This window comes from Eulemur rufifrons, chromosome 16 (genome assembly GCF_041146395.1).
Source record: "Eulemur rufifrons isolate Redbay chromosome 16, OSU_ERuf_1, whole genome shotgun sequence".
Taxonomy (NCBI): domain Eukaryota; kingdom Metazoa; phylum Chordata; class Mammalia; order Primates; family Lemuridae; genus Eulemur; species Eulemur rufifrons.
In genome coordinates, this window is record NC_090998.1 from 39,105,916 (window position 1) to 39,238,400 (window position 132,485).

General features: G+C 39.8%; 3 protein-coding genes, 1 non-coding gene and 1 pseudogene across 6 annotated transcripts; 2 read left to right on the plus strand and 3 right to left on the minus strand.

The window, feature by feature from the left end:
• Positions 1-2,951: 2,951 nt before the first annotated feature.
• On the minus strand, positions 2,952-31,996 carry CERS5 (ceramide synthase 5). Its single transcript, XM_069489773.1, has 10 exons — positions 31,781-31,996; positions 13,921-14,026; positions 13,180-13,310; positions 12,695-12,752; positions 9,962-10,012; positions 9,147-9,239; positions 7,422-7,550; positions 7,210-7,316; positions 6,293-6,449; positions 2,952-3,837 (listed from the first exon to the last, which is right to left on the minus strand). The coding sequence occupies exons 1-10, from the start codon at positions 31,975-31,977 to the stop codon at positions 3,688-3,690; spliced, it is 1,179 nt and encodes a 392-aa protein (XP_069345874.1). The 5' UTR covers positions 31,978-31,996; the 3' UTR covers positions 2,952-3,687.
• A 4,183-nt stretch (positions 31,997-36,179) lies between these two features.
• LIMA1 (LIM domain and actin binding 1) lies at positions 36,180-120,012 on the minus strand. 3 transcript variants are annotated; one of them, XM_069489771.1, is made up of 12 exons: positions 119,957-119,992; positions 109,650-109,798; positions 90,458-90,599; positions 77,906-77,951; positions 68,389-68,853; positions 60,005-60,089; positions 58,030-58,178; positions 55,338-55,445; positions 51,679-51,736; positions 49,904-50,013; positions 41,590-41,723; positions 36,180-38,492 (listed from the first exon to the last, which is right to left on the minus strand). In XM_069489771.1, exons 3-12 carry the CDS (start codon positions 90,574-90,576, stop codon positions 37,487-37,489), a joined length of 2,280 nt encoding a protein of 759 aa, XP_069345872.1. In that variant the 5' UTR covers positions 90,577-90,599; positions 109,650-109,798; positions 119,957-119,992; the 3' UTR covers positions 36,180-37,486. The 3 variants fall into 3 exon arrangements, with proteins under 3 accessions (XP_069345872.1, XP_069345871.1, XP_069345873.1); XM_069489770.1 differs by lacking the exon at positions 109,650-109,798 and having other exon boundaries at positions 119,957-120,012; XM_069489772.1 differs by lacking the exon at positions 109,650-109,798 and having other exon boundaries at positions 49,904-50,016; positions 119,957-120,012.
• LOC138396716 (large ribosomal subunit protein uL30-like) lies at positions 58,585-59,637 on the minus strand (annotated as a pseudogene).
• LOC138397758 (U7 small nuclear RNA) lies at positions 102,557-102,619 on the plus strand. Its single transcript, XR_011235869.1, has one exon. It is a non-coding gene; the product is annotated as a U7 small nuclear RNA (small nuclear RNA).
• Positions 107,249-108,051, plus strand: LOC138396934 (ERI1 exoribonuclease 3-like). The gene has a single exon (XM_069490731.1). It carries the CDS (start codon positions 107,362-107,364, stop codon positions 107,842-107,844), a length of 483 nt encoding a protein of 160 aa, XP_069346832.1. The 5' UTR covers positions 107,249-107,361; the 3' UTR covers positions 107,845-108,051.
• Positions 120,013-132,485: the final 12,473 nt, after the last annotated feature.

Genomic DNA, 132,485 nt, shown 5'->3' on the forward strand with positions numbered 1-132,485 from the left:
CTGGGCTCAAGCAATCCTTCTGTCTCTGCCTCCCAAGTAGCTGGGACTGCAGGCATGCGCCACCATGCCCGGCTAATTTTTTCTATATATTTTTAGTTGTCCAGCTAATTTCTTTTTCTTTTTTTTTAGTAGAGATGGGGTCTTGGTCTTGCTCAGGCTGGTTTCGAACTCCTGAGCTCAAACAATCCACCCGCCTCGGCCTCCCAGAGTGCTAGGATTACAAGCATGAGCCACCTCGCTCGGCCTCAGCTATGCCTTTTTAAAAAAACAACTTAAAAAAAAAATACTTTATCCACCATTTCTAGATGTTTGTCTCAGTTTATTTTAGTTTGCATTAAGCCAGAACTGATCTCTTCCATATACTCTCACATCTCTTCTAAACATAATACCCTATGATTCCTTGTCTGCCTGGCAAAACTCTTACTCTTATTTAATGGCCCAGCTCCACTTTCGAATTTTTTTCCTCCTTGCCAAAAATGATTTAGACTAGTTGTCGCATTGTGTTACCTTTTCTTTTTTCTTACTGAAGTATGAGCCCTTTGAGGATAGAAACAGATCTTGTTCATCTTTGTGTCCTCAGATTCTGCCACAATGCCTGTAGGCACTTAACAAATGTGTTACTGAACTGATATCTCCCTGCATGAAGACTGGATCTTATGTCTGAAGAACCTGGTTTAAATTCAGAGTACTGGGGCCAAATGTGGTGGCACATGCCTGTAATCCCAGCACTTTGGGAGGGCTGAGGCAGGAGGATCCCTTGAGGCCAGGAATTGGAGGCTGCAAGTGAGCTATTACTGCACCACTGCACTCCAACTTGGGTGGCAGAGTGGGACCCTGTCTCTAAAAACAGAACAAATCTAGAGTACAATCATCCACTAACTAAACTCATATGATTATTTTTAGAATTAGGATGGGCAATCTAAGAGTTTATGTGTTTTAAACAACTTCTGTAACTCTGTTTCTTCTTTGTGGCAGATTGAATTTTTCTAAGATGGCTACAACAGTGTCTCCCATTCCACATGCTCTTCTTCAGTGACTTTGCCACTTCTCCATCAAGACGTAGAGTCTATTTCACCACCCCCTTGAATATGGGCAGTCCCTGTGACTCTTTTGATCTCTAGAATACAGGGAAGGTGATGTGTGTCTGTTTAAGATAACACTCTTAAATGGCCTAGCAACTTGGAACTCAGCCACCTGTACAAGGTCTAAGACAAGGAAGAGGCCACGTCTCCACTGTCTTGGGCTTTGGAGTAGGCACTTTGGTTGACAGCCCTGACTAAGCGCCTAGGGAACAGCCAGCATCAACTGATAGCCAGGCAAGTAAATTATCCTGGATATCAAGCCCAGTTGAGTCTTCAAATGACTCCATTCCTAGCTGCCATCTGACTGTAACCGCATGAGCTACCTCCAGCTGAGCTCAATCAACCAACCAAACCATGAGAGAGAATAATAAATTGTCCTTTTATGTTTTAGGGTGGTTTGTTACATAGTAATAGATAAGCATAACACTCATTTATGGAATCGGAACAAGAATCCCTACTTTTATGGAAGTGTTTTAAAGTTTAGTTATTGGCCGGGCGCGATGGCTCACGCCTGTAATCCTAGCACACTGGGAGGCCGAGGCGGGTGGATCGCTCAAGGTCAGGAGTTCGAGACCAGCCTGAGCAAGAGTGAGACCCCGTCTCTACTAAAAATAGAAAAATTAGCTGATCGTGGCGCATGCCCATAGTATCCCAGCTACTCAGGAGGCTGAGGCAGGAGGATGGCTTGAGCCCAGGGGTTTGAGGTTGCTATAAAGCTAGGATGACACCATAGCACTCTAGCCCTGGCAACAGAGCGAGCTTCTATCTCCAAACAAAAAACAAAAATATCACCAAACAAAAAAACAAGAATAGAGACAGTGGATTTTCTTTTTGCCTCATCTTTAGCATATGTGTTTAATACAGTGTCTGGCATGTATAATAGCTATACATTTGCTATTTTTTAAGTATTATACCACTTGGTTGCATCTTTTGTCAGATTAACTGGGCCAGCCAACCCAGTTTGTATTTACAAGGCAATCTGTCAAATTTCAAAAGGCAAAATACACATGTCATCTGACTTTCAAAAGCATTTTCATTCTTATTTCATAGTGATTAGTCTATTCAACAATATGGCAAGTTGAGGAACTAAATGTAAGGACCTGCCTGACTTTTAGCCTTCCTGATTACCTCTGACTAAAGGATTACTTAGGACTTAATTTTCCTATGCCCCACAATTGTCTTTTTAAAATCCAGTCTTTTGGTAAAGTAAGTTTAATAGGGTCAGTATCCCTACAATGTCAGTGAACATCAATTGAGTATGTGATTCTTAGAACACTAACCTATTTCTTTCAATTTTCATCTATCTCTCTGACATGAGGCTCTCTGTATGTCATAATGTACATAAGAGCACTTGGAAATATTCTGATAATATGAATATTCATTAAATGGAAAATTATTCTGGGAGATGAATACTATACTTGCTAATTTTGCCAAGCTTTTAGAGAAAAATTTGTATTAGGACTACTGCTTCTCCATGGGCTAAAAAAGAAAACAAAACATCTGCTCAGACTCATTTATCACAACCTTAAAGTGTTAATTGGCAATCTCTGGATTGAATAAAATGAAAATACAGGTATCTAACTAAAGGTGACTTAACTTTTCAACCAAAGCCTTTGTTGGTTTCACTGTATACATCTTTTAATCTGCTCAGTATTGTTCTTGTGATCCACTAAATATGTTTACTTTTTCTTAAAACATAAAGCCCTAAAATGTAGGCATTCTGGCTGACTCTTCCCACCATGAAGAGAGGAAAAAAATTGGTGTCCAGGGCCCTTGAATCAGACCTGAAAAACCTAATTATTAGCTTATGGATTCAGGGATCTGGGGACAGCGTCACTAAAGAGGTTGAGACAATAAAGGAGGGTTGAAGCACTTTTATTCACAGAAGAGTAAACAATATATAAAACCATTAACAGCTCACCCAGTGGCTGTTGTCCTCCTCTAGCCCTTGGCTCACCCTCTCCCACACTCCCCCCTCCCTGCGTACCATTGAGTAAAGAGCAGGGTATCAGCAGCTGTCCCTGTCACTATCAGGTGATAGGAAGAGGATCTAGCAAGGGGCCACAGCAATCCTGGCCATCCATCACGGTTCTGTTTCTTTACAACTTCATCTTGTGAAATACTCCAGCTCCGAAAGAGGAACAGTGCAGGAACCAGGAGCTGAACTTGGCAGCTCCATTCAGATGGTCCAGGAGTTTAGAGCCTCAAGAGCCATGGGCAAAAAGGAAGGGGATAGTCTGGAGGCAGCATAAGTCAAGATGCAGCCAAATCTGGGATTGAGGTGGGTTCAAAGGCAAGGCCTAAGGGCCCCAGTCCAGAATTGTGCCCCAACCCAGGCAATGAAACTCATGCCTACGCACAAACGCACATGCATAAGCACACACACAAACACACACACAGCAAATAACATTACTGAAAGGATCTGGAGGCTATTAAATACAAAATGGCAGAGTTTTTTAAAAAAGTGAAAATATTTGCTTCTTTGAGTCTCCTCAGTGCCTGTAGTCCCCCAGTCACAGGAGAGTAGATGTTGGGAGACCCAAGAGGAGTATGTTGCCAATGGCCCTGTAAGTCCATGGATGCTTAAGTCCCCATACCAACCACCTTACTCTTCAGCCCAGTAGCTGCTTCCCATGTGACCATTTACCCGATTGGCACCATTGCTGGAGCTACTGTCACAGGGGCTTTTTGTGCAGGTGGTCCCATCTTCTTCTTCTGAGCTGCTTTCCACATCACTGCGATCATCCTTAGATACCTGGGTGGGATGGGACCAAAGGCAGGAAAGTGAGGACAGAACTTTTTTAGAGAGAATTGTAACACAGACTAAGCTCAAAGAGTCCATGTTTGGGCACTGTTCCCAATCTGGTCTACTTTCTGGTGACAGCTTACTCAAAGTATTATCTGGACCATGGCTACTATCGTATGTATCTTTTGCCTACTCTCTGGCTTTTTTCTCTTGTCATCTCTGATTCTGTTCTTTATGGAATAGAAGCAGCTTTGTAGAGGGGTGTATCTTTGAGGACCAGCCTGAGAGAACTAACATCATTCACTGAGACCTACATTAAGTTTGAGGGAAACTCTAAAAACCCTTTCTCTTCTGACTCAAACAATAGGGAAGGCTGACACAAATAATACCTGTGACTGTCAGCAGTGTGTCTACCTTGGTGGTGTAGACACTGCATTTATTCATATTTGTTATCCTGAGTTTTGCTTTATCCCCAAAGCTAATCTGTAACAGGCCCTTTTTTAAGCAGTTTACTATTCCTGAACTGAATTCCCACTATCCTATGACACTGTTTCCCAATCTTTTCCCCTTTCCCAATAGCAAGATCACTTCTCTTTTGAAACTTCAGCATCCGTAAGATACACAGTATGGTGAAAATAAAAATGGATGAGAAAAGAATCCCAGTCCCAATTATGTTACTATCTGTGAATCTTTACCTATTAACTTGAGAGCTATTTTGTTTTGTATTTTCAAATGAAGTGTTTGAATTAGAGCAGTGTTTTACACTCTAAATTATCCTGCATATCAAGCATAGTATTTCAAATTCTTTACCATGGACCATAAAGTAAAGGACCCTAGTTCAGACTGCTGACCTCCAGAACTGAAGGATAATAAATGTGTGTTTTTAAAGTAATGAAATAAAGGAAGTGAAAAGGAACAAAGCTATAATAGATGCTGGCAGGGAGGCAGCATTTGCTTTGGATTAGCTGTTTAGATTTGTACTGGATAGCTCTTCTATAGTTTATTATAGCTGTCGACCTCTGAACTCAGATGACTAATTGATTACCTGATCTTTAGGAAATTTCCACCAGAGGGAAGAGTGTCTCTAGATTCGAGGTGAAGGGAGACATAAAAGAAAAAAAGAAAAGAAAAAAGTAGACTCAACTCTTGCCTCAATTTAGGAAAAGAATCTGGCAACTTCAAGGCCAGTCAACAATAGCCCTGTAAGTTCAGGAGAGAGGGCATGCTCTGAGACAAACACTGCGGAATAGAAAGGAGAGCAGGAAGGAAGAGAAATACCTTCAGACAGACATGCTTCACTAAATACTAGAAGCACAGATACACTTACATGCAAGAGATGAAACTGTCCAGCTCCTGCCAGGCACAGAAAAAAGGAAGGAGGTGAGAAAAGAGTGGAGAGTACAGAGTCTGGGTCTAATCCTTCCTGGATAGGTTACCTGTTCAGGAAAGAAAAGCAGGGAAGAACAGAGATGTCTAGTAGCTACAGGATGCATAGTAGGCACACTGAGCAAGTTCTGAAACCAATTGCAGCCGTAAGAAACAATGACATAGGAGATCATGAATACTTAGGTTACACTCCATCAGTTTGTCCTAGCATTAATACCTCCACTAGCAGAGCCCTTCCCACTTGGGAATTTGTATTCTTTAGGCTGAAATCCCTAGCTCTTGGACTAATCACAGTCTGACTGTTTCAGAACTTATCAAATTCAATTATGAGTTTGTTTTTCTTTTTTTAAATTTGACATAGCGTCTCACTATGTTGCCCAGCCTGGTCCCAAACTCCTGGGCTCAAGTGATCCTCCCATGTCAGCCTCTCAAGTAGGTGGGATTACAGGTGCATGTCACTGTGCCCAACCAATTATGAGTTTTATCATTAAATGGCACCTTTCTTTGGCTCTTGGTATAATAAGGACATTGGAAACACCACATACCCATTCACTTAGGACCCTTGCCTCATACAACAGTGGGATAAAGAAGGTATTAGTTCCTTATGTAAATCAAACCTTGAATATCACAGCATGGTCATCTTGGGGTGGCTTGTGAACTACCATACTGCTCCTAGACAAGCTAACAATCTGCTTTTACACAATTTAAATCTTGGCGCTTTGCATATGATTTCCTTTAACAAAAAAAGGCTCCCACGTTAAAAACAAAAATATGAAATCCACTAATGTAGAAAGGATAGGAAAGGTTGAGGGCATCTTTAAACTCTTAACCCTACTCATTCTTTAACAAAAGCCATTCTTAAGGGACAGGAAAAAGGTAGATCCTTCTTCTTGCATCTAAGTTATGTCTTAAAAGGCTAAACACTCATATTTATAGAAAAGGCAAAAACTCTAGAGCCCTAGGCTTTTTGCTTGGCCTTCTTGTGTAGATGGTGCTCACCAGGCTAGATGGAGAGGTCTGTTGAGTAATACCCATCTTCCTACACAGCCCAAAGAAAGAAGCCATCTTTCAGCCTCACCTTTCCCCGCATCAAGGCTTTGAAAGCAATTCGTGCAATTAGATAGGACCAGATGACATGCAGAACCTGTAGGGTCAGAAGAAGGCCATTGAAGAGCCACCAGGAAGCATAGGGCCCGATCATCTCCCAACTCTCAAAGAGGGTCGTGTTCAGAATCCTAGAAGAGGGAGGCCAACAGTCAGATTCTGGAGTCAAAGCTAGGTGGACAGATGAAACTGAAGTTCCAGGGATATTTATCCACAGTGAGAGAAGAACAAAGAAAGGGAGGAGCCTGTGGAGTTTTCTATCTTTAGGGACTGGGGAAGAGAGAGAAATCTTAGGAACTGATGGATTAAGTCACATTATTAATCACTTCAAATATGCACAGTTTCACAAAATTGGGACAGCAGTGGGACAAGATTATAATTCTGGGAATGACTCAGATCCTCAGGCACATATACGACAGTAGGTAGCTGATTTTCTCAGACTGAGCAGAATCTCCAACCCAGAGTCACTGACTTTGTACCATAAAGTAGTCAGTGTAGAAGTGAAAGGGGGGTGTGTGTGTGTGTTGATCAGGAATAGAGCTGGAACACAAACAAGAAAGATCCTGAGAATTCTGTAAACAGTGCAAAAGAAAGCAAAAGGATTACTTAGGCACAAAATGAGGACTGTTCCTCAGAGATAAGTCAGGAAAGCCACAAGCAAAGTGAGATGGATACTGAGTCTAAATCAGACCTTGCTAGAAATACGGTGTAAGACAGCTGGGAGGTCCTGTGAAACAAAGTCCACAAGGGTCAGCTTAGGCCAAAGAGAATGCAGGGTTATAGGGTTCTTGGTGTTCTATTGGCAAAAATAGAATAGAATAGAAAACTTGAATTGGCAAAAAGGTATCATTAGTTACATACCTACCACAGCTCTGCAGCTCTAGCACTTACCAGAATGGATAGATTCCTAGACGAGTGACCATAAAAACAGCACTGAATATCACAAAAAGGGTGTCACAGAGCCGCTGATACTTGGCGTAATTTGCCAGCTTGGCTGCCTGAAGAAAGGAAGATAAGAATTGAGTTGGGAACAAAGTCAGTTCTCACACAGGAAGAAAAGGAGAGAAAAAGAGGAATGATGAAAACAGGGGTTGGGTTTTTACCTCCAGCAAGAAGTCTGAGGCGTCATGCAGACACATGATCAGAGTTCCCACTCGAGCCATGTTGTTGATGTAGGAGAAGGTGATAAGCCCAATGGTGACCAAGTGATGCATAAACATGATCAGGAAGTCCTAGGAAGGAATGAAAATAGAAGAGGCAGGTAAAAGCAAGGCCATAGAAATGCTAGCCAACCCAATAGCCTGCATTATTCTGAGGCTCTTACCCCACCCCTTGTAGGTTCCATTCTGCTTACACCCTCCCTTAGGGCATTTAACCCAATACTACCTACATCAGTGACGGACCCATTATCTGTTAATAGAGCTCAGAACACAGAAAAGAACAATTTCCTTTGGTAATTGCAGGATATATAGAGCATGGATGCTGAGCTGATACTTGGGAGTAATTTCTCAGTGGGCCTTAGATATCCCTGAGACTCTTCTGCTTTAATGACAGAAATTTCAACCAAAGGGACCTAAGAGAAAGGGGAGGTTTGTGGAAGAACAGCAAAGCTAAATTCCAAAATGTTTCAGAAAAATGCATATTAGTTAAACCATTTTACTGCAAGCACTTCCTGCTTTCAGATTTAAGGCTCTGATTTCCTCTTGGGTTCAAATGCCAGGGTTCGACCTGGAGAAATCTCCAAATACTTGAGTTATCATATACATCTATTAAATACTTGTCAGCCCACTGAGGCACAAAGGGTGGGAGAAGGCAAGTGAATTTGAGTCAGAGAAACAAGGATGAAAATTCTATGCTCCCCACATAGATACAATGGTATTAATGATGTTCTAGTTCTTTAGTTGGGTGATGGGTTCACAAGTATATAGTCTATTATGTTTTAAAACTTATATATGTATTTTAAACTTTTTAATATGTATCACTAAAATAAAATTTTAATAAGATGATCTGTGTCTCCTGACTATAGGAGAGTGAAAGGCACTGGAATTGAGTATCAAGTTTCTACTTCAGATAACACTAACAACCCAGTTTAGTTTTAATCCATTCCCATAAATGCTAACCCTGTTTTTCCTGTTGACCCTTCTTTTCCTTACCAAAGATAACCCTGATTAGTGACAGAGTAGGGGTAGAGCTGCTGGAACCACATTGTATCAGGTGGACACCAGTGAAAAGGTAAAGATTCTGCCCTTTCAGTCTGGTTATATAAAACTTAAGTCATTTCCAATTCTGTCACTATGTGGGTAAGTCAACTCAGTTTTCTCAATCTTTGCTTCCTAAACAATAGCAGGAAGAAAGTAAACTAAATCATCTAAAACCCTTTCTATTTGACATTCGGTAAGTAAATGGGGTAATCAAAGGGAGAACAGAGAGAGAGCAAGCAAGGGTTCCTAATACCACTTAAACACCAGATCAAGCTTTTCTGGAATCAGGTGTTCTTTCTGAATCAGACTTTGGTGTCTCCAAGTTCTGACTAGTTTCCTGAAATTTAGAGAGGTAAGAACCTTGGAGAAGAATAAGGAAAAAAGTATGCTTCTTAGCTGGTTAACTGTTCTCATCCTAGGGCTTCCCTGAATATCTTAAATATACTTCATCACTGGTTAAGTTTCATTTGTGAGAACATTACAATGAGCTAATAGTCCCATCAAACCAACTTTCTCTTTCGTTTGTGGTCCTAGTCAGGGAAGAGAATCCATCACAATGGCAGTAATGGAAAGTGGTAGAAAGGAAGATGCAACAAATTAGGGAATTGAGGGAGCCCATGTTCTTACCTTTCTTTTAATGTCTGTAAACTGAGAAAACATAAGAGACCAATAGAAGGCCAATTCCATGATATAATAGTAATAAAGCCCACGGGAGAGAGGCTGGAAGAGAGAAAAAAGTAGTTAGAATACCAGCTAGTCAAAGGTGCATTCCAACTTTGCAGGTTTCTCTGTCTTGGAGGACCAATACCCCAAATTATTAGGTATTTTTCCTTTCCTATTAATTATCTCCCAAGATCTGCAATAGCTAACAGACTTTGGATTGGTGTAGAGACTTAGACCTCTTCCCTCTGTACCTCTGCATACCATCTCCAGCTCTCATCTATTAGAGATAAGATAATACGTACTGTAGCACAATCCAACCAGTATGTCTAGAATTGTAGGCAATTAGTGCTTTTCATGGGATTAAATACACAAAGGCCTTCGGGCCTTCCCTTCTCCTACCCCTTTAGCAGTTCCCTGACATTTTTCTAGTATAGATTAGAACCAAGATGTTCTTAAGGGGATTCCAAGTTGCCCTTGATACAAAAAGGACACCTGAACCACAAAGCACCTCATTAAATGCCAGGAAACTGCTTTTCTCTCTAGCCCAATTAGGGTGAATATAATGGGGAACTTGGAACAAAAAGGTCACTGGATTTCACTGCTATGGGGGCCTCAGAAATAGAAACTCTGAATATGTGACTCCGAGGGACTTAGCCCCTAAATCCTCAATACCAAGGAAATGTGCCATCTGTCCTGGGACTGGCATTGCACTCTCACCCACCCCATCTTATGCCTTATGCACATACAAGGCACCTATCTTGAAACAATTCAGATCCTACCTGAAATGGATAGCCATGCCAGCACTGTCGGATGTCCCAGAACCAAGGTGACTAAAAGGAAACATAATCCAGGTCAGCCTTCAGGATTCTCACCTGGCTTCAGGATCTACCCTGTATAATCCCCCTTCTCACTTGGCTGGGGCAAGAGACAAGAAAGGGCTCCCTCTTAACAGGTTTTAGAGATCCCTAAGGGATGAATAAATGGCTATATTTTTCTTCTACAATAAGAAAGTGTTATAAATAGAAAAACTATGCTTTGAGGTAAGTAAGAGCAGGGAGAGCTCTAGGACAGTTTTAGGAAACATCACCACCTGGGATATATATATGGAGGCAGGAAGACAACGATTCTGTTTGATAACCGAGAGAGATCTCTGTGTCAGTTCAAAACTCAAAAGTAATCATCTCTAATGGAGTTACAATTATGTCCTTTAAGGACTTTGTTTGTTTCACTTATGCCATTGAATTTATTACCATTATAATTGTTTATAATTGTTTTATTATCCTTTCAATGTCTATAGGATCTACAGTTACAAGCTCTTATTGATAATTCATATTTTCTTTTTTCTTGGGGTTTATCAATTTTAATCAGACTTTCAAAGTACCAACTTTTGGCATTAATTTTATCCATTGTCTAATGCCTATTTCATTATTTTCTGCTTATTCTTTATTATTTCTTTCCTTTAGCTTACTATGCTCCTTTTCAAGATGCTCAAGTAGAAACTTACATCACTGACTTTAAGCCTTTCTTCTCGTCTAACATAAATATTTAAGGCTATTAATTTCCCTGTAAGTATGCTTTAGCTGCATCCCAGAAATTTTGATATGTTGTATTTTCAGCATCATTTAATTCATATTTTCTAATTTCCTGTGTGATTTATTTGATCCATGGGTTATTTAGAAGAGTTGTTTAACTTCCAAATATTTTCTTTTTCTTTTTTTTTTTTTTTTTGAGACAGAGTCTCACTCTGTTGCCCAGGCTAGAGTGAGTGCCGTGGCGTCAGCCTAGCTCACAGCAACCTCAAACTCCTGGGCTCAAGCGATCCTACTGCCTCAGCCTCCCGAGTAGCTGGGACTACAGGCATGCACCACCATGCCCGGCTAATTTTTTCTATATATATTTTTAGCTGTCCATATAATTTCTTTCTATTTTTAGTAGAGATGGGGTCTCGCTCTTGCTCAGGCTGGTCTCGAACTCCTGAGCTCAAACGATCCGCCCACCTCGGCCTCCCAGAGTGCTAGGATAACAGGCGTGAGCCACTGCGCCCGGCCCCAAATATTTTCTATATATCTTATTGACTTCTAATTTAATTCCATTGTAGTCAGAGCATACATTCTGTAAGATTTCAATATTTTGAAATTACTGAGACTTATTTTATGGCCCACCATAATCTATCTTAGTTGATGTTCCAGGTGTATTTGAAAATTATATGTATTCTTCAGCTGTTGGTGTAGTGTCCTATACATGTCAATAAGGTAAAATTGGTTGATCGTGTTGTTAATATCTTTTACATCCTTAGTGATTTTTTTTTTTATGTCTAGTGATTTAGTCCATTACTGAGAGAAGAGCATTAAAATCTCTAACCATGGGCCAGGCATGGTAGCTCACACCTGTTATCTTAGTGCTTTGGGAGGCCAAGGAAGGAGGATTGCTGGAGGCCAGGAGTTCTAATGCAGCTTGAACAACATATGGAGGCCCTGTCTTTACAAAAAAATAGAAAAATTAGCTGGGCATGGTGGTGCATGCCTATAATCCCAGCTACGTGGGAGGCTGAGTCAGGAAGATCCCTTGAACCCAGGAGTTTGAGGTTGCAGAAAGCTATCATGATGCCCCTGTCCTCTAGCTTGGGCAACAAACCAGAATACTATCTCCTCCCACTCCCCAAAACCAAACCAACTGTGACTATGTATTTGTCTATTCCCTTCCTTCAGTCCTACCAGTTTTTGCTTCATCTATTTTGAAGACACAATTATATCATTTAGAGAAAAATAGTGTGAGACAGGGAAAAAAACATGAAATTAGGAATCAAAATGCCTGAAATTTTTCTTTGACTATGACAACAGAAAAGCGGGAATAATACCTATTTTGCCCAACTTCTTAAATAAATAAATGAATCGGATGATTGATTGAGACAGGGTCTCACTCTGGTACCCAGACTGCAGTGCAGTGGTGTGTGATCATAGCTGACTACAGCCTCAAACTCCTGGACTCAAGTGATCCTCTTGCCTCAGCCTCCCGAGTAGCTAGGACTACAGGTGCACACCACCATGCCTGGCTAATTTTTTGATTTTCTTGTAGAGACAGGATCTTGCTATGTTGCCTAGCCTGGTCTTGAACTCCTGGCCTCAAAAATCCTCGCACCTCAGCCTCCCAAAGTGCTGGGATTATAGGCATGAACCACTACGCCCAGGAGTTTCATCCACCTTAAAGTGCTATTGATTGCCTTGGAGGAACAGGATTTCTGTCAAGTACTTTGTAAGCTACTAAGTACTATGCTGATTTAATTATTACTATTATTATTAGCATTATTTAGGGGAGAAATAGTAGAGTCATGAGGTTACTGAAGTCAGGCCCCAGACAGAAGACAATCTCTTAGCATATAAACCTAGGCTATGGTTATAACAAAGGAGAAAAACTTAGGGAAAAATAAAGGTCTAAAGCTATTTAACTCTTATCTCTAGAGATCTAGGCACAATTAGAATCCAATCAGAGGACCAGAGAAAGTTCAGACTCACCAACCAGAGAAATCTAATTCCATAGCAGAATATACATAAATAAAAAGTGAATCTCCACCTGGGTGAGCAAAGAGTAGAGGTTAGACAAGTGTTTACTCAAACGAAGTCTTTGAGGTTAGGGAGGTCAAAATAGCAGATCTTCCAAAAAAAAAAAATGTCAATTTACAGCAATCTAGTACTGTTTCTGTCAGGGTGTACAAGAGTATGCATATCTACATACCTAAGTGCAGTTACAGGAATTTATTCACAGTCTATTTGGGAAAGGGGAATAAAATGGAACCACACCTAGCTCAGTGGCAAGCACGTCCAAGAAACTAAGGGTGACCAGTCTTCCAGTCCTCTTCCTTCCTACCTACGGTAGACTGAGTTAGCCCTCCACATCCATCAGCTGTTGTCCTAACAACAGAAGTGATTTCCAAAAAGTAGTAGACCTCAGTCCAGTTGTATCCCCACCCTCCTCCTCATTCCCTCCCTTGGACACCTACATGCTTTCACAAAATTTAGTGAGCGTTGGGGGCTTGTCCTGATTCCTCCGATGGCGAAACCAGCATTGGATTTTTCGGACATCCCAGTCCAGTTGCTTTGATAGACCCTCCAGCCTTTTCTTATCAGGATACTGTAGGTGTATAACCAGAGTCAGAACACTCCTTTCTTCTCAAACCCATCATTAAATCTCTTTTACTAGCTCAGTGGCAAGGAGTGATCACCACAGTGGCTCAAGTGATGTTTATCTTTCCAGGTTTTATCCCAAAGTCATTTTTAGTAAGAAATCCTATCTCGCACATCAAGGACTTTTACTGCGAACATACACACATTCTTGTTTGGTCTTCTCCCTCCAGCCCAACCTAGGTAAAAAAGGATATTAAAACCCAAACTGCAAAGACTATCAGTACCTTCTCCATCTTGATTACACAACTAGGTAATGACAGAAACTAAAGCAAGGAAAAACAAAACCGAGATATTATATGGCTGTGTCTAGGGAAAGAGGAGCAGAAGTGGCTGCTGGGCCTAAAACTCAAAGGTGTCTATATTTGACATACATAGGGACCCTGGCCCAAAGGTTTTCCCTGAGGGGATAAATTCTCCATATAGCTATATGGACTACCCAAACGTAAAAGATCATCCTATCCTGTTCTTATCCTTGGAGATAAGTGCTTTCTATCCTCCCTTGTCCCATGGAGCAGTACCTCCCATGAATTTTCCTCTCTATTTCTTTGCCCACTTACCTTGGTAATAGATATGAACACCTTTTCAAGGATGGCATTGGGTTGGGCCTGATAAGGACCACTGTCCTCGATGCCAACATGGAGTGCACAGGGTTTGGCAATAAACCTGTAATGGAGAACACCCAAAAGCCAATTCTTTTTTTGTTTTTATTTATAATTGACACATAACAATTGTACATATTTGTGAGGTACAATGTGATGTTTCTTTTTTTTTTTTTTTTTTTGAGACAGAATCTCACTCTGTTGCCCGGGCTAGAGTGCCGTGGTGTCAGCCTAGCTCACAGCAACCTCAAACTCCTGGGCTCAAGCGATCCTCCTGCCTCAGCCTTCCAAGTAGTTGGGACTACAGGCATGCGCCATCATGCCCGGCTAATTTTTTTTCTATATATTTTTAGTTGTCCAGCTAATTTCTTTCTGTTTTTTTAGTAGAGACAGGGTCTCGCTCTTGCTTAGGCTGGTCTCAAACTCCTGAGCTCAAATGATCTGCCTGCCTTGGCCTTCCAGAGGGCTAGGATTACAGGCGTGAGCCACCACATCCGGCTACAATGTAATGTTTCAATGCATGTATACATAGCATAATAATGAAACTGGGGTAATTACCATATCCATCACTTTATTATTATTGTTTTTTAGACCTAGGGTCTTATTCTGTTGCCCAGGCTGGAGTGCAGTGCTGCAATCATAGCTCACTGTAACCTCAAACTCCTGGCCTCAAGCAATCCTCCCGCCTTGGCCTCCCAAAGTGCTGGAGTTACAGGCACAAGCCACTGCGCCTAGCCACAGCCATCACTTTAAACATTTATCATTTCTTTGTGGTGACAACATTGAAAACCTTCTCTTCTAGCTATCTTAAAATATAAAAGACATTGTTACTTGCTATAATCACCCTACTGTGTAATACAACACCAAATTTTTTCTTCCTAACTGTATGTCTCTGCCCACTGACCAACCCCTCCTGGTGCCCCTGTTCCCAGCCTCTGGTAACCACTATCCTTCTATCTACTTCTATGAAATCTACTTTTTTAGATTCCACATATGAATGAGATCATGTGGTGTTTGTCTTTCTGTGCCTGACTTATTTCACTTAGCATGATGTCCTCTGGGTTCCTCCATGTTGCTGAAAATAATAGGATTTCCTTGTGTATATATACCACATTTTCTTTATCTCTTCATCATTAGATGGGCATTTAGGTTGATTCTGTGTTTTGGATATTATGAATAGTGCTGCAGTAAACATAGGTATGAAGATGTCTCTTGACATACTGATTTAATTTCCTCTGGACTTAATCTAAGCCCCAAAACTATGAAACTGCTAGAAGAAAACAGGGAAAATGCTTAATGAAATTGGACGAGCAAGGATTTTTTGAATAAGACTTCAAAAGCACAGACAGGCTGGGCACAGTGGCTCACACCTATAATACCAACACTTTGGGAGGCCAAAGTGGGAGGATTGCTTGAGGCTAGGAGTTTGAGACCAGACTGGGCAACATAGTGAGACCCCATCTCTAAAAAGAAAAAAAGGCAACCAAAGTAAAAACAGACAAATGGGAATAGTTTTCCTTATATCAAAAGACCAAAAAAAAATTTTTTTTTTTTTTTTGGAGATAGAGTCCTTACTCTGTCACTCCGGCTTGAGTGCCAGTGGCATTGTCATAACTCACTGCAACCTGAAACTCCTGGGCTCAAGTGATCCTCCTCCCTGAACCTCCCGAGTAGCTGGGACTACAAGGGTGCACCACCACGCCTAGCTAATTTTATTCTATTTTTAGTAGAGACAGGGTCTCGCTGTTGCTCAGACTGGTCTGGAACTCCCGACCTCAAGTGATCCTCCCACCTCAGCCTCCCAAAGTGCTGGGATTACAGGTGTGAGCTACTGTGTCTGGCCTTGTATGTGTTCTTTTGAGAAGAAGACAAGAAGGGCTTAATTGGAGAGGAAAGTAGTACTGGGAGACTGAGCTCTTCCTAAATACAGACATCCTGGGTCCTGGTCACATTCCTGCCAGAATTTTCTTGGGCTTGTGCCTATAATCCCAGCACTTCAGGATGAGGGGAGGATCACTTGAGACCAGGGGTTTGAGACCAGCCTGGGCAACACAGCAAGACCCCACCTCTACAATAAAATTAAAAAATTAGCTGGGCATGGTGATACATGCCTGTAGTCCCCGCTACTTGGGAGGCTGAGGTGGGAGGATTGCTTGAGCCCAGGAATTCTAGGTTACAGTGAGGTATGAGCACATCACTGCAGGTCAGCCTGGGTGATAGAGCAAGACCTTGTCTCTGAGAAAAAGAAAAAGAACTTTCAGGAGTCCTGATAAAAGAAATTATATGAGATGATTTCTAAGATTTTTTCCTATATCTAAGATTCTATGATGTTATTGATTATAATTAATTTCTAACTTTTGGATCTTTGAAAATTGAGGAACTATTGTTTGGTTCTTCAAGAAAGATATCATTCTTCCTTACAACCAGAGATTTTTGTGAGCATCAGCTCTAGGAAAAGTTCTGTATAGCCACTTTCAGGATAAGTCAAAACCAGGTTTAGCTGTCTTAGCATCTCAGGGAGTGCCACAGTGATAATATTACTGGGAGGTGGAAGATGGAGTACTCTTGACCTGTTTTCCTGATCTGCATTTGAATCCAGAATTTATTATCTCTAAAGGCAGGATTGAGAATAAGAAACTTTATCTTCCTCTACGAAAACTTCTTTTACTCTTATCAACAGAGTTCCTGAGCCACAGGGAAACATTTATTCAGAGCACAAAGTTAGCCACATCTGTAACCCATTCTCTTTTACACAGATGGTTAAAAAAGTTCAAAAGACCAATGCTAGAACCAGGTGCAATGGCTCACGCCTGTAATTCTAGCACTCCGGGAGGCCAAGGTGGGAGTATCGCTTGAGCTCAGGAGTTCAAGAGCAGCCTGAGCAAGAGTGAGACCCTGTCTCTACAAAAAATAGAAAAAATTAACCAGGTGTGGTGGTGCACGCCTATGGTCCCAGCTACTCTGGAGGCTGAGGCAGTAGGATCGCTAGGGCCCAGGAGTTGGAGATTGCAGTGAGCTAGGATGACGCCACTGTACTCTACCCAGGGTGATGGAGTGAGATTCTTGTCAAAAAAAAAAAAAGGCTAGTAGGTACCTTAATTTACATTTACTGGTATATTATTCTGTATACCAACAACATCTAAACTCCCAACCCATGTTTAAATTCTTTGTACACACTGACAATAGACTGCTTTTGTATTTACTAAGGTTCTGTGCTCAGCAGTTGCTTGGTAACTGACAAGTGATAGGTCTATCAAAACCCATTCTTGCTCTATTGGAGCTCAGTTTGGATCCAGGATTAATCAGCATTCTAGAATGTAAATAAGGTAGTCATTCTTTGTTGTTGAGTTAGTGCCCTGTCAGAGATAAAAATCACCTAATCGTCTCTCTGTCTCCTCCTATGTACATAACTGCATGAGGATACAAAAGCAGAAAACAGCCTTTCCAATTTCCACTTATTCTTTTACCCTGGTGGTAAAAAAAAAGTTCCATTCAAAGGCCAGTGCTAGCAGAAACCTTAATTTACATTGACTGGTATATTACGCTGTGTACCAATAGCCCAGGCCCCTTCCCCAATCCAGAGGCAATCATGTGATTAGAGTTGAGAACCAGAATTAGATTTTACCAGCTGAAAGACCTCATGAATGTTACACACCTATAGAAGAGGGATAATAATATCTACCTTACAGGGTTATTTTAAAAATGAAATGACATGATGCATGCCTAGTCCAGTACCTGACACTTACTAAACATTCATTAAGGAGGCTGAGGCAAGAGGATCACTTGAACCCAGGAGTTCGAGGTTACAGTGAGCTATGATCATGCCACTGCCTTCATTCCCAGGCAACAAAGCAAGACTCTGTCTCCAAAAAAAAAAAAAAAAACCACCACCAAAAAACAACAAACCAGAAAAGAAATATAAAGTGAGAAGCAAAAGGAAGAACTGTGTGCTTTTCCATGGTCCTAGCTTGGGAAACTAAGTTGATTACTTGGGAAACCAAGTAGGGAATAAGAAAACCACATTTGCGAGTGATAGATGAGTTGAGTTTTGTGTACGCTGAATTTGAAGTATCCACGAGACACTGAAATGAAATTGTCTGGGAGGCAAACTAACTTGGAAAAGGGGCTTGGGTGAGATACATATATAGAGATATATATCTATATCTAGATATATATACACACCCCCACATAGACACAGAGAAAATATGAATATGAATGAATGAGAATTTAAGTGGTAGCTACATTTGTGGGGGTGGCTGTGCTTGCGTAAGAAAGGAATAGAAACTCAAAAAAGAACCCTGGGAAACACCAACATAAAAGGTGAATTTAGGGGACAGGAAGACCAGAGGTAGAGTTGTATCAAATAAGGCAGAGATCAGGTAAGACAAAGACTTGAGTATCCACTAGATTTGGCAATTTGGAGATCTGTAGTAACCTTCACCAAAGAAATTCCAATAAAATGGAGACTCTAAAAAGACAGCAGTGAGTTAAAGTAGTGAAAGATATAGGAGAAAGAAAGTGAAAATAACCAAGACCCTCAAGAATCTTGGCTAAGAGAAGGGAATGCCCTCAACCTCCTGCATCAGAACCACTTCATCTAAAACTAATCTCCCTATGCTTTAGACCCACTCTTTTCCTGATCAGAAATTTCATTCTGTGTATCCCTATTTTTCTATTCCGTCCTCACTCTCTGCTTGTTTCTTCTCGTCAGACCTTAAACACGCTCAAGTTTTCCCCATCTTAAAACAACTCTCCCTGTCTCTAGCACCCTCTGGCTTCTTCCTACCTCACAACTAAAGTGGTTGAAAAAGTTTTCTCTTCATGACTTCTTTTCCAACTCCCACTCATTCTTCAACTCTCCTCCGTCTCTCATCTGACTTCTGCCCCTACACTCCACTGAAGCTGTTCTTGCCAAAGTCATCAGTGATCTCCTTATTGTGAAATCAAATGGATGCTTTCAGTCCTTTATCTTACTTGACCTTTGGGCAGCATTTTACATTATTGACCATGACCTCCCTCTTGAAATGCTCTCTTCTCCTGGCTTCCGTATTGCTATACTCTTCCTAGTTTTCTCCCTTGACCTCTGGCCGTAGAACTAGACTGCCTGGTATGCATTGCTAGTGGAGTCACCTTGGACAAGTTACTTACTTTCTCTGTGCTTCAGTTTTTCTCATCTGTAAAATGAGGATAACAGTAGTGCCTACCTACCTCATAAAGTTACTATGAAGATTCAATGTTTAGCACTTAGAACAGTGCCTAGGACAAACAAAACAGTTATTAAATATCAGGTACTGATATCACATACTGTATGGCTGTCATTCCTCTATTTCCTTTGAGGTTTATTTTTCCTCTGCCTTTTCTAAAACATGATGTTTCCTCAGGGTTCACTATACAGGTTCTTTTCTTACTCTACACACTACTCTCATTCAGTTACAGCAAAGGGTCTCAAAGTATGGTCTACAGACCTTGGGACACTCTCAGGGGCTCTACAAACTCAAAACTATTTTCAAAACAATATTAAAAGATTATTTGCCCTTTTCACTGCATTGACATTTGCAATGATGGTACAAAGCAAGGATAGGTAACACTTAACGGCACCTTAGTCCAAATCAAGGCAGGGGCGCCAAACTGCACAGCTGTGTCATCTCAATTTTTAAAAAGTGCCAGTTTTACTGACGAATGCCTTGATGAAGTAATTCAAATTATTTTATTAAATCTTAACCTTGAGTATATTTTTAAAAAGTATTCTGTGATAAAATGAAAGTACCCACAAAGCACTTCTGCTCCATACCAAAGTACTTGATTGTTATGAAAGAAAAGCATTTATGCAACTGTTGTGAGCTGAATGAACAAAATCACTTTTTTCATAGAATACCATTTTTACCTGAAAGAATGACAGACAAACTAATGTTATTCAGATATGGGTATTTAGTAAATGTTTTCCTAAAACTGAATTAAGTGAGTCTGTCACTTCAAGAAAAGCATTGTTGGCTGGTCCTATGTGTTATCAAAACTTACTAACATTAGTGTCACTAAAGTTGGTATACAACCCCCCACAGCTAAATTTGACTGGCTTAAAAAAAATTTTTAAGTTAAAAAAAAAAAGCATTGTTATCAATGATCAAATTCAAGCTTTCAAATGAAAATTACAATTTTAGGAAACATATCTGCCTCTGAGCTTGACAAGTTCCCAATACTCCAAGACTTTTCTGATGAGATTGGTTACAATAAGATTAACTAATATAATTTAAAAATATTGTATAATGAAATGTATTAACATACGGAAGATCGAGATCTGTATAACCCAGTATTTTCCAAATGACTGATACATGATGTTCATTCAAAATGTAACATAGACCAATGGATTTTAACAAACGAGAATGAAAAGCTCATCGATATGGTTTCAGATTCTACACTACACAGCAACCAACTTTTAGGAAACTACTCTTGTGTTTTGGTGAAGCATCACAGAAAAATATCAAATTATCTGAAGGGCTATTAAAATACTTCTACCTTTTCAATAACATATCTGTGTGAGGCTAGCTTTTCTTCATATACTTCAACCAAACAACATATCACAAGAGATTGAATGCAGAAGACAGTGAGGAGAATCCAGCTGTGTACTATTAAGCCAGACATTAAAGAGATTTGCAAAAATGTAAAATCAACAATGTTCTTCTTACTAAATATTTTTTCTTTTGAAAAATAACGTTTTTGGCCGGGCGCGGTGGCTCACGCCTATGATCCTAGCACTCTGGGAGGCCGAGGTGGGCGGATGGTTTGAGCTCAGGAGTTCGAGACCAGCCTGAGCAAGAGCGAGACCCCATCTCTACTAAAAATAGAAAGAAATTATATGGACAGCTAAAAATATATATAGAAAAAATTAGCCGGGCATGGTGGTGCATGCCTGTAGTCCCAACTACTCGGGAGGCTGAGACAGGAGGATCGCTTGAGCTCAGGAGTTTGAGGTTGCTATGAGCTAGGCTGACGCCACGGCACTCACTCTAGCCTGGGCAACAGTGTGAGACTCTGTCTCAAAGAAAAAAAAAAAAGAAAAATAACGTTTTTCAAAAATAATTTATATTAGCATGTAAATAGATTATTATTTTTAATGAATTAACAAACACATTTCTCAAGTTTCTCAATTAAAAAAAATTTATGGGTATATGTAACCCATATAAACAATAGCTTCTTGGAGTCCTCAATAATTTTTAAGAGTGAAAAATAATCCCAAGAACAAAAAGTTTAAGAATTATTAAATTATACTAACACCATTTATGTGCAGGTGACTCCCAACTATATATTATATGTTCCCACTGACATATTTATGTCAGTGTATTTTTCTGAGTAAATTCTTAAAAGAAACACATTTCTTGCATGGTCTGTGGTCAGGTAATCTTTGTAGCTTCCTTTGAGGACCATCAAAAAAAAAAAAAAAGGCAAATTTGCTCTTGAAATAATGCAGAAATAGACTAAAAACAAAAGGACCTCTATGATCTATATTATCCTAAACCATGATAAGGCACACACTGTGAAATTATATCAGACCATCCTTTATTACTTTCCCCTGTTGTAGCAAAATTATCTACATTTAGACCTATGACCTGGCTGTATAGAATTAAGGTGACTAATACCTTGTTCAATTTGATGAATGTACTCAGTACTGTGATGAGAAAGATGGATCAGTGTCCTGCTTATACCCATTATAAAGGTACCAAGTTTTTTTTTTTTTTCTTCTTTGGAGACAGGGTCTTGCTTTGTTGCCTGGGCATGAGGGCAGTGGCATGATCATAGCTCACTGCAACCTCAAACTCCTGGGCTCACGCGATCCTCCTGCCTCAACTGCCCAAGTAGCTAGGACTACAGGCACACACCACCATGCCCCACTAATTTTTCAATTTTTTGTAGAAATGGGGTCTCACTATTTTGCTCAGGTTGGTGTAGTAATAAGCTTTGAGACTTACAATAAGAATTACTGTACTTTGAGTATACAAATGTTAAAATGCTTCAGATAGACACTAATTTAAGACTAACTTGTAGTTTTATAGTAGCTAGTGAATATTTTACTTTCTGTAGAGCAGCAGTTCTAAAAGTGTGGTTGGAGATCAGTTGGGAGTCCCTGAAACTCTTTGAGGATGTTTCTGAAGTCCTCCCTTTTTCAACTATTAGTACATATTACATATACAGGCAGTCGCTAAGTTACCGACGATCAACTTATGGCATTCCATAGTTCCAAAAGGGCTCCTGAGGCTCCCCATAAAGATAATTTAAAATTACATAATTAAATTAATAATTTAGGAACCAGTTTCTTCTGCACATGTAAACAAACCCGCATGGTATAAGCGGCTCGTTGGCACATCTTTACCCAAGAGGCTAGTCTCCTTTATAGTCACGCACAGTATCACTTTCATCTTAATTTTTTTATTCGATTTTGTGAGTCTGTGTTTACCCTCATGAACATGCCTCCAAAGTGAAAGTCCACTGCAAGTCCAGGTGAGCTGCAGCAAAGAGAAAGGTCATTACAATAGAAACAAAAGTAGAAATAATTAAGTGTTCAGAGAAAGGCCAGACACCCTCATGCTTTCAAGTAACTAAAAGCATTAAGCTTCAGTCACTTGACTATCAGAACAATTATAAAAGCTAAAGTGAGAATGGAACATGTGAAAGGCATGCTTCAATGAAAGCATCAATTATTACTAAGCAGCATAGTGGATTAATTATTGAAATGGAAAGGTTATTACTGATTTGGTTAGAAGATCAAAATAAGTATAAAATTCCGACTAGTCTAGCGATGATACAACATTAGGAGAATATTAACCTTTAACACTGTTTTTTGAAATTTCTCCTGTCTCCTCTCTAAGCCTTTTGTATGAGTTTGTTTTTATGTTCTGTTTGTTTGAATTAAAAGAAAGAGCACAATAGTTTCTGTAACATTATTACAGTACAGAGGTATTATTATTATAGTATTATACCATATTATCACATATGAGCCATTACAGTACTATTATTGTTATTATTATCACTATATATGTGCTATTCATCAGGGGTCCAAGTTACATACAAATCCGACCTAAAGACGCTTTCAGGAACCTTTAACACTCATCTGTAACTCATCTGTAACCCCAGGACTACCTGTATATATATGGCCACATTCAATTAATATATGTGTGTATGAAGTATGATCATATTATATATATATGGGCCCAATTTTCTTCATGTTCTTCAACCAAAACAACATAATAGAACAGACTAAATGCAGAAACAGATATGGGAATCTAGCTGTCTTCTATTAAGTCAGATAATAAAAAGATTTATAAAAGTTTAAACTAATGTCACTTTTTGGGGGGGGACATGTTACCCATGCTAGAGCACAGTGGCATCATCATAGCTCACTGCAACCTCAAACTCCTGAGCTCAAGCCATCCTCCGTGATCCTCCTGCCTCAGCCTCCCAAAGTGCTAGGATTATAGGTGTTAGCCACCACACCTGGGCTTAAACTTTTTTAAAAATTAAGTTACTTTCCATTAAAAGGTTATTAATGTTAACATGTACTGGGTTTATCATTTTAAAATGACTTAACAAATACATAGTTTTAAAATTTCTCAGTCTTAATTTCCAGTACAGAATTGTTAATTTTTATTTAATTTTTATTTTTTTGAGACAGGTTCTTGCTCCGACACCAGGCTGGCGTGCAGTGGCATAATCAGAGCTCACCATAACCTCAAACTCCTGAGTTCAAGTGATCTTATCACCTGCTTTAAGTGTGCTTATAATATAAGCAGGCCTGTAAATAGCCACTGTACTCCAACCTGGGCAACTAAGCAAGACCTCATTTCTTAAAAAAAAAAAAGAAAAAAGGAATTACTATACGGGTATCACAGTATCTCAAGTGGAAGTAGGATTCAGAGTCATTTATTCAATGAACACTCTGAATAGCTAATATGCACAAAGCACTACATTAGACACACAGGTTTGTGGGGGAAGACAAGCCCAAAAGCAGAGCCCAACCTGAAGGTCATCCCCAAAGAACAGGGCAGTTCAGAATCTACAGTACAACAATTACATTCAAGATCTCTGAAACTGTTCCGCTCTTAAAATTCCAGCTGTGACCTGACACATGTTTCTGATATCATTCACTTTACCTAGCTCCTTGATTTTACAACAAACATACTATGGGGAATCTTAGTAGATGAAGAAAAAAGAATATGGAAATTGCCCTGAAAAAAATTATCAAACCTGAGACAATAATTGAGGTTATCTAGATAGACGCAAAAGAATCTACTATAACATGTTTTTCTCAAGGAGTGTATGTAGATTATATTTTTGTGAATCCAATCATTCTAATGTACTAGAAGAGTTCTATTGAAAGGAACACTAAAGACTAAAGTGAATTTATGCCAAAGTAGTAGGATAAACCCACTCATTCCTTCATCTTTTTTAAATGGTTGAATAACTACATAACTTAATGCATTTGCTTAAAGTAGAAACACAAACGAATCAATGATAACCACTGATTTTCCTGTTTTCTCCCTGAGAGTATATAAACCATGATTTATTCACCTTTTTATCTTTGGCACATAGTTTGATATCTGACACAGCCAAAGCTTCAATAAATAAATGTTAAAAAATGAACAGATGAACAAATGGGTAAAAACTTCTTAACTAAAAGGTGAAGTGTTTCAAGGAAATGAAATTCAAACTCAGCCTTGTCCTCCTGGGTCATCAGATAGCCTAGCTCTGTGTTTATCAAGTGTAGGTGAAAGTCACTGATTTCTGGGGAATCAGTAGAAATTCAAGTTAACCAATTTCAGTCTATAACTGGAGATTTCCTCAAGAAGAGTTAAACACAAGACCCTCTGTGCCTATAATTGAGACTTCTTACAAATGCTGATACTACTGAAAAGCTAAAGACTACAACGTACATACCCTTTTAAGAAATCTACCTCTGAAGCCCATTCTTCAAAGTGAAGTATCACAAGAATGGAAAAACAAGCACATGTACTCACCATTAAATTGGTAGTAATTGATCAACACTTAGGTGCACATATGGAAGTAACATTCATTGGGTGTTGGACAGGTGGGAGGAGGGAAGAGGGAATGGGTAAATTCACACCTAACAGGTGTGGTGCACACTGTTCCAGGGTTGGGCATGCCTGTGGCTGACTCAGGCAGTGCAAAGGCAATATATGTAACCAAAGCGTTGGTACCCCTGTAATATTCTGAAATAAAAAAAAAAAAAAAAGAGAGAGAGAGAGAAATCCTGGCTCAGTGCAGTGGCTCACGCCTGTAATCCTGGCACTTTGGGAGGCTGAGACAGGAGGATCACTTGAAGTCAGGAATTCGGGACCAGCCTGAGCAACATAGCAAGACCCTTAGCTGGGCATGGTGGCGCATGCCTATAGTCCCAGCTACTCGGGAGGCTGAGCCCAGGAGTTTTGAGGTTGCAGCAAGCTACTATGGCGCCACTGCACTTTAGCCCTGGCAACAGAGTGAGACCCGGTATTAAAAAAAAAAAAAAAAAAAAGAAAGAAAGAAATTCTGTATTTTCAGAAGAGATATAATAGAGTGTCATTATTCTCACTGCTTATCAGGGCTGTACAACTCCCCATGTACATTTATAATAACTACTTGACAAACTTGTTTGTTTATAGATCATTACTGAGATCACTACTGAGAAGATACATGCAGAAATGCAAAAAGAGAGCAATGCTTGGCTAGAAGCCACTGTCAATTGGAGATCACTCAACAGAATATATCAGGAAATAGGCCAGGGCGTGGTAGCTCACGCTTGTAATCCTAGCATTCTGGCGGGCCAAGGCGGGAAGATGGCTCCAGATCAGGAGTTTGAGACCAGCCTGAGTAAGAGTGAGACCCCGAGTCTCCACTAGAAATAGAAAGAAATTAGCCGGACAACTAAAAATATATAGAAAAAATTAGCCAGGCATGGTGGCGCATGCCTGTAGTCCCAGCTACTTGGGAGGCTGAGGCAAAAGGATTACTTGAGCCCAGAAGTTTGAGGTTGTTGTGAGCTAGGTTGATGCCACAGCACTCTAACCCGGGCAACAGAGTGAGACTCTGTCTCAAAAAACAAACAAACAAAACAATATATCAGGAAATAATTTACATTTTAAAATCTCATCTTTACCACAATGTTTTAGAAAGACCTGTTGCTTAAAGCAAGCCTAAGATACTTATATTATCTTTTGGTCTTAAAAACTGAATCAAATGTGAATTTACGTAAAAAAAATCTCCTCTCAGTTATTAATATTGTTTGAATCACTGTCATCAGCACTGTCCAATAGAAATATAATGGGAGGTCATCCTCCACTTGTAGAGACTGACTAGTTCCACTGTTTCTGGAACTCTATTTTCTCTCTCTTTTCACTTTGTGTAGCTTCCTTCTGTATTTTCATTCTTTCTTTTATGTGATAAACTGTATTTAAAAAAAAGGAAATATAATGTGAGTCACGTATGTAATTTAAAATTTTTTAATAGCACTTTTAAAAAAGTAAAAAACAGGTGAAATGAATGTTGATAATGTATTTTGTTTATCCTGATAAATTCTTATCTAGGAAAAGTGGTCTTGGATTTTTTTTTTTTTTTAAGAAGTGGTTATGGTTAACTCTTTTTGCCATAACACCTTAATTAACTTCCCTAAAGATAAAATAGGACTAGATCCAAATACAGAGGCCAAAACTTGGTGGATTCTTTAGAAGACAGCTTTTATTTACCTAAAAATACCCTTGGAGAAGAAGACGGAGTCTCGCTGTTTTGCCCAGGCTGGGCTCAAGCAATCATTCTGCCTCAGCCTCCCAAAGTGCCAGGATTACAGGTGTGAGCCACCATGCCCGGTCTCATTAATCTCTTTTTTACCCATCTGAGACACCCTAGTTTTCTGAATCAGCAAGTGGCTACAGCAAAAATATCTGACATGTTTCTTCTCAATGAATACACTGTCTCCAGGGATAAGTCGGGAACCTGGCCTCAGACATGACAGACAGTACAGAACCATCTATGGAGCATCAACACCCACTATGCAGAAAGGGCCAGGGAAAGAAGTTTTACCAGAGAAAGAAGGGACATGGGAGGCTTCTGACCATCTGGAACTTATTAAGAGAGGTGAGTTCTTAGATAAGGGTAGGGCCTCATCTTTTCCAATCTGGCTCTACTGGATCTGCAAAGCTCATTTAATCCTGTGATTTACAATTCAGTAATGCCCAACAGAATACCTTTAGGGATGCAGTGGAATGGGCTGTCTCCCTTACAACTAAGTCAGCAGCTATGCCCATTCTTCCCAAAGCCTCTCCCCCCCACATAGAGGACCTACTAATATTGGGCCACAATGCTGTGATATGATATGAATCTGGAAGGACAGCAGCAGGCCTGACAGGAAAAGGAAAAAAACTTTTCCTCCACGCAGACAGGAAGTGGGGAGAGGAGGGGAAAAAAAGGCAGTATGTGGCAGAGGTAGCAAGGCTTACATGAGGAAGATGAAATGAGTCGTTAAGAAACATGCATAAGAAAATGAGTCACTACTGTTGTCCGTTATGACAGGCCAGCAAGTATGTCTGTTTAGTCCTTAGTGAGAAAGAATGGTATTAAGAAGGCTCTTTAGACACCCCAGTGAGGTTGCCTTGAAGTAACAAGAGAGAAGAGGGGAGTGGAACAATGAGTGAGCAGCAGTGAGGGCTCTCATCATCCTCCTGTATAATTCACAAAATAATTCTTTTCTGGCAACATAAAGCTCCTATTACAATATTAAATTCAAAATGGACGAGCCTATATAGATCTGATGGTATCAATATTAAGTCTCAAGCTTCTACCTGATCCCAAGGAAAAAGTACCCAAGAGACTAGATACTAAGTTTCAAACAATTTTAAGATTCAGTTTAAGTCAGACCTAACAGGCCTAAGTTGGACTACAATGTCCCTCAGGTTTCAATCAGCAACATAAAATAAGCAACAAGTGGAAGGGTTTATCTCAATCTCTCTCTCTTTTTTTTTTTTTGAGACAGGGTCTTGCTTTATCACCCAGCGCTAGAGTGCAGTGGCGTCAGCATAGCTCACTGCAATCTCCAACACCCGAGAGCTCAAGCGATTTCCCTACCTCAGCCTCCTGAGTAGCTGGGACTACAGATGCGCACCACCATACCTGGCTAATTTTTCCGTTTTTTGCAGAAATGGCATGTCATTCAGGCTGGTCCCAAACTCCAGGCCTCAAGTGATTCTCCTGCCTTGGCCTCCCAAAGTTCTAGGATTACAAGCATGAGCCACTGCACCTAGCCTATTTCTTTTGATAGGATACAGGGGGTAGCGTATGTGTAAGAAGAGAGGAGAAAAAGAGACAAGCTATAGAAAAGTGCACAACATGCAAATATAGTGTGGTGAAATTTAACTACAGAAACAAATTATAATTTTACCTCTCTTAAAGCAAACATCTCTTTCAGATTAAAGATCTAGATTCTGGGTTACTCCTCAGGGCATCTGAATAGATGAGGGTAGACCCTTCTCAATCATTAAGTATTTACTGACCACACACTACACTTAGGCACTGTGCAAGGGTACAGGCCACCACAATGCAACCAGTTAATAGAGGTCCACAAAGGAAAGCCTCAGTTCTTTGGTAGGTAATAATTGCCTCTCTGCAGTTCTTTAGCAAAATAAATAGCTAGATACAAACACTTATGGCAAATGGCTTTTCAAGTCATCCTCATCAGATAAGGCCGCAGTGCTCTAGGGAATGTGGAAACTTTTTTTTTTTTTTTTGAGACAGTCTTGCTTTGTTGCCCAGGCTAGAGTGAGTGCCATGGCGTCAGCTTAGCTCACAGCAACCTCAGACTCCTGGGCTTAAGCAATCCTACTGCCTCAGCCTCCCGAGTAGCTGGGACTACAGGCATGCGCCACCATGCCCAGCTAATTTTTTCTATATACATTTTAGTTGGCCAGATAATTTCTTTCTATTTTTAGTAGAGACGGGGTCTCGCTCTTGCTCAGGCTGGTCTCGAACTCCTGACCTTGAGCGATCCACGCACCTCGGCCTCCCAGAGTGCTAGGATTACAGGCGTGAGCCACCGCGCCCGGCCGGAATGTGGAAACTTAAAAGATAAAATGCTCAGTGTGGTTGAAGAGAAGGAAGGGAAAATGAGGACTAGTTGTAAAGTCTTTGAGAGATTTCTGAAACAAATAGAGACCATTTATCGAGAGGCATAGTGTAAGTCTCATTAAAACATGCAGTAACAATCTGAAACAAACAAAAAATGCAAAATTCAAGTCAAACAAGTTATACTAAATAACCAAGAATAGGATTAGTATGAATTTGTTTTCCAAATCCTAGAATACTAGGAACAGAAGGTTAAATCTTAACACTTGAAAGGGGATTTAAGGAACAAGAAAAAATGACCATATCACCCAGTGGAAAGAGCACTGGGCTGGGGAAAGTGACCTGGATCCTGGTTCTAGCTCCTCCCCCAGGTGAGTATGCAACCTCTGAAAAGCTATAGGATGTTTCTAAGCCCTAGTTTACTGTCTGTAAAAGAAGTAGGAGTTCTAGATCTTAATGTCTATGACTACCACATGAATTGCTTCTACAAACTGAATAGGTGGGATTTGGGAAATGAGAAAAACGTAGGTAAGATGACCAGTTGTCCTGATATTTCTGGTATGTCTTTTACTACACTCTGAGAGTGGCTTCTGTTCCCTTTACCAGCACAGTAAGAGAGGAATTGGTAATTCAGCAGTCAATTCTATTACTGAGGTAGTGAGTCTTAAACAGAAACAAAATAGCAAGACTGTTTCTAAGGTTAATCTTTCCCAAGAACAAACATGAGACAAAACAAGGTACCTGTCCTTACTGGCCAAGAAATAATCACACTAGAATGCTTTCAGCTCAGTATTCCCATCCACTTGTACTCCCTTGACAACTGGGGCACCATAGAAACATTCAGATAGAATTCCCACAGGTAAAGGATCCTTTCCAGCCACTCTGCCAGGAGATATGTAAGACTTCAGCCATCTGAGGGAACCCTCTGGATTCTGAAAAGGTACAAGTTCCTGAGGACCTAGGAAAGGCATTTAGATCTTTTGAGTTTCATTTGCTTCAGTGTAAAAGCATCTTTATTTTTGCACTTGAACATCTGGCAAAGCACTTTGATGATGATAAACACAATGAATAAATGGATGAGTGAGTGTCTAGCTAAATATAACAAATATTCTGAAAGATTTTTGTGTTAAATATAATAGGTTGGGTGTGGTGGCTCACACGTGTAATCCCAGCACTCTGAGAGGCCAAGGATCAGTTGTGGCCAGGTTTTGAGACTGGCCTGGGCAACATAGTGAGACTCTGCCTCTACAAAAATTTCTTTTTTTTTTAAATTAGCCGGATGCAGTGGTTCATGGCTGTAGTCCCAGCTACTCTGGAGGCTGAGGCAAGAGGATCACTTGAGCCCAGGGGATCACTTGAGCCCAGGGAGGTTGAGGCTGCAGTGAGCTGTGATCACGACACTGCACTCCAGCTTGGGAGAAAAAAAAAAAAAAAAAAAAAAATATATATATAGATAGATAGATAGTAGGCAAATCAAAGAAGCAATCTAAAACAGATAATACTATCTTTTCAGAAAGATACACATTATTTTATCTGTAACATATTCCCATCCTAGAAAGGTATTCCTGCATTACAATCATTTATGCTCTGGATAAAGGCAAAATGGACAGAAGATACTCACATGCCACCCTCACTACCTGAAACCTGTGCAGAAAGAAGTCTCCTTTCCTGGTCTGAGTGGACTTGATCAAAATCACCCACAGCTATAAGTTCCTATTACACAATCACCACATCAAATCCTCAGTGAATATCTTTATCTTAGGCAGCAGATATTATCCACCCAAAGAAAAGTGAAATCACTTTTACCAAGAGCACATGGTTAGGCAAAGTATGTTGCAATTCTGCTAAACTCCCTTAGAAGCTGGCTCAATACACCTGTCCTCTAATGAGCCCTAAGGCCCTCCGTTCCTTCAAAATGACCACTCCTCCTTCCATCTCAAGCCCTAAGGCCTGTTCTGCAGCTAATCTGACATCTTTCCATATTTTGGAAGCCTCAGGCTCCAGCACACTCTATTCCAACCAGAATACAGAAACAAATTACATCTATTTCAGATTAAAGATCTAGATTCTGGGTTACTCCTCAGGGCATCTTACTAGATGAGGGTGGACCCTTCTCAATCATTATTTACTGACCACACACAAACGTCCTATCAACAAACAAACGTCCAGAAGTTGACAAATTAAAAGGCTTAGGGCCTAACTAATCCTGTTCCCCTCAACTCTCAGAAACTAAAGTGTCCTCACAAATCTTGGATTCTGATGAACCCACTCCTTTTGCTTGGAACGTCTGGCTCCTGCGTTGACCTCTCAGCTTCCATGGCCGCAACTATTTCTGGTTCTCCTGGCCCCTTCCCGTCCCTCGCCTCGGGGTCTCTGCCAGAGCTCACACTCAACTTGTTTCCTCGTCTGTAGGACCCTTGGAGGTTTGGGAGGAGGCGTATAAGACCCCAAGCGACCTCAGGGGTCTGGCGTTGAAGGGGCCCAGCGTTCCTCTCGATCCTTACTCTTTCACGTGCCCACGCCCCGAACTCCCTGTCTCCACCCAGGTTTCACGACCACCTCGACCACGCTGCGAGCATCACTCGCCACGGCCCAGGCTTCCCCAGCCCAGCTTCCGGGCTTTTCCCTTCAGTTCTGCTTCCGGCCCTCGGCCTCTCCCGCCGCGCCGCGCCCAAGGCCGGCGCCCAGCCCTCCGCGCCTCTCGCTCGCGGGCTCTCACCGCTCGAAGAGCAGTCTCACGGAGAAGATGCCCGCCGCCACCGGGAACGCCGAGAAGATGTGTTGGGCGCGCGGGTAGCCGTAGCCATCGCCCGGCCCCTCTAGGTCAGCCCAGCTCACGTTCTGGGGCAGCCAGAAGCGCTCGCTCCACAGCCAGCCCCACAGCAGGCCTAGGGGTCCCGCCACCGCTGTCGCCATCTTACGCCCGCCCCGCAGCCACTGCCGCCACAGCCTCAGTGGCCGCCACAGCCAACGGAACCCACGGGGAGGAAGCCCCGGGGAGGAGCCGGGCCGGCGGCCACCCTCTTCCGGCCCCTTTTTGTCCCGGCGCAGATTCACCGCCCATATCGCCTCCCCGCCCACCTCCCTCACCGCAGCCTCCCGGACCGCCTCCGTGGGACCCAGTCTTCCCAGCCTGGCCACGCCCCTTCCCGAGGCTCTGCCTTGGCCCCTGCCTGGCCCAGAAGCCCCGCCCCTCCTCGGTGCAGCCCTGGCCCCACCACGGGCCCCTCAAATCTCGCCCCGCCCATTTTTCGCTTATCCTGCCTCGCTTAGCCACCCAGCCACGGCCACGCCCCTTATTTCCGGGCTAGCTGCCTTAGGGGACGCTCCTCTTTCTGAGCCCGGCCGAATCAAATCCGTTCCCGCTCCCAGCCAGGCCATACCTTTGTCGTCTCCACTCCCAGCCTCCCTCAGGCCGGGGCTTATCTTGCCACCTCACTGGCCCCGCCTAGTACTTTCGACCACCAACATTCTTTTTGCTTCCAATCTTTTCCTCCTTTTGGGCCCCTCCATGATCTCAACTCCCTTTCACTGCTTCATTCCTTAAAAATTATAGTCACTTTTCCTAAGAAAACTGGACTTATAAAAATCCTTTAATTTTTCTCATGGGGAAAAGGAAATGGAAGACAACCAACATGAAAAGGGAGACACCCAAAAGAAAATACATGTAAAGGCAAAAGAAAAATAAATGATGGCCGGTGTTTAAAGGAGGTTTCCTACATGCCAGATACTGCACGGAAACTTGTACACAGATTATTTCCCTCCTTCCCCATGAAGTAGATATTGTTGTCCCCACTATTTTATGGATAAGTAAACTGAAGTCTAGAGGCCAAATAGGTTGCCCAAGTTTATATATAAGAAGTGGTAGCCAGAAGGTCTTTAGACTTCAGAACTCTGAGCCCTTTATCCCATAAACCACCTTAATTTTGGGTTATCAGACCGAACATTGAACGCTTTTGTGGATCTTCATAAACAGGGACGGGAGCCATAGACAAGGCACCTTCAAAAGGCTAAGCTAAATTGTCCCCCAAGTGCCCAAGAACCCTGAAACCTATGTGCTGTCTGTTAAAACCTGGCTACAAGGTTAATTACTAGAGGCTAACTACAATGATCTTAAAAAAAGATTAAAATAAGTAAATCTCTACCTCTTATCTGAGGACAGGTAAAGTAACTTTATAACTAATAAGGCCTGCTTATGCCAGAATGAAAGGGTTTCAAAGGAAGGAGGAGGGAAAAACAAGCAGTGGCTGGGCGAGGTGGCTCTTGTCTAATCCTAGCACTCTGGGAGGCCAAGGCAGGAAACCCTTGAGCTCAGGAGTTTGAGACCAGCCTGAGCAAGAACGAGACCTGTCTCTACTAAAAATAGAAAAATTAGCTGGGCGTGGTGGCGTGCGCCTGTAGTCCCAGCTACTCGGGAAGCTGAGGCAGGAGAATCAATTGCTTGAGCGCAGGAGTTTAAGGTTGCTGTGAGCTAGGCTGATGCCATGGCACTCTAGCCCAGGTGACAGAGTGAGACTGTCTCAAAAAAAAAAAAAAAAAGCAGCTATCCCAAGGAGTAAACTAAAAGGTTTGCTTTAGCTCAGTGCTTCTCAAACTTCAGTGTGCATCAGCTCAGCCATTAGCTTGTCCCATCTCCCACATGGAGAGTTTAAGTTTCCTGGACCCCATCCAGAGAGATTCTGCTTTCCAGAGGTTGGGGGTAAGGCCCATGAATTTACATTTCTCATTTCTAACAAATTTATAGGTGATGCCACTGCTGCTGTTCTGGGAACCATGGCCTGAAGCCATTTTCATCCAAACCCAGCAATATCTTCATGGTATAACTAAACTATATTTGAGATATATTTTAAAAGGAAGTAAACTCCCCCTACCCCCGGGTCTCATGGAATTTAAGTCAGAGCCCCCCCAAGGAACAGAGAACATGCTAACTTAGCATGTGCACGATCTTGTTCTGAGACTCTATTTACAATTCTACCCCCAGAAAAATGCACTTGTACCTACAATTCTCAACCTCTTGGCTGTTAGAAAACATATTGCTAACAAAATACATAATGAAAGCAGACTTTGTACAGCTTTCACTTTGGCCAGGAGTGATCTGACTGGCATGCTGCTGGAACCAAGTTGGCCTTGTAGCAGTCATGAAAAGTCTCTTTAATCATCTCAAGTCCCAAGCTGGCCCCTTTGTCTGCTTTACCAACAGAAAATTTCACATCATCCTATTGCCACCACTGACATACCAAATCCAAACAAAGTTGCCTTCATTTAAAGAGCTTAAAGAACAAATGATTGGCCGGGCGCGGTGGCTCACGCCTGTAATGCTAGCACTCTGGGAGGCCGAGGCGGGTGGATCGCTCGAGGTCAGGAGTTCGAGACCAGCCTGAGCAAGAGTGAGACCCCGTCTCTACTAAAAATAGAAAGAAATTATATGGACAACTAAAATATATATATATACAAAAAATTAGCCGGGCATGGTGGCGCATGCCTGTAGTCCCAGCTACTCGGGAGGCTGAGGCAGTAGGATCGCTTAAGTCCAGGAGTTTGAGGTTGCTGTGAGCTAGGCTGATGCCACGGCACTCACTCTAGCCCGGGCAACAAAGCGAGACTCTGTCTCAAAAAAAAAAAAAAAAAAAAAAAAAAAAAAGAACAAATGATTAACACTTTTTGTTTGGCTTAGGGTTTGTTTGTTTTCTAAAAATGTTTAGTATTTAGTATTATCGGTCCTTTCATTATACTGAATCTAGAGCTAATACTTGTTCCTACTCTCTGTACCTAGAATATGTCTATCTGAGCCCTTGAAAAGCATAGTAAGGGTAATCTCAGTCCCCAAGAACCTGATATATGGTGACATATTCAACTTATATCCATAGGCACTCAGACTTTTTTGTATAAAGTCAGTGAATATAGTACCATGTACAGGTTAGAGTAGCAAAAACCATGTCACACAAACTCAAGCCAGGACTGGATATTTTATAAATGTCAGTAGGGGGGTTTGGGTTAATTGTTGAGTAAACAGGGATTTTTTTTTATTTTTTTAATTTTTAATTTTTTTCCTTTGTTCAGCAGGCAAGAAGAAGGGATTTCTAAATGACTTCAGTCTGAGGTGGGGGCAAGAGCAGAAAGTAGTATCCTGCCATCAAGTCAGAAGACCAGGCAAGACCCTGGAACATACAGGGACCCTGGAAAATGTAATAGATGACTCAAAAAGCATACCTATCTCTCCAAGGAAATCCACATTTCCACCCTACCGTAAAAAAACGAAACAAAACAAAAAAACCTTAACAATTGGGGCAGTTGCCTCTACTGGCAAGAAAATCAAACAATCAAAAACACATCTTCCGGCCGGGCGCGGTGGCTCACGCCTGTAATCCTAGCACTCTGGGAGGCCGAGGTGGGCGGATGGTTTGAGCTCAGGAGTTCGAGACCAGCCTGAGCAAGAGCGAGACCCCATCTCTACTAAAAATAGAAAGAAATTATATGGACAGCTAAAATATATATATAGAAAAAATTAGCCGGGCATGGTGGTGCATGCCTGTAGTCCCAGCTACTCGGGAGGCTGAGACAGGAGGATCGCTTGAGCCCAGGAGTTTGAGGTTGCTGTGAGCTAGGCTGACGCCACGGCACTCACTCTAGCCTGGGCAACAGAGTGAGACTCTGTCTCAAAAAAAAAAAACAAAACATCTTCCCAGAGTGGAAAACAAATCCATTTTCCGAAGAGGCATTTGGAACTTCCATTTAGCATGTTAGGTGTGACTGTGAGGTGAATTATTAAATGTTTAGTACAATAAATAAAAACAACCACTGGATTTTGAATTGGTAAAACAAGTAGCTCATTTTGAATACACACTTTAATTCTCTTGCCAAGGTGCTTGCAATTTTCCGGAAAAATGTGTCTCCCTGCAGAATGAAAATTCAAGATTAGCTCAACACCGCCACCTAGTGGTAAGATGTATTGATAGCACTTCTCTTCCTAAAACATTACAGTAGTCCTATTTGTCTTTTCTTCCCCAACTGCTCAAGTAGACCCCAGGAGATTGTAATAACGTAAAGAAATAATGGAAAAGGAACATTGAAAAGTTCAAACTTTAATTAAAAGCTTTATTGAATAAAAATGTTTCAGACTAAGCAAGACTATAAGAAAGCAGAATATTTTACATCTCTAAAATATATTAGAGCTAAATCTCTATAAATGCAGTACAAAGAAAAGCCTATAGCTTAAAACACCTCTCCCTCCCATACATACAATTTGGAATATCGATTATGTACAAATGTACTCAAATTTATAATGTTCCAAAGCCTTAATACTAGAAAACCATCCCAAGAAAAAGGCCTACAGTTGGTTTAATTTCACCCTGGGAATACTGTCTGCCATAAAAATCAATATATTTCAGAGCTGGTTAAGTATATAATGAAAATATCCTTAGAAAGGAGACATCAGAAGTAGAATCCTGGGTTCAGGGGTCTGAGCTCAAGTGGTGTAAGGCGGTTCTTTCTGTTATTCTTCCTTTTAACTCCTCACTTTGCTCTAACATGGAGCGTGGGGAACAGTGATCCCAAAGGTCTTACAAATGTTGCAGCTGCCAGTGAGTTATGAGAAGCAATATACCACCAGAAGAGAAAGCAATCACTTGGGGTGTAGTCAAACTCATTGGCAAATACCATGGCTTATATGGGAGACAGTGGATCTGGATCTCTTCAAGCACCAAAGCATATGGGTTGGTTCTTCAATTGCCTCAAAATGTGCTCTGAAAAGATGGCTGTACCATACTTCAATAATTCAGTTCAGGATGTGGTTTAGAGAACAGGATACAAAGCAATAAATTTCCCATATGTATATATCAGAGTAAGAAAATTATCCTAAGAAATTTTTTTTTTCTGAGCATTCTTGTTGCTACATAAACTAAAAAATTTTTTTAAAAGACTAAATATTTGATCTCTTAACAGATGAATACTAAAAAAATTAAATTGATATTCATGTAAAAATATACAAACTGTGCCCTTTATACTAAAGTGCATTTAGTCATAATATTTAGGCCCCTAAATCCCTTCTGTATGTTCTCTAATTCAGTATTTGTAGTGTAACAATGTACTACTAATCATCTGTCTACTTTACTATTGCCTTTTGGGAATACAGTGGAATCTGGACTATATCAGTTGGAATATTTCCCCACTTTTAAGACCTTAAAACACTTATGCCTATCTTTCACTGCTAAAATGAAGGATTTAAGTAACATTATCTCTAGCATTTAGATTGGTTATCTTAAGCTGCAGTATGGGCGTTTTTTGAAGCAGGAACTCTTTTCCAAAGTTACTTCCACATAAATTACATTTCATGCTAAAATACTTGTTTATGTGCATCACACTTGGATAAAGGGCAGTGGCTCACTAACACTAACATGAATTTAAGGCCAAGCACCACTGTAATTTATCATTCTTCATCCTCATCTTCATCGTAGTACCGATTTCTCTTTATCTGTTCTTCCACAGAGAGCTCTTTCACCACTTCTTCCTCCCAGAATCCCACATCCTGGGATTTCTGATTCTGAGTAGCAAATTCTTTAGCTGAAGTGTCGTCTACAAAGCTGGACCAATTTGGAGACTTGGGTTCTAGTGGAGACTGCTGTTTGAAGAAGTTGCTATCATTCTCATCTAAGTTTGCACCATTTTCTACAAGGTTCTCATTCCCCATCTCAAAGCTATGAACCTCCTGACTTCTCCCTGCCTCTGCTCCTTTGGATTCCTTGTTTTGCCAGGTTATTTTTCCCACATTTCCATTCTTCTTGGAGGCCTTGGCATTTTCCACTTGTTTCCTCTCTACTGCTATTCCTCCTGCAAACTCCTCACTCTGCTCTGACATGCTCCAGCCTTTCCTCATAGGTGGAGACAAAGTTTTTGGGCTCTTGACAGAAGTCGTTCGAAATGAAGCTGCTACAGTGAACGGGCGGCTTCTTTCCTTCAGTGAGGAAGATCGTCTTAGCTTCTTGAGATCCAGATCTACATCCTCAGGAGTTTCAGGCTTGCTCATTTCATCCTCAGGAGGCCATTTGGGCCTCAATACTTTGATCCCTTCCTCGAAGGTGCTTCCTGAACTGCCAAGTTCAGTTGGGGGAGGCCAGGCAATCTTCAGCTTCTTGGTTTCAGCTGGCTTGTCTTCTTTCTCCTGCTGAGAGGAGGCCTTGGCTTCCATACTTGCAGCCAGCACACCCACCTTGGCAATGGGGGCATCTTCTACCCCTGGGCTCTGAGGGGTCTCCCTTGCATTTGGAAACTGGGCTGGTCTCTCCACAGTTTCTTCATTTTCACTTTTGCTTGCCCACAGATCCTTGTGTGGTCTGTGCCCAAAGCCTTCATCATAGTTGCCTTTAGATTTAAAGAGTTGATTGAAGTGAGGCTTACAATAGATTCTCCCATGTAGAGATGCATATGTTCCTAGACTGTCATTAAAAGAAAAAGAGCATAAAGTTAGCAAATCTTCATACTCGCATTTACACCAGCAGACTAAAATCTGGCAATTCCAGTATTTTCAGAAGATGCTAAATGAGAAAAATATCTTTTTTTTTTTTTTTTTTTTTTTTTTTGTTGAGACAGAGTCTCACTTTGTTGCCCAGGCTAGAGTGAGTGCCGTGGCATCAGCTTAGCTCACAGCAACCTCAGACTCCTCGGCTTAAGCGATCCTACTGCCTCAGCCTCCCGAGTAGCTGGGACTACAGGCATGCGCCACTATGCCCGGCTAATTTTTTCTATATAGATTTTTAGTTGTCCATATAATGTCTTTCTATTTTTAGTAGAGACGGGGTCTCGCTCAGGCTGGTCTTGAACTCCTGACCTTGAGCAATCCACCCGCCTCGGCCTCCCAGAGTGCTAGGATTACAGGCGTGAGCCACCGCGCCCGGCCGAGAAAAATATCTTTAAAAGCACCTCAGTGACCTAGGATTCCCTATGTACCTTTAAGTACATTAGTTTACTTGTCCTTATGCAAAACATGCTCACTTCCAAGACTGAACCTTCACAAGTCATTCTTCCACCTGGAATGTGCTCCCCATTTTCAAATGATTTCCTCTCCTGTGAAATTAAAGAATTTACACTTAAAGTGGTTGGAACTTTATTCTGACCCTTGAGAGGAATGTGGCTATGCAACCTGAGTCACACAGCATGCAGCTGCAACTTTTTTTCCCTGTAAATAATTAAGACCAAACGGCACGAGAGATAAGACCCCCTCAGATCACTACCCCTCCTTATGGAGTAATAAAGTAATCTTCCTTGGAAGGTAACGATCTGTAACCAATCAAATTGCCATGGCACATGCTCTGGTCCTGTATGGAAAAGGTTGTAATTCTGCCAAAATTTCTACATAAGTAAAACCTTAACTTTTCCACTTTGAAACGCTGACCCCATTCATTTGGAGTCATTGTTTCCACATGGCCATTCTCAAGCTTTGCACTCAAACTCTATACTTAATCATATTTTTTTTCCAAGCTTGAAAATGAGGTTTATTGAGGAGAGGTAGGATTATAGGGCAAGAGCAAGATGTAGGTTGACAGAGCATGGTACATACACCATAGATGATGACCGAACCCACTGTCGCAGCAAAGGGAGAGCCAAAGGAAGGGCGCAAAAGGGCTTAATCACATTTTCTGAATCTCATTATTTAAGGTTGACATTCCTCTGTTAAAACTGCTAACAAATTACTTTTTCTGGGAAGTCTTCCCTAGGTAATACTACCTAGCTCTGATCACTCATACCTTTCCTCAGTATTTATAACCTGTAACTACTTATAATAATATTCCTTTGTAAAGCTGAATCATTTCCTCCTAGGTTCCCATTTGTGTTATGATTTAAAAGCATAACTCTACAGGAATAGGTATAATGCTCTGCAAATGGCTGACACTCAATAGCTACTACTGACTGAATAAAAGTAAGTTATGGTTAATAGGAGAACAGCAAGGAGTGACCAGGAGGTAGGTCTTCCCTAATGTTAGTGCTGGACAAGACTTTAGGAGATACAGTGTCTCTCAGAAGGTAATACATTTTAAAGAGGGTATAAAATGACAGCATCTCCAAAAAAGAAATAATGTGCTTTAGAGAAAAAATTAACATAGTGGGCAGAAAAAGAATTAACGAGTGACAGTTATAGGGGAAATTTTGGCTCAATATAAAGAAAAGTTGTCTAGCCAGAGCTATCTAACACTAGAACTAGCTGTAGTGAGGTACTACCCTGCTAGAAGTGTCACACAGATGCCAGGACATCTTCAAGAGTATTTTAGAAGGGATGCTCTGGAAGAAAAGCTAGAGAAAGTGACTTCTTGATTACTTCCTTCTGTAAAACTCTGATTAAGATGAGTTAATAGGCCAGGCACGGTGGTTCATACCTATAATCCCAGCACTTTGGGAGGCCAAAGCAGGAGGATTGCTTGAGGCCAGGAGTTTAAGACTAGCCTGGAAAACATAGCAAGACCCAGTCTCTATGAAGAAAATTTAAAAAATGAGCTGGGCATGGCGGCACATGCTTGTAGTCCCAGCTACTTGGGAGGCTGAGGCAGGAGGATGGCTTGAGCCCAGGAGTTTGAGGCTGCAGTGAGCTATGATTGTGCCATTGCACTCCAGCCTGGGTGACAGAGAAAGACTCTATCTCAAAAAAAAAAAGTTAATATGGAATATTTCCCCAGTTTGTCACACTTACATCCACATTTTGAGTTACCTGGAAGAAATGACACGTAATTATTTTCTCAGAAACATATAAAATGAGGCAATATAGAGAAAACAACATGTTCTTTGGAGATTATCATTACTGCTATTATTACCATTTATTCAGAGCTTAGGACATTTTGAAGTAAGGACTTAGGCAAGTAACCTTATCATTCTATGATACCAAAGGAAAACGTTCTACTAAATTAGGTCCACGGCGGGGGGTGGGGGGGTGGGCAGTGGGGTTTACCTGCAATGGGTATTATTTAAGCTTCAGTCCTAACACGTAAATTAATGTATCAATGTACCAAGAAGTTTCAAACACCATTATTATTATTATTATTTTTGAGACAGAGTCTCACTCTGTTGCCCGGGCTAGAGTGCCGTGGCGTCAGCCTAGCTCACAGCAACCTCAAACTCCTGGGCTTAAGCAATCCTCCTGCCTCAGCCTCCCAAGTAGCTGGGACTACAGGCATGTGCCACCATGCCTGGCTAATTTTTCCATATATATTTTTTAGTTGTCCAGCTACTTTCTTTCTATTTTTTTAGTAGAGACAGGGTCTCACTCTTGTTCAGGCTGGTCTTGAACTCCTGAGCTCAAACGATACACCCGCCTCGGCCTCCCAGAGTGCTAGGATTACAGGCATGGGCCTCCACGCCCAGCCACAAACACCATTATTATTTGATATGAAAGACTTGTCACTAAATGGTGCTTTTAATTTTATTCAAGAGCCTTCAAGAGAACACCAATAGCACACTAACTTTTGATACCAGTGCTCTAAAAGCCGAAGACTCCCTGTGGACCTCCAACCATACAGAGAGGGGGCTAGTTTTGGTCTGGCATACCTAAGTTTACTGTTGCAGTAGGAGCAACGGAAGCAGCTGATGTGAAACACCTGCTGGTTGGCCAAGAGACGCTCCATCGGGTAGACTGTCTTCTGACATTCCACGCAGGTCTCTCTTGCAGGTGCCTGAAACTTCTGGGAAAAGGAAAAGAACAATTTTAACTAGCACAGGCAGTGAGGAGTTAGTACTCTGTTAAGACGGGCCCTAGGATTTACTTTATGTAAGGGCTCCCTTAACTCGTGAGTCAATTCTCATAGGAACACTAAACCTGCTATAATTCTATCAGTTGACTCTTGAAAAACAAGAGGCTCTTCTGAATTCCTTTCCCAAATTGTCTGGCTGCCCCAAGTGTAGCAGCCTCTGAAGACAGGTGGAGCTAGGGCTGGATTACAGAGAAAGGCTTAGACAAGCCACCATACACACGAAATATTAGGAGTAGGGGACAAGGAGTAGGGGGAAGGGATTAGGAGAAAATGTCATCACATACAGAGGAAAGACGATTGATTCAAATGCCAAGTAAAAGCAGGACAGACTATTATAAAAACAGATTCTGAAGGAGATAAATTTCTAGGAGAGGAAGTGTATTTGGCTTTGCAAATGAGAAAAAGACATTTAGTAAAGCATCTTTTATTCTCCTCTGCTTATAATCTTGACTTGCTCAATCAACTAGGTATGATATATTTATTTTTATTTATTATTTATCTATTTTGAGACAGAGTCTTGCTCTGTTGTCCAGGCTAGAGTGGCATCATCATAGCTCACTGCAGCCTGAAACTCCTGGGCTCAAGCCATCCTCCTGCCTCAGCCTCCTGAGTATCTGGGACTACAGATGTATACCACCGTGCCCGGCTAATTGTTTCTATTTTAGTTGCCCGGCCAATTTATTTCTATTTTTAGTAGAGACGGGGTCTCACTCTTGCTCATGCTGGTCTTGAACTCCTGACCTCAAGTGATCCTCCTGCCTTGGCCTCCCCGAGTGCTAGGATTACAGACGTGAACCACCATGCCCAGCCAGTATTTTAAAACAAGTCAAAACTGACACACAAATGGAACAGTTTATGAAACACAAACTATTTTACTAGGACACCAGAAGGAAGCATAGCCCAATAAAGCTATAGGCTCCATAATATTTCTAAAAACCAATAGAGAATAAAACTAATGCAATGGAGAAACGAGTTTCTTAATGCATTGATGTCTAGGAATTCATGGGCTGCTAAGTATGGAATAACGGTGGGCACAGTGGTTCTACCTGGTAAATTCAATCCTAAAGAATATAAAAGTGGTATTCTAGCACTGATAAAAGCCAGAATTCCAAAAATATTATATGCATTTACGTGATAAGAAATGGGCACATGGCTCTAAGGGATGGGAGTAAGAAGTCTGGAGGCGTGTGTGTGAGTAACCGTTGACTTGCCCCAACACCTCAACAGATACCTCAACCTGTAGATGCAGGAAGCCGCTTAGGGGCCAGGAAGCTCTCATTGGCAACTAGGTGGCCCTCTTTGCTGCCAAGACCAGTTTGGACTCTCACCAGAAAACACATGATGAGAAATAATACAAATTAACCCCCAAGGCCAAGGGCCTGAATGGTTAAGCCTACAATGAACCAGGTTCTGAGCAAGATAGAATTTTGATTCAAAAACTCAAAATTTGTCCCACAGAAAGTTTAGACTGCTGGTTCACTTGCCACATGATTCACTAGGAAGTAAAGCAAAAAATAGGAATGGTTTTCCAAGTAGATTTGGGCAGGAAATGAGAGCAGAAAATGAGCAGAAAATGGAAGTAAAGGGAAAAATCTGTAAAAGGGAGTTTAATAAAATTAGCAAAGCCTGGGCAACATAGCAAGACCCTGTCTGTATAAAAAATAAAAAAATCAGCTGGGTGCAGTGGCACAACGTCCATAGTCCCAGCTACTCAGGAGGCTGAGACAGGAGGATTGCTTGAGCCCAGGACTTTGAGGCTGCAGTGAGCTATGATCATGCCACTGCATTCCAGCCTGGGCAACAAAAGAGCAAGACCCTGTCTCAAAAAAAAAAAAAAAAAAAAAGAAAGAAAGAAATTAGTGGTAAACTCCAAATATCACCCAAGGGATTTAAGAATGAAGGAGCAAAACTGAGTGGAAATGGCAAATCAACAGCATCCCACTTCATTCTAAAGGTAGAGTCCTTCACCATCAAATTGGTTTCACTGATCATCACCTAAGAGCACATTTAGGAATAACATTAATCGGGTGTCAGGCAGATTGGGGGGGAGGGGATGGTGTATACATACATAATGAGTGCAATGCGCATGGTCTAGGGGATGGACACACTTAAAGCTCTGATTGGAGGGGAGCGGGGGCAAGGGCGATATACGTAACCTAAACTTTTGTACCCCCATAATATGCTGGAAAAAAAAATAAAGGTAGAGTCCTAAAAACAAAACAAAACAAACAAAAAACCCAAAAAGCAAAAAACGCAGGCTATAACCTAGCCAAGCATAAGGATGGTATTAAATGTGACCAAAGGTTATTTTATTGAATGCCATTGTAAGTAATTAAGGCCTGACAGTATTTGGAGCTCAGAATTCTTTTCTTCTTTTATAGACATTCTAACGTGACCTAAATGGAGATGTCTTTGCATGGTTTTAATTAGATTTTCTCTAAAAGGATGGGGTCTTTGTCTAGCAAGCAGGAGACACATTAAAATGCAGAATAAAGTCTGGGTGTAATAGTACAAGTGAAGCCATTGGACAGAACCTGTGCCAATCACAGTTCACATAAATGTAAAAGGACTAAGACAAATGTGTTTATCAGATCGAAAATCTTTTTCAGTTGCAGAGAGGGGATTCTATATTTTTAACACTTGAAATAGATTTAGGAGACTAAGTACTCATTCTGGGCAGGAAAGATGCAGCAGGAGACAAACTTCACACGGTGTAGGAGGAAACGGATACTATTCTGCTGAAGGGGCACGGAGGGATACCGAGCACACCTCCTGCACAAACACACCCAGGGAGAGGACACACTGTAGGAGGAGGGTGCAGCCCAGGGGATGGAAGGAAAGGAGAACCTGAGAGAAAGCTGAAAGTTGAGCTCACATTAGGAGGAAAGTGGAAGGCAGGAGCAGAAATTAGGTACCAGGAGCAGGAAGCAGAAGCTGGAAGAGACAAACAGGAACCTTCAATGAATACACAGCATTTGGCATGCCCTGGAGTGCTTTACTGCAGCTGAGCTTAAACTCAGAGACTCAGTGCCAAGAATAAGACCACATTTTCTTTCATTTTCGAGAAACTCCGCTGATCCTGGCAAAATCAGCCTCGCTCCTATTCACCTGAGGCTGGAGCAGATCTGGCTCAGGCGAGAGGGCTTTTATGATCTCATGCACACAAGGAGTGTCTCTTTAGCAATTCTTTAGTGTCTCACTCCCTCCCCACACCTGACCCACAGTGGCTTTCTCTTTCATGGAGCCTTTACCTCACCTTTCCTCTTCCTTAACAACAAATCTAGTTCAAACAACTGACTCACCCAAAGCCAGACCTATCAGAGGCCCATTATTCCCATTCATTTCTCACACAAACCCTTTTTGATATTATTTAAGGTTTATGCAGCAGCTACCCAATGGCCCTTATGGTTTCATAGACACAAGGGGATCCTAACATGGTAATATGCAAGTCACAGCGGCTGCGGCTCTGCCTTCCCTTCATTTCTCTTGTCCTGGGCTCTCAGCCACTTTTCTGTAATTGCCCCCATGTCTATTCGGACAACAGGAAGCACAGTCAGTGCCCAAAAATCTCTACCATTATCACAGGCCTGGCATACATCCTGCCCATGCCTTCATGGCATGCTCAGACTTGGCACAGCCACATTATAAACACTGCTAATATGAGAATGTTAGACCTTTTTTTATCTCAACAATATACTTTTTTCAGTTAGTAAGAGAAGATTTTTTTTTTTCATTCCCCTTCCCCCATCATTTTGCCCCCGACCACGTAGAAAGTAAAGCACCAGGATCCCAGGTGCCTTATCAAAGTTCACGCAGCTACAGAATTAGAATGAAAACTCTGCAGGAAACCAGACTGTTGCATAGCAAGAGTGATGCCATCTTGAAGTGACACCCCCATGATATGTTTGATTCCTGCAAACCAAGGTGTTCCGCAGCAAGATCTTTAAACAATGCCTGTAGCATAGATAACCCTCTAATCCCTCATAAAGAAGCAATGCCTGTAGCAAAGATAACCCTCATAAAGATGTTTATCTAACCTCCCCAGCGGTCACGAGTTACATAAGAAAGTCTGAGATGTGACCAGCTGCACATGTTTTACCAAAAATCTTGCTATATAAAGGATATTTTCTGGAGGGTGCAGGGATCCACCGTCTCACAGCTTCCCAGACATGGCTTCTGTTCATACGTCCCCATTCAATGTTTCTTTCTGACAAACTGGATTTGTCAGCCTCTCAGCTCCCTTGGCCTTTTGAGGGTAGATTTACATATACCTGCTCACTGCAGAACAAGCTCAGAACTCCTGACTCACAAACCAATAGAGCATCTTCTAAATTGTCCTGGAATGTTAAACTTCCATAACTAAAAGAAACTCTGGGGGAAGAGAGCAGATGCTAACCCAAATGAAAATAATCTCACTATAGCACTTTGAACAAACTAGTCTTCACTTTGTTTCAAATTAAAATATGTAGATAATGTCTTCAGGATATTCTGGAATGAATGAGATAATATGTAAATAATTGATGTTCATAAACACTGTCTTTCCCACATGAGGGATATCATAGATCCTCTGTTGATGAGCATATACTTAAAGTTATTTTCCCAGTAAATGTGCATGGCTTCATCTACATTCTTGTACCCTCTTGTCTTACATATTTTTTTGTCTAATAAAGGCCTCAGTTGGGATATATATGTGTGGGGGGTTGGCGGGAGCAGCAGCTGGCGATAGGTAGTGAAGTTAACTAACTTTTAGACATAGTGAAATCAGAAGAAAATTCTGTATTGATGTGAAGCCTCCATTCCTCAGATAGAACACCACAAAAGCCTTTCATTTCCTCCTTCCAATTTGTGCAAAATATATAGGTAATGAAACTGAAATTCCTCACCACACAGTAAATGGTTGGGCCAGCTCTCTGCAGCCTTAACTCTTCGCCTGGCTTACTATGAAACTCTTTGTAAAAGCATTTTGGGGAATATTCGTATTTTAAATAGACTGCTCTACACGTAGAAGAAAGGTTAGTACTCTGAGGAAGCACTAATAAGTAGGTAAGTCAGGAAAAAATTCTAGATGCCTCTCAAGGATAATTCTGATAGCTCTGCAAAACTGCATAAAACTTCCTACCCTGTCCAGAGGGGGAGGGACAGCTGGTGGGCACCGAGAGGGACATTGTAATATGTGCCCTCTAATGCAGTCCTGCCATGTTTTCTCCTAACATCCATCAGAAGGACCAGCCAAGGAAGCCTAGAATCGGGCTGTCCTGGACATAGTGGGGATAAGCTGGTGTCCCCTAGGGCCATCTCCTTGCCTTTTCCTCCCCTATCGTCTCTTCTGGGAACATTTAGGGAATGATTTCTTTCAAATGGGAGGGCATAAAGCTTAAGAGATCTTTGAGTCTCTCTCTTCCTCCCCACCCCTTTTCCAACTTTACTGAGGTATATAGTTGGCAATCAAAAACCTCAGAATTGCCAGGCATGGTGGCAATTCTGTAGTCCTATCTACTTGGGCGGCTGAGGCAGGAGGATCACTTAAGCCCAGGAGTTTGAGGCTACAGTGAGCCATAATTGTGCCATTACATTCCAGCCTGGGTAACAGAGTGAGACCCTGTCTATAAAAAGAAAAAACAAACCCCAAAACAATGCCTCAGTCTCTTGAAGTAGTAGAAAGGGCCTGAGCCTTCTCACAGGGTCCTCTGAGCTCTGCTCTCAGAACACCCTTTTTGAGAACAAACCTACAACTTTAACTTCATTAGCAACAAGTCTCAGCAACTGAGCTCTGTGGCCAGTGTCCAAAGCATGCAAAATCCTTACTTTTAAAGACCTTTTTCATTTTTTTACTTGATTACGCTAAAATTTGAAATGAATTGAGTCTCTACCTTAGATGTCCTATCTTCAATAACAGACATACAGGCACTAAGGAACAGTTTTTTCCAGGATGTGTGGGATCTAAAAAATCTATTCTGAGTGAACAAGTTTATTCTTAGCTGTATGTAATTTCCCAAAGTGGAGAAACAACTTCTGTGGCACAGTCTATAGCCATGAGACCAGCCATCAGGTCTTCCTATAAACGTCTACTAAAGTATCTATGTAGTCGCCTGCAGACTGTAAAGGGCAAATAGAGGACGAGCAAACAAATTGCCCTGAAATAAAAGTGGAGATGTAAGTGGGTCCCTCCACGCTCCGTACATCGTGACCATTTGAACTTTGGACCGCAGGCAAACATGGGGAATTTACTCCAGTCCAATTTACCCAGGCCCATTTACTCCAGTCTTTAAATAACACTCAAAACCTGAGCTGCACATCTGTGATGGCAGCGCTGTCTGCATTCTACTGCTGAGTGACCAGGCCCAAAGGAGCAGGCGTGGGTCTGAGGAAGGTGCAGAGGGGGCTTTACCTCCGTCTCTTCTCCCTGGTGCCAAGGAAGACCTAAGTGAGGCATGTACCTTCACACACCACTCATCAGCCCAGACCCTGGAGTCTGAACCAGGAGGGATCCCAACCCAGTACAAGGAGGTTTGGCCTAGAAGCTGAGGGAGGAAAACAAGACTGCATTGAGAATTCAAATATTCTTTAGAATTCAAATAGTCCTAAGAAAAGATCCGAGTGCTTAGATTAGCCTGGAAACTTCTCCAGGTCCCTCGGTCACACAGAAATCATGACCAAGTCAGATCTGCTAGCCGTTCTTGATCCAGAATCACAACCCGAGCACTCACATCTGGGCAGGGTGGCTGCTGGACAGGAAAGGAACCCTGTGGCTTTTGCTACCTTCGTGGGACTCCAGATACTGGAAAATAAAAAGTGCTGCCGGCAGCACTAGCAGATCTTCAAGGCCAGAAGGGCATCATTCTGCCTACATGTGCAGATTCAACCACCATGACTCCGTTCTTTCTTCTCAGACTTGCTTTCTCTTGCTACTTTCTTCACCTTTTGTTCCTTTTCAATAAACCTTACTCTCCTCACAAATCTCTGCTTCCTTTAAAATTTTCTTGTTTATCTTCTTCATCTGCCCCCTCCTCAACTTTTTAATCCATCCTTTAATTCCTGGATTCCCTTTTTCTTTTTGTTCTAAGCCCTTTTCTATGTCTTCTTCTCATCCTTTTTGTGCACTAAAACTTTCAAAGGACCAATTATGCACCTAGTTAAGAGATATATGTAAGCATGGCAGATATGCACATGAGGTTGGAGCAGCATACACCGCCTTAAAACTAATTCTATGTATTGAGTTTCTCTCCAATGCTAAAACTTTTGAAACGTAACTCAGCTACTTAAAGAGAACACCAGAGGAGAAAGACACCAGAGAAGTGTGGGTATGTTTGGTTATTAATCCAAATAAGTGAAGCAGCATTACATTAGCAAAGTAGTCAATTAAAATAAGGCAGTTAACAAGCCTAAAATAAGTTTTAGAATTTTAAAAAACATTCTTTTGGTTTATTTTTATGGGAATATATGTTTGTTCATAGAAAGGGAAAAGACAGATGATTTTTTTTAAATTGGGGAATAAAAGCACATCACAGATTGAGAAACCCAGTAAAATTTTAGCATACAAAAAATCTGTACACTCCTTAATATTTAATATACCCTAGTATAAGTGTTGCTTGAATGCCAATTTTTACAAAAAATGGGCTGGCCAAACCCCCATTCCAGTGGATACATTCTTCCTTTAAAAATGCTAACCACCAGTCGGGTTATGGCTCTCCTCAGAGCAGAGAATCACTATCTTTAAGGTGACATTGCACATTTCTGTCCAATGTGCTGACTTTAGTTTAACAGATTTCTCATATTTCTCATTTTGTGGGCTTTCCCCCATTCACAGATTTATGAATTTGAACATTTAAAAAAAATCACGTTATTAACTTCAGGTTTTTTAAAAAATCTTTCGTAAGTTTTCCAGATTCCAAACCAAGAGTCATTAGTGAGCCTTCCCCCTGCTGGCTGAAACACCTGAGCAGAAAAGAAGCAAGATTCCAGGGAAAATGATTGGCTTAAGTGTGCCCTTATTTCGCATTATCATCCCTAGGAAAGCAAAAACAGGTTATAACCAACATAATAATAAAAAGTGCAACCAGCTCTACCAGTAAACCAGTGTCGAAAAGCTCAGAGACAAGTTGCCATCATACCTTCACTGCTTTGGGAGGAGAACTTTCAGAAAGGCTGGAGTCTCCAGCATCTGGACTTAGTGGCTTGGGATGGACAGGCCGTCGGACCTCACTCTTAACCTGGGAGTTACCTGTGTGAGTCACAAAAGGATGACATTTTATAGTGTCTCAGGGGAAGTCTCAGAAAGGGTTCTTTCAAAAGGCAAAATCTGGGAACTTTCTGCTAATAGTAGGTCCTTTCAACACCAGGAAAAACATAGCTTTTCTGCTGAAGAAGATTCCAGCACTAAAGGCTATGCTACTTAGGTTTCCTCAGGTCCTCTCACAAATCAGGTTCTTGGTGAGGAGGCTTTCTCACCCCTTGCCACACATAGCAGAAATCCAAACCATGCCATAAAAATAACTTTTTCCCCCTGTACCATTTGTCATTTTTAAAGGCTGTTTATAGACGTTGATGTTTTTTCAGTAGTTAGTACTCCTAATGACTTCTGGGGTGCTTCAACTGAAGTGGGGAAAATGGGGGAACATAAGGGCAGAAATTTCATACCACGTGTGCACGTATGCGTGTGTGCATGTGTGTATGTGTAACCTGACACTGTCTTTTCGGTCAGTCCTGTAGAAGATTATGTAAAAGGGCTCTATGAAGTTTTTTTCATAATCATTGAAGTGCCAACTGCATGAGTTAATTTCCTGCCAGTGTATTCATCCCATGGAACTCAGAAGAGGCAGAGAAAAACCACTTACGCAGCCACTAAAGAACCGCAAAAGAATTCCTTAAAATCTAGAGTTGAGTCAACAACATACTAAAAGACTAAGGCTTATTTTTCAAAAAATTTTTTTGCAAATCTAGTCAAAACTCGGAAACATTTCTAGTCCAAGAAAAATGATTGCAAAAAGGAATGTTCCTTGGATTCCAGCACAAGAGTTTTTCTCTGAAATTTTAAGTTAGGGTTTTCTAGAGATCTGTTTAACTCATCCTTCTACTTTAGTTGTGGAGTTTTCAGCGTCTAGTAAACTAGCCTGGGGAGAAGCTGGAAATCCATACACACACACACACACACACACACACACATATATATATATATATATATATTTTGAGACAGGGTCTTGCTGTACTGCCCAGGCTGGAGTGCAGTGGTGCGATCGTAGCTCACTGAGCCTTGAACTCATGGGCCCAAGAGATCCCCTTTGCCTCAGACTCCTGAGTAGCTGGGACTACAGGTGTGCACCACTATGCCCAGATGAGTTTTAAATTTTTTTATAGAGACAGAGGTCTTGTTATGTTGCCCAGGCTCGTCTCAAAAACTCCTGGCCTCAACGATCCTGCCACTTTGGCCTCCCAAAGTGTTGGGATTACAGGCATGAGCCACCATGCCCAGCCAGAAAAAGATATTTTTAAAAGGTTACTCAAATACCTATTCTTTATCCTAATAAATGAATAAAATGCTTTTATGCCAAACTTCTATTAAAATGACACTTTAAAATTAGTTTATACAGTTTTAACCCTGAAAGGGTTGGGTACAAAAGGTAGGATAAGTTTGATAAGAGAAGCATCAAAAGTATTTAGTTTGTCCCAAGTTAACCATATTTAATTGAATTTAACTTCTCCCCAAGCCATGAAATGTATAAAGAATATTCAAGTATCAGCTCTTAAAACGAAGTGAAGGATTTGATCAGTTAAATGGGTGGATTTAGTATGTTACTTTCTCAGCACTGACAGTAATGGGACTACCCCTGAACCAAATATGGGTAGAGAACAAGGACCTCACCCTCCAGATCTAAGAACAAATGCTTACGGGAGTCATCTTCAGCAGGGGTGGAACGAGTTGCCAGGCTATTCTCAGTTGCAGAAACCTACAAAAAAAGCGGGGGGAGCAGGGGATTAAGAATCGCATTAAAAATAAAAGAGCAGACTGCTGTATGCCATAAAAACCTGCTGACTCCAGTCAGTCACTGGCTGCCTGGGGGAAATAACGGGCATCAGAACAGCTGAGCATTTAAACAGGAGGCAGCAAAATGTCTTTTATGAGGATATTAACATGCCTCTCAATTATAGAGTAATGTGAGAAACAGACTGCACTCAACTGCCAAAAGTGTGCATCATCTCCCTTTATAAAAGAACTTCTAAACCATATCTTTCTACTCTCGAAAAACAAAGCAAAAACAAAACCCTCTATCAAGGAGAGAAAGGCCCCTCACCATATAACCATCACTCACTCGAAGGCAAGATAATGTATTTAAATATAGGAACTATTCCTATTTTTTCATTTTCCTAATTCCTACTTCCCAAACACATTCTGCAGAAACAAAGTTGCCCATACAGAAGACCTTTTAATAGCTATAAGACAAATTTACCTAAAACCAACCTCTGGTATTAGCTTCAAGGATAGTTTCCCTTTTAATCCCAGTTTAAAAATGGCAGTGTTTAACAAGACAGCAGATCTTATGTATAGGTGTATATATCTTTTCCCCCCAAACCATCAAATTTAAATAAAAGAACTCTCTATTAGCTCTCCCCCTCCTTTCTACTGGTTCCTGCGACTTCCTGGTATCTTCCTCCACACCCAAAATCTTGAAGGGTCCACAAAGTGACCCAAAGTACACTCTTCATATAATTTTCTTTCACTCAGATGTCAAGGATTTTATGGGCAATACTGAGTGTTTATACCAGGATGTCTAATAAACTGAATAGATTTACAATGGAGATTAAGTTGTTGGCTGAATGCATCTGAATTTCAGCACGGTCGTTTTTTCCACTATTCATTACAGGAATTCTGACATGGCATAAAACAAACCAGTATAATAACAGTCAACATTTATTGAGTGTTTACTGCAAGGTATTAAACTGATCACCTTACTTGTGTTATTTCATCTAATGACATGAAATAAATTTTCTGAAAGTTATGCATGGCCTTAAAAAAGTTCTTCAATTTTTCTTGTTAATTAGTAGGTGCATCCATCCTAGGATGTTCTTCTCTCACCTCTAATTTGGCCACCTTGAACCTGTGAGATAAACTTAATGCCAATCATGACATCATTCACATGGCCAACCAGATGACTTCACTGCAGGAACAGCCAGGTGGGAGCACAGAAGATTTTGCTCAAACATTTCATCAAAGGAAAGCACAAATTAATTCATAAGAGGAAAAAGGGAAAAATAACACCTTGACAAAATATTCCATTTCAAGCAAGTTTATTCTAGCATTAATGTCCTTTTCTAACAAGCTAAAGTTCAAAGAGCACTTAAGTATTGGTTAACAAAAGCTAGGCGAACAACCAAAAGGATATCTAAAGCTCTGAAAAATTTTGCAAATTTTAAGGCAGCCAAGGGTTTATAAACCTGCAGTGTGTGCTTGAAGAATATGTACTATCTTTGTCCCCTTTCTTTCCCACCCACTTCATGATTCAGTTGCACTAATATCCTTTTAGGCTATAATTAAAATGTTCTGATCCTCCAGTTCAGTTCAGAGTTCTAGTTTCAAATCAGCATGAAGACAATCAAGAAGGAAACATGAAATTATATATTGGGGCAATCCAAGCATTATTTTCCAGATGATTATTTCCAAGACTCCTGGGGTAAAGATGGGGAAATTTCAAATGCTGGGAATATTTTTCCTTTAAAATTTCTTTCTTTCTTTCTTTTTTTTTTTTAACAATATGCACGAAAAATTCCAAACATATTTACTCAGTTTTTTTAAAATTTATTTTTATATTTTTAAATTTTTATCATTTATTTATTTTTTAAGAGACAGGGTCTCACTCTGTCTCCCAGGTTGGAGTACAGGAGTGTGATCACAGCTCCCTGCAGCCTCGAACTCCTGGCTTCAAACAACCCTCCCACCTCATGCCTCCCATTATAGCCATGAGCCACTGTGCTCAGCCTACTCAGTTATTCTTAAGAAATAATCACCCCTTTAAAACATGGAAAAACCAGATAGTTTAACAAGAGAACTCATTTGATACATGACATGTGATCCATGAACTAATGCTTGAGCCCACTGTTGCAAGGATGTATGCAATTTATTTGAGATTATATGACTATGTAACACATGACTATCAAATATTTTGTCTTATTATTTCAACATACATTTGTAATATGTTTTTATAAAATGAAGTGATTTAACTTTTCTATTTTTCTTTGGTTCTAGTCTATGAATCAAATTTTGTAGCCATCAGATACCATTTTTCTGTGTGCCTACTTTGATCCATTTGTGCAGTATCTCTCATGAGTTCCTGTTAGTGTTCTGTCAATACATCACACTACTTTGTAAAGTCTGCTGTAGTCAAATAAGTTTGCAACCATTGCTCTTTACCCATTTTAATGATCTCCTCACCTTTTGGAAGCCTGGCATCAAGGGTATCAATATGTGTAACAGAAACAGTGGCTTTTCTCCTAAGATTAATCACTTTAATAGATTTGAAAGCCCTTTCTCTTCACCTGCCTTACCATTTGATTAATACATCAACCGAAAGATTAAAAAGATTGGGTAATGGATTGGCATAGAACATGATAAATTTGCTTGACATAAATATCCAACTAAGCTGTTCATATAAGGATTAATGCACAAAACACAAATATGATTTGCTTAAAATCTTTCAGTGGCTTTCCCTTGCTGCATGACTACATCTAAACCTTTAAGGGTGGCATATAAAGCTTTTCCAGACCCTGGCCCTCTCCCTCCACCTGTCTCTCACCACTGCCCATATGTACCACATGCTCCATATAATAGCCAACAAATCTGTAATACCTAAGTAAGCTACCAGTTTAGTTTCCAAACCTCTCTTGTATCCATCTGGATTGCCCTTTTCCTTACTCAATCTCCCCCTTATTCTTGGCCTATTTCCACACATTCTTCAAGACTCAGCTCAGACATCACCTTCATGAGAAAGTCAGGTTAAATGTCCTTAGATTGAGCTTCCGTGGCCCTGTATACCCCTCTCACAGGACCTATCACACTGTTTTATGATAGCTAACTTATTATTCATCTCTCCTCTACTCTGTTTCCTTGCACATAAAGACCACATGGAATGGTTTGTCTGTAGTTTTTAAGCTTAGTATTCCCTATGCTTACCATAGTGCCTATCTTTCAAATACTTTAAGTGAAAGAATGAGATTTTCTTGCATAAAATGTACTAAATATGTACTTAAGAATATATAAGTACTTTGAAGATAATATCTCTAATCAAATAGGTTTTTAAAAATCACTTCAGCTCCACACCCTTTAAGTATCTGCTGAGCAAAAGACTTTTCCAATGAAGGCACATTATTTGGTCAGCTATAAGTTGCAGAACTCCCCAGCCAAAATTATGTGACCTGCAAAAATGACAATCTGTCCTGGCAGCTGTTACCAAATTCCCAGACACCCTACAGCCTAGAGTTAGAGCTTCTAATTTTAAGCATCTAATTTAGAACACATGCCTCCTTGGCAACTGGTCATCAGACTTTTCAACCTACCTTTTCTCCTTCCTGATGAGAGATGCAGACCTCAGGACCTGGGGGCACATTCTCCTTTTGCTCCAATTTATGAATTTTGACTTCACCACCACTGGCTTTCAACTCATTCTACAAAATAAAAATAATCTGTGAATTTTTAAAAAAAAATTCTCATCATTCCATTCTCTTCATAGCACATCTATTAAATAAACTTGGAATGTTAAAAAAAAAATTCTTCTAAGAGGCCTCAGGTCAAATCAACCCCCTAACTCTCACAAGAAAAACCCATTGGCTAGTGAAATGACAAAAGCAGCTTTGTGGACACATATCTCAGAGTTAAATATTTTTATACTAGTCTAAAACTGGATGCTCATTAGAATACAGACACACACAGACACACACACGTGTGCACGCGCACAGATCACCGCCCCCACATACAATGTTCTTGTGATTCACTCTTCTAGCAGCAGAGCTTGTGGGAGTGCAAAGCTTGTGAGTTTTATCAGAAAAGACCATTCTGGAGCAGGGGAAAGGAGATGCCAAGTGCCAAGAATTAAGAAAATATACTAACCATATATATATAAATGCCCGCCCGGCCTGGAAAGAGAGACAGGGATGATGGATACATATAAAAACTGAATTTATATTTAACGATACCATAAAACAACCTTTTTCGTGGGACTTTCAAAAACATGTCTTTCACATAAAATTCATATATTGTACTAAAGACATACCTTATTCTACTTTCCATAACAGAGCCTCAACATAAAAAAGCATGCATTAATATTGTCATGAGGAATAAGTGTAATCACATTCTTTTCCTTGCAAAGAACACTTGGGGCAGAATATTAAAATGGACTCATCTACTAAAATCAACATAGAAGTAGATGAATACGGACATTTTCTACCTTTAGCCTGCTTGTAATTCAGTAATCGAGTACCTTTCAGTTTTCTGTGATTCTTTAGGCATGGAGGAAACAAGTAAGTTATGGCCACAGGGCCAATGAAGGGAGCGTGGCTGACTCACTCAGGTATGGCATTTCAGGTTAAGGCACACAGCTCCGGAGGTGAATCTATGAGTAGGAGCTGGCAGGCAGCACTGCAGAACACATTACACCCAAACAACTTGTTTCTGACCCCATCTCCAAAACCACTGTGCCAAAAGTATGTGCCTTGTTACGACCATATTCTGTAAGGGGCCTGGGAAATTCTTTTGGGATGAGATAAAAAGTACTTTTTACAAGAATTCCTGAAGACTTTTCAACTCTTATAATCTCCAGAGCAGGCGAACTGTAATGCAGAAACTCTGTTAGGAGTTTTAAAAAAGTCACTGAACAGGTTTTCCCACTTAGGGAGTCACCTGGTCAGAATGTTTACAGCAGGAAGGGACCGAGAAGCAGCAAAATCCTGTAACAAGAGGAAATTAAGCTTCACAGATCATCTATCTCCTGACCTGCCTTCTAACTGAAGTCTAAATATGCTCATTTTCACACAGTGAATAACGAGCCTGTGATGTTCCACTTTGCTATTGATTTACACAAATCATCTCTTCTTAAAACTACAGTAAAAAATCAAGATGAAATTATTCATTGATGAGTCCACCAATACTGTTGGAGAATTAGGTAGGGGAAAAGATTTAACTCCTGGAATACATGTTATGATTTCTAATATTTACCAGTTTCAGTCTGCCTAGGAACAAGTAAAATTCTTCTAACTTTGTTAAAAAAAAATTAGAATATCAAGCAATTAATGGTTTGTAATTTGAACTCTTGAACAAATGTTTGAAAGGTACATGTGTGTATATGTGTACATATGAATAAATGGTCTTTAAAAGGTAATTTCAGTTAAGCAGTTCCATAGTATCAGCTTGTCAGTTAAGCACAGGACGATGTAAAATGAAAAGACCCTTTTTTCTATTTACAGTATCAAATTTTCACGCTTACTGAGCATGTCATCTTCTTGTCATTTCTCCCCCTTTTTCTTATCCACTATTCTACCTCTTTAGGAAATCATTTCATCATAGGATTAAAGATTAAATAGACCATATATTATATGATTCCTTTGTATGAAATGTCTGGAATAGGCAGATACATAAAGACAGAAAGCAGATTAGTGGTTTCCAGGGTATGACAGGAGGGGGCACTGGAGCTCGCAATGGGGCTTCTTTTCAGGGTGATTGAAAGGTTCTGGAATTAGACAGTGGCAATGGTTGTATAACCTTGTGAATACACTAAAAATCACAGAATTGTATACTCTAAAATGGTGATTTCCATTATGTGAATTATATCTCAATAAAAAATAGCAAAAAACATCCCACAATAACATTGAATGCATCTGCTATTTCTCACCAATATTCTTCCTTCTTCTCTCAAAAACCAAAATAAAATAAGTGTTTCTGTTAAAACTAATAAAATACTACTTCTTTAACAACAACAAAAGATTAAGTAGAAGAGCTAGGAAAACTCTCAATGACACGATTGGCTGAGAAAAAAAAAATAAGTGGGGTGGGAATGAGGACTAGGAAAGCAAAGTCAGGCTTAGACCATGGTAAGAATTACAAATGAAGTGAGGGTAGTATTTATGTGAAAAGAGAACGGTTAGGGAACCAGGGAAAGAGCCAGGGCTCAGACATAAGGGTCTGGGTGACATTTCCTAGTCCCAGTACTCAATGACCATTTGCTAGATGAGTGAGTGAATGATGCAGAACACATACTGTGTAGTTGGTTGAACTGCTTTGTTTGGACACAGCTGCCTGATACTTGGCCATCCGATCCTTTATGGAGGTTTCTGAGAGGCGTGGGAGTTCTAGATTTCGCCTACTCTCATTTTTTTCCGAGTTGAATGAAGAAGATGACAATTGTCCTGGAAGCACAAATAACATGTTTTATTAGAAGATAAAACCTGATTCAAATGATTTCAAGATTCTAAATTTTGGGCTATTGTAATGTAATGGCCAATTTCTTCTATTACAAGTACAAAGAAGGGAATTAGGAATATTATTGTCATTTATAAAGTAATATTCACTCACTTTCCTAACATTAAAAGGAGAACTCTTACCATAATTGAGCACTGCATATTTTAGAACTCGATGCTGTTTTAATTTGCATTTCTTTGATTACGAGGAGGCTGATCATTTTCCTGTGTTTACTAATGTTTTCTTTTGTGAAATGCCTACATATGCCCCCTCATAATTCCATACTCTCAAGGTGTTAATGTTACCACTGGTAATATATGATAACCAATTTTTTTTTTTTCAATTTTAAAGCAGTCACTGTTTATTAACTGAGAAGATTACAAAAATAATCATGGTAGACACTATAGCTCATCCTTTAAAAAAAAAGAAAATAGAGACTAGGCCTCTCTGTCTCCCAGGCTGGACTGGAGTGCAGTGGCCCGATCACAGTCACTGTAACTTCTAATTCCTGGGCTCAAGGAGATCCTCCCGCCTCAGCCTCCAAAGTAGCTGGGACCACAGGCACACACCACCATGCCTTGCTAATTTTTAAATTTTTTGTAGAGATGGGGTCTTGCTGTTTTGCCCAGGCTGGTCTCAAACTCCTGAGCTAAAGTGATCCTCCCACCTTGGCCTCCACAAAGTGCTGGGATTACAGTTGTGAGCCACTGTGCCTGGCCAGTTCATCCCTCTAATAAGCCTGTTGATCTGGTCTTCTCTGTTGCCAGCATCTCCACCCTCTACAAAATGGTGGTCTTTTTCTTCATTCCACCTTGAGGAGAAGATAATTTGAAGGACCACAGGAAGTTACTTGTTTTTGAAGCATTTTCTAACAGTACAGATCTCATGAATCAGATCCTTCATGCAGAGGATACCATATTTATGAAGAGATCAGGCATTCAAAGTGTTACCTGTCAAGACAATTTACTTCTTATCGATTTTGCCAAAACCATGTTTACCTACATGCAATATATGGTTCTACAATCCTCAGCACATTAACTGAAGCCTTGTTGAGCTTAACAAAGCTTCTATTGAAGCTTTGGTGAAGGAGAAGCTGCAACACCTTTCGGACCTTTGGACTCACACCACTGATATCTCTGATTCTGATGACAAATGCCAATTTGCATTCTGCAGGTACACAGAAGTTGCCAGCTTTTCTTGCCATCCTAGCCATTCGAACCACAGTTCTGTACATCTGCTTGGATTCCTTGCGCCAGCACTTAGTGTTTTCATAGATAAGCTTCTTCCTTGCCTTTTGAAGCATCTTTTGGGCAAACTTCTTTCTCAGGCACTAGACCTTCAGCTCTGCAAAATTCCTTCACTTTTTCTTAAGGGTTCTGGCACAGCAGGAACCTTTGTTTTCTTCTCTTTGACACGCTCATGGTTCCAGCCAGAAAAGAACAGGATAACCAATCTTGATAGGGCACACAGTCCATCTGTTGAAGCCCTCAAACCCCAGGTGACCATGGAGCCAAAACTGACTGTAACACTTCATTTGTAAGCCCTCAAAGGTACCCTTAGGTTACCACAGGTTACCATTGACAAGGATAGTTTAAAAATACAAGAAATGCCATTTATTGAGAGCAACAAGATTTGAGAATGACTTGTATAACAGACAGACTTCCTTTTAATTTGTGTCAACCTTCCTTTAAACGCATGGGCTTTGAGTCCAAAAGGAATTGCTACTAATGAGTACTTCCTAGAGGACTTCACTCACATGGAACTCCCTGCTTACCTGGCCCTATTTCCAAGTCATCCAGAGAATAGCTGTTTTCAGAGATCCTCCTTCCACCAGCACTTCGGCTTTGGGCCCGAAGAATCTGTTTGAAAAACAAACCCAACAATAAGCTTTGCAGAAAGGATGGTTAATCTTGATGCAATGTTCAAAAAGGAAGCTTGCAAATCTCCTTTATAAATAAAATCCAGAAGAGATTAGATTTATATTGGTTTTTATATTCTATAGATTTTTAAAAGGTATTATAAATATCAAGCACTACATATTCACAGGTGCCCAGGGGAAAATAAGTAACTCTATATAGGTAATGCTCTCTGCTAATGATCACTGCCTAACCAGCAAGCTTTGTAATAGAAACAGTCCTTGGAGGGGAATCCTCACATCCCAGATGATAATGACATGTCCTCCAAACTGCCAAGCCCTGATGGCAGTATCTGCTGTTTCCTTTCTCCTTCCACTTTATCCCTGCTGCTACTGCCTTAGTTCAGGTTTTCATCATCTTTTCCCTGGACTATCGCATTACACCTTTTTAACTAGTTCTTCTTCTTCCAATCCAGTCTCTATGATGCTGCTATTATCTCAAATAACACAAAGTAATTATTCCAAAATATAAATCTATTAATATTTTACTCCTCTGTTCAAAATTCTTTCAGAATTCCCAGCCAGTCCTTAAATTAAATCCAAAGCGCTTAGTATATCACAGAAGTTCTGTTCTAGATCTGGTTCCTACCTACTCAGCTTCCTCTCTAGGTATTCTCTCCCTCATCCTTTACCCTCTAGGAAAAGCAAATTGCAGTGAGGTCCTTGATACTGTAAATGAGGTTCCTTCCACCCAGATTACCTTTTGTCTTTCTGTTGTCTAGCAAACGCCTGTTCCTTTAAGACTAACTGAGTGTATGCAATATGAGGTCTGACCTACCTCACCTACATAAATTTAGGTAATCTTTTCTCTGTTCCCAAGGCATCTGGTCACACTTCTGTTACAATGTTTATCAAACTGTTACGAGACTGTCCTTCTACTGGACTGTAAACTCACTGAGGGACTATAGTGACCATGCCTTTTTACCCATATATTTCCAGGACTTAAAAAAACTAGATGGTACAGATTTTTTGAATATGGTATTTTGTGATTCCTGTAAATCATTACATTTGTATTGCTCATATCTAGGGTAGATCTCCAATTAAAGTTATAAATTATAATTTTTAAGACTGGAAAAGTAACTCAACAGAAAGCTATTTAGTGTCAACAAATATTCCCAGACATAGTACACAGGGCGTATGTCATGTTTATTTAGCTTGTAATGAAAGCCTTCGACCAGATTCTATCATTCAAATCTCAATTTATTTCCAGGCAACCTAAAATTATAAAGATATCTGAAATCCAGTATGACAGGAGATCAGAATAAAACACTTAGCACCCAACATTAGTAAATAGTTATTAAACCTTTAAGTTCAATGGTTTAATCAACTTAACAATAAAGTTTAAGAAAGTAAATTATCACTATTACAAGTTTTTTTTTACACCCCCCTGCCCCCGCAGATAGAAAACATGTCACTTCAGAAATCAGAACCAAGGATTGGTTTGTTTGTACCACACCAAGAAGAATAGTTTCTTACAAATTCAGTATACATTTACTATAATTTATCTTCAGTCAGCTTTGCTATTTACACTAGTGAGTCTATTTTTAATAAAAACTAAAATAATCTGTAGCAACTCTAACCTTGCCACATCACACTCAGGCCAGTGGCACTAACATCAACTGCATCCCTATGACTCCCACTACTCCACACACTCTTGCTCTGGGAGCACCCCCCCATCTGAAAATAAAGACCTTGGGCCAAGGAGGAAAGATAGGTGTGGCAGGATACCCTGCATCTACATTTTTTCTTTTGTTTTCAAACAATTTTCATTTGCTGATCATTAGAATAAAGAAAATTCCACAGATTTATCCCAAATGCTGCTGTACTATAAGATAACCACTACAAAAATTAGAATTCTCAGGACTCAAAAAGGGAGAAAGCCTGGAGATATACTTTTTTTTTTTTTAACCAAAAGGAAATGCATTCTGCATTCTTAATACAGGTATTTACATTCTGTCAAAGGTAAAGTAGAAGTACAATTCCACACATATGTGTAACACGTTGCAACCTGCAGAGAGCTCAGTTCTGTCTGTTTAGTTCTAGGTACATATCCCTTTGCAGTCCTGTGTGAAGTCCCTGCACTGGTGTTATTGGAAGCACGGACATTTAGAACCAGAACACACATCCTGCCAGGGCAGAGGCTTTCTTTGCTTTTAGATGCATAAAATTTCCCATCTTTCGTAGCTTTTTATTTAAATCCCTGGGTTAAACAAAATAAAGGCCTGTTTTTTTTTTTAAAGCCTTTTGATCCACAGAGGTATCCATACTCTGAATTATTTTCTTTCAAGTACTAAAAAAGTGAATGTGCAAAGCTATTTGGTCTTAGAGAGAACTGTCTGAAATTCCGTTATACTTGAGGAGCTCTGAGATAAAACAGCTTTTAATGAGATCCCAGGTGAAGCACTGAGCATTACTTTCAATGCCTTTCACTTCCAGACCACTCAACCATTAAGAACAACAAGATCTCAAAGGTATTAAGATGAATTTTATGATTCACATTTCACGAGTGGTAATCTGCAGTACAGGAAGAAGGAGGGGTTTCCTCCAGTTTTTCTCAAGGAAGTAAAGGAGCACAAAACACAAACACACAACAGGAGTTCTGATAACCAAAATACTCTTCTGTGATAGACTTTTTATAACATTTCAGTGCTTTTTACCCAGACACTTGAGGGAGCCTTAATCATTATAATGTCAAGGAAAGAGAAAAAGACAAGACACTCTAAGATTTTCTGGAATTTCCTAAGGCTTGGCCTCGCCCCACCGCACAAGCCCTCCTTCCTGTCAGCTGACTGTAACTTTCATTAGTGTGATGCCTCTTAAATATTTTCTGTAATCCATAAATCAAACGCACCAAGTACCAATAAGAAGATAAGAGTTTGGGGCTTTTGGTCTGTAGTCTGCACAATTTCTTTTTTCTGTAATTTTTTAAAAGAAATAAAGTTAGTTACGTTCTAAATAAGTAACAAAGCAGGATTTCCTGTCTCCTCTACCCCTATTTTCAGGAAAAATACTCTTAAAAGCTGATTCTCAACCCTTCAATTTACTGAGAATCTCCTACCTTACTCAGCTATTTCCTTCAACCTTTCAACTTTGACCTTCCTTTAGATTCTCATCCCTTCAAAGTGGAGAAGGGTGGCTTTTAGGGAAAAATGGAAATTTGCTGAATTATATGCATGGGGATCATGAGGTATAGATAAAACCTAGCCTTCATTTCTCAAAGTACTGAAGATAAAAATTTCCTTCTTCAGGAAGAAGGAAAAAATGGAGTTCATGTAAGTAAAACAATATACATAGAGCACTAATCTCCAGGTGGCAGGATTTCTCTACATTTTCTGTATTTCCAAGGATTCTACAAAAATTATGTGTTAGTCTTACAATTAGGAAAAAAGAAAAGGAAGGAGAGTAATATTTCATATCTATTAAATTAATATAAATAGATTAAAGTGATAAAAACCAAATACTGATGAAGCTTTGGGGAATATGTCCTTAGATTGTGCTAGAAGTGTTAGAAAATAGTACTATCTTTGACAACAAGCTGAAAATATGTAAGAATAAATAAATTATATCTTTTGATGTAAGAAGAATGTTTAATGAATTACATCTTTTTTTCCACCCCTCCTCACTCAAATTACATCTTTTTACCATGATAATATCACTTCAGTAATACACTCCAAAGAAAATAAAAACAAAACATTTCTGCCAAGATGCTTAGAGCTTTTCTATTATGCTAGAAAAGAATCTAATTATTGGAGAATGATTAAACAGTATAATGAAATATATTGCCATAAAAGGATAACTACATGAACTAGGAAGATACATAGGAAAGTGTATATGAAAAACCAAACAAAAAATAAAGAACACAAAACAATGAGCATACAGTGACCCAAACTATGTAAAAACTAGTTATGTAATGATAAAGACCAAAAAGGCTCAAGAGTCTTCTGCACAACTGATGAGTTACTCTTTTTTTCCTGGCTTACTTGGCCTTTTCTTTTCTTTTAGTGAAAATAGAAGAAAAAGCTGTGTGTGTGTTGTTCAGATGACTATTTAATTTACATGATAAGAATAAGAAAAAGTTCCAAACCTATAAGCTTCTAGAGTTTTAGCACACATTTCTTGCATTCCAATGTATTTTCTCTGTTCATTGCCATGATGCTTTTCAGTTAAACATAAAATGTGGGAAGAGGGAGAGCTAATGTCTTTGAGAATACAGTTGTTGATGTGTTTTCAATTTTTCCCAGTTTCCTTAGATTTCAAAGACATGTAGGGCCATGCCAGTTGTTTCTATCCAATAAACAGTTATGTTAATATCCATGAAGATAGTGTTATATGGTAGGAGTACTAAATTTCAGTCCTATTCTGATTTAATTAGCCACATAATATTGGGCATATCAATTAACTTCTCTGACCTCATCTGTTCTCATCTGTTAAATTGGGATTGTAATATCCTGACTGAGAGCAGTGAGCTGGATTAAGTAACCCCTTAAAGTCCCTTATGGTTCTAGGATCTACATGTCAACAATTTTCATGGGGATTTCTCACTCATTGTAACTCATTGATGAGTTAGAAAGCTAGAGGAAATGACTCTTTATTATATTCATCTGGATATATACCTATGTTGTCTAATTCAGGAGTATAATAGCTGGAAGATAGAGGTGGCTATGTTAGTATTTGAGAGGGCCAGAATGACTTCATCTGCCCCTCAAATATCACTAATGGCATTTCTTTTTTCTAGCAATAGTAATAGGTTACATTAATTCATCTACCACACATTCACTCATAGGAATCGGAACCATTACATTCAACTAAACCACCTGACCAGAATATTCTATCTGACCTGAATAAGCTATCTATTCACCAAAGATAGAGAATAAGTTATTTGAGTCATTTTATTTAATAAATACAAATTATTGACCACTGGAGGATAAAAACATGCTCACTTTGAAAGAAATTATAGGCCAGGGAGTATACAGATTCATATATGACTATTATAGGGGCATGATATAAGTGCCCAAAAAGAAGTAAAAAGAAAATTCTATAGGAAGAAGAGAAGGGTGAAGTTAATTTTATTTGGAAGAAATTGAGATAAGGTTCACAGTCTTGACAGAACTTCAGGAGTAAGATTCAAAAGGTAGCACTTGGGGGACGTGCATGAAATTGAGAGAATGAGGAGTAATCCAAGGTTTGAGTATATGATTGCCTATGAAACTAAAAAGACAGGTTGAGTTCAGACTGTAGAATACCTCAGTATTAAATATGGATTTACTATTGAGGCATCAAAAGTTCCTGATCAAGGGTAATATAATTTACAACTATGTTTAGAAAAATAAATAGCGACGGTATGGAGAAAGGATGGGAAGAAAGAAACGAGAGCTCAATGAAGGAGGTTCTGGCAACATTCTAGGTAAGATGTGGTAAGGCCAAACCGTGGAACCAGATATGGGACCAGAAAGAACAGCCCATACCTGACAGATGTCTATAGGGTGGGCTTATTTAGAGGGCTTAGTAAGTGACCGACTTGGGGAGGAGGAGGAAGGCAGGGAAGAACTGATTCCGAGACTTATAGATCAGAAGACTGGGTGAATCATGATGCTTTAAAGGACACTAGGGGTAGAGCAGGTTTTGGTTGGTAAGATAATGGATTCTTTTTTAGCCTTCTTGAATTGGAGGGCCTAAGGGGTATTCACAAAGAGATGTCTGATCTGGCAGAAATTCAGAAATATAGGGCTAAAGCTTGGGTTAAGATTTCAGGATTAAAATCTACAGTTGGGAACCACCTCTTTAGAATCAAGGAAACAAATGAGACTATACAGGGAAAGAGAAAAAGACAAAGCAGAGAGTGGGAAGAGAAATAAGTGGACAAGAACAGAATCCGTCTCAGACAAAAGGGACACAAGAGACACTAAGTGGAACGCAAGCCAGTCAACTTCACCTCCTGTAAATAACTCTGATAAAAAGATTTAGGAGGATGAGACATTAGACCATATATTTCCATTGACTATGTGCTCCTTCAACCCACTCCCCTAGTTAGTTGAGATTTAGTCTGGTTCTCTAAAATTCAATTACAGAACCAGAGTCACACAATTTGCAGCCAATGTATTCATTCGTCACACTGAAGGACTAATTTGTTAGCTCTGAGATATACATTCTTGTATAATCCTGCTCCTGAAAGGATTTCTAGTGTCCTTACCATATTTCTCAGAGCTTCCTTACAAAGATCCAAATAGGTAACTTCTTGATGAAAGACTCATGCCTGTTAAAGCTGAAATTAAGTTAACAATAACCATAACCTAGTTTCAAACTGATTAGTTATTTCTTAACCTAAAGTAGACAAAACTTTTCTTGACAGTTTGATTGAAATATTAGATAAAACTTTTTACAGTAATCTAGGCTGTTTTCAACATGGATAATGATGCTCGGATAGAAACAGCTATAAAGAACCAAGGATGGCTATGCTTTGAACTCCCTAAGCAGTCCATTAAGTAATAAATGACTAATCAGGAAATAAAAAATGGTACACACACAAAAACAACCAAACCTAAAGATGCCCAGATGAATCTTAGAACTCTTCCATCTTCCTGTACCTTTAACAATCAAGTTGCCTGGTGCCATCAGCGATCCAGTAGGATCTTTATATGGGTAATATGGAGAGCCTCTCCCACCAGGCATAAAGAGATAGGCTTGTTCTGACCCATCTCTCCCTAGACATTTACGAGAAAAAGTTTCTCACCAGATCCTTACACATAATCAGCATTTTTGTTTGCTGCAGTCCCAGTCATTTCCTACCTTAGGCCAGTTTTGACATGCACCAGCCTTTTGCACTGAATCTACATTGTGTGTGCTGGCATGACATCAGCTGTCCTGCCCCTAGCAGGGTCTGTGAGGAGGAGACTTACAATGGTGCTTTGAGTCACAACAAAGCCCCTTCCTCTCTATTTAAAGATTTCTGACATTTTTCCCTTCTATTTAAAATTTTTCTTCCTATTTAAATAAAAGAAACATTTTTTAAAACCATAAAGGGGAAAGGAGTTGGCAGAACTAGAAAACTAAAAACTGAGAGGGAAGAGTTTCAGAAAAGTTACAAAACTGCTTTGTGGTTAAATCTCTTGCCAGCTGGTTTTAAAGAAAAGATAGAACAAATCTCCAAAAATTCTTTCTGTGTCTTCAAACATGATCCCAAACACTCAAGAACTTTTCTAATTCTAACCAGAGAAGTAACTAGCACTGCTAGTTATGGGAAGGGATTGACAATGTCAAACCTAACATAACTGAGGACTACAGGATGAGTTATCTATATTTTTTTAATCTCAGAAAGAATGCTTAAAACTATTTACAGATACAGGGATTTGAGCCAAATATTTAGCTTAAAAAATCGAGCTTTCCTATCTAGATGGAATCTAGAGTAAATGATGGCTTTGCTCCCCCTCAGATCTGTTTATTTCATTATAATGACTGTTGTAACAAACCATCCCTGTGTACAAAGCCAGATATGTAGGAAAGTATGAGAAAACTGGAAAAATTTACCAGCTCTGTGGCCTCTGGATTGTGTTATAAGTCACCAGCATATGTAACTCATTTTCTAGTTAAGTAATTCCCTCTGGGGACTGGGTCTGCAATCCACATGAAGGATCAAATTTCATTAGCAGTTGTAGGAAAATGCAACCCATGCATTTGCAAGTCAAAACTCCTGAAAGATATAGCTAGCCTGGCTATCTTCATTGATTTTTCCTGGGAGAGGATTTTAGCTGATAGAAAACATTTGTTGGAAGGCACAGATGAGGAAGTTGAGAAGAAGAGAAGGGATTCAGCTAGCAAAGAGACAAGTAAGCCTCAGTCTTAATGTTAAACTCTGGCCTTAACACTCAGTCTGCAGCTGTGTCCAAGCAGAGAGATTCAGCAAGTAATTCCAGCCCCCAAAGCTCCAAATGACAAAAGGCACAGGAAGACAAATTAAAAGGGCAAGTGTACAAAAACACACAATCCAATCAGTATCAAATTTTCTTCATTTCTAGATATTAACTTGAATCTCAGTGTGAGCTCGATTTAATAGGAAATTGAGTTGCAGACTTGCAATTCTTAGCATCTATGTAAATAATTCATTTGAGACTTATTAACTCATCTAACTCAATCAAAAAACAAACTGACCACACATTTGTCTCTACTCACAACGTCTAGATTAGAAAAATAGCTTTGTTTAGAACTTGGATTGGCTTTCTCAAGTTTTAAACCCTCCCAAGTCTTACCTTGGTTTGAGTCGGTTCACCTTTCTCAAACATCATCTTTAGCCTGTTCAGTGGAACATTATATTTCTCTATTTTGCCTGAAGCTTCTGTGTTTTCACTGATTTCAGACTTTTCTACTTCATGCCTGGATTCTCCCAGACAATTTTCCATTTTTTTGCTTTCTGTTGAGTGGTCTTTAAGATCCTCACTGTTCTTGATGCGGGGATACCGATACTGAATGTGGGCTTCAGGAGATGACCCGAATTTAGGTCTGGGGTGAATCTGCTCCTCTTGATCAGCTTCGGCTCCAGAAGCAGTGTTGCTTGTCACTTGAGCAGGAGGATGGTCGACTCTGTGCTTGATCTCAGTGCTGCTGTTTCGAAGAGAGTCGGTGTGAGACTCCGTTCCCAGCCCGGGGTTCTCCCACTTCTTCTTTAACACAGTCAGGGTCCCCCTTCTAAAGTGCTGGGGAAGATTCTCAGTGTTCTAGAAGAACAAGAAGTAAGTGCCAGTTATAACTTGCCTGCTGAAACGTTCAAACATGTTGCTCTTTGTAAAATGAAAGTTAAAACTCCAGGCTGCTCCTGGTCCACTGCTGTTTCAGACAGCTGTGAACAGTTACAGCCCTGCCACATGGAGAAAGCATCCACCCCAGGAGAGGGAGAGGGGAAAAGAGAAAAAGTCAGGAGCTGAAGCAGGAAGTGATAAAACAGGATAGCCTTATAAGGACAAAATGAGAAGAAAGGCGAGTCCAGCTCTAATGATAGTTGCATGGGAGACAAGAGATTTTTATCCAAAGATTAATGGTGAAAACAAGAAAGAAAAAGCAAAATACCAGGCACTTTAAACTCTGTAACTGTGCATTAACAAAAGTTCATCATTACCTGCTTTTTTTTTTTTAAATAAAACAAAGATGCAGCAAAGCTGAAACTATACAAAACCAATAATTATGGGTAGGAACATCAAAAATTGAAACTATTTGTAGAAACCTAAAGAAGTCACCAGACTTTTCCAAGTATTTGCATAAATATTTAGTTATATCTGACATAATTTACATGCATATGAATAGGCAAATTTTATTTTTACCTAAGAATCCTTTTTTTCCTGCTCTACATGTTTACCCATGTATAAAGTCTTAGTTATCAGAAAATTCACCATTTTACAGATCCTTTGGTTGAAAAATATGCAGGCTTCAAATGAAAACACCACCACCGCTCACTTTCATGATCAAAGGGCACACATTTACACGTCTAAGAGACCCACTTTTACCTGGGTCCAAAATGGAATTAATTTATACATAAGACAGATTGAAAACAACCTGGAAATTGCCTATAGAGGAAATTTGCTTGCTGAAGTACAATTAAATGCTCATACTTTGACAGTACTGTACTCCTAAATAAACTGAACAGCACCACCTTCCCAACAAACTGCAAACTCCAATACCTTCTTATTCTCCATTCCTGTAGTCTGTGACTCACCGGTCTTTCAACTAAGAAAGAAAAAACAAACAACCTAGGACTGAAAGACTTCGGGGAATTAAACAGGATTAGCAGCTATATTGGGAATTAAGTCTCTCACCCTGTTACTCTTCTGAATACACTATGAGAGCCGCTTCATCAAGTAGCAACAAGGCTTGAAAAAAAAGTGATAGAAGAACAACTGCTTGATTCTAGTGTTTAAATCTTAGCTTTACAAGATGATTCACTGGGGGAAGCCTGTATTGTTCAGAGATATAAGAAGCATAAAAAGTTTTCTTGCTGGAAAAGAGAGAATTAAAAATCAGTTCCAGAAGCGGGTGCTACCTTAACCGCCAGCAGCATTCTTGGCTCTGCATATCTCGTGCCACACAATGGATGAGTCACCTAGGCCTCCAACTTCACCTGCCCTACCTTGTCCACACAGGAGCCCTGAGAAGCAAAGTGGCATTGTACCTTGGGAACTGGACACTACTTTTCTCAGATACATATCAGGTGATCAAAGTACACTTACTGACACGGAAAGATGCTCAGAAGATACTTTGAGTGGAAAAAGCAAATTATAAGACAGCATGATCCCATTTTATAATATGTGTGTATATTTGTAAATATAAGCGGAGAAAAGTAGTCTAGAAGAAAAGACATCAGGGCCGGGCGTGGTGGCTCACGCCTGTAATCCTAGCACTCTGGGAGGCCGAGGCGGGAGGATCACTGGAGGTCAGGAGTTCGAGACCAGCCTGAGCAAGAGCGAGACCCCCATCTCTACTAAAAATAGAAAAACATGATTTGGACAGCTAAAAACATATATAGAGAGAAAAAAATTAGCCGGGCATGGTGGCACATGCCTGTAGTCCCAGCTACTAGGGAGGATGAGGCAGAAGGATCGCTTGAGCTCAGGAGTTTGAGGTTGCTGTGAGCTAGGCTGATGCCATGGCACTCTAGCCCTGGCAACAGAGCAAGACTCTGTCTCAAAAAAAAAAAAAAAAGAAAAGACAAGACATCAGGATGTTAACAGGTTATCTCTGGACAATGGATTATGGGTACCTGTATTTTCTTTTTACAATAAATACGTGTTCATTGTATAATAAAAATGAATGCAAAAGTAAAGTTATACATCATCTTCATATTACAAAAAATTTCTATAGAACATTATATAATTTTGATGTTACTGTAAGCCTGAAAATTGTCATTTCTACTTTCCTTGTAATGACCAGAAAGAGAGAGATTTGTGTGGGGGTACCTGAGGTGTTCCAAACAAGTACCGGGCGGAGGATATATCACTTAGGGGGCATTTTCAGGAGGAGTAAGTATGCTCTTTTATTAAAAGGAGCTCTCTTAAGGATAACGTAGGGATTGCTGGGGAGGGGGGAGGCAAGAAGGGGCAGGGCAGTGTGGTCTGATAGCACTAAAGGCCCCACCCCCTTAAATCACTCCCAGGAGCACTGCCCAGATCACAGCAGTTTTCCAAATCTTTAGGACCTAAGGCAATCAAAGATGGGAAAAAAAGAGAAGAAACAAAAACAATAGCTAAAAGCATTTTGGGCAACACAATCAAGAGTATTAGACTGATAAAACCTGGGTTATTATTGGATAATAGGTTACAGATCACTTATATTTTCTTCTCTTTATCTCTATTCTTTGTTGTTTTTTTGTTTTGTTTTGTTTTTTGAGATAGGGTCTCACTCTGCCACCCCAGCTAGAGTGCAGTGGCATAATCATAGCCCACTGCAATCTCAAACTCCTGGGCTCAAGAGATCTTCCTGCCTCAGCTTCCCAAGTAGCTGGGACTACAGGCACGTGCTACCACACCTGGCTAATTTTTTCTATTTTTAGAAGAGATGGGGTCTCACTGTTGCTCAGGCTGGTCTCGAACTCCTGAGCTCAAGCGATCCTCCCTGCCTCGGCCTCCCAGAGTGCTAAGATTATAGGTATGAGCCACCATGCTCGGCCCCTTCTGCTTTTAAAATGAAGATATCCTTGCCAAGATTTCAACATTATAGCTCATTTGACTCAGCCTCTTCATTTTAGAGGTGGAGTGGCTGAGACTCAAAGAAGGGAAAGGACTTATCCAAGGACATACATTTCAGAGTCACATTCCCAATTTCCAGTCAAATGATCCTGCAGGAAGGACACTGTGTTGGGTCTCCTGGGTATGATCTGGATTCAGCCAGCCAATTATGGTCCCCAGGCAAGAGCTGCCAAGATTCTCAGCTTGCTGGGCAGAATGAACAGTGTGCTGGATGTCACTTTGAGAAAGGAGGCTGTGGTAGTGTAGCAACAAACCTGGCCCTTTAACCTCACTGCCTTATTCTAGGAAGATACTTAGGAAAAAGTTAAAACCTTGATACAAATGATATCAATAAGAATTTCACTTTATTCCGTGCTCCCCATTCCCATCTTGGAACAGTAGAGACTATAGAGAGAGTAGAAAAAATAGTAAGAGACTATAACCCAAGCAGGATTTGGGAGATGACTGGCACAGTGGTTGATTATGGTTGATCACCATTGTGAAGTGTGACTGGAGGAGTAGGGGGCCACCCATTTAATAATAATTTTCACCACTTACTGGGTGCCTATTTTGTTGAATGTTACACTACATGTTTTAATATAGTCTCATTTATTTTTCATAATAGCCCTGTAGAGTAGTTTCCAGAAATTAAGAAACTTGCCCAAGGTCACTTGGCTGGATGGAGCTGGATTATACAAATATTTAATAATACATGTTCATTGTAGAGAAAACAGAAAAAAGGCTGGTTGAGTTTGAGACCAGCCTGAGAAAGAGCGATACCCCATCTCTACAAAAAATAGAAAAATTAGCTAGGCTTGGTGGTGTGCACCTGTAGTCCCAGCTACTCGGGACGCTGAGGCAGGAGGATCTCTTGAGCACAGAAGTTTGAGGTTGCAGTGAGCTATGATGACGCCACTGCACTCTAGCTGGGCAACAGAGGAAGACTCTGTCTAAAAAAAAAAAAAAAAAAAAAAAGCAGAAGGCTGTTTGGTAGGATACAGCGGTGGAGTTGCAAACATGGACTACCTGGAGGTAGAGCCTCTAAGGAAGGGAAGAAATTCCTAGGCTGCCAGCTACTCAGAAAAGTGGTAACTGGTATTATGGAACTGAGTGCCCACATGGCACAGATTCAAGAAGTAGCATATTCTATGCTTGAAAAGAACCTGAAAATATATCTGATGGTGGTTATTAATGGTCTGTGTTCCTGTGTCCTTAGGTGTAAGTAGAAAATGGAGAGAAAAGGAGTAAATTTCTGGGCATCCGGGCTATCATAGAACCTGATCTAATACTTGCTAAAGGAACAAATTTACCCACTGGTTTCCATGGAAAAATGTTTTTTTGCTTTTTTTTTTAAGAGATAAGGTCTCGCTCTGCCTCCCAAGCTGAAGTGCACTAGTGCAATCATAGTTCACTGCAGCCCCAAACTTCTGGGCTCAAGTGATCCTCCTACCTCAGCCTCCCAGGTCAGGTGTGAGCTACCATGCCCAACTCTAATGCAGGTATTCTTTAACCTGGTCAGTTATTTCATAAATCTATGTGAAAATTTTCCCGTTCTGCAGCAGGAGACAATGTAAACTTTTATAAGTCTAGTGGATCTTAAAAGCAACCCTCTGTCATTAGCAGAAAAACTGGTGAAATGTGAATAAAGCCTGCATGTAGTTAACAGCGTTGGACCAATGCTAATTTCTCAGTTTTGAGAAATGTACCATAGTTAAATAAGATGTTAACATTAGGAGAAGCTATTTTAGTAACTCTAAATCCAAAATTATTTCAAAATAAAAAGTTTGTTACAAAAACATTGACCCCTCCCCCAACTTATGTCTCCCTCTCACTATTGCTATTTCCGGTATTTCACAGTTAAGGGTCCTGAAAGCACAGGCTATAGCTGCCATTTCCACTTTATCATCTTCCGTTCACTCTTTAATTCTACTATCAAAACACCTCTGGGCCGGGCGCGGTGGCTCACGCCTGTAATCCTAGCACTCTGGGAGGCTAAGGCGGGTGGATCGCTCGAGGTCAGGAGTTCGAGACCAGCCTGAGCAAGAGTGAGACACCCACCCCCCCCCCCGCCGCCCCGTCTCTACTAAAAACAGAAAGAAATTATCGGGCCAACTAAAAATATATATAGAAAAAATTAGCTGGGCATGGTGGCACATGCCTGTAGTTCCAGTTACTTGGGAGGCTGAGGCAGGAGGATCGCTTGAGCCCAGGAGTTTGAGGTTGCTGTGAGCTAGGCTGACGCCGGGGCACTCACTCTAGCCCAGGCAATACAGCGAGACTCTGTCTCAAAAAAAAAAAAAAAAAAAAAACACCTCTGAAGTAGCTCCAACCAAAATTACCAATTCTTTTAAATTTTCATTATCTGATTTTTAATTTATTATTTTTCTCAATTACAAAAGGAATAACTTTGGAGGAAAAACTCATAATCAATATAGGAATGTATACATAATTTGAATAGACACTATGACTTTCCCTCCTTGACTCCTACCCCTCCCAACCAAGATGTCCACTGCCAACAGTTTGGTATACTCTCCCAATTTTTTTCCTATTTTTATACATTTTAATTTTTTTCCTACATCATACTGTACTTACTGTTCTTCACTTTGCTTTATTTACTTTGTGTGCTTCTGATATCTTCCATGCCCATACATACAATCTTAACCATATAGTATATTACATTGTATGCATGTACCATAATTTACCATTCTTCCACTGATGAGTATCTGCATTCTTCAAATTCTTAGATCCAACTGTTTAGATTACAATTTATATCTGTTACTTAAATTTACATTTCTTTGATTATCAGTGAGGCTAAGCATTTTTTCACATATTCATTGTTTCTTCTTCTTTAAATACCTATTCACATCCACTTAAAATGGAATGGACACTTCTGTTTTATTTGATCTAACTGCAGCATTTGACATTACTGATCACTCCCCCTTTTAAAAATTCCTTCCTTCCTTTCTGTGACGTCCCTTTTTCCTAGATTTCTTCCCATTCCTCTGGCCACTACTCAAGTTGTTGTTGTTGTTGTTTTAAACAGGCTTCTCCACCTCTACCCCTCCTTTATATGGTGGAGTCCCTCGAAGTTTTGTCTTAGGTCCTCTACTTTTTCCACTCTACATATTCCCTGTATACAATGTCATCCATCCCCTGGTTTCACCTACCAGCTGCCTGTTAATACTACAGATTATATAGATTGTAGCATCAACAGACATATAGATAGACCTATAATTCTAGCCAGGTATCTCTCCTTATGTATCAGTTCTACCTGGAAATCCTATAGGCATTTTAAACTGGTCCTTGCCCAAGGCTGAAGTCTTCCTTTTTCTCCCTTCATGCCTTTCTCTAACCTGTTTCTTTTAGTGAATGTGACAATTATCTTTTCATTGGTCAACTACACCTATTCTCTTATGCCTTCATTCTGTGCATGTGCTGCTTCCTCTGTTTAGGATACAACACCTCTGCCACTCCCTTGTCCCCCTTTGTTTAGCTAATTCCCATTGTTCCTTCAGGATTCAGCACCTGGAACATAAGAGATGATCCATAGATGTTTGTCTATAGTTGTGGTGTTGATTTCTCTCATCCCACTCTGTCTTGAACCTAGTCCAATCAGGCCTTTATCCCACCATTCCCAAACAGCATAAGGTGACCAATGACTTTCATGTTGCCAAGTCTGATGGTCAATGCTCAGCTTATCTGTATTTGACTCTGTTAACTCTCCTTCTAGAAACAGTCTCTCTTCACTTGGTTTCTGGTACCCTATTCTCTTGTTTCTACCTCTGTTTTACTGGTTGCTCCCCCTCTGTCTCCTTTCTTGGCTCCTCCTTATCTCTCTAACCTTTAGACACCAAGGTGCCCTGGTGCCCTGGAGCTCAGTCACAGGACCTCTTCTCATTCCCTAAGTTATCTCATGCATCTCTGAGCTTTCAGTGCCACTGATACTTTGATACACACTGTAGCCTGGATCTCTTCCAATTCCAGATTTTTATATAGTATCCAAGTTCCTACTTAATATTTCCACTTGGATATCTCAAGACACTTCATGTTTAACACGTCCAAAACTGAGCTTCTACCATTTCTCCCTCTCCAAACCTGCATTTACTGTAGCCTCCCCCATCTCAATTAAGGGCATTTTAATTTTACAATGCTTGGGCCAAAAACATTTTGCCATTCTTGATTCTTCTCTTTCTCTCTACCTTCAGTATAAATCCTGACCACTTCTTATTACCTATACTGCTACTACCCCAGTCCAAACCATTATTATATCTTGTGTAAATCATTACAATTGTCTTTTAATTGATCTCCATGGTTCTCCTCTACATTTTCTTCCTCCTCTTTTAAAAATCTAAGTCTTGTCACATCACTCTTTTGCACATAAACCCTCTCCAAAGGCTTCCTTGCATTCAGAGTTAAAGCCCAGGTCCTCACAATGATACTATATGGCCTTTTGCTTCCTATTCCCCAAACATACTAAGGCTGATCTTGCCTCAGGGCATTTGCACATGCAGTTCCTTCTGTCTGAATCTTTCTTCTCCCTGGCTCATGTCCTCAGATCTCTGCTCAAATGTCTCCTCATCAGAGGCCTTCCTTGATCACCCTACGCTCTATCCTTCTTACCTGTTTCATACTGTTTCACTGTACTAATCACTACCTGACACAATTTCTTTGTTGTCTGTTTCTCCTACTAGAATGTAAACTCCATGAGGGCAGAGATGTAGTCTGTATTCTTAATGCCTAAAACCATGTTTGACATGCAGTAGGTGCTCTGTGAAAACCTGCTAAATGAATGAGTGAAAGAAGGAAGAAGGGGCCGGGCGAGGTGGCTCACGCCTGTAATCCTAGCACTCTGGGAGGCCGAGGCGGGTGGATCGCTCAAGGTCAGGAGTTTGAGACCAGCCTGAGCAAGAGCAAGACCCCGTCTCTACTAAAAATAGAAAGAAATTATCTGGACAACTAAAAATATATATAGAAAAAAATTAGCCGGGCATGGTGGCGCATGCCTGTAGTCCCAGCTACTCGGGAGGCTGAGGCAGGAGGATCGCTTAAGCCCAGGAGTTTGAGGTTGGTGTGAGCTAGGCGGACACCATGGCACTCTAGCCTGGGTAACAGAGCGAGATTCTGTCTCAAAAAAAAAAAAAAAAAAAAAGAAGGAAAAAAGGAGGAAGGGAAAAAAGTAGGCAAGCAGGCAGGAGAGAGAGGAGAGAAGAAAAGAAACCAGCAATTGAGTGAAGTAATGGTAGCTTTTTCTTATAATGCACCAGAGGAAATCCATTTTCAAATTACAGGAAAGCTAAGCCAAGGACCTGGTCAGTATCACCCCTTAGAGAGAACAAATTCATAGGGGCATGTTATACACTAATTTAAATAGATTAGGTACTGAAAACTGCCAGGAGGATGTTTTTGTAATGTCAGCCAAATTAAAGAACTCTTTCCCAAATACATGAGTTTTTTTTCCTCGTAAGATTAAATCAAGTAAAAGTTCAAAAGACACGTATTATCCAGCCCAGCTAGAAGTTAGCAAGCAAGGAGAGCAAAGAATGGGTACTAGCAGAGAGCTTATTCTGTATGTTTTTGCCTTGGATGGATCCTGCAGCTAGAAAACCTGCTAACTAGGCTGGGTCAAGAAGTTTGCTTTAACCAAAGGAACCAGAGGATGAAAACAGCTGCACAGCTACTACCATTTAAATGCACAGATACAGAAATTCTGGTTGTTTGTTTGGAAGAAAGGATGACAGCCTAGGAAACCTTGTGTTCTAATTTGAGCAGAAGTACTAAGCCATTTCACTAACCTCAGGCAAAGCACTTGCCCTTTTGTCCTTCGCTCAACACAAGAAAGAAAAAGTGGTTCAAAAAGAGAACCTCAGTGAAAAAATAAGATTCCCTCTGCACCTGAGCCAAGTTCTCTTGAGCAAATGGCTCACAAATCAGACCAGCTGGCACAAATGTCCACTCAGCTGATGCGAAACCCAAGCCACACAGAGGCTGCAGGTGGCTTGGCCACACAGGCTCTGCTCATGAAGTGCCACGTGCCCTACGGGTTCTGAATACTTACGCTTCTCTTCTTTTCCATGTTAGTTTCTTCAGCTGCTTTCTGGTACCTTTGGAGAAGGAGGGGGGAAAAAAGAGAATGTCCTCAAATTAAACTTGTATTTTCACTCTTTCAATCTTTAAGAAAACCATGTCTGCATAACTATTTCTGCTAGCAGTTGTTTTTGATCAACTCTGTCAGAAGACGCAGAGAATCAGAGCAGCCCTCACTTCCTGTGGCTGCATCTGCTCTGCTATAACAGCAAGATCCAAATGGATGAGGTCAAATGCTGGGAAATAACTGGCAAGAGCAGAAAGTCTGGGGTTTACATCCCAGTTTTGTCATTTATTAACTATTTTCTCTGGAAAGTTATTAACCTCTGTAAGCCTCAGTTTCCTTACTTAGCAAATGGCTTTACAATCTACTTTCAGGGTTGCTGAGAAGATTAAGTGAGATCAAATGTATAAAAATGCTTTGGAATTAGTCAAGTACATACAGCAATGCATTAGTTTTAAAATGCACATTTCTTCTCCCATATTAATGCCTCTGAAATCTTACAGCTGTTGTCAGCCAAATGGTCAAGAGGTAGTCACACTGCCTGTACATGTGTGAATTCAGTCTAAGTTACTCATATTAGTCAATAACTAACTTTAGCTCAGTTACATGTATTTGATGGTACTGCATGTTTTAAATGTCACTAAAAAGATTACACCATGATTTGGCATTTAAGAAAAAATTATTTTACTTTTTTATTTATACACAAGAGTGATATATAAGTTTATGTGATAGGCAAGCACTGGTCAATTTAATTAGCAATTTTTCTTAATGATACATAAAATAGTGGCACAGCCTATATAATTGATCACATCTTAGATTTGATAAGTAAGCATATAAAATTATATTTAAAATTTCTTATTGCTTTTATTATTTTAATTACATGGATCAAAAAATCCCTGAGAAACAGAGTCCCAAGGCTTTTCAGGGAGGATCAGGATTTTTCCATTTAAAGACTAAGGAGACCTGGCATGTCCAAGCTGCAGCAAATCTCCTGACTTCCCCAGAACAACCTTAACCTGGCTTCCTCCAGGCCTCTGGGCCAAGCGTGGAAGGCAGCATCACCACTTGCAGATCCCCACTATGTGCTTCTCCTTGGGCCTGCATGTCTAGAACCCAGTTAGCACCAAGCCTAGAAAAGGGCACTGTTCAAAGGGCACTTGTTCTCTGACTTACAGTAGAATTTCAGAATTCACAAGGCATCAGGGAAGGAGGCAAGAGAAGAAAAAAAGCAGAATGGGAAAGGGCCCATTTCTCTACCAAAACCAACTTTCAATTCATAAATGCTTTCATAAACTCAGAACTTTTTTTAGTGTGTTAAATAGCATGACCTCATGTAAAGTGGAAGCCAGAGAATAGCCCTGTTCTGGCACCATTGCTTACCTGCTATGTGACCTGGGTTATATAGCTTCATTTACTCAGGCCTCATCTACAAAATGAAGTGACTATGTGAGAGTATTTCTTCTATTTTACTTTATTTTTTTTGAGACAAGAGTCTCACTCTGTTGCCCGGGCTAGAGTGCCATGGTGTCAGCCTAGCTCACAGCAACCTCAAACTCCTGGGCTCAAGCAATCCTGCCACAGCCTCCCGAGTAGCTGGGACTACAGGCAGGTGCCACCATGCCCGGCTAATTTTTCTATATATATTTTTAGCTGTCCATATAATTTCTTTCTATTTTTAGTAGAGACGGGGTCTCGCTCTTGCTCAGGCTGGTCTAGAACTCCTGAGCTCAAACGATCCACCCGCCTTGGCCTCCCAGAGTGCTAGGATTACAGGCGTGAGCCACCGCGCCCAGCCATGAGAGTATTTCTTAAGGTCTCTTCTAGTCCTATCACTGTTTAATTTTAATCATCAGATATTAATGAGCATCTCATTCACCAGCTGGGTATTGCCTTGTAACTGAGCAGAGCTTTCCAATGGGGCAGAAGGACTTCCAAAAATTTCCGGGTACTTCATTGACCATAAATAGGAAGAAAGTGGGATTAAAACTGCTATGATTGAAAGGACAATCCCAAAAGATATTTGTAATTTATATTACAGACAAAAAGCTAATTTCCCTAGAATACAAAAGACTCCTACAAATCAGTAGGAAAAGGACAAACAACTGAATAGAGAAATGGGCAAATATATAAACATACAGTTCATAAAAAGAACATCAAATGGCCCTTTAACAAACAAAAAGATGTTCAAGCTCAAAATGAAAACTCAAACAATACTGAGAAGATATTTTACCTATCAAGTAGAAAAAGATTTTTTTTTTAAAAAAGCTAATATGCTGCACTGGTGAGGGTGTGGGGAAACAGGTTCTATCTTACAATGCTGGTGAGAGGATAAATTGGTAAGACATTTTGTCAATATCTGCCAAAATTACAAAAGCACAAATGTTACAATTTACCAATTTTGCTCCCAGAATTTATCCAATAGATACACGAGGGGAAAAAAAGATTTTTATATTACATTATTTATCATAGCATCAACTGTAATAGCAAAACACTAAAAACAACCTGGAATGTTCGTTAGTAGAGGACTGGCAAATAAATTGTAATGTACTCATATAATAGAATACTATGTAGTAATAAAAAGGACAAAGGGAAGGTGGTGATGGTCGTACAATAATATGAATGTACTCAATGCCACTGAACTGTATACTTATGAACGCTTAAAAAGGTAAATTTTATGTTATGTACTATATATTTTACCACAGTTAAACAAAACAAAACAGTCAGTATTGGCATAAAAACAGACATATAGATTAATGGAATAGAAAAGACAGCTCAGAAATAAACACTCATATATATAGTCAAATGATTTTTTTTTCTCTTTGCCAATGATGCTTTGTGAAAAATTATTCTCTTTTGTTTTTCTGAGACAGGGTCTCATTCTATCACCCAGGCTGGAGAGCAGTGGTGTGATCATAGCTTACTGCAGCTCGAACTGGGCTCTAGGGATCCTCCCGCCTCAGCCTCCAAAGTAGCTGGGACAATAGGAGCACCCTACCACTCCCAGCTAATTTTTCTTTTTTTTTGTAGAAACAGGATCTCGCTATTTTGCCTAGGCTGGTCTCAAACTCCTAGCCTCAAGCAGTCCTGAGCCTCAGCCTCCCAAAGTGCTGGGATTATAGGCATAAGCCAACGTGTCTGGCCTCAAATGATTTTTGCCAAGACCATGCAATGGGAAAAGAACAGTCTTTTCAACAAATGATGCTGGGAAAACTGGATATCCACATGCAAAAAAAAAATGAAACTGGACCCTTACTTTATACCATATAAAAAAAATTAAGTCAAATGGATCAAAGACCTAACTGTAAGAGCTAAAACTATAAAACTCTTAGAAGAAAACAGGAGAAAAGCCTCATGACTTTGGATTTGGCAATGATTTCTTGGATATGACACCAAAAGCACAGGCATAAAGCAAAAAATAGATAAACTGGACTTCAACAAAATTCAAAACTTCTGTGCATCAGAGAACACTATCAACAAAGTGAAAAAGCCCTATGGGATGGGAGAAAATATTTGGAACTCATATCTGGTAAGGGATTAATATCCAGATTATATAAATTTTTTAAAATAACAAAAATGGGATAATATTATACAAATTATTCTACATCTACCTTCATTTTAGAAAAATTCAAAACAGCTGATGTTTTCATTCAAGAAATATTAATATTTACTGGTGCCCATTATGTATCAAGCACTAGAGAAAAAGTAGTAAAAGAAATAACCAAAAGAGACAAAATTCCTGCTCTCAGAGAGTTTACAGTTTAGACATTAAAACACATAAGAGCTGGGCATGGTAGCTGCGAAGCCCGTTCTCCCAGCTACTTGGGAGGCTGAGTGGGGAAGATCCCTTGAGCCCAGGGGTTTGAAGTTGCAGTGAGCTATGATCTCGCCACCACCCTGTACACTACCCTGCAGTCTGGGTGACAAATCGAGACCCCACCACCACCTCTAAACTAAACAAAACACATAAACACACAAATACATGTGTGCATGCACACAGAGCAATAAGTGCTTTGAAGAAAAAGAACAGAGCGTTATAATTAAATTACTTAACAAAAGAACCAAATTGAGAAAGAGTAGGGGGTCAAGAAAAGCCTAACTTGTGTTAATTAGCCTGATTTGATCATTCTGTAACGTATTCATGCATGGAAACATCATGCTGTACCCCATAAATATGTACAATTATTGTCAATTAAAATTAAAAAAAAAAAAAAGGAAATCATGTTGAGGAAATGACTTTTAGGCTGAGACCTGAACTTTGACAAGAAGAAGTTAGCCAGGCAAAAAGAGGAAAGAAAACATTCCAGACACAGAAAAATAGCACGTGTAAAGGCCTCAAGGCAAGAAAGTGTCTCCTGTGTATAAGGTACACAAAGAACTCCAGTGTTGCTGAAGCACACTGAGAATGGGAAAGGGCAGGAGATGGGGCTGGGAGGCAGGGGCAGGTCACACAGGGCTTGTAGGCCACGCTAAGGATTTTGAATTTAATACTAGGTACAGTGGATGGTCATTGATTCAATTCACGTTTTTGAAAGAGCGTGGAGAATGGATTGGAGGGGCCTGAGAATGGAGGTGGCATTAGTGAGAGAGCACTGGCTGGGCCCAGGGTGGTGGCATTGGAGGTAAAGAAAAGTTACTAGATTTGAGCTAAATTTCGGAGGTAGAATTAATAGGTTGGTAATGAGGGGAGGAGGAAGAAGGAAGAAGTCAAGAATGATTCCCAGGTTTTTGGCAGCTGTGTCAGTGGAAGTAATGTTTATTCAGATGGGGAATTCTGAAGGAGGAGCAAATCTGGAGTTGGAGAAGATTGAAAGTTCATTCAGCTCTAGCCATGTTAACTAAAACTTCCATCTGGTGGTTGCAGTGATTAGATACATGCATCTAGAGCTCCGAAGAGGAGTCTGAGTTAGTCACACAAATTTAGGACTTGTCTGCCCACAGATGGTATTAAAGACACAGGAATAGATAATATCTACAAAGAGTGTGTAGTGTGAGAAGATGCCCAGAACTCAGTCCTAGAGACCCTAACGTTCAGCAGTCAGAAAAGCAATAAGACAGAATGACAAGGAAGAGATGCCCAGAGAAGCCAAGGGAAGAAAAATTTGAGAAGAAAGACATGGTGAGAGGTCATGTAAGATAAAGGCTAAGAAACACCCTCTTGATTGAGCAATACAGAAGTCTTTGGTAATCTTGGCAATCTTCTTCCATGATAAATACAATTAATTCATCCACACTCCTTTAATGGGCATTTGTATTGTTTCCAGTTTTTCACCATTGCAAGAGTGCTCCGGTTTCTGGTACCCCATTGTCTTTGTACATATATTTTTCCCACTTGTACTAATTATTATACAAGGGCTGTCCGGAAAGTATCCAGTCATTGTTAATACAGTTTTTGTATTACACGGCTGGATACTTTCTGGACAGCCCTCATGTATCTGTCTGAGAGAGTCCCTAAAAGTGAAAACTCACATGGTGGACAGTAGCTAAAGAATAACTTAGAACTGGCCTTGAACTTGTGTTTCCACACCGCTTGGATAATCATCTACAGTATATTACAGCAATAATATAATATATGAAAGCCGGAGCCAATCAGCAGACAGATGTCTACTTAGTCAATTGTTCTCCAAGGCAAGGTATTTATACTGTGGTTAGATAAGTAAATAAGTTCAGAGGTTCCCTATCCTTTACTGTGTAACAGAAACATAGATTTAAAAAAAAAAAAAAAAGATCAAAATAATCCTCATCTTCAGCCATGTCCTTTCAGCACTGAGGAATCTATACAACCAGGTGTATACACCAATGGCTGTCTTGAATTCTGTTTTGAAACTTCTATTTAAATATCTCCACCCTTAATTTGTAATGAAGTACTTGCTAAAGAATAGATACACAGGGAAGAAGGCTCCACATGATTGTTTTTTTCTAAGTTAGGTCCTTCATATTTTTATATTTTGTACTCTTAGAATGCTAAGAGACTCTGAGACTCAATACTTCTGCATTCAGTGTTCAACCAGGATTCAGGCTTCAGGCCTCAGACTTTTATCAGAGGCATTTAGAGCAACTAGCATTGTTCTGACATAAAATGTGGAGGTCACCTATTTAGGGAGGTGGGCGAGGCATTTTGAAGATCCAAATTTGAGGAAAAAATATTTGCAATAAAATTTCTATAATTAAAATCTTGTCCCACTTGCCTTCCAAGATTTTCTTGTAGTCCAGTCTCCTTTTCCTCACACAGAGAATTTAATCTTGCAACTGCTCATTAATGCTCAGCTGTGAGGCAGGCAGCTGATGGAGGATGCTAAAATTATCTGGGGAGTAATAACAGTATCTCAAATTTTTCTAAGGCCAGAAAGCAGAGTTCCTGAGCCATGACTCTTGCCTGTATGCCCTCAAATAGAGCAAAGGGAACACTGAGCCAAAAAAGGGAAAATGGAAACTCCCAAGGTTTAGGCAATGTATTTTCTTCTGGAAAAATTTCACCACTAAATGTTACAGAGAAGCAAAAGAAGTTAATCATGGAGATCTGAAGGTCAATTTTTTCTTAATGAAGGAAGAACAGTCACATAAAACTAAACATGAACCCTCTTCTTTCCTGGAACTAGGAATGGGTGAAGTTAAGAAGAAGCAGGAGGAGCTGTGATAAGATAGAGGCATGCCGGCAGGGGGTGTGGGGTCTTTGGGCTAGGTTTATCCATGCCACCATCTTGGGGTGTGATCTTCAGTTATAATTGCTGGACCTCAAGTTCCTTATGTGTCGAAGGATGGGACAAAGCTGAGCCAGACTGGTGGTTTTCAAACTCATCTAGCTGCAGAACCCTCTTTTTAAATGTTGTCTGATTTAGAACCTAACATATAAAAGGGATCGAAGCAGGACTGCCAGAATGGGAAATCTAAAGGGCTGAGCCTGGGATTTGGGCCTTTTAGATCTTCCCATCTTTCCAGAACTGGCCCCTGAGGTTCCTCTGAAGAACTTGATTAAGACAGTTTAAAAACTGCTGAGCTAGATTCCCTTTAACTCCAAAAATATATGAGTCAGGCCGGGTGTGGTGGCTCATGTCTGTAATCCCAGCACTTTGGGAGGCCAAGGCAGGAGGACTGCTTGAGGCCAGGAGTTTGAGACCAGCCTGGGCAACATACCAAAACCCCATCTCTAAAAAAAAAAATAGAAAAATTAGCTGGGTGTGGTGTGCACACCTACAGTCCACCAACTGCAGAGGCTGAGGTAAGAGGATCCCAGGAGTTTGAGGTTAGAGTGAACAGTGAGCTACGGTGTGGCCACTGCACTTCAGCCTGGGCAAGAGACCTTGCCTCTAAAATAATTAATTAATTAATTAAAAATTTAAAAACAATTAGAAAGTAAAGCCCAACTAATTTACAAACATTGGCCAGATTAAGCTTCTTCTAAATTCTACTTTTATATTAATCTCTGATCACAAATCTCCTAAGATTTCCTACAGATCTTAACTAGGCTTATATAGAATTTACTTATTCTAAACCCCATAATATAGAGTATTTCAAATAAGAGAAAATCTGGTCCACTAGGAATTGTAAATAGAAATTAGTATATGCTTTGTGGAAAACAGTCCTGCAATGTTTTCTGGGAACCTACAGTGAATGAACCCTAAAAACCTTAAGCAATATTAATAACATGTTTCCACTGAGTATAAAACCTAGAACAGAAATCCAGGCTGATTCCTAGTTTTCACTCTAAGTATACAAGACCACCTGTCTTACTTCTGGGCCTTTACATCCTGTTGTTCCTCTTCCTCTGGAATGTCTCCACCATTCTCATGGCCTACCAAGTAAAATTCTATTCATCTTCCAAAACCAGTTCAATATGTCAAGATAAACACATTGAAGAAAAACATTAGACAGAAACAAAGCCAAATATTAACTTGAGCAACTTACTTTCTATAACTCAGTTTTCTCAACTACAAAATAGGGATAATGCCCCTGCCTCATATAGTTTTTGTTAAGATTTAAAATAGTATATATTTCTATGATGAGTCTAGCATAGTCCCTGGCATACTGATTCTGACTGATGGGTTCAAGATTTATAGTTTTGCATAATTCCCATTTGCCCTTATAACCTTCATGGAGAAAAGACAGTTAACCCACTATGCTATGAGAAGGTGACCTCTGAGGTCCCTTTGTATTTTCTCTAAGATTAAGAAGGATATGGGCCAGGCGCCGGTGGCTCATGCCTGTAATCCTAGCACTCTGGGAGGCCGAGGCGGGTGGATTGTTTGAGCTCAGGAGTTCAAGACCAGCCTGAGCAAGAGCGAGACCCTGTCTCTACTAAAAATAGAAAGAAATTATATGGACAGCTAAAAATACATACATAGAAAAAATTAGCCGGGCATGGTGGCACATGCCTGTAGTCCCAGCTACTCGGGAGGCTGAGGCAACAGGATTGCTCGAGCCCAGGAGTTTGAGGTTGCTGTGAGCTAGGCTGACGCCACGGCACTCTAGCCTGGGCAACAAAGTGAGACTCTGTCTCAAAAAAAAAAAAAAAAAAAAAAAGAAGGATATGGAAGATCTGCCTCACTCAAAATGCTAATAGCACCCACAATGAGAATCACTGATAATTAAATGACTCTGGAAGCCAGCGCCCCCAAGTGAAGGCAAGGAGCGTGACCCAGAGGCTGGACAGCAATAAAGGGGGAGATAAGAGTGTGATATAGTTAGACATGAGCCTCAAAGCACAGGTTTAGAAGTTCAGAACCAAGCATGAGAAACAATGCATGGGAAGCAGTATTGGAGATGTAGGAGAGCAGCAACCCTGACCCCTGGGCCCAGAATATTTCAGGGAAGCAAGTGCAGAAAGAACAGGCAGCCACTACTCAGAGACAAGATTCATGTCAAAGGAAAGCATGTTTACTTAAACATAGGTGGGGCTAAGAAGAGTAAAAAGGGTAAGAATGTGGAGAAGTTTCTCTGCAGAATAGGGAGTTTCCAAGTCCCATTAATCACACCTTAACACTGTCTCATATTCTCCCCTTCACTTTCATTCCTGTTGCCTTCCACTCTCAACAGCTTTCATTTGGGTTCCCAAGAGAGCCTCACAAATGGTCTCCATGTTATCAATCTCTCATTTTTCCAATATACCTTTTACACTGTGCCAGAGCGTCTTCTAACATACAAGTCTAATCATGTCACGCTGTCTACATGAAAACCTTCCATTATATTCACTGTTTGTCTGACTAAATCCCAACCTTAGCATAATATTTGAGACCTTCCACCATCTGGCTCTGACTACACAGTACCAGTCCCTTCTCGCCATTGTTTTTTGTTTTTTTTTTTTCAGCATATTATGGGGGTACAAAAGTTTAGGTTATGTATATTGCTCTTGCTCCCCCAAATCAGAGCTTCAAGTGTGTCCATCCCTAAACAGTGCGCATCGCACTCATTATGTATTATTACACCCATCCCCTCCCCACCTACATCTGCCCGACACCCTATTAATGTTATTCCTAAATGTGCTCTTAGGTGATGATCAGTGAAACCAATTTGATGGTGAGTACATGTGGTGCTTATTTTTCCATTCTTGGGATACTTCACTTAGTAGAATGGGTTCCAGCTCTATCCAGGAAAATACAAGAGGTGATATATTACCATTGTTTCGTATAGCTGAGTAGTACTCCATGGTATACATATACCACATTTTATTAATCCACTCATGTATTGATGGGCACTTGGGTTGTTTCCACATCTTTGCAATTGTGAATTGTGCTGCTATAAACATTTGAGTGCAGATGTCTTTCGTATAGAATGCTTTTGTTCTTTTGGGTAGATGCTCAATAATGGGATTGCTGGACCCTTTATATTTTTCCATGCCAGACTGCTTGCTTTCCTAGTCCCTTTATTCATGTTCAGCTTCCACAATCCTCTGCTTGAACCTCCTATCTTAGACCTTATTCATTCTGCTCTATGTTCAAGTTCACTGCTTTGGTTTCACAAGTCCGTCTCTTCTACTACCAGTGCTTCCTAAGTTTCCCTGAAGGTAAAAATCACCTAGGATACTTGTGAAAAAACACAAATTCCTGGCTCCTACCCCAGATACATTGAATCAAGGTCTTTACAGGAAGAGCCTGGAAAGCCACATAGGATGGTTTTAAAACATATCCAAAAAATCTTTGACATTTCTCCTATCAGAAGGTACAGTCAAACCCCTCTCCCCCGAATATGAGCCAGTCTAGTGACTCACTTCTAAGAGGGGATGTGGGAAAAGTGATAGTGTGTGGCTTCTGAGGCTAGGTAATAAAGGGCAATACAACTTCATACTCCCTCCCATCTTTGTTCCCTCTCTCCCTTCGTTTCTGGATGCTTGCCCTTGGAACCCAGTCACCAAGCCAAACAGCCACATGGAATGGCCATGTGTGTTTCAACAATGGCCCCGGCTGAGATCCCAGATGACAGCAAGCATCAACTGCCTGACTTGTGAGTAAGTGAGCCTTTAGATGACTATGGCACCCAGCCTTTGGGCCACCCTGGCTGATGCTGAGTAGAGCAGAGACAAGCCCTGTCCAAACTGGAGATTCATAAGCAAAAAAAAAAAAAAAAAAAAAAAAAAACAACAACAAAAAAAACCTGTCATTATTTTAAGCCACTAAATTTTGGAGTTTTTTTTTTTTTAATTAAGAGATGGGGTCTTGCTACATTGCCCAGGCTGGAGTGCAGTGGCTATTCACAGGCCCAATCATAGCACACTTCAGCCTTGACCTCTTGGCCTCAAGAGATCCTTCTGCCTTAGCCTTCTGAATAGCTGGGAATATAGGTGCATACCACCTTGCCTAGCTTGGAGATTTTTTTTTAAACATAGCAATAGATAACTGGAACACCATATTATGAACAATATCCCAGGTGATTCTTAAGATCAAGAAAGTTTGGGGACCTAAACTAAGTTCCTTGAAGTCAGAGATTAAGTCTTAATAGCTTTCTAGCTTTCTGTCCCCTTTTTCTGAAATATCTTTATTGATTTTCTTTCCTTGATAAGAATAATACATGTTTAACATAAAATTACAGCAACATAAAACATATAATGTAGAAGCAAAAAGGGCTCTGCAGTTTTGCTCTGACCTCCACTCTACCTTAAGCGATAACCAAGGTTAACAGTTTGGAAAGGCAGTGTTTGCCACATGGCAGGTGCTTAATGAATTTGTTAGTGAAGAAAAGGTGACATTGTTGATTATAGAAACCTCCTATTGATATTTAGCTGTGTCCTAGATACAGCTTCCAGAAATCATTTTCTTTAAATCTTTAGTATCTTTCTTCTCATAAATGTGCAGTATCTTCCTATTAACAAATTCTACTTACTAGCAGGTAAGCCTACCTCCTGCCCTAGGCTCCTCCCCACTATGGCATCTCTACTTGAGTGAAGTCAATGTGTTTGTCACTCTGGGACATTATTTACATATACCATTCTTTGAACATGTGTTGAATGCCTAGAATATTCCAATCACTGTGCTACACACTAGGGACATAAAATAAGCAGGAAAGGAGCCCTCATATCAAAGAACTCATGGACTAGAGCAGGAGTCAGCAAAATTTTAATTAAAGGACCAGATATAGCTGGGCATGGTGGTGTGCATCTGTAGTCCCAGCTACTTGGGAGGCTGAGGCAGGAGGATCACTTGAGCCCAGGAGTTTGAGGCTATGGTGAGCTATGTTGACACCACTGCACTCTATCTTGGGCAATAGGATGAGACCCTCTCTCAAAAAATAAATAAATAAATAAAAATAAAAGGCCAGATAGTAAATATTTTAGGCTTTGAGGGTGATAAGGTCTCTGTTGTAACCACCTAACTCTGATATTGTAGCACAAAAGCAGCCATAGACAATACACAAAACGGCATGGCTGTGTTTACTAAACATGTAGTTAGTGGGCTACAGTTTGTCTGTGTAGTTTGCACTGTTCAGTGGAACTTTATACAATGATGAAATGTTTCTGTGCTGTTCATTATGGTAGCCACAAGCAACAAGTAGTTATTGGGCACTTGAAATGTGACGAGTGCAGCTGATAAACTATATTTTAAATGTCATTTAATTTTAATTAATTTAACCTTAAATAGCCACATACATAGTGGCTACCATATTGGAAAGTGCAGGTAGAGAGTGCATCTAATGTTCCCTTTAACCAAATCAAAACTTGCCTCAAAACTCACCTCAGCCAGAGAGGATTAGCTCCTGCCCACAATGGTCACTACCTCTCTTAATCTGTATCCAGTCCTCACTCCTATTCATTTTGGACTTGCTGATATTTTGCTTTAAAATTATAATTATCTTTTGTGTTTTATAATTATCTTTTGTGTTTGTAACTTTTCTTCCTCAAACTAAACAAAAATTCAAAAACAGAGAATGTGTCTTTGACTACTGCCTTTTTCACAGTGCCTTGTTTAGTGTTTGAAATCCGGGAGGTGGTCAGTAAAGCCATTTTACATCATGTACTTCCTCCACCAATGTCCCTGACAGGTGGTAATGTGTGCTCCAGACAGATGGTCCTTTTGGACCAGGATCAGCACTTACTTGGAGAATATTTCTACAATAGCTGATGACTTGTTCTTGTTGACAAGAGAAAGTTCTTTGGCTGTTACCCTCAATGATAGTGAAGTCCACTGCCGTCTATTAAATGGAGTTGATTCCATCTTGTCTACAGATACCGAAATACCTAGGCAATAAAGAAAGTCAGAACATTAGACACGTAAGAGGTTTCTCCAGCACCCAAGGATTGGCAGCAGTGTGGTACAAGTGAGAGAGCTAAGAGCTCTAAGCTTACAGACCACACTCCTCTATCAGTTTTCCCCCAAACTGTGTAACCTTGGTCAAATGATTCAATATCTTTGGGTTGTAGTTTTCTGTAAAAGGAGAAGGTTAGACCAGATGATCTCTAAGGTCCCTTCCAGTTCCATCATTTTATGACTGACCCCACTGTGCAAACATCAGTTGGCCTTTCCCCGAACTTAACTCTGTTCCAAAGTCACATTTGGAGTGAAATGTTCCCCTTCTTCTTTCTGAATTACATCCCAGGAGAGGCACAATCAGCATCTCAGTGGAACCAGGTCCAAATTAGGTTCTCCCGACATTCAAGTTTCTTTTGGCTGCCCTCTCTCCCCAAGCTCTGTGGCACCGGCCACTCGGAGACAGGGAGAGAGCTGGGGACACAGCATGGGTATGACAGCAGGGGCTTTAAGGCAAGACATACTTGGGTGAAACTGTAACTTTGTTATGTAATCTTTTCAGTTTTAGTTTCTTCAGCTGAAAAATGAGGATGATACCTATTTTTATAGGGTTTTGATGTAGATTTTGACGTAGATTTGTATAGGTTTTGATGTATATTTAAGGAGGTAATATATTTAAAATACTAGGCATGTTACAGTAGTATTAAGAACACTTTAAGTGTAATACATTAACATTGGCTCTTGTTTGTTTTTTTTTTTTTGTTGTTGTTTGTTTTTTTTTTATCCACTGCCGGCTCTTGTTATAATTCTTATTACTTTAAAGCTTTTAAAAATTGGGGAAAGTATAATATACTTTAAGTTCAGGAACTAAAACCTCTATATAAAATTCTTTTCTAAAGTCCCTTTAAGCCAAAGAATACATAAAGCCATACCCTTGATATCATCTAGTCCCCATCCATCAACCTGGATTGTTTGGTTATTTTGCCCCAGTAATTACCAAAGGAGTTCCAATCTTTGTCCAGAAGAGGCGAGATTAGAAATAAGTCAATAGTTTCCTTATTTGAAGAGTGAAAAATATAGATTAAAGCACTATACTTGCAGCTCTCTTGACAACTGCAGAGTATAACTGATCTGGTAGAATGTACAGTTATCAAGTACTGCTCCAACAGCCTTGACAACAGTAGAACACAAGGGTGTTTAACTGACCAACTTGGGCGGCCATTTCACACTAAAAGTCCTATGACGCGAAGTACGTGATGGTCAATCTAAGAAAGAGATCACACTACTTTTCCAACGTGTAATATTTGTTCTTCCAACTAAAACCTCGTCTGAAAATAATACTAGTTTTGTTGCTTTTGTTGATTTGTTTTTAATCCCCATGTTGGAAGGCAATATAGTACCCTCCAATGTACAGAGGTAAGTCTAAGCATGGGTTTGCTTTATCACTCAAAGCGAAGTTTCCCTAAAACTTAGATTTCTCATCCATAATTATAGTACTTACACTTCACAGTATTCTTATGAGGAATAAATAAGATAAAGAAGACCCTGATACAAAATAAGTTAAGCAATAAATGTTAGTTTTTTGTATTTGCTCTTCTTCATGGATAAAACAATCTTAATTCTACACATGTATTTTGAAATAAACCTGAATGTACCAAATAATATATGACACCTATTTGTCTTATCTGCTTTCCAGTATGTAACTGGCAGACCCACCAAACACTGTCAGCCTTTTCTCTAAGGAGAAAAGGACACGGAAACAACAATCAATTCTGCTAAACTTAATTATGTAAAACCACAATAGTGACTCCATAAGCCAAGTTTGGGAAATACACTGTAAGACATTATTTGGTACAAATATGCTTCCAACGTAGGTGTGGGTATAAATGTTGTCAGTTCTTCTACAGCAATCAATTCTGGATCAAAGGGGGAAAGAATACACAAGATATTTTCATAAATCTGTTTATTAAAAAAGGAAAATCAGGCTGGGCGCAGTGGCTCACGCCGATAATCACAGCACTTTGGGAGGCCAATGTGAGAAGATAGCTTAAGGCCAGGAGTTCAAGACCAGCATGAGCAAAATGGCGAGGCCCCGTCTCTACAAAAAATACAAAAATTAGCCAGGCATAGTGTCACGTACCTGTAGTCCCAGCTACTTGTGAGGCTGAGGCAAGAGGATCACTTGATCCAAGATGCTTAAAGTTGTAGTGAGCTATCATGATGCCACTGCACTCTAACCTGGGCAACAGAGTAAGACCTTGTCTCAAACAAACAAACAAACAAACAAAAAAAGGAAAAACTGAGCATGATAAAGAAAAAGGAGTTAATTCCCAAGTCTAAGTCCATGGTTTTAATTACTCTCGGCCAGAAAGCCAAGGAAAGTTAAAACATATACAGGTAGGAGAAGCACACCTTACACTGAGGAAGTAAGGTGGCCCTCATCCTGGCCACACTTGTCTTCACGGAAGCATACTGTTATTTCCTAGCAATGTGATTAGCACCTATGAAACATATCAAGGTGAGAATCAGTACGTGATTTTTGATAGACTCTGGTATCAGGTTACTGAATAACTATTTCCTCCAAGACATAGGGAGAGACTCCTGCCCATATGGTGTGCATAATCTATAGTACACAAATAATTATAGCACAAGGCAGAATGTAGCTAGAGAAAATTAATGGTTTAGGAGTTCAGAAGTTCATTTTCTGGCTTGGTGGGAGGGAAAGGAAAAGACATCAGATTGAATTGGGATGTAGAGAATGCGTGGAATTTCAACAAAGTTAGGGCAGGAGGAAGAAAGTGCATCTCAGGCAGGAGGAACAGCATTAACATCTTTGAGGAGTGTGTTAAACTCTAGGTACAAAAGAAGTTGAAGATAAGGTAGGAAAAGACAGAATGAGGCCTGACTGGGAAGAGCCTTGAAAACCACAGTAAAGAGTTTGGGCCATATTCCAATAGCAGAAAAAACTAGCCTGTGAATGAGCGGAGATGAGGTCTAGTCTTAATGTGCTATTCCTCAGCACATGCATGACCTTAACAGCAAATACAAAAAATAATTTCCCTGAACTTCAATATCCACATCTGTAAGATAAAATCTCTGTAGTGGATTACTCTGTCTCTATGGTGGAACACATAAAGTTTCTGAAAAAGTAAAATAATAAACATTATGCTTTATAAAAAGATTATTGTGCAGCAATGTGCAACTTGCTAAGAAGAGAAAAGACTGGAGTCTAAATTACTAGTCAAGCATATCCTAAAACTGTCTAAGTGAGAGGTAATCAAAGTTTAAATTCTCTCTCTCTTTTTTTTTTTTTTTTTTGAGACAGTCTCACTCTGTTGCCCAGGCTAGAGTGCCATGGCGTCAGCCTAGCTCACAGCAACCTCAAACTCCTGGGCTTAAGGGATCCTACCACCTTAGCCTCCCGGGTAGCTGGGACTACAGGCATGCGCTACCATACCCGGCTAATTTTTTCTATATATGTTTTAGTTGGCCAGATAATTTCTTTCTATTTTTAGTAGAGATGAGGTCTCGCTCTTGCTCAGGCTGGTCTCGAACTCCTGACCTTGAGTGATCCACCCGCCTCGGCCTCCCAGAGTGCTAGGATTACAGGCGTGAGCCACCGCGCCCGGCCCAAAGTTTAAATTCTTAAATTAAATTAGGGTAGGTGAGAATGGAAAAGTGGGAAGACAGAATTGACAGTTCTTAGAATAAAATGGATTTAGGGTAAGAGAAGGAATCAAAGCTGGCATCATCAAACCTGAAAAACTAGAAGGCTGTTGTTGATGCTGCTGATGCCATAACAGAGAGTAAATATAGAAAGGAGAGAGACAATGACACGTTTTGTTGTACATATGTTGAGATACACACATCAGCAAGAAAAATCCAAGTGATGCATAACAGGAAGCTACAAATTTCAAAGTTAAGGTTAGAAATCAGACTCTTTGAAGGAAACAAACATTTTAAAACATCTACTTTATACAAAGCACATATCTCACTTAATCCTTATAACCACTCTATATGATTGGTTTTATTATCTTGTATTTATGATAAAGAAACTGAAATTCAGCCATATTAAATAACTTTATAAAGATCATTTAGCTATAAAGTAGCAGAGCTGGGATTCAAACTCATAATCTGTTTGATTCCAAAGTCCATTTTCTTTCCACTACAAGTAATGAATAATGATTAAATCCACCTTTCACCGCTTTCAAAGGCTTGTATTAAAAGTGTGGTATCTCCACCCACCTGGTATCTCTGAAATAAGAGTCCCATTTTCAGATCTTCAGACTCTAAAACCCCATTCTCTTAAGTCACATGCATTCTACTGCCACTTCAACTGTGAAGGAAGAACTACTGGATTGGTAGACAGTAGTGTGTAAGAGTTAAAGAAAATGGATATAACAAAAATAAACTCTAAGATTTTTAGCCTCAGAGATTGGAAGAATAGTGGTATAACAAATAGTAATGGGTTACATATTATAGAAAGGGGAGCTGTTTGCTGAGAAGGAAAATGCCCTCAATTTTAGACACAAACTGCAGATTTTTTTCATCAAGAGAGTAGCTTACAAAACAAGTAACTAAATCCCCTTTTTCACAATGAGGGAACTGAGCCACATAAATAAAGGTCCAATGATTTTCTCAAAGTCACCAGTTAGTTACTATTAGAGCTGGAGTTCTAACTCCCAGTTTAATGTTATTTTTCCAAACCAGGTAGCTTGAGGTGGGACAGCTAAACTGTCCTAGAGTGAGCTGTGGCCTGGAGATAAAGCTCTGTCAACAAAGGTCCCTGATAAGTTTAAGAGTGACTCACTGGGAAATTTGGCCCCAGGTATCTGCTTCATCAAGCTATTGCTTAGGGTGAGGCTGGGAGCTGCTCCAGGAAACCTGTTCTAATAAATCCATTTACAGACTCACCTGACCAAGAGAATTCTCTTTCAGAAACCAGACTGGAACAAAAGCAAATGAGCTGCCCCTACAATCAGCCCTCCCCAAAGCCACTAAGAAAATCCTGTTCTTATAAATCCAATCTCAGTTGCCTTTTTCTTTCTTTTTCTTCTTCTGAGATGGTTACTTATGCAAGTGGTATAGCTCTGCCTGAGTACAGCCTCAAAGAGTTAGAAAGAACAAAGTACAAACTCTACAAACTCACTCACTAAAACAGTTTTTAGAAACATATTTTAGAGTTTTAAAGTTTTTCTACCAACAACTCTCACCAAGCTGAATGTCAACAGGTAAAAGGGAGCAACTAATTAAAAGAAAAAAAAAACCAACCTAAAAAACTTCAAGTTGCAAAGGGGAATTTTAAATAAAAACAACATGAAATATGTCCCCACATAATGTTTTTCAAAACATAAATTACAATTATTTCTAAGGAGATATACATATGTATATATATAGAGATATAGATATATATTTTTCTATTTTTAGTAGAGATGGGCTCTCACTCTTGCTCAGGCTGGTCTCAAACTCCTGAGCTCAAGCAATCCTCCCACCTCGGCCTCCCAGAGTGCTAGGATTACAGACGTGAGCCACCTCGCCCATTCAGGTTATATTTTGTACAAAAAACAGTGACTAAATTCACATACTTGAAAAATTTTTGGAAGTGAACAGTTCCTTAATCTTTTATTTTGACATAATTGTACATTTACACAAGAGCTACAAAGAAAGCACAAGAGTTCCTATGTACTTTTCATCTAGCTTTATCTTACATTACCAAAGCACAATTATCAAAACTAAGAAACTGACAATGGTGCAATACCATGAACTGTAGACTTTATTTATTTAAATTCTACCAGTTTTTCTACTAATGTCTTCTTTGTTCCAGAATCATACAGCATATTTAGTTGTCATGTCTCCTTAAGTGTCTTCCAATCTATGACAATTCCTCTGTTTTTCCTTGTCTTTCATGACCCTGACACTGTTGAAGAGTAGCAGGTCAGGTATTACACTGAATGTTCCTCAATTTGGGTTTCTCCAATAAAAAGAGAGAGAGATCCTTAGAGAAATGGTTGATTCTAGAACTGGGGTGGGATAAATATAAGATCATCCTGGAATATCTTGCAATGCTCAAAAAAAAAAAAAACAAAAAACGGTTTTTTTGTTTGTTTTTTGAGATGGGATCTTGCTCTGTCGTCCTGGCTAGAGTGCAATGGTATCATAGTTCACTGTAATCTCAAACTCCTGGGCTCAAACGATCCTCCTGCCTCAGCCTCCCAAGAGGCTGGGACTACAGGTGGGCACCACCACTCCCACCTAATATTTCTATTTTTTGTAGAGATGGGGTCTCACAGTGTTACCCAGGCTGGTCTTGAACTCCTGGCCTCAAGCAATTCTCCCACCTCAGCCTCCCAAAGTGCTAGGATTACAGGCATGAGCCACCACAACCAGCCAAAAAAAAATTTTTTTATAAACATAATGCTTTCTCAGATTAGATTGAGGTTATGGATTTTTGAGAATAATACAGAGCTGATGTACCTTTCTCAGTGCATCATATCAGAGGGTACATTGTGTTGACATCTTATTACCAGTGAAGTTAACCTTGATCACTTGGTTAAGGTAATATCTGCCAGGTTTCTCCACTGTAAAGTTACTATTTTTTCCCTTTGTAATTCATAAATATTTTGGGGGAGATACTTTGATCCTGTTTCTCCTTAAACTTTTTCCCAGTAATTTCAGCATTCCTGGGTGGATCTTGCCTACTGCAATTCTTACTGTGGTACTCTTTTTTTTTTTTTTTTTTTTGAGGCAGGGTCTCACTCTGTCACCCGGAGCTAGAGTCCAGTGGCATCATCCTGTCATCCTAGTTCACTGCAACCTCAAACTCCTGGGCTCAAGTGATCCTGTTGCCTCAGCCTCCCGAGTAGCTGGGACTGACTACAGATGAATGCCACCATACCTTGCTAATTTTTTCTATTTTTGGTAGAGATGGGTAGAGACGGGGGTCTCACTCTTGCTCAGGCTGGTCTGGAACTCCCGAGCTCAAGCAATCCTTCTGCCTCAGCCTCCCAGGGTGTTAGGGTTACAGGCGTGAGCCACCACGCCTGGCCATTACTGTGGTATTCTAATGGTGATTTCCTATTGCCCTCATCCCTTCTACATTTATTAACTGGAATTCTTCTATAAGAAAGATTTGTCCTTTCTTGCCCATTTGTTTATATTATATTAGTATGGTCTCATAGATATTTATTTTATTTCCTAGGTCATCATCCAATACTGTCATTCCAGCTTTGGCCATTTGGAGCTCTTGTAGCTGGGCTCCAGTGTTCTTTCAACATGCCCTCCTTTTTTTTTTTAAGCACTTTCTTACTTTTTAGCACTACAAGATGTTCCAGGCTCATCTTGTATTTGCAGTGCCCCAGTCCTGGAATCAATTACTTTTCTGAGGAGCCTTGTTTCCTTTTATTGGAGAAACCAAGATCTGGGGACTAGGTATGCTCATTGCTACTGAGATGTCACTGCTCTTTTCACAGGCTCTCTTTGTGGACAGAACCAGGAAATATATGTATGTATCCTAACTGATGTATATACACATTTCTATATTTATCTCTGTATCCGTCTATATGTATTTTATAAACTATAAATTCATACAGATACTTCTGACTCCAGCATCACAAGATTCATTCTAGTGTTCCCTCTTTGCTTATTTGTAACTTCCTTCTCTGATAGCAAGAAGCCTAGCCCCACAGAACTTTGATTTCTGAAAAGAGATCTAGAATCTGTGAAATCATGCCATTACCAATTTCTCTTCCCTTGATACACCACACATTTTTTCATTCCACCTGGGATGTCATGCCCTACTCAATCTGTTTACCTTTAAAGACTCAGCTGAAGAACTATCTCCTCAAAGGACCCTTTCCTGAACTGCCCCAGCCCTATTCCTAATCAGCATTGGTCCCTCCTCTGCCTTATCATACTTTTATAAATCTTTCTCAATAGAAAGATGCTTGAGGTCAGGGGACAGATCTTTGCCTCTTGCCCTTCTGGCATCTAGAATATTGCTTTCTAAATATAAGGAACCCTATAAACATGTCTTGAATGAATTGCACAAAGCTGTAACCTTTATCTGAAACACAATTAGTATAGAAAATGAATGCTTATCATGCAGTCCCAAGATCAGTTGTTGAGAAAGCACATATTTTTCAGAACTATGAATGATTCAGTAATTTTAGCATATTCAAACTCTGATACAAACTCAAATGATATGAAAAAAATGGGGCCACTAAATAACTTCAAATATTATACATAAAAGGCTCACTATTCTATTATTCAGAAATATGATGATAGACAAATCTGTAGGCATGTTAGAATAATCATTGCTACTGTTCTTGGAAGAGCTTCAGCCAGGTATCTGTAGAAATGTATATCTAGACAATAGGACAATTGTAACATTGACCAAATTCCCAGGGGTCAACAAGGATGTAGATACTTGCATCAAGACACAGTTACTTCAGTAACGTTCAATTTCTTTTAAAATCTCCTTTTAAGGATGTTTTTGTGCCTTAAAAAACACTAGGATCTACAGCAAGAACAACAAAAAAGAGGTTGTGTAACTGAGAAGCAATTTCACTTCTCAATTTTCTCACAGAATCCTTTTTCTCCCTCCCGTAATCCTTGCCCCCAGGAATTACTCAAGGGTCAGTTTCTCTCCTCTGAGTAAGCTCATCTATTCTCAAGTCATCAAAGCTGACTTATACCAGATGATTCCCAGAGCTGGATGGTAAGCCCTAACTTTCTTGACTTCCAGTCCTAGAATTTCCACGGCATGCTGGACAGTTTCATATGTCCTCTAAATATACAACATAATACAACCCAAATCATAGGTATTATCTTTTCTTAACCTCTAGCCCTCAAATTAAATTTAATCACAAATAATTTTTCTCCAAAGAGTTGGCATATGAATTTTTGCTTACATCATACAAAATAACATAACATGGAAGATAGTATAACAAAATGTACACAAGATTTAAAGTTAAAAAGAGGACTTAACCAGGTGCAGTGGCGAGCTTAGAACCCCAACTACTTGGGAGCTGAGAAGGGAGGATCTCTTGAGCCCAAGGAGTTCGAGACCAGCCTGGGCAAGACAGTGAAACCCTGTCTCTAAAAAAAGAAAAAACCAAAAATTCAGTCCAGACAAGTGACAGGACCGAAAAAAAAAAAAAAAAAAAAGAGGTCTTACAGGTTCTCACTCTGCCTCTTTCTAATTATGGTGATCATGTGCAAATCTCTGAGGCAAATACCATCACCTACCTTAACTAGTCAAAAATTGTATATAAAATGCCTAACACAGTGACACGTAGTGGAGAGAAAATGGCAAGAGGTTAAGAGCACAGGCCATGGATTAGAATCTAGTTGCTTGAATCTCATAGCACTTACTAGCTGTGTGATCTTGGGCAAGTTATTAAACTCTGAGTTTCCTCATTTGTAAATTAGGGATCAAAGAACCTACCTCAATGTTGTGAGAATTAAACAAGTTCTTAAATGTCAATATGTACAACACCACCTAGCACCTGATAAATGCTTAATAAATCTTTATTAATCAATATTTTTACTCCCTTTCCCCCTTTATTTTCTTTCACATACGGACTTTGCACAAACGTTCGCTCACTCCTTTAGGTAGGCCCAACTTACCTCCTGATTCAGGCCTATGAGCACACTGCTCCCTCTGAGCACACTGCTCCCTCTGTCTGCAAATGCTTGAGCCCCTGCCTGGCCTTCTGCTGTGGTCCCAGCTTAGAGGAAACTTTCTTCCAGATGCCTTTTTTGATCCCTCAAGCTCGGGCCAGGTCAGGTTCCTCTTAAATTCCCAAAGTACTAGACCCAACCCTGATCGATCACATTGTAGTTTTTTTTTTTTTTTTTATCACACTGTATTTTAACTTTCAGAAAAGTACCTGACACAATGGTGGGCACTCAAGCATTTGTTAATGAAGGGAGGGATCCCAGGTATCTGAACTCATTTGTTGGAATCAGCTATTAGAGGCTAATGTTTTGGAGTAAAGAAAATGAAAAAATCTGGCTGGGCGCAGTGGCTCACGCCTGTAATCCTAGCACTCTGGGAGGCCGAGGCGGGAGGATTGCTCGAGCTCAGGAGTTCGAGACCAGCCTGAGCAAGAGCCAGACCCCGTCTCTATTGAAAATAGAAAGAAATTATATGGACAACTAAAAATATATATAGAAAAAATTAGCTGGGCATGGTGGCACATGCCTGCAGTCCCAGCTACTTGGGAGGCTAAGGCAGAAGGATTGCTTGAGCCCAGGAGTTTGAGGTTGCTGTGAGCTAGGCTGATGCCAGGGCACTCTAGCCCGGGCAACAGAGTGAGACTCTGTCTCAAAAAAAAAAAAAAAAAAAAAAAGAAAGAAAGAAAGAAAATGAAAAACTCTAATAGGTTATCGATACAATTTGGATATATGTCCCCTCCAAATCTCATGTTGAAATTTCATCCCCATTGTTGGAGGTGGGTCTAGGTGGGAGGTGTTTGGGTCATGGGGGCAGATCCCCTCATGGTGCCCTTTGCCCTTCCACTTTATTAGTTCACGCGAGAGCTGGTTATTTAAAGGAGGCTGACACCACCTTCACTCTCTCTTGTCCTTCTCCTGCCATGTGACACCCCTGCTCCCCCTTTACCTTCTACCTTGATTGGAAGCTCCCTGAAGCCCTCACCAGAAGCAGATGCTGGTGCCATGCTATTCATGCAGCCTGCAGAACTGTGAGCCAAATAAACTTTTCTTTATGAATTCTTACCCTGTCTTAGGTAATCCTTTTTTTTTTTTTTTTTTTTTTGAGACAGAGTCTCGCTTTGTTGCCCAGGCTAGAGTGAGTGCCGTGGCGTCAGCCTAGCTCACAGCAACCTCAAACTCCTGGGCTTAAGCGATCCTTCTGCCTCAGCCTCCCGAGTGGCTGGAACTACAGGCACGCGCCACCATGCCCAGCTAATTTTTTCTATATATATTTTAGTTGGCCAGATAATTTCTTTCTATTTTTAGTAGAGACGGGGGTCTCACTCTTGCTCAGGCTGGTCTCGAACTCCTGGCCTTGAGCGATCCACCCGCCTCGGCCTCCCAGAGTGCTAGGATTACAGGCGTGAGCCACCGCGCCCGGCCTTAGGTAATCCTTTATAGCAACGCAAAAAGGACTAACACAGTTGTGTCTATTTTAAAATAAGTAATTCCAAATTATGGAAAAGCAGTGGACATAGTCATCAAAAAATGCTCTCTGGCAGTAAACTCAGGTAGAATAAGACTGAACCCCATCAGTAAAGATTGTTGTAGTTAACTCTCTCTGCTGACATAATTCAGGTGTTTTCTTACAAATTCTAATGAATAACTATTTGGCTCTACAGGTAATAAAGCCAAATAGTAATTCTAGAAACCAAAAGGGAGTAAAGATGAGAAATAAAAGGGGAAAAAACTTAATTCAGTAGGTCACAAACTTGAGTGTACATAGACTCACCTGGGAAACTTGTATAAAATACTAATTTCCAGGCCCCATTCCATGATTCTGACTCATTAGGTCTGGAGAAGGGCCCAGGAAGACCACATTTTAACAAGAACTTTGAATTGACTCTAATGTTAGAGGTTCCCCCATCATATGTTGGAAAACTCTGAATTAAATGGTTTAAGACCTATATATATTCCAAAATAAACAGAAAAACAGCAACATAAGATTTTTTATATTGCCCACTTCAATTTTAGATTGCCATTCAAATTTGGCAGTGTAAGGAGAATGGATGACCTTTAAAGGTACACTGAGGTTTGGTCAAAAATGAATCTGGGACACTGAACTGATAAATCTGATCTAATTTGATGCCCATCATCTAGGTTCACCTAGAACTTTCTGCTTAGACAACACAAAAATCATTGTGTAGACAAATGACTCATGATAATAAAATAGAGTTCTTTTCATTCTTTTTTCTCTATTCTGGTTTGTTGCTGAATTTAAAATGCTGCTAAGTGTTAAGAGCTCTTTTAGAAATTGTCTAGCAAGTTTTCTGGTCTTTACCAGAACACCCTCCACCCAAAAAAATTATAAAAAATAAAAAAATAAATAAAATGCTTCTTGAGAAAAATATAGAAAGGTTAAAAAAGGTATCTAAACAGAAACTCTTTTATTTTTATCTACTGAATATGAGGGCAACTATAATTTATTGAGATGTCAAAGTTAAAACAGGGAACCAACAGGCTTGGGCTCTAATCTTGGATCTGCCACTAATTAGCAGTATGATCCTGAACAAGCCACCTCTCTGGGTATCTTTTTCCTTTAGAATAAAATGAAGGAGGTAAAATAGCCTAGGATTTTTCTAACTGCAGGTCACAATTATCAAGTTATAAAATCAATTTTAGTGGTCAGAAGCAGCATGTTTGTTTTAATGAAAAAGAAGAGAATGCAACAGAAAATGTCAGAGTGCATCACACATAGTACAAGCAAATATTCTTTCATAAAGCTTTTGTTTCAGTTATTTTTGTGTGTAAACTGAGTAGGAATGTAAAATATTTCTTACTGTGGGCTGTGGTTAAAAGAATTATAGTTTCACAAGCATTGGCGAAGATGTAGAGAAACTGGAACCCTCATACACTGCTGGTAGGGATGTAAGATGGTGCAGCCACCCTGGAAAACAGTTTGGCAAGTCCTCAAAAGATTAAACACAGAATTACCACATGACCCAGCAATTCTATTCCTGTGTGTGTGTGTGTGTGTGCATGTATGTGTATACACACACACGAAATGAAAACATATATCCATGCAGAAACTTGTACACAAATGTTCACAGTAGCATTATTCATAATAGTCAAAGAGTGAAAATAATCCAAATGTTCATCAACTGATGAATGGATAAACAAAACATGGTATATCCCTACAAAGGAATGTTATTCGGCCATAAAAAGGAATGAAATGTTGATACATGCCACAACATATGAAAGGTCTAGAATAGGCAAATCTATAGCGACAGAAGAGGATCTATGGTTGCCTAGGACTAGTGGTGAGAGGAAAGGGGACTGACTGCTAACGGGTATGGGTTCTTTCTGGGAGGTGATAATGTTGTAAAATTGATTGTGGTGATGGCTATACAACTCTGTGACTATACTAAAAACCACCGAATTGCATACTTGAAATAGGAGAATAGTATGGTATATAAATCCTATTTCAATAAAACTGTTATTTCAAAAATTATAGCTTGAACGTCACTAGACTAGATGATTACTGATGTCCTTGAGAATTCTCAGTGTGCCCTTCACACAGGGTTCACATCACCCAGCCTCACTCCATGTTTACTGGAGGCAGGGCAGTGCAACAGAACCAGCTGGTTTCAATTCTAATTCCAGTGCTTACCAGATGCATGGCCACCTCTCTGTACTTCACTTGCCTTTTATATAAAATAAGGATGATAAACCTGCCCCACAGGGTTGTTTTAAACATAAAAGGAGATAACAAATGCAAATCAGTACCTGGCATATTGCTTGAGGTCAGAGCCGGATCTTGTCAGTCTTTGTATGCCTCAGAGTCTAATCCACTTCCAACAGGCATTATTCCAAAGGGTTAGTTAACAGAACACATATTTGGGCTTAGCTTATTTTATGTGTCATACTGTCCTAAAGAGGCCTATGTCATAAGGCTCTGATAAAAAATAATTCATAAATATTTGCTTTGGCTGTTTGACTTTTTAAGTGCAAAAATTGCCCGCTTTATAATATTATATAATGGAGGTAGTAACACTAGTTAAAGAGAAATTAGTGGTCTCTTTAAAACATCAAAATTTTTTAGAACATGTGAAGAAATGCAAAAAATTAAAATAAAATAAAACATAAAAATTTTGACCAGCCTGAGCAACACAGTGAGATCCTGTCTCTACAAAATATTTATTAATACAAAATTAGCTGGGCATGGTGGCACGCACCTGTAATCCCAGCTACACAAGAGGCTGAGGCAGGAAGATTGGTTGAGCCCAGAGTTTGAGGTTGCAGAGAGCTATGATGATGCCACTGCACTATAGCCTGGGTGACAGGGTGAGAATCTGTCTCAAAAAAAAAAATATATAAATTTTTATTTATTAACTTCAATCCTGTTCCTTCTATACCATTTATTTTTAAATGTTTGTTTTGGGTACTTTGAGCAATAACTTCCTATAGTATTTATTCACAAGTCAAATTAAACACAGATCACCTTTTTAGGATAAATGTAACAATGAATTATAAAAAAGATAAATCCAGATAAATGTTGGCTTTCATAAGGTTCTTGTGCAATTTAAAATTTTAAAATATTTAATTAGGTCAGGGGTTTTCAAAAAGAGCTTCAGTAGCCACGATAGAATCTATCAACATCCTTCCCATCTCCCCACACCACCACCCTCCTTTCCCTTTTTCCTTCCTTTGAGAAATCTCTCTTCTGAAGGTCTCAATGAGCATGCCAAACTGGAGCTGCCATTTTCTTCACTGTCTAGGCTCCTTGGTCAAGAATGACTGGTCAAGGATGGGCCTGCCCATTATAAACAATTATGTGGAAATATACAATATAAGAAGTCCCTGCCTGCTCATGTCTGCCCCCTCCCCAAGCCAATTCTACTTCTCAAAGGTAAACTGTCACAATTTGGAGTATAAACTTTCTGATATTGCCTATATATTAATATAACAATAGTAACAGCAAACACATAGCCCTATGTGTCAGTCACCGTTCTAAGTACTCCACCTAGGTTATCTCATTTTATCTTCACAAGTCATGAGGCAGATACTATTATCATGCCTATTTTACAGATGAGAAAACTGAGGCATAGAGAAATTAACACACAACATGTATAAACATACACATTTTTAAAAAATACAATGGTTAATGTGCTGTTCAGCAATTATTTATTTCCTCTTGGACATCTTCCCACCTCATAACATAGAGATCTATCTCAGTCTTTCAGTACCACATAGTATTTCACTCTGTAATATTTTAAAATCCTCACACTTGTAATCCCAGGGACTTGGGAGGCTGAGACATGAGGATCGCTTAAGTCCAGGATTTTAAGGCTGCAGTGAGCTATGATCATGCCACTGCACTCTAGCCTGGGTGAGAGAGCAAGACCCTACCTCTAAAACAAACAAACAAGAAAAAACCTATTTAACCAGGCCCCCGTCAGTGAACATTTAGGTTGCTTTAGGTTCTTCATTATTATGAATAAGATTGCAGTGAACATGCTTGTACTACTGCATACTTGGAGGTGTGCACCTATGGCATAAATTCCTAGAAGTAACATTTCTAGTTTAAAAGGCCTATAGGCCTATGCATTAAACTTTTTAATAGTCCCAGATTTCCTTCAAAAAATAGTTCCATCAGTTTATATTTGAACCATTCTCTACACCCTTGTCTGAGCATTATTTTCACTTTTTCCAACCTGATAGGAGATACATCAAAAATGGTACATTATTGTTTAGTTTTCATTCCTTTAATTATGCTCAAGGTTGGGCATATTTTCAAACGTGTATTGGCCACTCAATACATTTACTTTTTGAAACTACATTTATTTTTTAAATGTCATGTATAAATTATTATCTCCACAACTTAATTACTTTTTTTAATTGCATGAGGACTTTCTGAATATCATGTGTAACTCCCTGTACAATTAAAATTGCCTCCCACAGCAGCTGTCCTTTCCTGGTGTCTGATTCTTATCCAGATCTCATTAATATTCTTTCCAAATAGAAATGTTGCTTTACTATACAGATGAGAGCCTCATTTCTGTGGACTTCCCTTTTGTAGGGCACCCACCCTTTGACTGCTCATTAATATTCTAAACAGAGCACAGCCCTGTGAGAAGCCCAATGGCACAACTCGACATGACAACCCAGGCATTAAGAGATCACTGTTTGGGGTTGTGCTTCAGCTGCTACCCTCTACCAGCCAGTCTAGTGCTTCTCAATTGGGTGGGGGCAGGGGCACACTCTGAATATCAGGATCATCTATGGAATCTGAATCTCTCATGTGGAATCCAACACGTCTAATTTTTGCAGACACAGACCCTAATTGCCCACCATCTAGATAGACTATGTCAGAATCAGGTAAATTTGAACCACTTTAGCATAAGCCTGAGGATTGGTTATCAAGCACTGGCCATATGCCAGGTGCTTTACACGTTATCTCATTCCCTTTGATCTTATTCACTTAATCCTTAGGATACCATGAAGCAAATATTATTCTCATCTTACAAAGAAAGAAACTAAGGCTCTAGAAAAGATCAATAACTTGCTCAAGGTCACACAGCTAGTAAGTGGTAGAACCAGGATTTGAAACAGTCTGACAGACCCTAAGGTCCATGTTCTAACGACATAGTACAAACTACATCCTCCTGTTATATAGGGGCCATCTGGGTCAGTCATCCTCTAAGGGTCTTGAAACTAGAAATGGTAAGGGCTGGGCCAGATGCCCCAGCTGTTCCATAGCCACGTCAACTCTGCCCATGGCTCCTTTCAGCTCAGGCCTACGTACTGAGTCTACCACTCACTTACTGGGTAACATTAGGAAAATTACTCTAAGCCTTAGTCTTCTCATCTCCAAAATGTTCTTTTAGCACATTGCTAAAATAAATGCTTAATAAGTTACGATAGTGGTAGTGGTAATAAAAATATCTAACATGGGGTCGGGGTCAGACTGTGCAGAGCATTGGGGCATTCCAGCTCTCACAGAACCTTCAGCATCCCCAGCGGCCAGTCTTGGCATCTTCGAAGTAAGGAGAGGAAATCATTGAGTTCCCCATCCTGAAGCTAAATGGCCGGACCATGGAGATTGAGTCTACCTTTCACATGTATGTCCAGCCCGTAGTCCATCCACAGCTTACCCCCTTCTGTACAGAGCTCACCGGGATTATTCAAGCCATGGTGGATGGTCAGCCAAGCCTGCAGCAAGTGCTGGAGAGGGTCGATGAGCGGATGTCGAAGGAAGGCCTCTTAGATCCAAACGTCAAGTCAATTTTTGTCACCTGTGGAGACTGGGACTTAAAAGTCATGCTCCCAGGCCAGTGCCAGTACTTGGGCTTGCCAGTGGCGGATTACTTCAAGCAGTGGATTAATCTGAAAAAGGCTTACAGCTTTGCCATGGGCTGCTGGCCCAAGAATGGACTTCTAAACATGAACAAGGGCCTCAGCCTGCAGCACATAGGTCGGCCCCACAGCGGCATCGATGACTGCAAGAACATTGCCAACATCATGAAGACACTCGCATATCGAGGCTTCATCTTCAAGCAGACATCGAAGCCATTCTGATTGGTCGAGGACAGGATGGGGCAGGATAGAGTAGCTGTTTGGCCCAGCCCAGAATCCTCTTCTCCCTCTCTAGAGGGGAAAAGGGAGAGTGGCACAGCTCTGCATCCAGTGTCCCCGAGCTGCCCTGTGGGCTTGTGCCCTGGGCAAGTGCTTGGCCACTTGGCCCTTCTGGAGCAGACACTTTGTGCCCCCCATCCGCACCCCTCAGTCTCAGTCCAATATCATTGGACCATATCACCCCTCCCATTGTGGGCCTAGGCTAGGGGGACCCAGGCACTCACCGCCTTCTCCCAGGTACACAGGCTTCTGCTGGGGCCACCAAGGCCCCTGTGCCTCCTCCCATCCATAGTGCATGGTGTGTGGTGCCCCCCGGGCTCCAGGACAGATCAGGCCCCACCTTGTGTCTACCCCCATCCCCGCTGTGAACGTGCCACTGAATAAAGTCGGGGAAATGAGGCCCTGGCTGTGTGTGCAAAGCCAAAAAAAAAAACAAAAAACTAACATGTATTGAGCCATGTGTCGGATACTGTTTTGTTTTGTATATATAAATTTATTTAATCTTCACAGTAACACACTCAGAAGTAGTATTATTGTTCCACTTTATTTGTTACTGAGTATTACTCAGATGAAGACACTGAGGCCCAGAGAGGTTAAATGAATGTTAGCACTCTTCCTTTTTTAGGAGGCTGGGCCAGAAGCAAAAATGACCTCCAGCACAGAGAATAAACCAGAAAATCAATTCTACCCTGGAATTTCAGGGTCAACTTATTTCCATTAAGTCATTGACACAAAGAAAGCATCTCTAATGTCATCTCTGAGAAACTGGTAGTTACACCAGACCTACTCAAAACCCTGACACCATTTCTCTGCACCAGAAAGTCTAAATCTGTCAAATTACATCTTGTAAGGACCAAATTTTATGTATTATCAACATCTCTGCAAGAACTTTCAGTTAAAGCTAACATAACTATAATCTTCCTGCAGTTTCTGTTACCTTATTCATTCATTTGAATATCTTATTTTCTTGCACTTTTGAAACCCAAATTAGCTTTTTACATAATTGTGGTTATCTTCACATATCTTATTTATACAAGTAAAAGAGTAACCCCAATTACAGCCTTTAAAAACTGACTTTGGTCTAAAATTTGTAAGTCATGAATAACCACCCAAAAATCCATCTTTTTTTTCTTTAAATTAAGGAATTACCAGCTCTAATCCAAGTCTAAGGCTGCCTTTCTCCCAACTAATCTGTTATTTACTCATTTGATTCCATCTCTCCCCTCCCCAGTTGATAATTAACTCGTTGTGAGGGCAAACATAATGCAAAAGGTTTTTTTTTCCCAGTAGTTTTTCACATATAGTAAGGAAAACTCTTTCAGTAAGTAGGAAAACAGATCATTATGTCAATAACTTCAAATTTAAGCTGAAAAGTAGAGAAAAGCATGGTTAATTAGAAAAAGAACGTGGAAATCCACAGTTGGCCAAGGCCATTACAACAAAGCATAGATTTTCTCTGAACAGCCTATTTCTCCTTTATTCTGTGCATCTTTCCATACTTCAACAGCAGATGCATCAAATATCAGTGCCTGGCACAGTGTAGGGGCTCAATAAACATCTGTCGTATGAATGAAAAACAGTATTATGCTACTACTCCATTGCCACACATTTCAACAAAGCCCCAACTACATAACTGAATATTTGCCTATAAACTACATGTTCATAGGTCTTGCCAATTACGTGCTTAAGACAAAGTAGTTAATCAAAGAGTATTCTTTACAATCTCAAAACAGAAGAAACATATATACTTATTTTAGGAGGGTTGCTTCTGTTAAAGATATAACCTTCTTATACCAGTCCTTGTCCTTAATAATTAAACAAGTTTTCTCCAAATACAGGGCTTCTTAGTTTCACTTCTGGCCATTTCCAGGAAGGGCCTGGCTTCCATTCTTCTTATCTGAAATTTTAGATGATGTGTCTTTTTCAGGACTCGCTCAATCTGTAGAGCCAGTTTGGATCAATTTAACCAATCCCTTCAAGCAGAAGAATTAAAATGGGTTTACTGAAAAGTGACTCTTTAGGCAAGTTCTCCAATCTTTCCATTCTTTAAAAATCTGAGAGGCTAACACAGAACAATGCTTTAATCAGGGACAAGCATAGCCAAGGCTGGTCACATAAAGAATTACCAAATTGCACAGCCACAGAAGTGACAAAATCTTGCTACTTATGTGGACCAATGCTATGCATCTTACTTCTTAAGAGTTTTACAAACATATAAATGTTTTAAGTGAATTTTTAAGGTTTATATCCTAAAAGCTACATCAAATTTACTACTGTAAAAAAAGTTTTTTGTTGTTGCTGTTGTTGTCGTTTTTGGAGACAGGGTCTTGCTTTGCCACCCAGGCTAGAGTGTAGTGGTGCAATCATAGCTCGGTGAAACCTTGAACTCCTGTGCTCAAGTGATCCTCCTGCCTCAGCCTCCTCAGAAGCTGGGACTACAGGTGCATACCAGCACCCCTGGCTATGTAAAAAAGTTATTAAGAGGCATTTACTAGGAAGTGGTCTTTTAGTTGGCAAGGGAAAGTGAGTCGACTTCCTTGGGTCTCAATTTCTTCATCTCAAAAACAGACATTAATTCACACAGGATGGTTATGAGGATTAAATGAAAGGATAAAAGCAAAAGTACTTTGAAAACTATAAGCTGCTATAAAAAGCATTATTTTTAATAAAATTTCAAGCCAGCATTAAGAAAAAAGTAATGAAATTAAAAAATAAGGCTAATCAATGAAGAGAATTAGGAAGAAATTAGAACTAATTAGTCATAATGTCTGGTTCAGTTACATGTGAATAAGAAACCCCATATTTAAAGCTGTTGCTGAAAATCATATTTCAGAACATACAGTATGATGAAAATCATTTCACCTTTCCTTGAAGATTCTGTCCAGCTTCCTTATTTGTTTCTTAGAGAATGAAAGCAGAAGAGAACTTCTGGTTGCTTGAGGATTTTAGCTAGTTGGATTCTAATTTTGCTATAGTTGCTTTCAAAACTGTAATTGAGAGTTGATAGACTAGTATTATCCAGCAGTAACAACCCTGGAAGTAGATGGCTACTACAGTAGTAAAATAGTGGCCTAGATCCTGGAAACACCTTGGAAAACCTGCACTTGGGTGGAACTGAAACTTGGTTGTCACACTATCCAAACCTTTGTCCTGCTACCTTCAGAAATCCTCAGAGACTGCTACCTGATTTGAACCCCATGGAACTACCTCAGCTGATGTCCTCTTAAAAAAAATACCAGGCCGGGAGGGGTGGCTCACACCTGTAATCCTAGCACTCTGGGAGACTGAGGCGGGTGGATCGCTGGAGGTCAGGAGTTCCAGACCAGCCTGAGCAAGAGCGAGACACCGCCCCCATCTCTACTAAAAAATAGAAAGAAATTAACCAGACAACTAAAAAAAAAAAAAAATATATATATATATATAAAAGCTGGGCATGGTGGCACATGCCTGTAGTCCCATCTACTCGGGAGGCTGAGGCAGTAGGATTGCTTGAGCCCAGGAGTTTGAGTTTGCTGTGAGCTAGGCTGACACCACGGCACTCTAGCTCGGGCAACAGAATGAGACTCTGTCTCAAGAAAACAAAAACAAAAACAAAAACAAAAAAACATAACACTTTAGATTGCAAACTAAAACAAGACTTGTTAAAATGAGAAGTCTATCTCCAACATTCTATCTCTTCATTCATTCAACAAATATTTACTGAGCATTTACCATATGTTGGGCAGTATAAGTGCTAAGGACATAATGTTAACAATGACAGACGAGGTCTCTGTACTCATGAAATTTCCATTCTACTGGGGAAGCAGGACAATTAAAGACTGCGATTAACACTGTGAAGGAAATACAAAAAGAGTAACTGGAGTGGCAGTAAGAAAGGGGACAGCTACTTTAGATAGTGATCTGGGAAGCCCTCTTTGAGTGAATGACATCTGAGCTGAAACCTGAATGATGGGAGGATATAGGCAGCCAGAAAAGAAGAGATGGGTGAGTTTTCCAGGCAGAGGAAATAGCAAATGCAAAGGACCTGAGGCAGGAAGAATATGGCTACGGAGTGAGTTAGAAGTATGAGACAGTAGAGATGAGTGTCAGCCAGATTAAAGAAGGATTTATAAACAATGGTAACTGATTTTAATTTCATTCTAAGAGTGATGAAAAGCTGCACACTATTAATAATAGTGTGTTTGCAAGATCAGATATATTTCATATACTATATGAGTATGATGCATACAGTGATTGCTTACCGTATGCATAGGGCTACAAAATGAAAAGGAAAGGCAACGTTCTCACACTTACAAGGTTTATAATCTAACAAGGAAACAATAATTCATAAATAGTAACAACATTAAGGTAAGAAGTGAAGTAAAAATAAAGCGCTAAGATAGGGGAGGGAACCACTGATTCATATAGAAGAAATTTTATAAGTTTTTTTAATTAAAAAAAAGGTAGGATTTGATTTGGGCTCTTAAGGAAAAGGATTTCAACGGGAGTGTGGGAGGAGGGAGGAGCATGAGGCTGTGGGAACTGCATGAGCAAAGGCACAGAGGCCGGAAAGAACAGGGCGGGTCCAGGAAACAGTGAATTATTATATGGCCACAGTGCCAGGTGGGTGGAGAATGTTGTGGGAGATAAGCCTGGAAAAATAGGCTGCCAGGGTGGGAGTCTTGAAGGGCACACACAGAAATTTAGACTTAATTTACTTGGGTATTGGTTCTCCTTAAATCTGTATATGAATCTCTTGAAGTACTTGTTAAAATCTCAGATTCCCTGGCCCATCCTCCAGATATACTAATATGCAGGTCTAGGTGGAACCTGAGAATCTACCGTTTTAACCAACACCCAGGTGATTCTGATACAGGTAATTGAAAGAATCACACTTTGAAAATCAGTGCTCTGATTTTTTTTATGACAACTCATGATTGAAAGGGAAAAAACTGAAGGATTGCTCTAAGGATTGTTCAAGAACTCTGGCAAAAGAGGATCTAAGTTAGAAGACTGGTTAAAGAGCCCTTCATCACTATGGGGTAAAATCAACCCAATCTGGTGAGTGATGGAATGTGGGAGAAGGACTGAAGTGTTAAAGACAACCACAATCTTTCTCCTTAGTGAAACTAGGTAAGTGCAGATTCTTGGTGCATAGGGACTAGCCACACAGCCTAACAGGCAGTTGGAAATAGGGATTTGGAGCTCAGAAGATGTGCAAAGGCACTAAACATATTGATTTGGTACTCTGAAGTAAATTCAAGACAAATTAAAGAATAAAATATAAAAAGTAAAACCATAAAAATTAGAAGGAAATGAAAGTAAATATTTAACCTATCTCTGGATGGTGAAGGACTTCTAAACGTAAAAGCAACAGATGAAATCCAAAATAAAAAGATCTATAGAGAAGTAAAAAATACACTATATACAGAATTAAAAGGCAAACAACTAGTTAAATATTAACCAGTTGTTAAATATTTGACCATAGGACAAAGAAGTAATATTCTTAAAAATGAAGAACTTGGCCCAACGTGGTGGCTGATGCCTGTAATTCCAGCACTTTGGGAGGGCAAGTGAGATCACTTGAGCCCAGGAGTAGGTTGTGGTGAGCGCAGGTTGTAGTGAGCTGTGATCCTGCCACTCCTGCCTGGGCAACAAAGCAAGACCTTGTCTTTAAAAAAATTAAAAAAGAAAAAAGAAAAGCTTATACAAATCACAAGGAAAAACACTAAGAACAGTTTTATGTGTGGAATAGCAGAAACTGTTAAATAATTTGGCTTGGCAACACAAACCCTCTTGTCAAAAAAATGAGACCTGCTTCATATCCACTAGAGATAATGGGGTTGTGGGGCATAGATCAGCAGGGCTCCTATGACTTATTTTACCAGGTTCCTAAGTGTCAGTCTATGGGAGTGCCTGAAAAATACCAATCTTTTTGACTTCTATTGTTCTGAAAGTTATAGGGCACAGACATATTAAATTGCCCCCAGGCTCCATTAAGCCTTGCTACTCCAGGAGAAACTACCTTTCCTGCATCCAGTCTTTCCTCAGGCTCTATGTGTCTAAAATAGGTGAAGGGTTAAGGATGGGACAGAAAGTAATTCCAGAATGTCTGGTGAACAGCACCTCTAAAGTCTTCCTGTCAGCACAAAGGCTGTATGGACTTTGGGTTCAGTAGCCCAACCCTCTCATTTTACAGATGAGGCTGAGGCCATGAATGACTTGTCCAAGATCACCTGATTGGCTGCTGACAACACCAGGTTGGGAATGTTGACTCTCAAGCAGCACTCTTCACTCTGCAGTGCTGCTTCATTGATCACAGGCTCTGGCCCCTCAAAACAAGGGGCATTGATAACACCACAGTTTCAACTTCTGTACATTTTCCACTTTATCACTGCACTTACTCAATTTGGTCTAATAAAAATCTGTGCTTCCCCCAAAAATGCTCTAAATAAATGAATACCAAACAAACAAACAAAAAACCCAACATAATTAAAATGTTTAAAACTCAAAGAAAATGGGAATGAGATTAACCAAAAGACAATTCACGAAAGAAGAAACAGAAATGGAAATGTATGAAGAATGTTCTCTCACTAGTAATGAAATACAAATTAAATCACTTTTGCTTATCAAATTAATAAATATTAAAAAAAACGCAATGTTACCAAGGATGCACTCAGATGGGCACTCACAATCATTGCAAGTGAGAATGTTAATTATTCTAGTCTTTATGAAAAGCAATTTGGGAGCAAGTTTAGTATTTTTAAATTTTCATGCCCTTTAGCCCAGTAATTTGACATCTGGGATCTAATCTAAGGAAATAATAAGCAATTTGCACAAAGATTTATGCATAAATCTGTTCTCACTTTTTTCTTATTAATATGAAATATAATTAAATTATGCAACCTCAATACAATAGATTAAATAGGTTACAATAAGTATTGAATATCCAATAAAATTATTTTCAAATAATTTTGATACCATGGAAAATAATGACATAAAGTGAAAAAAAGCAAATACAAACTATATCTACTGTAATAGTATGAGCCTAATTATCTGTGTGTTTGTGTGTAAGTATATGTGTGTGTACACCAAAGAAAAAAAGACTGAAAGGAAATATGCCAAATGGTAGACCTCTCTGGAACAGATTATGGAATATGGGTTATTTTGTTATTTGTCATTTTATTTGTTTTTTCCAACTTTTCTATAATGAATATATATATATATTTTTTTTTTTTTTTTTGAGACACGGTCTCAGATGTCATCCATGCTGGAGTGTGGTGGTGTCATCATAGCTCACCGCAACCTCCAACTCCTGGGCTCCTGCATCCCTCTTGCTTTAGCCTCCTGGGTAGCTAGGACTACAGGTGCATGCCACCACGTCCAGCTAATTTTTCTATCTTTTCCAGAGGTGGGGTCTTGCTATGTTGCTCAGGCTGGTCTTGAACTCCTGGTCTCAGGCAATCTTCCCGCCTCAGCCTTGCAAAGTGCTAGGATTACAGGCATGAACCACCATGTTGGCTGTATAATTTTTAATTTATAATAAATAATATAAATATATTATTACATAATGTAAATATATTTATAATTTTAATTTTTAAAATGTGTATGTGTTTGTATATGTGAAAGTAAAACAAGAATTATACAAATATGAAAAAATTTTTTAAAAAGAGAAATTTGCAAGTCACTCACATGGAGGTGATAGTTGAAGCTGGGAAACAGACCAGATTACATAGGGAGAGAGTACAGTAACAACAGGATGCTGCACAGGGATATGGCAAACGCCCTCAATAGGGGGCAGAAAGACTGTGAGTTAGTGAAGGAGTATGGAAGGAAATAGTTACAGGTTCATGCCTGTAATTCCAGCACTTGTGGAGGCTAAGGCCGGAGGATAGCTTGAGGCCAGGAGTTCAAAACCAGCCAGGCAACATAGCAAGACCTTGTCTCTACAAAATATTAAAAAAAAAAGAAGAAGAAGAAGAAGAAGAAGGAGGAGGAGGAAAAAAAAAAAAAAAGAAAGAAAATGGAGAACCAGGCAGTCATGTCAAGAAAATCAAATGAGAGGAAGAATTAGAAAAGTTGTTCACTTGGTCAAATGTGTCCAAGTGGTAAGGAGGAGGACAGTGAGAGGCCATTAGAGGGAAATCACTGGATGCTATGTATAGACAGGCAGGTTTCCCCTAGTGCTGGACCTGGAAGCCAAATCTGAGCAAATGTTACCTGTTTTGTAAAATTGACTATGAAGAAAAGAAGTGCTGGAGCATTAGGTTGAATTTCAGTTTATGAAAAAGAAATGCTTATGGAAATCTAAAACTAAGTAAAACCATATCAGGGCTACTAATTTATGGTTAATGAAACAAAAATTGGCAATACTTTGTGCAAGACAAAACATGTTTGAAGGATTGTTTTCTATATCATAAGCTCTGTTATAGAATATATAAAGAAAAAATAGCTCCACCCTTGTTATCAGAAGTACAAAAAAGTTGTATCTTTTTTCCTTAAATATCAAAGTTCTTACTTTCAGGGTAGCGTTATTAACAAATTCTTTAAAAGAAAATCAAAAGTATGTAAATTTTCATGGTGTCACGTTAACTTCTTATGAGTGGACATGTGAAGTCTCTAGAAATGGTTTCTGTGTGTCCAGAAATCATTTGACATACAGAATAATGGATTCCTTGTTGGGTCAAATCCATCCTTTTCATAAAAAGAGATTTGCATTAGCACAATAATTTGACTGAGTCTCAAGGACTTTGCAACCAGCCACAGAATAAACTCATCAGTATGGTCCTACCAAGAGTACCATTTACCACAGAACCTCAACCTCATAATCATTAAGTAGAAATCAATAATTTACAACCAGTGGTTTGTTAAACTTGAAAGTCTGTGTTAAGTAACTTAACCTCACCTGGAGATTACTGTACACAATCTAAAATGAAGTACTTTAACTTCCTATCAAAAAACTGGCTGGGTGCAGTGGCTTACTTTGGGAGACAGAGAAGGGAGGATTGCTTAAGGCCAGGAGTTCTAGACCAGCTTGGGCAGCACAGTGAGAGTGAGACCCCATCTCTACAAAAAAATAAGAAAAATTAATCAGGTGTGGTGGCACAACCCTGTAGTCCTAGCTACTTGGGAGGCTGAAGTGTGAGGATTGTTTGAGCCCAGGAGTTTGAGGCAGTAGCGAACTGTGATCGCACCACCATATTCCAGTCTGGGTAACACAGCAAGACCTCATCTCTAAAAATGAAAACATACAATGAAAGACCATAGAAAACTTTTTTCAAAAATCAGCCTTTTCTTATGGAAATTATTGAATTAGGAATCAAGTTAAACATTTTCCTATCTGCAGAAAGGGTACAATTCCAATCTAAATGAAAATCATCTATCTCATAGTGTATGGAATTAAGAATGCTTGAACACTAGTTTTGCTGTCAACTTAAATAATGACAAATTCTTCCAATTTGTGGTTAGAAGTCCTTTTATGGCAAAGATGTTTAATGATCTTTCATACTCCCAACATTGTTTTGTGTCTGTGTGTGTATTGTCTTTGATGAACTTTTCTGATACAGGGGCTCTAAATAAATTATAGTTGATTGGCAAAAAATACCAGAGAAAAGACAAGAATTTAAAACCCTAAGAAACAATTATTAAAATTTTGTTTTGTTTTGGCCCTTCATAAGCCATGGCAGTAATTATATTTGAAAACATTCTAAGAAAACAACATGATCATTGTGGATACCCAAAATACATGCAAATATACTTGCTGCCTTTCCAAAAATTTCTGTGGAGACCACTATCCTGGAGTGTAAACAGAAAGAAAGGAGATAAACACTGTCAGAGAAATATGTTTATCAAGTGCTATGGCTCAAATAATCAAATGAAACAATCACCATCTGTATAACTAACCCAAAACCTCTACTTAAAAACATAATCATAGAGAAGGGACCTTGTCACGTTCATCCTCCGTATACCAGAATACTGGCACACAGCAGGCAATTAATAAAAGCTTGCAGTTATATGAAGAGCACTCCAGACTACTGTAGACTTCAAATAATCAAAACTACAAAGAATCTTCAAACACTCTGATCCTTTCCTATACACCCACCTGTCTACCCTGTCTCTTCTACGCAAGTAAAAAAAGAAAAAACACTTTGAGGGCACCTTAGCAGAAAAAAGTATCCTCTGTCACTAAGATGTGCTGTTAATAAAATTGTTTTCACTTCTGAAGGTTTCTCTTTTTAGAATTATTAGGCTGAAATTTGGCCCCACCTTTAACCAGAGTCTGGAACAAAGCTTGAATGTACCAAGTTAAACAAAGTTATACAATGAAGTAATTTTTACAAAATGGCACTGCTTTGCTAATGTTGCCAATAGACTGTTTTCTTCCTGGATACTCTACAGTTCAGGGACTACCTGATAACACCACTTCTGGGCCTGATACAGAACAGTGAAAATAGCTCCACCAACTATTTATTGAACTGTCACAGAATTAATGACACAGTCTAATCCCACCTTCAAAAGGTCATGGAGTTGGAGGAAGACGAGGTAAGGAATATAAGAGTGATACAAATACATAAACTGAAGAGAATCACTCACTATTATCCAAAGGTTGTTATTGTTATTGTTTATGTGTTTTTGTTTTGTTTTTAAGGAAAAGCAGAAGAGGGAATTAAAAAAAAAAATCTATATTATTTGTGCTCCTACAGTACCTTAGGCTAACTTCTAGTGTAGAAATTACATCACTAATACTTTAATTTGTATCTATGGATCTGCCTAACCCATTTGATTTTAAGCTCTTTTAAGATAGGGTATGCCTGGAACTTTGGACTGACACAAGAGGCACTCACTAATTGTTGTGTCCAAAGAATGAAATAAGTTCTTAAAGTAATTACCTAGTACCACATTATGTGTTGTTTCATCAATGCAAAACAAGAAAATATATATGCACACACACTTTTTTTTTTTCCTTTCTCCTCTGCCAACTCTATAACTTTTTGAAGGTCTATCTAAAGCATGATTATCCTTCATCCAGGCTATAATGCCACAAGAACTTAGAAAATGTTTGTTCAGGGTCATCTTCTTTTGTGTCTACATCATTCCTCAGAAGAAAGTGTTATTTCATGGTTCCTGAAATATTTATTATTTGTGAATAGTATTAATAACTATGCAGATAAAAACTACTCTGTTGAACAACTTAAATAAAGAGCAAAAGAAAGAATACCTAATGCAAAAGAAGATTGCTCCCTAAAAGGGGCATTGTCTTAAAATTTGATAACTCTCTAATACTTTGGACTAATTTGAAAGTCAAGTCAATAGAACCATCTGGATTAGGCAGACTTCTGAAAGCTGGAATTAGGTGCAAGGCAATAGTAGTTCAAATATCTCTCACCAAGACCAGCTAAACTTGTAAGCACCAATGAGGAGGCTAGGAAGGGCGCCAGATGGTTCGCTCCTAGCACCCACAACTTTGAGCTTTAGTATGTGTAACCAGGGGTGTACAGTTACATTAACACCTACATATGTTGGTGACAGGTGCCAACAATATATGCACGACAGCGATTCGGGGATAAATCCAGCTGCAAGGACTGCTGTATTCCCAACATTCCTCAAAATCATGTAAGTGTCTTAAACAGAGTTCAGCTGGTGTAAGGGAAGGAGAGAAAAATTAAAGAGAGAGGGAATGGCTGAAATTAAAGACGGAGGAGTAGTTGAATATTATAATATTTACCTGGGAGGGTATTTTGAATTTTGATGAACTGCCACCGTCCTCTACCACACCCAAGTAGTATATAGTTAGAAAGGAGAGTCCCCGATGAAGGAGGAGGGGGTCCTTTCAGCTCGGGCAGCAAAAGTTCAGCCCTACACAGGCAATCCCAGCCTCAACGAAGTACCCAGAAGTGAAGAAAAAGCAGAGGATCAGTGGCTCCTCGACCCGACCCTCTATCTCGAGGGGGAGGGGCTCACGTTCCTTGGATTCCACCCCTCGCCCCAGAAGTCGCGGAAGAAAGAGGGTGTGGAGGGAAGCCGGGGTCTTCGCGCACTCTCTGGTTGTGCAAAATGTGGAGAGAGAAGGCCTTACCTGGCCAAAAGCCGTCTTTTCTCTGCCTGCTACCAGTCCTGCCACAGGTCCGGGTGCTCTGCCTCGCGCACCTGTCGCGACCAAGCTGCAGCACCTATTGCTCCTGCAGCCCCGCCCCGGTCCGGCTCAGAGCCCCGCCCTGAACCCCGCCCACCTCCGCGGGGGCGCGCACGACAGCCAGCCTCCCGCGCGGCCTCGGGGTGAGCGTGCGCGCCACCGGCTGCGTGCCCTGAGCCCGCGGCTGCTCCGATGGCCTCCGGCGCGGGGCGCTGGCGTTGCGAGAGGCGTGGCTCCTAGCCCTGGGGCTTGGCCACCTCTCCACGCCCTGCTGCTCTCTGAAGCGTCCGCGCACTCGGGCTTTGTGCTTCTCCACGTCGGCCTTAACCCCTTTGACTCAAAGTTACCGCAGTTTGACCCAGGAGCCGCTCAGAGCTTTTGCCTATACTCAACTGTAGGCCAACTGGGTTCCTGGTGTTTGCGGGGTAAGTTCTGTGCAAGGAGAGCGTTTTAGAGGAGGCCGTGTGGTATAGTGGAAAAAGGTATAAATTAATCCTGGTTCGGCCACTTTACTTTCCACAGGTCGCTTCACCTCACTGGAGCTGTTACCTCACGCATGGAGTCTGACGAGGGCAGATGATGTCCAAGTTCTCCAACAGCTCTAACCGTCTTCTATTCCTGCACTGAGAATAGGAGCTGTGCGAAAGCTTTAGAGACCGCCTAGAGGCCTAGCACTTGGCCACACTGCCCCCAAATTCTTTTCCCCGTTCCAAGCAGCTGCACAGTGCTCTTTGATGGTGTCCTTTCTTGTACCCCAAGTCTAGTAGGGTTCCAGAGCACAAGTTTTCTGAAGCTTTTCGGAACTCACGAAGCTTGATGAGTATGAGAAGGGACTAATGGTAAACGCTTGTATGTGCACTTCCTAAAGGAGTTAATGAAAATGTTTAAGGAGACGGGAAATTTCCAACAGGAGATGAACTGGCCAACCAGTTGCTTCCTTCTTCCTTCAGCTATCCAGCCTAGACTGATTTCTGGATAGGTATTATTGAAAGAAAAACTTTAGACAAAATAAACTTAAGAGTTGATTTGAGCATTAAAGGATTCTTGAATCTGACAGCACTCAAAACCAGAATTGGTTCAGAGACCTCTGCTCCAACAGCTTAGGCGACAAGCTTGATAGCCTGAACACAGTTTCCTTTTTTTTTTTTTTGGTTTTGTTTTGTTTTTGAGAAACAGTCTCAAAACTCTTGTCGCCTTGTCTAGAGTGCAGTGGCGCCATCGTAGGTCACTGCGACCTCAAACTCCTGGGCTCGAGGGCCTCTTAGCTTCCTGAGTAGGGGGACTACAGGTGCATGCCACCAGGCTAATTTTTCTATTTTCAGTAGAGATGGGGTCTCGCTGTTGCTCCCGCTAGTCTTTAACTACTGAGCTCAAGTGAACCTCCCGCCTCACCTCCCAGAGTGCTAGGATGGTAGGGTGAGCCCCCACATGCCAGGCCATCCTAGCTTGAACACAATATAAATTATTTGATTGGCCACCGCTAGGCATTCGCCTTATTTGGGTATGGTCACATGGGAGGTCCCTAGTTATATATCACTTGACTGGGTGGACTATTTGTGATTGGTTGAAGCTGGATTCAAAATTAATCAGTTATTTAGAGGAATGCCTCTAAATTTTGGTTTGCTGTCTGGCTAAGAAACAACCCCAGCCTAATGGCCTGCTGCTTATGTTGCATTAACACTATCAAGCATCAAGACTCTAGCATGGCCAGGCAGGGTGGCTCTTTGAGGGAGGATCCCTTGAGTCCAGGAGTTACAGACCAGCCTGGGCAACGTATCGAAACCCCGTCTCTTAAAAAAAAAAAAAAAAAAAAAAAATTATCCAGGCGTGTTGGTGTGTGCCTGTAGTCCCAGCTACTCGGGAGACCGCAAGATTATGGTTACAGTGAGCTATGATTTTGCCATTGCACCACTGCATCCAGCCTGAGCAACAGAGCAAGACCTTGTCTCTTTTTTTAAAAAACAAACAAACAAACAAAAACACCTCTAGCAAAACTGGTAGGAAGCTTGGAAATGTTAAAGAGCATGCAATATCAATATAGGATGCTACTTCAGAAAATACTTTACCTTGCATGTGGAGTTCCTTCAATAGATGTCCCCCCCAAACCCCACAGGCCCTTATTCCCGGCCAAGAAGACTTACTCTGGACGTTGAGACAAGAGGATCGCCAGAGTCCAGGAATTGGAGACCAGCCTGGGCAAGATAGCAAGACCCCTTCTCTTAAAAAAGAAAAAAAATATCCAGGCATGATGGTGCCTCATAGTCTCAGCTATGCAGAATGATGAGGTGGTCGGATCCCTTAAGCCCAGGAATTCTAGGCTGCAGTGAGCTATGGATTAGCCCACTGTACTCCAGCCTGGAGAACACAGCAAGACTTCTCCCCGCTTCTCAAAAAAAAAATAAAAATAAAAAAAAAAATAAATCAAAACAAACAAACAAAAAAACAAGACTAAGAAACCTAACCTGGGTCAGGGTGTTTAGACCTAGATTTGAATCTTGACTCAGCCACTTACCAACCAGGCAAATCACTTGCTTTCCCAAAGCTTCCTTTTGAAAATAGAGCTAGTATATATACACTGCAACTGGCTTTTAGCAGTTTACAAGGGGGATTGCTAAATTTTTAGGGAGTTCATGAGCCATTTGTTAAGCACAACCATTATTAAAAATCAAATTATATAAGCTTATGATTATGTTAAAAATAAAGTAAAAATAGAAACCTCATCAGTCGTGTTTTTTTCATTTTACAAATAATTCTCCTAAGGTTATTTTTCCATGTATCTGCACGGTGGAAATACTATATAATGTTCTTTGCATCTCTTCCCAATTCTGTTCAGAGATGTCACATTGGTAGCATGAATTTGGCTATAATGGGAATTTTTACACCATGGAAATTGGCAAATGCTACAAGTCAGGGCTTGGTTTTTTGTTTTGTTGATTTTTCTAGACCAAATGTCAGCAAATGTTTTATGTAAACAGACAAATGGTAAATATTTTAGGCTTTGTGGGACATATGGTCTCTGTCACAACTACTTGACTCTCATTGTGGTACAAAAGTAGCACATAAAGAATGGGCAGGGGCCGGCACGGTGGCTCACGCCTGTAATCCTAGCACTCTGGGAGGCCGAGGAGGGATGATTGCTCGAGGTCAGGCATTCCAGACCAGCCTGAGTAAGAGGGAGACCCCGTCTCTACTAAAAAGTAGAAAGAAATTATATGGACAACTAAAAATATATAGAAAAAATTAGCCAGGCATAGTGGCACATTCCTGTAGTCCCAGCGACTCGGGAGGCTGAGGCAGGAGGATTGCTTGAGCCCAGGAGTTTGAGGTTGCTGGGAGCTAGGCTGACGCCATGGCACTCTACCCAGGGCAAAAGAGCAAGACTCTGTCTCCAAAAAAAAAGAGGCTTATGCCTGTAATCCTAGCACTCTGGGAGGCCGAGGCAGGAGGATTGCTCCAGGTCAGGAGTTCGAGACCAGCCTGAGCAAGAGCTAGACCCCATCTCTACTAAAAATAGAAAGAAATTATATGGACAACTAAAATATATATAGAAAAACTTAGCAGGGCATGGTGGCGCATGCCTGTAGTCCCAGCTACTTGGGAGACTGAGGTAGGAGGATGGCTTGAGCCCAGGAGTTTGAGGTTGCTGTGAGCTAGGCTGATGCCACGGCATTCTAGCCCGGGAAACAGAGTGAAACTCTGTCAAAAAAAAAAAAAAAAAAAAAAGAATGGGCATGGCCGTAATCCAATAAAGCTTAATTTATAAAAAAGGTAGCAGGCTGGTGGAGAAAATGTTAATTATGCAGAATTAAAATGTGTGGCTCAACAGTGGCCTTTACATTGCGAGTAGCACAAGAAATTGAGAATTAGAAAACTATTATCTGATTCAGCAAAGATGTTGCTCGTGTCATTGATAAATGAAGTTCCAACATACCTCATTGTTTCACTTTTGTCTTATTGGTTAACTTAAACAAAAATATCAACCAACATTTATGTCGGAACTATACTATGTTGGCAGTGAGGTGAGCAACTATTTTGCTCAATCAAATAGTAATCAAGTATTCGTAGTCATATTTTGTGAAATATTGTTGGAAAAAGAATTACCAAAACAGATTTTCAAGAAATAGCAAGTCATACTGAAGGTATATCTGTAAACTGAAAAGGTAAATATTTTGGTTTAAAATTCATGTTATTTCTAAAATCATTAAAAAACATTTTAGTGGTATTGTGAATTTTACTAACAAAATTATTTTTTAGATTCTTATCAATTTTAGGACAGAGTGATTTATGAAATTTTTAAGTCTGAAAAGAAAAATCAGACAAAGAAAATAGAAGTGAAAATTATAGGGCATCTATACTACTGGAAACAAATTTCAGAATTGTTGAATGACCAATCATTGAAGAAAAACCATCACATTCATGAAAGGAAGAAATAGTTAACCTTTTGCTTCCAGATTGTTGGAATACAAAACAGGTGTTTATATTTTCAGACTAGTACAAATGACTTGATGTAAACAAAATATAAATTAGGGTGTAAAGATTGTTTGCTAGTTCAGCATTTAGTAGTGACAGCAGAAAAGCATGTTCATGGGTCCAAGGAATGGAGGGCATATTTGGTAACCCCAGATGGTACTAATAAAACTACTAGGCCAGGCACGGTGGCTTACTCCTGTAATCCTAACACTTTGGGAGGTCGAGGAAGGTGGATCACTTGAGGCCAGGAATTCAAGACCAACTTGACCTCATCTCTACAAAAAATAGAAAAAATTGGTATGGTGGTATTTGCCTATAGTCCCAGCTACTGAGGAGGCTGAAGCACGAGGATTGCTTGAACCTGGGAGTTTGAGATTGCAGTGAGCTATGATGACACCATGGCACTCCAGACTGGGCAACAGAGCAAGACCCTATCTGGGGGAGGGGAAAAAACCCTACTAGGCAAATCTTTTTACCAAGAAAAAATTAGAGAACATGTTGTTTCTAAAGACTGTACTAAAATTTTCAAGATTTGTTCAAAGAATCAACAAATGACTCAACTTTCAATTACTATATAAACTAATAAAAATATTGATATTATAGCTTTTAGTATTCTTTATAGTTTAGTAAAACATAATAGGCCTTTATCTGATAGAGAGACAATTAGAATAAAAAGAAAAATGGAGTAGACACAGGCAATTGTCTACATAGACAATATAGTGCAACAAGAACGGAACATATTACAAAAGAAATTACATGAAGATATTTAAGAATACTGGAAAAGAATGCAAAATTTGCCTTATAATTGATGAGGCATCTACACTTTGGAAGAAAAGGACCTAGTAGTGATTTATCTCCAGTACACAGATGAATCAGCTTCTGTACTGGTAAAGATATTTGTTACTTTAAAAGATTTGGTGTCAATTACACAGGTTGTATTTCCAATACATTATTTTATACTTTAAATGATTGTGACTTTAATAATGAATATTTGAAAGTAAACTTAATTGATGGGGCATATACAATAGTAGGAAGGAAGCCTGGAGTAGCTACAAATTTGTTAGAAAATTTTCCTCTAGTTATCATTTGGCACTGTTTAAGTTATCAGTTGGAATTCAATATCTGAAATAAGGCAATCATTTAAAAAATATTCTGGATAAAACTTATTCTATTTATTTATTTATTTATTTATTTTATTATTTTTTTTTTTTTGAGACAGAGTCTCACTCTGTTGCCCAGGCTAGAGTGAGTGCCGTGGCGTCAGCCTAGCTCACAGCAACCTCAAACTCCTGAGCTCAAGCGATCCTCCTGTCTCAGCCTCCCGAGTAGCTGGGACTACAGGCATGCGCCACCATGCCCGGCTAATTTTTTCTATATATATTTTTAGCTGTCCATACAATTTCTTTCTATTTTTAGTAGAGGTGAGGTCTCGCTCTTGCTCAGGCTGGTCTCGAACTCCTGAGCTCAAACAATCCGCCCACCTCGGCCTCCCAGAGTGCTAGGATTACAGGCGTGAGCCACCGCACCCGGCCAAAACTTATTCTATTTATCACCAATCCAATAAAAAGGAAACTGAGTTAGGAATTGTAGCTAAGGAACTTGATATTGAAATAGCTAAAATTAGCCAAGTACTGGAGTTGAAATGGGTGGCGTGTAGTTTGTGAACTGCCACTGCTGTATGGCACACATATCCTCCATTATATATACATTTTTCTCATTCTTTTTATTGTGGTTTGGCAAAGAAATTAGCTAACTTTAATTTCTTGCAAGACTGTGCTTTAATGATTGCTATCCCTCAAGAATTTTCATTACTTTCAATTGTATTGTAGTCAAGATCAACTAACATTCAGAAAGTAATAATAATAAAATGCACCACAAAAGCTTTGGAAAATTTAAAGATTGGTATTAGAAAGCATAAATCTCAAGCTGAATATTTGGTTAAGTCATAAGTTTAAAAACATTGAATTTAATAAAAATAAATTTAAAACTCTGCCTAGGAATGTGTTACTAAGAAGTAATTAAATTGTCTTTTATTAGAAATAGCATTTTAAATTATGCTGATTTATTAAAACCATCTCCCAACTCAAAAACTATAAACAACCCCATTAGAAAGTGGGCAAAAGCTGGGCGCAGTGACTCATGCCTGTAATCCTAGCACTTTGGGAGACTAATCATTAGAGAAATGCAAATTAAAACCACAACGAGATACCATCTTAACCAGTCAGAATAGCCATTATTAAAAAGTAAAAAAATGGGTGGGAGGATGGGAAAAAAAGGAAAAATTAAATTAAAAAGTCAAAAAATAACATGTTGGCTAGGATGCAGAGAAAAGGGAACGCTTATACACTGTTGGTGGGAATGTACAGTGGTACAACCTCTATGGAAAACAGTATGGAAATTTCTCAAAGAACTAAAAATAGGATTACCATTTGATCCAGCATCATACTACTGGGTATCTAGCCAAAGGAAAAGGAATCATTATGTCAAAAAGATACCTGCATTCAAATGTTTATTACAGCACTATTCACAATAGCAAAGATAATAAAACCAACCTAAGTGCCCATTAACAGGTGAGTGGATAAAGAAAACATGGTGTGTGTATACATATATATACACACACCCCTCATAGAATACTACTGAGCCATAAAAAATAAATCATGTTTTTTGCAGCAACATGGATGGAACTAGAGGCCATTATCTTAAGTGAAATAATTGAAAACAGAAAGTCAAATACATCATGTTCTCATAAGTGAGAGCTAAATAATGTGTGCACATGGACATAATGGAGTAATAGACATTGGAGACTTGGAAGGGTAGGGGGGCGATAAGGGATGAAAAATTAATGGATGCAATGGACACTATTTGGGTAGTTGTTACACTGTACGCGCAGACTCAACCACTCACCATATCCATGTAACAAAAACTGAAATTGTACCCTCTAAAATTAAAAAAAAAACCAACTTACGAATAACTAACTTCATCATGAATAACTAGTGGGGAAAATTTGTGTCATTTAAGTGAAATTTTATTTTTATTTTTTTTGACACAGAGTTTCACTCTGTTGCCTAGGCTAGAGTGCCATGGCGTCACCTTAGCTCACAGCAACCTCAAACTCCTGAGCTCAAGCGATCCTTCTGCCTCAGCCTCCTGAGTAGCTGGGACTACAGGCGTGTACCACCATGCCCGGATAATTTTTTCTATATATTTTTTAGTTGTCCAGCTAATTTTCTTTCTATTTTTAGTAGAGACGGGGTCTCGCTCTTGCTCAGGCTGGTCTCAAACTCCTGAGCTCAAACGATCCTCCCGTCTCGGCCTCCCAGAGTGCTAGGATTACAGGCATGAGCTACCGTGCCTGGCTATGAAATTTTAAAGCATTAATTAATTTGATTTTCAGGATTTTGCAGATAACAATGTTGAATCAATGTTACAATTGCTGCAATTATACAAAAAGCTAAAAAAAGATAGCATTATTGCAGTCAGTAGTGCTAAAGCTGAAGGTTTCATTTTAATGAGTTTGTATGAGGGTGAAAAATGTAGATCAATGAAAATGAAAAACAGTAGATCACATATCCGACTTAATGACAAAAAATATACTGGATAAAGAGCACATTGGAATTGTCAAATGACAGTTGAATTGCAACCATAAGTTGGCTGTGTATAGAAGAGTTCCGAAAAATCACTGAAAACTTGTGAAATCAACTGGTTGTGTGGAATTCACAAGAAGAGTATTTTATATTTATTATTTGTAAACTATAAGCTACATATGCTTTATATCAGTAAATTTTTTATAGATTTATGTATGTATAGATAGGCACACATTATCTCCCTGGAGAGCTGGTTATTTACTGGCACACCAATGAGTAGCATGTATTTTTAGTGGTGATGTGAATCTCAAATAAGAAAATGTATATAAAATGCTTGGTATTGCCTACTACCGAGTTGATGATAAATGTTAGCTCTGTTTCCACTTTCCACCCTGCCTCCTTTGTCTTTCTTGGACAAGGCACCCTGGAAAAGTTAACCTCTCAAGCACAGTTTCCTAATGGGAATTACAGGTTCATTCCTAATTATTTGACTTTTGGGGATTCAAAGAAATGGCATTTCTTATTCAGCTGACAAACCAGGAGCTTAAATTAAATAGCTGCTCTTCCCTCTCCCTTTAGTATATAATTGTGTAATTCATTAAGCATTTGGGAAAATGAAACTATTCCCATGTCCTTAAGAATAATCCAAAGAAAAATGTTCCAAAAGTTATCTATAGTTAATAATCCCATATATTAAATTATTTATCTGGATCTAGTCTACTTACTGACAAACTTTAAAAATTTTTTCAGTTTATATTTATAGCTAATCAATCACATATCTTTTTGTTAGGTAAACATTCTTGAGAAAATATTATGAAATAATATCTGTAGTATGGGTACCAGTTCTTCTTTGTAGGTCTGGTAAAATTTGGCTGTGAAACCATCTGATCCAGTACATTTGTTGTTAGAAGATTTTTTTATTGCTGCTTCAGTTTCGTTACTTGATATTGGTCTGTTCAGGAGTTCTATTTATTCCTGTTTGAGCCTAGGGAGGTTGTGTGTGTTTCCAGGAATTTGTCCATTTCCTCAACATTTTCAAGTTTATGTTCATAGAGGTTTTTATAGTCTTCGGAGATGATATGTTGTATTTCAGTGGTAACAGTTGTAGTATCTTCTTTTTCATTTCTGATTGAGTTTATTAGGGTCTTTTCTTTTCTGTCTCCGGTTGATCTAGAGAGAGGCCTGTCAATTTTGTTTATCTTTTCAAAGAACCAACTTTTTGTTTTATTAATCTTTTGTATGATTCTTTTGGAATCAATTTCATTTAGTTCTGCTCTGACCTTAGTTATTTCTTTTTTTCTGCTGGGTTTAGGATCGGTTTGCTCTTCTTTTCCCAATTCCTTGAGATGATTCATTAGATTGTGGATTTGTGATCTTTTTGTCTTTTGGACATAGACATTTAAGGCTATGAATTTTCCCCTTAGGACTGCTTTTGCAGAATCCCACAGATTTTGGTAACTTGTGTCCCCTTTGTCATTTAGTTAGAAGAATCTTTTAATTTCCATCTTAGTTTCCTCCTTGATCCAATGAGCATTCAGCAGTAGGTTGTTTAATTTCCATGACTTTGTGTAGAGCTGAGTGTTTCTGTTGGAATTGATTTCTAATTTTATTCTACTGTGGTCTGAGAAGATAGATGGATGGTATAATTTCTATTTTTTGAAATTTATTGAGACATGTTTTATGGCCTAGGATGTGATCAATCTTAGAGAATGTTCTGTGAGCTGATGAGAAGAATATATTCATTAGTTTTGGGGTAGAATGATCCGTAAATGGCTGTTAGGCCCATTTGTTCTAGAGTCCTGTTTAAGTCCATTGTTTCTTTTTTTCTTTTTTCTTTTTTTGGGACAGTTTCACTTTGTTGCCCTGAATAGAGTGCTAGGATTACAGGCATAGCTACCATGCCCCACCTTTAGGTCCACTGTTTCTTTTTTTATTTTCTTTTTGGAGGATCTGTCCCATTCTGTCAGTGGGGTGTTGAAATCGCAGACTAATGCCACTGTTTATCATTTTGTTTAGATCAAGTAGGATTTGCTTTATGAATCTGGGCACACCTGTGTTGGGTGCATAGATATTTAGGATTGTTATGTCTTCTTGTCAAAGTGTTCCCTTCACCGTTATATAATGACCATCTTTGTCTTTCTTTACTTTTGCTGACTTGAAGTCTATGTTATCTGATATGAAAATGGCTACACCAGCTTTCTTCTGGTTTCCATTTGCATGGAATAGTGTTTTCCATTCCTTCATCTTGAGTCTGAATGATTTCTTGTGGGTTAGATGTGTTTCCTAGAGACAGCAGATACTTGGCTTGTATTTTTTTATCCAACCAGCCAGGTGATGTCTCTTCAGTGGGGAGTTCAAGCCATTCACATTTAGTGAAAGAATTGATAAATGGGGTGGATTTCTGTTCATCCTGTTGCGTAGATAGAACTTTATTGCTTTGTTTTACCTCTTGAGCCATCATGGTGTCTGGGCTCTGAACTTTAGCTTTTGGATGGTTTTACACTGATCTATTGTGCCGATCAGTGTATAACACAGATCTGAGTACTTCCTGCAGGGCAGGTCTGGTCTTGACAAATTCCCTTAGTGTTTGCTTGTCTGAGAAATTCTTTATTTCTCACTCATATGAGAAACTTAGTGTTGCAGGATACAAAATTCTAGCTGGCCATCATTCTGTTTGAGAAGACTATGGCTCCCCAGTCTTTTCTGGCTTGTAAGGTTGCAGCTGAGAAGTCTGGAGTTAGTCTGACAGATTTTCCTTTGTAAGTTACCTGATGCTTTTGTCTCATGGTTCATAGGAGTTCCTCTTAACTTTGGCCAGTCTGATGACTATATGTTGTGGTGATTGCCTCTTGGTGATGAATCTCCCAGGAGTCCATTGCGCTTCTAGTACTTGGATGTCCAGAGTTTTGGCAAGACCTGGGAAATTTTCCTCAAGTATTTCCTCAAATAGGTTTTCCAGCCCTTGTGTATTTTCTTCTTCAGCCTCAGGAATGCCTATAATTCTTGTGTTAGGCCTCTGTACCTAATCCCATATTTCTTGTAGGCTTTGTTTGTTCCTCTTATTTCTCTGTTCTTTCTCTTTGACTGACTTGTTTAATTCAAAGATGTTGTCTTCTAGCTCTGAGGTTCTTTCTTCTGCCAGATCTAGCCGACTCTTAAGGATTTCCACTGTGTTTTGTATTTCCTTTTTTTTTTTTTTTGAGACAGAGTCTCACTCTGATGCCAAGGCTAGAGTGAGTGCCATGGCGTCAGCCTAGCTCACAGCAACCTCAAACTCCTGAGCTCAAGGGATCCTCCTGTCTCAGCCTCCTGAGTAGCTGGGACTACAGGCATGCACCACCATGCCCGGCTAATTTTTTCTATATATATTTTTAGCTGTCCATATAATTTCTTTCTATTTTTAGTAGAGATGGGGTCTCGCTCTTGCTCAGGCTGGTCTCGAACTCCTGAGCTCAAACGATCCGCCCACCTCGGCCTCCCAGAGTGCTAGGATTACAGGCGTGAGCCACTGCGCCCGGCCTTGTATTTCCTTGAATGCATTTTTCATTTTCAGAAACTCTGCTTGATTATTTTCAATAATTTGATTTCTTTAGTGAATTTATTATTCATTTCCTGCATTGTTTTTGTGGTTTCTTTGTGTTGGGTTTCTATTTTCTCTTGTATTTCATTGAGCTTCCTTAAAATCCATGTTTGAAATTCTTCATCAGTCATTTCAATATTCTCATTTTGATTGGTTTTCATTGGCACGGAGATTGTTTTCCTTTGGAGGTGTCCTTTCACCCTGATTTTTCATGTATCTGGAGATCTTTTACTGATTCCTCCTCATCGGGAGCAGCTTTGGCTTCTTTGTTTTGGATTTTCTTTTGATTAGAAAGATAGCATTCGCACTATTGATATTAATTCTTTGTATTGTAGGGGACAATACATATTCTTATAAGTGGATCTAATTCATTTTTAAAGTATTCCTATTTCCTCTTTCATTTTTTCACTATTATAAACATGTTAAAAGGATATCCTTGTGCTTGTATTCTAGAGTTACTTGGTATATTCTAAGAAGTGAGTATTGACAAATTGTCCTCCAGTTTACCCTTCTATCCACAATGTCAGATTTCATTTCTTTACATCCTTGCCAAAAGTTGGTATTATCAGACTTAAATCTTTGCCTGTTTGATAGGTATAGAACAATAATCTCATCGTTTAATTTGTATTTGTCTAATTGATAGTGAGAATGAGCATCTCTTTTGATGCTTATTGGCCATTCGGATGTCTTTGTTGTGAATAGCTTATTCAAGTCCTTTGCTCATTTTCTTCCTAGTTTGTTTGCTATGGTAATTTTTATATGATACCTCCTGATACTTGTTCATTGGTATACATATTTTCCACAGAATAAATACAATTTTTTATTCTGCTTCCCTTAC

Coding starts and splice junctions, on each gene's coding strand:
- LOC138396934 (XM_069490731.1), top strand. CDS start 107,362: ATGGAGATTGAGTCTACCTTTCACATGTATGTCCAGCCCGTAGTCCAT.
- LIMA1 (XM_069489772.1), bottom strand. CDS start 90,576: ATGGAATCAACTCCATTTAATAGACGGCAGTGGACTTCACTATCATTG. Junction 51,737..55,337: donor CTCATCAGGAAGGAGAAAAG/GTAGGTTGAAAA, acceptor CTTTTTTTGTAG/GTTTCTGCAACTGAGAATAG. Junction 41,724..49,903: donor CTCCTCCCAAAGCAGTGAAG/GTATGATGGCAA, acceptor TCCTTTTCCCAG/AAGTTTCAGGCACCTGCAAG.
- CERS5 (XM_069489773.1), bottom strand. CDS start 31,977: ATGGCGACAGCGGTGGCGGGACCCCTAGGCCTGCTGTGGGGCTGGCTG. Junction 13,311..13,920: donor TGTTCATATCTATTACCAAG/GTAAGTGGGCAA, acceptor ATACACCTACAG/TATCCTGATAAGAAAAGGCT. Junction 10,013..12,694: donor GAATTAGATTTCTCTGGTTG/GTGAGTCTGAAC, acceptor GTTTCCTTTTAG/TCACCTTGGTTCTGGGACAT.